Raw genomic sequence first — 144,179 nt, 5'->3', positions numbered from 1 at the left:
TGTCACATAATTTATTTTTTCAGAACAAGCTTCTTATACAAATTGCTCTTGGAACTTTTATTTAGAATTTAAGGTCATGTGGAGGTTAGTGTCATGTAAACAAAATTCTCCAAAATGCTAAAGTCCTTTTTTGGGGTGTTGCGTTCCCATAAACCATAATCAAGCCAGGTTGTGTCAGCTATTGGAAAAACAAATTTTTCTTGGCCTGAGAGCTCAAATGCCTCGGGCTATGCCAGATGAAGTTTTCATTACTGAGTCATAAATTCCTAAAAGCAGTGTATTCTAGAAAAACAGACACACCTTTAACATCAACATTTTGATCTGACAAAGGCCTCAAATCTATCTCTTGCAATAGAAGTTACAAAAAGATGATCTTGATTCAAAGAAGAAACTTGTGGAGGGTCTGTGCTCTCTCAGTGCCCTTGGCGTATTGAGGAAACAGCTGGACTTGAGTGGGAAGATTCTCGAGCCCCTTTCCACCTGTACCAGGTTCCAGAACTTGGGCATTCTTCTTTTTTTTTTTTTCCTGTTAATAACTTCTTTATTTAATTGAAATATGATTATCATACAGTGCTATGTTAGTCAGGTATACAACATAATTCAACAATTCTACATATTATTCGGTACTCACTATAAGTGTAGTCATCATCTGTCATGAAACAGTGTTTACCATGTTATTGGGGGAGAGGGAGAGAGGCAAACCATGAAAGACTCTTGAATGCTGAGAACAAACTGAGGACTGATGGGGTGGGGGGAGGGGAAGGAGGTGATGGGCATGGAGGAGGGCAGGTGTGGGGATGAGCACTGGGTGTTATATGGAAACCAACTTGACAATAAACTATTTGTAAAAAAAAAAAAAAAAAAATGCACCAAAAAAAAACACTTAAATCAGGAAAAAATTTTTAAAAAATTGAACAGATGGATTTCTAGCAATGGATTTGAATCAGTAATCCAAAAACTCCCAACAAATAAAAGGTCTCAAAGAAAATAAAAACACTAATTTGAAAAAATATAGGTTGCCCTATGTTTATCGCAGAATCATTTACCATAACCAAGAACTTGGGCATTATTTTCCAAACTTCAATTCTCTTCTAGTTAACAGAAAATCACACTATTTACCTGTTAGGGCCAATGTGTGGATTAAATATGTTGCCTGGTGAGGTGCCTAGAATGATGTTGACTCAGAAGGAGGAATCAATACATGGATTCCTTCAATACTGGGTGCTGGGCAAGTAAGGGCAAAGGCAGAAAATACTGGAACTTCAGAAAGCCACACATAATTCCCTATGGCAGCATGCCGGGAGTGTGTGAGGGGAGGCGTGACGGTAGGGTCAGATAGGGGTCAGGTCCAGAGGGGCCCAGCATGCCATACCCACTACTGTGATTCTTTATTCCATCTCCTATGATCATCTGTGCACATCTGCAACCCTGCAATGCAGTTACATGTAAATATCCCACCTTTCCTTCGCTAACCTAGGAGCAATTTAGATATAGGAACAGCATCTTATTCCTTCAGCCCACCAGGTCTCACTAAAAAATACCCTAACAAGAATTTCCTTAACAGGAAAACAAACAGGATGATACATCTTTCAAAGAAAATGTGCAAATTATTTCTTATTTCTTATTTTCTTATTTCTTCTTACTTAACTGTTCTTATTCAGGGAAGAGAAGCTGGTATTAGTAGACTTTGTGTTCCAGTTCCTCCAGGAAGCTGAATGCAAGCTATTCTAAAGAAGAATTAATATTTCAGTTAAATAACTAACCAGTAGAAATATGTCTCTGTTGTAAATATTTGAAAGTATTATTCGTTTTTGTTTTGTTGCTTTTGTAACATATGCACACTTAATCACCCTGACCTGTGTGTGTAGTAGCCTTCAGCTCTCAAGAGCAATCATTCAGTTTTACTGGAAGCGCACTGGAGATGGGCGGTCAGAGATGACTGAATCTTTCCTATGGCAGGCGGCCACTGAGATGGCCCCCCAGGGACCCTGCGTCCTGGTACTCATGACTTTGTATAGAATCGATTCGAGTGGGCTGAACCTAGTGACCTACTTCTAATAAACAGAATATGCAAGAGTGAGGGCAGGTTACTTCCAAGCTGAGGCTGCAGGAAGACTCCGGGTTCCATGTTGCTTGGGCTCTCCCATCTTTTGCTCCTATGGAGACCAGACATCATACTGTGAGCCACTCTCTGGAGATGCCGATAGTTTGAGAAACTGAGAGGGGCCACTGGCAAATAGCCAAAAGCCAAAGACACTGAGGTCCTCAATCCAATAGCTCCAGTGGAAGCAACCAACAATCTCAGTGAGCATGAAAGCAGACCCTCAGCCAAGCCTTCAGATGAGACCACATCCCTGCCTGACAACACTATTGTGGATTTGTGGAAACACTGAGGGCAGAAGCACCCAACTATATCACCCCTGGATTCCTAAAGCACAGAAATGTTTGTTGTTTCAATCAACTAAGCTTTGGAGTAATTTACTATATAGCGTTAGATAACAAATATATTCCTCCACCCTGAATTCTCACTTTTAAAAAGTATCCACCAAATTATGTAGGGATTAAGTGACCCAATATCTTCAACTTACTCTTAAATGGTTCAGAAACAATAATAAGCACATATATGAAGGTATATAAAGATATTTGCAATAATAAGCAAATGGGGAAAATGTAAACAACTGATGTAAAAGGGGAAATGGTAGATAAGAGTTCCTTATACTATGGTTAGTATAAAAATCACAATAGGGGCTGGGTGGCTTAGTCGGTTAAGCGTCCGACTTTCGCTTAGGTCATGATCTCGCGGTTCATGGGTTCGAGCCCCGCGTCGGGCTCTGTGCTGACTGCCAGCTCAGAGCCTGGAGCCTGTTTCAGTCTGTGACTCCCTCTCTCTCTGACCCTCCCCTGCTCACACTGTCTCTCTCTCTCTCTCCTAGAAATAAATAAAAATATTTAAAAAATCACAATAAAAAATTACCAATAAGGTCGATAAAAAAAAAGACCAGTTTAAGTGGTGCCTGGGTGGCTCACTCGGTTAAGCATCCAACTTCAGCTCAGGTCATGATCTCATGGTTCATGAGTTCGAGCACTGTATCGTGCTTTGTGCTGACAGCTCAGAGCCTGGAGCCTACTTCAGATTCTGTGTGTGTGTCTCTCTCTCTTTCCCTCCCCCACCCACACTCTGTCTCTCTCTCTCTCAAAAAGAAATAATAAAAAAATTTAAAAATGTTTTAAAAAAGAGACAAGTTTAAGAAGAGAATGGTTAAAAATTATAAAAGTGAAGATTAACAAAGTTGTATGAATAAACAAAAAATACAAAAAGAATACAAGTGATGAGAAAACAAAATTTTTGTAACTATGTGAGGTAATAAATAACTAGATGTACTGTGAAGATCATTTTTCTATATTTACAAATATCAAATCATTAAATTGTCCACCTAAAACTAATATAATGTTATGTCAGCTGTATCTCAATAATAATTTTTAATTAAAATAAATTTAAAGAAGAGTATCTGGGTGGCTCAATCAGTTAAAAGTCCAACTCTTGATTTCAGCTCAGGCTTTGATCTCAGGGTCGTGAGTTCAAGCCCCATGCTGGGCTCTACACTGGGCATAAAGGCTACTTAAAAAAAAAATTAAAGAAATTACATTAAAAAAACAAGTGAACTTTTTTTTAAAAAAAATTTTAATGTTTTATTTGTTTCTAGGAGAGAGAGAGAGACAGCGTGAGCAGGGGAGGGTCAGAGAGAGAGGGAGACACAGAATCTGAAACAGGCTCCAGGCTCTGAGCTGGCTGTCAGCACAGAGCCCGACGTGGGGCTTGAACCCACGAATCGTGAGATCATGACCTAAGCGAAAGTTGGACGCTTAACCAACTAAGCCACCCAAATGCCCCACAAGTGAACTTTTATTTTTGATTAGAAAAGAATATGTTACAGCATATGGAATCCTGTGGCCAACATAGCAAATATAACAAGATTTTGAAAACATTGCACTATTATCTAGTCCACAGTAACAATAGCTATTAAGAAAAAAAATCTCACTTGCATGAATAAAGAAAAATTGTACAAGACAAAAGCATTAGTGTTCTTTTATAAATAAATTAGTTTTCTTTTGGAAAATCTAAAAAACTTCTGAAAAACACATGGATATTAGCTATTTCCACTACTTTATCAGTGTCATCTTTATGAACAAAATACACCCACCTTTATATCCATCCTCCCACAGCATTCCTCTGTGATTTTTTTGAAAACATATCTTACTGGAAATACATATGTCTACTGATGTTAAATATATTTGTATAACTTTGTTAAATGGTTTATTAACATATATCAGAAGTTTTAAAATATAAACTTTGCCTTAGTATTTCAGCAGTTTCTCTGGCCAGGTGTGGTGCTACAAGAAAATCATCAACCCAAAGCTGTATGTGAGTGATGTGCAGAACAGCAAAAGCCTGGAAATAATCTGTATGTATAACTATGAGATGTGATTTCAAAGTGGGAAAAAATGGGGACCTACTAAAAATCTAAACAGCAATGTATAAAATAGTAATGTACAATGTAATTCAATCACTTTTTATTTCATATAAAGCCTTGTAAGAAATGCTATTTTTTTCTCAATACTATTGCATATTTCCAAATCTATCTGTGGAAGTAATATAGTCATGTGTGTATATGCTATACACTATAGAACAGGTATATGCTATAGAATATACAATAATAATACTGCATTATCTTGGAGGCCAAATGAGAATGGCTTCTCTGATATTTTCTTTAATAATTAAGACAAGTAAGGAGACATGTCATTTGTGTTAAAAAGTTTTTTGGTAAACATTAGACTTAATCTGTCAAAGCGTGCACCAGGGAAAAATTTAAAAAAGAGTGTTTGTTTTCATTTTTAAAAAATCTTTTTAATGTCTTTTATTTATTTCTGAGAGAGAGAGAGACAGCATGAGCAGGGGAGGGTCAGAGAGAGAGGGAAACACAGAGTCCGAAGCAGCTCCAGGCTCTGAGCTGTCAGCACAGAGCCCGATGTAGGGCTTGAACCCACGAACTGTGAGATCATGACCTGAGCCGAAGTTGGACGCTTAACCGACTGAGCCCCCCAGGTGCCCCTGTTTTCATCTTTAAAGAATATTTGTGTCTGCCAAAATTCAAGAGTGGTTACATACAGAATTTATTTTTCTAAGAATATTTATAAGTAGTCTAGAGAGAGAAATTTTATTTTTATATTCTTAGCATACAGTACACATGTCAAATATAATTGAAATAATACTAAACTAGTTGTAAAAAAAATACTACACTAGTTGTTCTACAAGCAAATTGTATCACCCTGTTGGCTTCAAACCATTTGCTGATAAGATTTTTTAGATAAAAGCAAAGTTTACATTCCTCCACAATATCAGAATTTTCTTTCCGAGTCATTTGTATCCCAAAAGTCTAACCAATGGACAGTCTTCAAAATGAGAATTGGTGCTGGCTTTCTTTGGACTCTCCTGCATGAGGCCTACAAGGCCTCCTCTCCCCACCACCCCACCACCCCCCGCTGCGCAACATTGCTGGCGTGAGAATGAAAGCTACGGTTGCCATCATCTTGGGCAATGTCCCGAAGAGCGATTCCAGTGACTCCGCTGCTACCACAAGGGCCCCTGGCTCCTGGTGTGATTGAGTCAGTGACTCCCAGCCAGGCTGCGCTGCCAACGTCTGCAGACACACTTGTCACAATGGGGCCTCCAGCAGGCAGAGGGCAGAGATGCTGCTCAGTACCCTGCAGTGCACAGCTCATACCACAGGGAATTATTCAGTTCAAAATGTCAGCAGGGCTGCGGTTGAGAAACCCTGAATTAAATGAAACCTCAAATGAGGCTTCTCTCTCTCTGTCTCTCTCTCTCTCCAGTTGTATGTCCTCTCGATTATCAGATGAAAGACTGTAGGCATATGCATCACTAAAGGGCCACCAACTTTTTTCACTAACGTAGGTAAATAGGTGATTTAAAAGTACCTTTGCTTCAGCAGCATCAGCAACAACAACAACAAAAATAATCTGGTTAAAAATGAGCACAGGACTTGAATAGACATTTCTCCAAAGAAGATACACAATGGCCAATAACTACAGGAGAGTGTGCTCACCATTACGAATCATTAGAGAAATGCAAATAAAAACCACAACGAAAGATCATTTCATACTTGTTAGGATAACTACAATAAGAAAAGTAGAAAAGAGCAAGTTTTGGCAAGGATGTGGAGAAATCAGAACCGTTTACACTGTCAGTGGGATTGTAAATTAGTGCAGCCACTGTGAAAAAGAGAATGGTGTTTCCTCAGATCATTAAAAATAGAAACACCATATGATCCAGCATCCCACTTCTGGGTTTATACCCAAAAGAATTCAAAGCAGGATCCCCAAGACATGTCTGCATTCCCATGTTTTCACTGCAACCTTATTCACAACAGCTAAGAGGCGGAAGCAAGCTCAAGGTCCATTGACAGATGAATAGATAAAGAACATGTAGGCTGAATATACAATGGATTATTGTTCAGTTTAAAAAAAAAAAAGAAGGAAGTTTTGACACATGCTGCAAGATAGATAAACTTCAAGGATCTTATGCTAGATAAAATAAGCCCATCACAAAAGGACAAAGGCTGGTGATTCCATCCAGATGAGGTGTGTCAGATAGTCAAACACCACAGAAACCCAAAGTGGAAAGCCCAGGGCTGGGGAGGAGAGGTGTGCTTAGTGTTTGATGGACACCGAGTTTCAGTTTTGTAAGACTGAGAAGCTCCAGAGATGTGTTGCAGAACAATGGAGGTATACTTAACACTCCTCACCAGCGCACTTAGAAATGTTTTAGGTGGTAAATTTCATGTCATGTGATTAAGTCACAATTAGAAATAAAATTTAAAGTTTTTAATTTTTTTAATGTTGTATTTAATTTTGAGAGACAGAGAGAGCAGTGGAGGGTCAGAGAGAGAGGGAGACACAGAATCTGAAGCAGGCTCCAGGCTCTGAGCCGTCAGCACAGAGCCCGACGCGGGGCTTGAGCCGCGAGACCATGACCTGAGCCAAAGTCAGACGCCCAACCCACTGAGCCACTCAGGCGCCCCTAAAATTTAAAGTTTTTAAAAAGCACATGTGCTTAACCGACCATGGGACACAATCACCCAGAAGCCTCACGATGACAGGTGGAAAGCCAGCAGTGGGATGGAGGGTCCTCTGACATCTGCCCCACGACCTGCGTTTGTAGATTTGCTGTCGCTGCCTACGTGGCCAGATGACAGCCAGCTTTCCTCTCCTCTATTTGCACCTGCTTCTGTTCTCCTCCCCTCAAAGCCCTCCAGAAGCCCCTTTTAGGGCACCTTCCTTCACCCAAAGCTCAGAGTGACTATAAATGGAGCGCCGAGGGCTAGCTCTGCTGCTCAGAGTTATAAACAGTCCTCACAGGGGCACTATTTCCCTTCAGAAAACATCTGACCCCTAAAATGCTCTAGCTTTGGGGGAGGTAATGAAAGAGAGGGTTATTTTAGAAAGTACTTTTAACCTTCCACTTTTACACAGCCTTGGCCCCTCTGCGGCCCATATAGACAGTTTCCCATAACTAATAACATACCATGAGCCTGAGGAGAAGGTTGATTTAAAAGAATCGCCAAGACTTAAAATGTATTTTCACTTACTAGCTCATAACCTGTGTTTAACGAGTAACAGAATCAGTAGGAATTAGCTCTTCCCTGGGACCCTGTGGATCATTTGATTGGCTCTGGGCACACAGCAGGAGCAGGAGACGGGGGAGCATAGACGGTGGCTCTCTCCGTGGGCGCAGAGACCGGGATTGGGCAGGAGAGCTCCTAAAAGATCAGGAGCCTGGCGCTCGTGCCTCACAATGGATTCACAACTACCGGTTTTCAGAGACAGAAGCCCGTGCAGTGTAGACACGGACACATAGATGCCTGCGTAGATCTTTATGGGACATCTCTGCCGTAATACCCTGCCCATTACATGCACCTTTAATCAGCTAGAGGGAACATCTAGTGCGAAAAAGAAACAAATTCAAAACTCCTTTTTATTTGGCCAACATTCTCTCTACCTCGAATCGTTTTTGTTTGTATTTCCACGCGCCCTTCCAGTCCTCGTTCGTATGTATAAGTCATGTTTACCTGATCTGAATCATTACCTAGAGAAAATACTCTGCTAGGGCATCCCTTTCACTCTATACTCCATCATCAGTATTGTTCTGTGTTGCTACATTGTTAGCACTTTGTTTGGATTAATGCTCAATGTTCTCAAGAGTGACTGTACAATTGCCTTACACTCTCTGCTATCACTGGGCATGTAGGTCATATTATGATAAGTCATGTTGGAATGAGTACCTTTATTATCATTTCACTCTCCCTCTAGATTATTTTCTTGGGATACATGTCCCTATATTTAGCTAAGGTATAATCAGAGATGGTTATTAGTTTTTAGACCGAATGCATATTTAGAGCTTGATGATTTGAACCATCCTCATACCTGGGTGAGAGAAACAGGGGACTTCTCTTCTCTCAAAGTAGCTCTTCTCCAGCCCCACAGCCAGGCCTTGCGGCTCGCCCACACTTGCTCTGTTCTCACTCTCTGGTCCTAAAAGGCCCTCTATATTTCTCTGAGCAGAAGCTGGCCCCTGCAGGGGAGCTCAGCAAATAACAAATAACCAAAATCAGCTCCTAACTGAGTCAGTAACACAACTACTCTGCACACCTCAGTGCTCCACCTTAATCACCGAGGTGCTTCCTTCTGGCTCAGCGCTCCGGTTGCAGCAACCCCAGCCATGCTTCCCTGCCTGGCCCCTCACCGTGGACCTCCCCCTCGCTGCCCACGGAGACTCAGTCTCAGACTGTCAGTGGCAGCTGCACCCCAGAGCGAGCAGCCACCGTCCTCTCTCTCAGCCCCTACATCTCACTCAGACACAGTGCTGATTCTTTCTTGAGAGAACCAAAGTCAGAAAGCCAGGACAGCCCTGGCCTCCCGAGCTCCACACCCACCCGTGTGTCAGCATTTGGACTCAGATGCCCCTCTTGCGTCCTGGGGCAGCAGCCTGGCTGGTCCAGACGAGCCACCCCCTCCAGGACCTGCCTGGCGGCATCAGCCCCTGCAGAGCCCCCCCTCCCCCCCTCCGTGCGCACGGACTTCCCTTTGTCCCCTTCAGAGCTGGCTCTTCCCTGCTTCTCTCTCATGTCTCCCTCCATGAGATCCCCTGTCCTCCCCTCAACTCACCCCTGGAACAGCAATTGGCAAGACTGTCGACGGCTTCCATGCCAGTGACCTCCCCTCCGTCTTTGCCTTATTTGACATCGCCGTGCATCTGGTCACACCGTGGGTGCCTCTCGTTTTGGCTATTTTTCTTTCCTAGCTTTCATTTCACGAAGTCTTCCTGGCTTTTCCCTACTCGGCTGACCACTCACACTGCAGTCCTGTGCTCAGTCCGGCACAGAGCCCTCCCCAGGACCTGCCTCTCTCTCTTCTTCTGTACTTTACCTCGGGTCAGTGCAAGTGTCTTCACTGGCCTTTAGATTTGCAGACTCAGCTCTTCCCTCGAGATCCCTTGTTAATGGGCACCTGGAACTTGCCAGAGAAGGCTGCTGTCCCGCACTTAAGCACACGCACCCTCTCCTCACACTGCTTTGGTCCTTACCCCTCCCTCACTCTTGCCTTCAGGGTTCCATCCGTTAGGAAGCTGGGGGTTTCCACTGTGGCCTCTTCCGGTCACCCTTCTATGACTGCCCCTCCCCAGCCCTGCATCGCTCTCCTGCCAAGAATCCTGTAAAGTCCTAAAACTCTGGATCGTGGCCCATATGACACTAAACCCAGGCCGTATTTACAACCTTTTGTCCCGAAGAGGACATGTGTGTGCTGTGCCTGCTTCCAGGCTTTACACTTTAGAACTCGGGTTCGGGGGCCACAGAGGCCTGTGCACTAACACCACAGGGCGAAGCATTGGATGATGTTCACCCTGTTCCCTCTACCGGAGACAGGGGTGCACTTCAGCAGGGCTGGTCTCCTTTCAGGGGCTGTAGTCGGCGCCCTTCGAGGACTGGACTTCACAAAAACTATTTCTACCTCTTGTCTTTAAAATGAAATTCATGCTTCTGGCCACCAAGATGTAAGGCTCTCCTTTAGTCCGTTAAGACTCACCTGTTCTTACAGATCAGACTTCCAAGGCTCACTGTCTTTTTCTACATGCTCAGCCATAAATTGTAAAATGATATGCTTTGTTTTTTTTCTGGCATCTTTGTGTGTTCTGTGCTGGGGAGGGTCCCTGGCCCACATATGTGCCATATTACAGAACGTGAGCCCTCTCTCTATCATTTACTGTTCATTGTGGTTAGAGACTTTGTGTAATTCTCAACAAATTTAATCAAATAAAATGCAACATGATACAAATCTACAAAACAAAAATAAAACAAGTCCCACCATAGGTAAGGAGAGGCTCTATTTGAGAAGCTTAATTCACAAAGAAGAGGGGACTTTAGAGCAATAGGGACGGTTCTCTGGCCCCAAGACCTTTAAACATCTCATGGTCAGGCACAGGAGGGCTCTTTCTGAGGAGGAATAAACAGGAGGGAAGAACAGGGTGGGCCATGGACAAGCCTGACGGGCAGTAGGTTAGACAATATTGCATCGCAATGTCAGCCATTCCCTGGGAGGCGGTAACGGGGTTGTTCTTCTTTCTGGTGCTCAAAGGAGGGCCAAAGGTCAGGGGCTGGGGGAAGGGAGAATCTTTGCCAAAGTTTGGCTCAAGAAGCATTTTGTTCTATAGGTCAGCGGAGACAAATCATTCAGTGAAATCATTTAGGGGACAAAGAATGGGGACCTGGGGGATGTGCTTCTGGACTTGTGGCTGGTGAACAAGGGTGCTGTGAGTCTCATGTAAGAATGTAGGGAAGGAGCGGGCAGCTCTTTCTTGGAACACCAGGCCTTACCTTTCCTCTTCTTCAGGAGCTTGGGCTCGGGCAAAGGCAACATGGTCAGCAGCTAGAGAAATAACTTTTGTCCAGGTTAGATTTCTTTCTGTGCCCAAAGTCTAACTTTGGTGGACTTCTCTGAGATACGACTGCTGGTTCTTATTTCAGATCCCTTATCACCAATCACAGCAGAATTGGCCCATGGCCCATCTGTAAGCTTGCTGGCAGGTTCTTGGCCTCTGCACCATCAGTGGCGCTCACCGAGGAGGTGGGTGGAGAGGGCCTCTTCTTCGGTGGCTGCTTCTCAGGGTCTAAACTGAAAATGGACTTCATTTAGCAGAACATGGGAGTCTTAGTGAAACCATTATAATCTGGGAAGCACAAGTTAGGGATTTTAATCACTTTGTTTATAGAATTATGTGGTTTGTGCCTGTAGGCATATATCATGAACTCAATCTTTTTCAACTCAACTTTTTCAAATCCTATATTTAAGAAACCCTTCAAATATTGTTGAACATTAAGAACTTGGCCAGAGTGGGCACCACCTAACTGCTGCAGGTCTGGGCAGTGGGCACTGCTAGTTTCAGCAGAGGGTCCAGGCAAGGGTTCCTTTTTCAGTCCATCACACAAAACCCAGGAGTGGCAAGCGACTCCCGTGACGTTTGCTGTTACTTCTAATGGGTGAAAGGCAATTGCTTTTAGTGATTTAAAGTAAAAGGTTATTGTTAACATGTGCTCCAGGAAAGTTATTCTCCAGGTGTGTGGACTGATGTGGATGGTTTCTAAGTTAACTTTGTTTTAGGACTTACACAACATTAACCGTCCACATTGTAACACACTGACCTTGTTTCTAAGGAGTCACCAGTGTCATTTCATGGGAAGATCTCTTTTTCAGGATTTACATTATAATTATAATCTCCTTGGAGGCTCTAGGAGAGAAACTCCAGCTAGTTTGGCAAAGGTTAGCCAGAACAAAGCAGCAACAAGTGATATCATGGTTATGTTTATATTTACTCTTTGGAAAAAAATTAATTTGTACATGAATTCTTATGTTAGTTGTTACCATTACTAAGAAAATAAGATGTGATATAAAATGTTAGACCAAAAAGTCTCATTGCACAACCTCAGCACCCTAACATACAAAATATTTCTACCTCCATTTTCTTTCCAGTTTCTGAACATACATAGAGTTACTCAGCTTTGGCCATAGTACCCGTGGGGTGTGTGTCCTCGACTTTCTCTGACCAGTGTATCATAGGCATCCTTCTGTGATGTCATTTTGCTGCCATAATCAAAATTGTAATGGGTGAGGTATACCTCAGTTTCTCAATACTGAAAAATGAATGTCACTATGGCTGTGAGCAAAATAATACTACAAGAATGGAAGAAACACAACCCTAAGCTTTAGGCTTTAAAAAGTTAAATGTTATTACATGCACAGCCAACATAGCTGGTGTTTTTTGGTACTCAAAGACTTTATTTTATTTTATTTTTAAAAATATTTTATTTATTTCTCAGAGAGAGAGAGAGAAGGGGCGGGCCAGAGAGAGAGGAAGACAAAGAATCTGAAGCAGGCTCCAGGCTCTGAGCTGTCAGCACAGAGCCCGACGTGGGGCTCAATCCCACAAACCGTGAGATCGTGACCTGAGCTGAAGTCTGTTGCCTAACCATCTGAGCCACCCAGGCACCCCAATACTCATAGACCTTAAAATTCATTAATGGGGCACCTGGGTGCCTTAGTCAGTTAAGTGGCAGACTTTGGCTCAGGTCATGATCTCTCAGTCTGTGAGTTCAAGCCCTGTGTGGTGACAGCTCATAGCCTGGAGTCTGCTTTGGATTCTGTGTTTCCCTCTCTCTCTGTCCCTTCCCCACTAGTGCTCTGCCTGTCTCTCTCTCAAAAATAACTAAATGTAAGAAAAATTTTTTTTAAATTTTAAAAATTAAATTTATTAATTATATTGGAATCAAATCAGTTTATCTCATTGCTCCATCTTTAATTTCGTGTCTGCAGCATAAATTCCCTGTTGCCTGGGTCCTACTGGGTTAGTATGTTAAAACAAAGATATTAAATTCACTCCCCTCCACCATTCTCAAGGTCCCCTGCATTCTCACAGTTTAAAGTTTGTTTTAAACTTTAGCCTTTCTCACATTCTTTGTTTTTTGTTTTTTAGGTTACATGCATGTAATTAGGAAAATAAATTCAGATGGAGTCTATCTTTGCATGGATGGGTACATTGCAGAGCAGCTAAGGTCTGTAGAAGAAGGTATTCTTTCTCTGTATGTACTTATTCTGGGAGTAAAGCAATATTGTTTTAGAATGGTTAGGGAAATAACAATCTAAAACACTAAGTAAAAATTAGTGCTGTCAGCCTATTGGTTTTCTTTGAGGAGCTTAAAGATGCTCCATATGTATTGATGTCTTTTCCAGCCCAAAGTTGGTTGTCGACTCTTTTGCAAGGATGTGAGCAAGCTACCCAATCTGCTCAGCTCAGTTGAGCATGATGCTGACTTGACTTGCTCATTGAGGAGAGAATGGAGAATGTGTTTAGCCCAGACCCAGGAGCCCAGTCTTGGGAGAGAGACGGACTTCAGAGAGGCTGCTGTGGGAAACGCCTGGCTTCCAGGCGTCCAGGGCAGGAAGGGGATGGCCTTTCATGGAAGCTGAGACGGAAGTGAATGAAAAAAGTTGAATTTCACTTTTATTTCATGGTATGGCATCACCAAGAGTTAGTTCCACCAAATATTGTTTCTAACACATTCTTGTACTATTTTTCTAGGCCCTGGTAAATTACAGGAATGCAAGCAACTTCTGTTTTGCACCAAACACATAGCTTCCAGTCATTTCCTCACTAATCTTCACACCACACAATGGCAGGAATGCTTGTCTCTTTTATTCTCTGCCTTGAATGTTGTCTGGAATATAGTAGATATTCAATAAACACATGTCGGTTGAATGATGGATGATCGACTCTTCATTTCACATAACAGAGTCTAGTGTTAAATTCTTGTAGGAAGTGATCTTAATATATAATGTAGGGATAAAATCTTAACACGGAAACTACAAAACTTACCCAACACCCAGTTATTGACTGGCATTCACTACTGCTCATCAACCAGTATGTTGAGCTTGGAGGGCACCTTGACATAGCTTCTGTCCCCGCAGGGAGCTACTGCTGTCTGGTGAGAGACACGAGATGGAAGCCAGGACAGAAAATAAAATATGCGTTAGAGGTGAGCTAAGTTAGAGTGAGGACCTCCAAGGACTGAGCTCATGGCCTGTCCTCAATAAACGTGTGACAGGAGCTGCAGTTAGAATCCTGGGTGCAGGGTTTCCTGAATTAACAACTCTGCGTGATGCTCCATGGGCTTCCCCTCCTATGTTCTGGGGCACAAGAAGCCATCGATGACCATGCTGGAAGGCAGAAAAGCTGAATAAAGCACTACGTCTCCACTGATGACTGGAGTCTGAACAACCTGTTGTGTTTAAGCCTGTTGGTCAGTGGTGGTCACCAGTGCAAGCTGGAAACTTTATGTGACAAGAGTTGTAATAATAATACTTCAGTAATGTTTTTTTGAGCATTTCCTGTGTGCCCAGCACTCAGTGAGATTATTTATATTCAGTATCTTGTCTCATACCTACTTTGCAGATGAGAAATCAGAGATTCAAAGATGGCAAGCCATCTAGAAGATTCTTGGAGTTGGTAGGTGAGAGGGCCCAGCACTTGCACTCCAGATCTGGGATTTGTCTACTGATGGTATATCATGTTGACTTAAAATGTATGTGAATAGACTCAAGTCACTTCAAACGCAGGCGCTGGAAGGGATCTGGTAAACCAGCCCCTGAAGGTGTACGGCTGATAACCTCTGCTAAGAAGAGCAGGTCCCTGGGTATCCCCACTGATCAGAGCCCCCGTGTGGCTCTGGGACAGCACAGCAGTCTGTCCTGCAGCTCTGGCTCTGCACCTGCTGGTGGTGTGAGGCTGGGCCATGTGTGAACACCGTTTCCTCACTGCCAGTACTTGCACACAGTACTGCACTTGTTCAACTGAAAGTGCTAAAGAAGGGAATGGTTTTAAAAGTGACTGGTAAGCCGTGAAGCCCAAAACACACATAACACCTTTGTTTGATTTACATGAAAGTGTAGACATTTTACATGTTAAAATAAAATACTGCATTTTTTAACTAATATAATAGCATGCGTTTTAAAGTTTTGTTTTATTGTTGTTTTACTTGGATTATTTAATCCACTTTCTTCTTAGTATGACACAAGTCCATTGACTTACTCTGTGACCAGTAGGAATTTTTGAGGCATCTGCCGAAGAGGTCAGTCTATTAGCACCTACACTGGCCCCGCAGAACTTATGTGAGAGTGGGCCTTAACCAATGAGGAATGTCAGCTTCTCATATGTGATTTTCTCATATGTGACACCAGATGAAGCCTGGAGATTTGGATGGGCAAGACCCTCTGAGCATGGAGCAGTGTGTTCACAGCGTGGCTTGGACCAGGCCAAGAAAAGAAAGAAATCACTCAAGACCAACTTCTTTTTCTTTCAAACTTATGTCAAAGTCTAGGTAAATTTCCCAGAAATATTGTTTAATATTTGATGAGCCAACAGCCTAAGGGCTGCATACAAACTTCAGGGGGCGCTTGCGAAACCCCGAGAGAAGGGCCCCTTGCCTCAGGCAAAGTCTGTGTTGTTTCCACCTTCCATCCTTTGCTTGACGTGGCCCGCAAGAACGTATGTCTGAAGAGAGACAGCTTTGTTTTCACTGTTATGATAATAAAAACACAATTATGAAATAATGTAAATGTGCATATAAGGTATACAGAAAAGCCAAACACAACAGTGACCCAGCCAAGTACAACAGTTTAGCTGTGACCCGTAAGAATGACAGAGAGACTCGGGTCTGAAAGGCATATTCAAGCAGCACTTAAAACATGCAAACCTTTTAAATATGCAAAAAATTCTAATGCAATTTTGTATTTTTTACTTTGAAATAATTTTAGACTTCCAGGAAATTTACAAAAATAATACATAAATTTCCCATATATCCATATTCCTTTCATGTTAATATCTTATGTGACCATAAACTCTTAACTGAATTACAGACTGTATTTGGGTTTCATGTTGTCATCACCGTTCCAGGATCCAGGTGCGGGTCCCGCACAGCCTCCGGCTGCCACACCCTCCTGGTCTCTCCCTGTGTTAACGGTCCCTCATTCTCTCTGCATCTTCCGTGAGAAGAGGGTCCTTGTAGACACTGTCCCTCAATATCTTATTATTGATGGAGTTAGCCCTGATCACTTGGCTGAAGTGCTGTGTGCTGAGTTTCTCTACACTAAGGTTATGATTTTCCCCTTGTAATCAAGTGTGTTGGCTGACCTAGGGCACAAACATTCTTGCATTTAACTATCTATCTGCATATTAAAAAGCCATGAATTCATATCGATGCCTCTGATTAGAATCCAAGACTTGGGTTTACTCTTGTCTTAGCCTGGCCTGCTCTTGTAACTTCTTTTTCTAAGGATGAGAAACATGGCTCTCACACCTGCGGCGCATTTTCCTGTTTGTTCAACCCTAGTACATACATGAAATCGTTTCTTAATAGCTATCCAACACCACTAAACAGCAAATTTATGAGCCAGAATATAGTACTTGTGCTATATTCTATTTTTAAAATTCTTTGTTACATTTACGCTGTCCAGAAAGCTCCTTCTCTTCCCAACCCTTTGGCTCACGTATACCACTCACTTGTAAGACAGTGGATGCACTGTGTGGTTTTCTGCTCATTTTATGTCACTTTTATGTTCTTTGATACTGTTTAAAGTGATCTTTCATTTGCATGGCAGCTTTCCAAAGACCTCTCGTGAATTTGGTGGAAAACCACTCTGTGGAGGTGACTGTTGGCATCATGGCACCTCTGGTGTTCCTCTGGGGTCTTGTGTGATGCAGAGGAATTTCTGAAAATACTCTGAGCAGAGACTTGACCCGGGCACAAAGTGTAACTCCAGACTGTTCCAAGTTGGACACACACCCCTCTCCCTGATTGCACCCCAGAAATACCTAAGGTGCCCACAGACACTTTAATCTATGCGGTCTGTCTCTTTGGTCTGTCTCTTTGGTCACACCCTAGCTTCCAGCTCCTGCAGAGACTAGATGGGCAGGGCTTGCACAAGAGGAGAAAGTGTGTTTTGTGAAGATGGATACAAGCAGACTTTCGGATCTGCAGGAATGAGTGGGGCTTATCAAGTCTCTGTGTCAGTCCAAAGATCTCCCTCTGGAGGGTGGGACTTGTCTGTTGTTCCCACCATTGTCCTGGCCTCAGACAGCTGGGGCGCAACCTTCTCAGATTGTTTTCAGTGTGGCTCTGGATTCCAGGTTTTTCTGACGGCTCTGGTGGTGCAGGTCTGGGGGTGCGGGAAGAGGGGGAGAAGCTCAGGCTGGGAGGGGCGGTAGGAGAGTCACCACATGCAAATGATGAAACCCTCTGCTTTTACCAAGGTTCAGTGGTTCTCCTTGAATAAATGCTTCTCAGCTTGTCTTATGCTTTGGGCTAATTTTTAGAGTTCAGAAATGGTCGTTTGTGACCATTCTTTCAAGGTTTTTCATGGCTCTTTGGAGAGAAAATTATGCTGAACTTCTTACTCTGCCTTTTTGCTAATCCCCGCCCAACACAGTACTTTTTTCTTCCCTTTGACTAAAACAGATATTTCACTGAAGATTGACTGACCTGAGGGATTGGAAATCCCTAAACCACCATGTTTGCTTTTTCAAACGGACCCTTGTCACTCCAATTTATTCACCCTGGGGATTGGGCTCTAGGGAGGGAGAAATGCTGGCTTATTTTACCCTGGTTGAATTATATCATATCAGGTTTGGCCTTGTATTCTAGTTTGGAAAGACATTTGAAGACTGAAATGTCATTTTAAATATTTGTGATTCTTGCCAAATTTGCTTAATTTAAGATTATGATAATCAAGTTTTTATAGTGAAACCCAACATGCTAATGAAAATTTTGAGTAGAAGTAGGCCTAGGAAGGCCAATTATTATTCTAATTTTCCATAGTACTTATATTACAATGTAACATCGTATTTCTCAGATTCTGTTTATTTTATAAGCCTCAAATTTAATTTAAGTGAAATTAGATCAACAATGTTTTATTGACTGTATGTAGCATTGTTTTTTTTTTTTTTTAAATTTTTAATGTTTTATTTATTTCTAGGAGAGAGAGAGAGAGAGAGTGAGCAGGGGAGGGTAAGAGAGAGAGGGAGTCACAGACTGAAACAGGCTCCAGGCTCTGAGCCGGCAGTCAGCACAGAGCCCAACGCGGGGCTCGAACCCACAAACCACGAGATCATGACCCAAGCGAAAGCCGGACGCTTAACCGACTAAGCCACCCAGGCGCCCCTGTATGTAGCATTGTTTTGTGGCCTAGAGAAGATCAGTCAAACACTGAACCTGACTTTCAGACTGATCTATACAATTGATATGATCCATTTTTTGTGGCATCTCTAAACAGCTCTGAGGCTCTAACAGACTCCTTCTCCTGTAATGCTAGCTTTAAAAATCACATGAATCACAGATATTTGCCTTATATTCTTAAAAGTGGGTGTCTAGATATCCTAAGTACTATTTCTGAAACATCAATTATTTCAGAAGATAATTTAATTTTTTTGTTTTTTTTCATGTTAAACCATTCTCCAAATACCAACTCATGTGTTTGAAAAATCACAATTATTTTACCTCTTCTCATTATTAAATCTCATTAGTTTATAATCAAAATCAAGAAAGTATTTTTAAAAAACTTCTGTTTCCCAAAGTCTTCTAGAGCAATGGATTGTTCTTTTGCTGTATTAATCTATTTTATAAAGTCCAGAAAGAGAGCAGAAAATGCCTATTTTTCACTCACTACTTCTACCTGGTTTGAGAAAAAATTTACGAAGTCCAAATTTGAAATATTTTATGTGACTTTCTATAAAGCTGAGAATGTAGTCCTCTGCTCTTACCATAACTGACAATGTTCACTGTCATTTTAAACATGCAGCCTACTTCCAGAGGCAAGCACAGCTCTGGGAACCCAAAAGTGAGTGGGTTTTCACTATTGTGAAACAGTATCTGTGATGAAAACTACCCGCATCCAGAATTTATCCTTCATATCATGATACAGATCTCAGGCTGTGCATGGAAATGAAGCTTAGAAAATATACTTTTTTACTTGGTTTTATTCCTACTACCCAAAATTTAGTTTCTGAAATTTTGAAATATTTATATTTGTAAGTGCTTATGTCTGTATTTTGTATAGTCTCCCCAACATATATTTTTATAAAAAGACCACCTTTTGCCTTTTCCTAACTAATGCAATTTATGAAACAATGTGTTTGATGAAATATTTGTATATTTGTTCTAATTCAAATGAAAATGCTGTCACCTTAACATTTGAGCATGTCAATCCAGACTTCCATACTGAAGGTAACTGAATAAGTGAGCATTCCCCCTTTCTCCCTGGAAAATCACTGAAAAGCCTCAAGGGCAATGCATTTTTAAAAATTGATGAAAACTCCATTTTCAACAAAACAAGGGGGCAGGTATAATCTGCAGACTCCATATGAATTCTCAGTAATGTCAAACAGAACTGAGATCAGACACAGCTGTCGGGGGAGAAGCCACAGTGAGGAGAGAGAACCTGAGGGCAGGTGTGGAGGAACCACCAGACCCACTTCTCACCAGCTCATTCTACATCACAGAAAAGATGGGTGTGCACAAGGGATCACAGACAGACCACATATGAAGAAAGCACTGCCTTTCTGTGGCAGAAGGAAAGAGTGAGCCTCTGCATCGTACAAACCACATGAGAAACAGCTCCTTCCACCTCACAGGAAACTCTAGATAATACTGGCCTATGAAATCCCACTCATTCAATGATTACGAACATGAAAGAAAATGGAAAATCATAATAAGGAAGGAAGGAAGAAAAAAAGGAAGGAAGGAAGGAAGGAAGGAAGGGAGGGAGGAAGGAACGAAGGGAGGAAGGAAGGAAGGAAGGAAGGAAGGAAGGAAGGAAGGAAGGAAGGAAGAGGGAAAGAGGGAAGGAAGGGAGAGAGGAAGGAAGGAAGGAAGGAAGGAAGGAAGGAAGGAAGGAAGGAAGGAAGGTAGGCAGGCGGGAGGGAGGAACCTGCAAAACTAAGTAATAACCAAAATTGTTTCCAATAGATTGATATTGCAACTAAACATTTTATCAATCACAAAAATCAATGAAATAGTTGCTATAGTAAAAGACGATCATGAAGCAGAAAAGTGAAATCTTAAGGAAGAGATGGTGAGATACCAGAGAAGATGAAGCATGAATGGCTACAGAAATCAGAAAATAAGTAGAGGAAAAAATAAGTTCACCTCCAAAATGGTAACAAACCCAGAGACAGCATCAGGGTGATGAGGCACCTCAGGAAATTCAATAGAAAGTAGAAAACTTAAAGATGAAAACAAATGAAAAATGTTTTAGAAGACTCCATTCCCAACAGTAAGTCAAGCTTCAAAGTCTTAGTGACCTGGTCAATCAGAAAATCGGAGAAACGGGAGTGCTATGGAGGCCACGGTGACGGGCACAAAGAAGGAGTGCAGTGGGCAGAGTGAGGGGTCCTTCTGGGCGGGCCACGCAGGGGCCGCCTGGACCACGTCAGACTCTCTGCGGTGAATGCAAAACACGGGAGAAACAGCCAGGGCCTGACCCCAAATTACTCAAAGCTCCATGCAGTTCTGCATTCCCTGTAACAATAAATGAGAAATGAGCTCTGTACACGGAAGGGAAAAGGCACTTTGGTCACACAGACAGGCATGGGGTGCAAGCTTGTGGTACCTGTGGGATCCAAACTCCTCGATAGGGTCATGTGATAGGAAGTACTTCTGTGCTATGAGAGCGCCCAGGCCATTGGCAGAAACAAATTTTCTCTGGAGGTCTGCAACTTGAAGCCAAGACATAAATACAATTGCCAGGAATTTGATCCATTTCCTATTGACAGAAACACAAAACCAGCACAAAATAAGGCATTACAAGTAAGAAACAGCAAAGAATTGAACAAAGCAAAGAACCAGACTTGCAAGGACTTCCAGCATGGGAGTTACCAGACATCAGATAGATAATAATTACGGTCACACAAATAAAGCAGAAGCTGGAAAATATAAGCAAGGACAAGAGATAATAAGGGAAGCATACTTGGAAATCAAACTAGTAAGCCTTCAATAAATAAAAAGTGTGAGAATTAAAATTTAAAACTTGATGGTGCATCAAGCAGCAGATTGGCCACAACTGAAGAGGAATAGGAAACAGAAGGTTATGACTGGATAAATTATTCGAACTATGATGAGATAGAAAGATGGAGTGTAAGAAGTATGGTCACAGTGAGGAGGCTGGCATTTACTGTGAGCCCAAGGGGAAGAGAGAGGGAATGCAAACAGAGGGAGTTTGCTCAGAAGTTCTTCAGCACTGTTGGAAAGGCAGTCCTTGGGTCCAGGGGGTCCACTGTGTTACTATTGTAACATAAGGAAAAGAATCAACACAGAAAACAAGCAAGCAAACAAACAAAAAACACAAAAATTTTGCTCCATTCATTAACAAACGTTTGCAAGTGGATCGTCGACCTAAGTGTAAAATCCAACACTATAAAATGCTGCAAGGAAACATCAGAGAAACTCTTTGAGGCTGAGGGTTAGGCAAAGACTTCTCAGATTCACGAAAGAAAAATCGATGGAGCGGACATACCATAAAAATTACGTCTGATATCTGAATACACTGTAAAGAGAATGAAAATGTAAGCCACAGACTGAGAGAAAATATTTGCAAATCTCATACCTGATTTTATCCAAAACATATAAAGTAGTTGCAGAACTCAATAATAATAAGCAAACCAAAATAAAAATGGGGGGAAATTGAATTGGAAAATTCAGTGAGGCAAATAAATGAACGGCAGGGAGCACATGCAAGATGGTCAACATGACTGGTCACCAGGGAAACAATGGGAACCAAAGCAATGAAGTTAAAAGTAAGTGACTGCGGCCTGCAAGCCTGCGACCCGGGCCTCAGCAGCTGCTGGCGGCATGGGCCGGTGCGGATGCCTCCGTTCCCGCCTGCGACTCGGGAGAAATAAGGGACGTGCCCGTGCAAAGCACTTATACAAAAATGTTTACACCACCGTTTGTTTTGTTCTGTTACAGCCGACACCCAGGAAAGAATGTTTCTGGCAAAAGGGTAAGGGCAGCGGGGCACCCACACATCGGGGCACCCACACATCGGGGCACCCGCGCAGCGGGACACCCACGCAGCGGGACACCCACACATCGGGGCACCCACACATCGGGGCACCCGCGCAGCGGGGCACCCACGCAGCGGGGCACCGCTCAGCGCTCACCGGGGAACCACAGGAACTACTCGTGGGTGCAGCTGAAGGGAAGTGAGGCGGACTATAGCACCCAGCCCCAAAGGAACTCATCCTAGTGAGTCTCTTTATTAAAATTATAGAAAATCCGAAAGTTATCCAGGGCGACAGAGAGCAGATGAGTGGTTTCCGGGGAAGTGGGGTCAGAAGCAGAGATGACAAAACTTGGGAGAGCCTTGCATTGTGTGACTTGCGGGTCCAGGGGCCAAACACCGTCCTCGGGGTGCGCATCGCCTGGGCTTCACTCCCGCGCCTCCCCCGCGCGGGCCGGGCTCTCAAGACGCTCTTCCGCTTGCTCACTCCGGATTCTCCACGGCCTTGTCAGCAGTTGACGCACTGTAGCTGCAGTTGTGTATTTGTCATGTGTATGTTTCATACTTACATTTGCTTTTATTTATTTATATTATAAATAGTTTCCATTTTAAACATATGGTTGAATATTTTTATGTTTATTTATTATTTTTCCTGGGAAGAGTAAGCTCCACGAAGACACTCTCATCCACTCTGTGCCCCCGGGGCCTGAAACCGTGCTCGCCGCGTAGACGCGGCCCGCAAGCCGGAGGAGGGGTGCGGTTCGCGCGTGAACTCTGGGCGTGCAGCGAGGGAGAGGGCCCAGGGCTTCGGGTGCCACGGCGGCTCGCCCCGCCCGAGAGAAAGAATCCGACATGTTTAATCCAGTATTCCGTGTCTCTCCTGCTATTTGTAGTCACTTGCAGTGGCAAAGTTGTTTTTATTTATTTTTAATTTTTTTCATGTTTCTTTTTGAGAGAGCGCGCGCGTGCGAGCCGGGGAGGGGCAGAGAGGGAGAGAGTCTGAAGCCGCTGCAGGCTCCGAGCTGCCAGCGCAGAGCCCGACGCGGGGCCCGAACCCACGAACTGCGGGAAACTGAGCCAAGGCCGGACACTTAACCAGCGGCGCTCCCAGGCGCCCCCGCAAAGTTAGTTGGGCAGCACCGTCACCATTTCAGAAGGTGCTTCTCCGCAGGAGTGTGCGGGGCGTGGACCGGCCGCCGCCCGAGCCGCAGGCGCGGAGGAACGTGCGGGGGAAGGGCTGGGGCGGAGGGAACGCGGAGGGTCCGCAGGAGGTGGGTTCGGGGGCAAGGGGCGCCTTTCCCAGCCAGACCCAGATGGCGGTACCCTCACGACCGGAGCCCACCGGGGAGACCGAGCCCCGCGTGCGGGGGCAAGGGCTTGGTTACGGGCTGGAGCTCGGCCCCCAGACCTCGCCAGCGGTGGGTGCGGGCTGAGAGCCCCGCGCAAGGGCAGGGTGGGCTCTTACGGGGCTGAGACGGGGGACTTACGGAGCTGTGGCAGGGACCAGTGATGCAGTCCTACTTTATACAACATCATTGACAGCGGGTTCAACCACACACATTGTCTAGAGTATTCCTTACTTTTGGCGGGACCCGATTACAACGTTTAGAGCACCTTTAAATCCAACCAATCACAGAGCGAGCCTAGGGTCTTGTTCGGCGCCCAACGGGTTAACGTTAACAGGAGGTAAGAGTTGCACGTGTAGTTGCTGCCTTTCTTGCGGGCGTGGCCAGGGTGGTGCGTGGGGTGAGGTGGCGGCGGTTTCTCCGGCCTTGGGCGGCGTGTAGCCCGGTGGTCCCGGGGAAGCTGAAACTCGGGCTGCTAGTTTAGAGGGGAAACTTAAGGCCTGTCGTGGAGTCAGTGTGGTTTAGACTTGTGTCCTTACATCCCGAACCCTGGCGTGGGCCGCGGACGTGGCGGGCCCGTCTGCTCTGTCGCTCCCTAAACCCTCCGCCTCCAGCTCACGGGCGTCTACACCTCGGCCGCTGGGGCGGAACGGCCGTGCGGATCCCCTCACGTGGTCCGCGTGTTCTGAATGGAGCCACCGCTTCCAAGACGCTGGGCCCTCGGTCCTGAGACCCGGGTGGGCCCCCGCGCCCCACTGCGCACCCTGCACGTGCCTCGCTCCCGGGCCGGGGTGCCACGCGGCGACCACAGGCCATAGGCGCGCCAGAGCCTGGGAGGCAGCTCTGCTAGCACGGGGCCCAGCAGCAGGGCTGCAGCCGGACAGGTGCGGTGCGGGGGGGGGGGGGGGGGGGGGGGGGGGGGGGGGGGGGGGGGGGGGGGGGGGGGGGGGGGGGCTGGACGGGAAAGGACCTTAGGAAGAGCCAGGCCCTGGGGCGCCTGAGGGGCGCAGTCAGTTGAGCATCTAACCGGCTCAGGTCATGATCTCGCGGTCCGTGGGTTCGAGCCCCACGTGGGGCTCTGTGCTGACAGCTCAGAGCCTGAAGCCTGCTTCTGATTCTGTGTCTCCCTCTCTCTCTGCCCTCCCCTGCTCATGCTCTGTCTCTCAAAAATAAATAAACATTTAAAAATTAAAAAAACAAAACAAAAAAACGAAATGAAGAGCCAGGCCCTGTTCCTCCCTCCTCACACCTCAGATTTAAAGAGGATGGGGGATCCTGGCTCTGCTCCTGGCCCTTACCAGGCCTTCCCATCTGCAAGTGTCAGGCAGCAGCCAAGCTGGGGGGGACAGCCCACCTCCTCCCTCCCTCCAGCCCACGGAAACCAGCTCTCTGCTCCTACCTCCCCAGCCTCCCAGCCACACATCTACTCTCTTGCACTTTTTTCCCCATGTAATAACCAAAATACTCTATCTAAACATTACACTGGATCGTTGTACACCTTGCTTCAAAGCCTCCCAGGCTTTCCTCTGTAATGAGAAGGCAGGAGGGTGACACCAGCCCACACCCTGTGGTCAGCAGTCTTTCCTAACACCCTCCAGCCCTGCTCTGCCCTGTGTGAGCGCCTCCACAGTTACGCAGGGGGGTCTGCTCCCCAGCCTCCCCCTTGTCTGGGATTCGATGCCTACTTGTGCTTCAGCTCAATGGATCTCTCCAGTACCAATCTCTCCTCCTCTATTTCTCACATGAGTATCTTCACCTCACAGAGACCTCTGGACCCCCTGAATAGCACTCTTACCCCATCCCAGAACTCAGTTTTATTTTCTTTGTAGCATTGATTACCATCTAAAGTTGTAGTTGTCCAATTTTTTATCTCTTAGGAACTATGCTTCTGTCCATTAGGATAACACCATTCACTCCAGTACCCCAGGACTCCAGATGATACCAAGCAAAAGAGGTGTTCAGAAAAGTTTTTCCACTAACAAAGTGAGTCCTCCTTGGAATTTGTTTCCATTTGACTCGTTGATGAGGGAAACTGCCGAGGAGCAAAGAAAAACCAACCACTCTGTTAGCTGTGAGAGCCTCCCTCCCCCCAGCCCCCACTTGCAGCCGAGATCAACCAGAGCCTCCTGGCAGGTGCAGCTGTGAACACAGGTGGGGAGAGGAGCCCCTTCCGGGAGAGGAGCCTGGCCACTGAGAGGCCATTGGGCTGAAAGCCTCCTTCCTACAGGGATGCGCCATCAGGTAGAGGGAGGGGCCTGCGGGAGAGAAACCTGGGAAGGACTCGGGCTTGCAGAATTGTATTCTGAGGAGGGTTTTTGAGCAGAGAGGAAACAGCCCCGTCTGCACCTGTCTGCGCCTGAGCCATCTCCTGCGTACATATGACCACACACTTTGGAGCAGAATAAAGTTGCTTCTTCCATGTTTGATATACCTTATCTAAATGATGAGTACATATGAATAGTTGAAAAAGGCGGTTAAGCCAGTGCACTGGGAATTCTTCTAGTGTCAAAGAAATGGACTAAGAATTGCTAATATTCTTTGAACTAATATTCATGAGCTCTTCACTTGCTGCACACTATACGAAGTGTTTTGTGTGATCATCAATGATGAGGAAACTGAGTAAAATTTGGAAGTCACACAGTCATGGAGCCTGGATCCAGAGCTTGCAAATTTTGGGGGGGGGAGGGGGAGCGTGAGCACAGGGGAGAAAGGCAGAGGGAGAGAGACAGACCGAAAGGGAGAAAATCTTAAGCAAGCTCTACACTGAGCGTGGAGTCCAACATGGGCTTGATCCTACAACCCACTGAGCCACCCAGGTGTCCCTAAAGCTTACAGTCTTAACTGTCATGCCCTCTCCTTTGTTATAGAAGAATCTTCCACAGGACAGACATCCACTGTATCATTTAAAGAGAAGACTGGCCACTGCCTATCTTCACAGAAATGACCAAAATCGCCACTCTGTTTGCTGAGTGCATTTCTCCCCAACCCCAGTGTAGTAATCAGTTAGCTAATACATGATTCCAATGGTAACTTCCAGTTGAAAGTTTCTTTATGTGTGTAATTAAAAAACAGACACTCATCACCTTTTCCATCTTCTCTGTGCTCGTGGGAAATAGTCTTTCGAAGTGTTTCAATCACTTTCCCCCTACCTTGGATCCAATATTACATTGGTTATAAAGCTGGAAAGGATTGGACCTTAGAAGTGGGGAGTTGGGAAAAGCTATGTCCATGGGTTTGGATGGACAGAAGGCCCAGGAGGAAGGAGCAGTACTTCCAACTCTTTCCACTCCTGCTCTTATCGGAGGCACCCAGAGTGTTCATGTTCGTCAGCTCATCCAACCCTCCCCAAACCTCGCTAAGTGGATATGATAAAAATTCACTGAGTCTCAGAAGTTCCATGATTGATCCAACCTCACATGAAATTGAAAATTCTTCCACAATCTATGCTTTTGTTTGTGTGCCCTCATGAAAAAGATGAGCGAGAGCATGGTTCTCTCCCAGAAGTGGTCATAGGCGCCTCCGTGAGGCACCCGGAGAATATTATCAGTCTGTAACTTGTACTCTTCCTGAAAAGTTTAAATTACGTGACACATATATGGTGATGCTTGATCTTGAACACATGGGCTAATACTGCCCTATAAAAATGGAAATTATGTTTTTCTTCAACTATTAAAATTTATTTATAAGTAGTTTAAATAATGATATCAAATGGTTTGATTTCATTTATTTTTTTAACTAACATTTTATTTTTAAGCAGTTTTAGGCTTACAGAAAAATTTAAGCTAATAGTTTCCAAATCCCCCTTCATTTTTCCCACCAACTTTCACTACTTTTTAAAAAAAATTTTAATGTTTATTTTTGAGAGAGAGAGAGAGAGAGACAGAGCACAAGCAGGGGAGAGGCAGAGAGAGAGGGAGACAGAATCTAAAGTAGGCTCTACACTGACAGCACAGAGTTTGACACGGGGTTCAATCCCATGAACTGTGAGATCATGACCTGAGCCCAAATCTGATGCTTAACCAACTGAGCCACCCACATTCTCCCCAACTTTCCCTACTTTTAACATCTTGCATCAGTGTGATACATTTGTTACAATCTCATTTAATTTTAAGGAATGGGCTGGATTTTCTTTGTAGTTCTGTAAACTTTGTTTATTTTTATTTTTTCGGGGCAGAAAATGAGTTGTCATAGCCAAGTAGGAGATACTGCAGAGTGCATGCATTCCGTTTTTATCACTATATTAGGGCAAATCTGATTGCAGGGAAGGTTCTGGAAGGTACGAGTTTCTTTTATTAAGGTACAACCTTCTGTTAATAAGTGCAAGACTTTTTTTTTTTTTTAGGTTTATTTATTTATTTTGATAGACAGAACCAATGGGGTAGGGTCAGAGCAAGAGGGGAGAGAGAGAATCCCAAGCAGGCTCTGCATTGTCAGGACAGAGCCCAATGTGGGGATCAAACTCATGAACTGTGAGATCATGACTTGAGCTGAAATCAAGAGTCAGGTGCTGAACCAGCTGAGCCACCCAAGTGCCACAAGTGCAAGGCTTTTCATTTTACACCACAAGGATTATTTAGCTTTAAAAAAAATCTGTGTATTGCCTTTGCATGGAAAACAGTGTGCATCCATTATACATTGAATGAAATGTCTTGTGTTCCAGGGAAGACTAGGAAATTAATACTTTTGAATACACACAAAGTACCAGTCACTTGGCCTCTTTGCTCATGAGCAACGCCCTACAATCCTGCAAAACAAGTATTTTCAGGAGAGGGAGAGTGAATTTCCGTACTGTCATAGTAAGTAATTTGCCAAACACAATGTGCGGTGGGCTAACACCCCAAAGTCCACTGTCAGCCCACAAAACCATGACAGAGGAAGTAAGGGATCTGACCAAAGGCCAATATTCACATTTCAAACTCTTGGGAAGGGTAGCCATCTAATATATTCCATAACAGTCAGATTTAAAATGTGCCCCAGTTTTAGGCAGAGTGATCTGACTTTTGGGAGGAAAATGCATCACTGCCTGGCGTTCTTGTACAGAGCAGAAGGGTAACATGGCTGGCTGCTCATTTGAACCTGACTGCTGCCTCTCTCCCACCCGACTGCTTGTATGAATTTGTCACTTTGTGGGATATGTTTTCAGGAAATCCTGTGGCCTCATTTTAACTTTCCTAGAATCACTAAGGCAAAGCACATTTAAACAAAATTAAGACGGCCCTACAGAAAGAATTGGCCTGATGATACTGGAAACATTTAGGAGGCAGTTGCCAAGATTTAATACAATCTTTGTAAATGTCTGCAGCTCTGACAGACAGCATGCAGTGCTGACTCTCAAATATCCTAACAAGCTGAGTGGAACTTGGATTATTTCGATGATCAAGCAGGCAGGAATTTAGGAATGCTGAAATTTAAGAGAGAGCATATGGGAAATTTATGTTTTGTACCACACATGGCAAAGGAAAATTTGCAAGGTGCTTAGTGCCTCTAGGTTGCTGTGGGTTGTCTTTTAACTAGGCGCCACACCCCATGTGGGGCTCAAACTTAAAACCCTGAGATCAAGACCTAAGCTGAGACCAAGAGTCAGATGCTTAACCGACGGATCTACCCAGGCACCCCAAGAATTTGTAATACTAATTGAAGCCCTTGGTAAAGTTTCCAAATTGTAGGTGAAATTGAAAAATGCACATGAGCATTTTGGATGAGAAAAGCATCTATCGTTTTATAAAAGTTGACTGTTAGTGAAGTCTAAAATGTAAAACATGTTCAGGGTAGGGGGATTTGGTTTAATTCTATTGAATGTAGACTGTAGACTCAGAGGAATGTGCTTTAGATTCTAGGTCTTTGTAAGAGCATGGGAGCCTGGGCACACTCTAACTCTCCCATGCGTTCTCTCTGTTTTCTACTCAGTTGAGAAACGGAGGCTCACTTAGTAACAGAGCGCTGTGCTGGGCACTGAGGACAGCTAGACCACACTTAGTCCCCCAGCAGGCTCTTCGCAGTGAGTGGTGCAGCGATGTAATTAAAGTAGGTACGTGACAAATTTAAATATCCACGTAATGATAAAGGCCAAGATGTAAAATTGACAAGAGATTTGCAAGTTATGTATGAGAGCCCTTTAAAACAACCTTGAAACAACCAGAATAGCTGTAACAAATGGAGAGGCATCCTTTACCCTTGCTTTGGGCAACTGAGCATCAGAAGGGTACCAATTTTCCTCGTGTTGATACATGAATTTAACATGATGCCACTAAAAAATGTTAAGTATTTTTTTCTAGAGATAGTCGAGTTGACTGTAAAGTTCACGTGTGGAAATAAACAAAAGGAGAAGCTGGGAAAATCTGCAAAGAAAGCAGCAAGAAGCATTGCTAGTCCGGTCACACTGAACACAGCAGCTCCCGTCCTCCAGTTGGGCTGCCGTGGGTGCTGAGCATACAGATAGGTCTCTCCTGTGTGTTAGACGAATAGATGTTTCTGACTCTCACACCAGATTCTCATTTTGCTGTTTCAAAATTACTATTAAATCCACTTGTTGTCATCTTGGTTTATTTTTCAATTCCAAGTTTTCCATTTAGTTTTCTCCTACAGTGTAAAACTGCTGATACTCTGTACCTTATTTTTTTGTAGTTTCAAGTTTTTATTTAAACTCTAGTTAGTTAACAGATAGTGTAATTCTGGGGCACCTTGGGTGCTCAGTCACTTAAGCATCTGACTTCGGCTCAGGTCATGATCTCACGGTTCATGGGTTCGAGCCCCGCATAGGGCTCTGAGCTGACAGCCTGGATCCTGCTTCAGATTCTGTGTCTCCCTGTCTCTCTTTCTGTCCCTCCTCTGTGTGTGTTCTCTCTCTCTTTCAAAAGTAAGTAAATGAACATTTTTTAAAAAGTATATTGTAATATCAGTTTCGGGAGAAGTTAGTGATTCATCACTTACATACAACACCCAATGCCCATCACAACAAGTTCTCTCCTTAATCCCCATCACCCATTTAACACACCTCCTGCCCGCTACCCTCTGTCCACCCCGTTTGTTCTCTCTAGTGAAAAGTCTGCTTTATGGTTTGCCTCTCTCTTTTCCTCCTATGTTCATCTGTTTTGTTTCTTAAATTCCACATATGAAATCATATGGTTTTGTTTCTCTCTCACTGACTTATTTCACTTAGCATGATACTCTCTAGCTACATCCACATAATTGCAAATGGCAATATGTCATTTTTTTTATGGATGAGTAATATTTCTCTGTGTGTGTGTCACATAAATTCTTCATCCATGCACCTTATCTTTTAAGTCCTTGAAAGCATACACTATAGTTTGTGATAATTCAATGGCAAATGAATACTTTATCATCTTTATAAGTCTAAAAGTGTACATTTTTTTAAGCTTACATAGTGCCTGGGGACATATACATATACAACAAAAATACAAAGTAATGTGTGGAATGGGTAATGCCCAAGTTCAGGATGGCGCTGACCTTCGAGGAAGAAGAGGAGGGAGATTAGGAAGGTGGAGGAGGACACACTTTTACTTCTTGCTGGGTGACCGTGATGTGGGTCTGTAGTCTCTTTTTTTTCATGTCTTCAGAATTGCATTATAAAAAAGGTTAACATGTGTGTGTTATGTAAGGCTGTGAAGAGAGCAAAGTGAGATAAAAAGCTGGAGCATGAGGGTACTACTCTTCAGAGGATCATTTTGGCTGCAGTGTTGAACCAAGCAATCCAAACTGGAGGCCATTACAAAAGTCTAGGGCTGAGCTGACAGCAGCCTAATTTAGGTGACACAGGTGAGTTTGGGATAGGGTGTGAGCTAAAAAGAAGAGTCAAGGGTGTCTCCTAAGTAACCCTGTGGCTTAAAGAAATGGCTGAATGAAACTCCCATTGACTAAGAAGGAAAGTTGAGGGAGGATAAGACTTTAGTAATGGGAAAGCAAGAGTTTAGTTTTGGACAAGTTGGTTTGAGATGCCATTACCTGTCCAAACAGAGCTGCCAAGTGCATAGTTGGAGATGGGTCTGGAATTCAAGGAGGAAGTTAGAGGGACCAAGATGGCAGCATAGAAGGGCCCTGAACTTCCCTGCTTCCACAGGTGCATAGAACATATAGCTACTCACAGAGGAATCCCTCCGAGAGAAATCCAGACAGTAGCTGAGTGGATCTTCCACATTGGGTAAGAAATATCCACATCAAACCAGGGAGGAAACACCGTGACACACTCTCACCATAAATCCCACCCCCTAGCACAACACCATGCAATGGAGGAGGAGCCCCCTACTCCCAGCTTCTCCCTGAAGAGCAAAGGTTTTGGACCAAGCATCTAGTGCCCAAAATTTAAGGCTGTCATCCAAGGCATGAGCTCCCAAACCACTGAGCTCTGAAAGCCAATGTGGGTTCTGTTCACAAGTCCCACATAGCTGTAGCAAACCAAGAATTAGTTCTTAATGGGAGCAGTGCATCTACCCCCCAGGGCTCAGCTCAGAGAGAGCCAGCAAAACACCCATCTTCCCCCATCCTGGAAGAGGCCGGATTGCATACCCTATAAGCTGCTGCCTGAGGGTCCAGCATCTAATTAGCACACACACTAGGTGCTGGCTGTGATCTTCCGTGAAGTCCATGAAGCCTGGAGGAGACTATGGGCACCTACCCTGCTTTCTTCCTCTGGTTCATTCCTATAATGAAACTAAGCATCTCTCTGGAATGAGACTGTTCAGACACCCCAGCTTTTAAAGCTGCCATTCAAGGGATCGACCCCCAAACCACCGAGCTCTGATAGCCAGCAGGGCTTGCATTCACAAGTCCCACAGGAAAATTTCTAAATGGGCATAGGAGCGTCCTCCATCCCTCACTGTACTCCCAGGCTCAGTGCAGAGTGAGCAGGTAAAAATGTTCATCTGGGGGCACCTGGGTGGCTTAGTCGGTTAAGCGTCCGACTTTCGCTTGGGTCACGATCTCGCGGTTCGTGGGCCTGAGCCCCGCGTCGGGCTCTGTGCTGACTGCCAGCTCAGAGCCTGGAGCCTATTTCAGAGTCTGTGTCTCCCTCTCTCTCTGATCCTCCCCTGCTCATGCTCTCTCTCTCTATCCTAGAAATAAAAATTAAAAAAAAAAATGTTCATCTGCCACTTTCTACATAGAAAGGACTTAACTATATGCTTTCTCAATGCAGCCTGAGGGTCCGGTTTCCAATCAGCCTGCATCTAGGTGCTGACTGGGACCTTCCCTCTTTGGGACACTGGTGGTTCCCGGCACACTCTCAACTACGGAAAGCCACAAGAGCCAAGTGGGCAGCTTGGACAACCACAGAGATTTGACAGACAACCTGGCACTCAGGTAACAAGGTTCAACTCCTACACAAGACCATGAAGACTGGGAGAGAGGGCTGTTTGATCAAATGTGCAGGAACCAACACAGAGACAGAGGAAATGAAGGATCAGGGGAATATATTCCAAAGAAAAGAACAAGGTAAGTCTCCAGAAACTAAACTTAATAAAATAGAGATCTGTGAATTACCCAATAGAAAGTTCAAAATATCAATTATAAAGATACTCACTGAGGTTTGAAGAGCAATGGTGAACAAAGTAGGAATTTAAAGAAATAGAAAATATAAACAAGTGCAAGGCAGATATCACAGAGCTGAAGAATGATATGATGCGGAGTTCAGGAGAGAGTAGTTAAGAAAGAATTCTTGAGACATTTTTGGTGCAAAATGGTGTTTTTATTACAGTACAGGGACAGGACCCGGGGGTAGAAGAGCTGCACTGGGATTGTGAGCAGTGACTGATTACAGACTTTTGAGGTGGTGGGGTAGAGACAGAGGAAGTTTTCAAAGGGCTTTCATGTTAAAAAAGACTTAACAGGATCCTAGAGTTCTAGATATTGTTGTACTAAGGTTGCTTCTTGCTTCTAATAAGGCATTAACATTAAGACAGTTATGAGTTCTTTGAGAAATGTTATACTCTGCCTGTCTCAGGTATTTCTCAATGGGCTGCAAGTTGTAAGGAAATTTAATTTTACCTACATTTCTTTTGCCTTTGTTCTCCTCATCAAAGAATACAATAATCAAACAGAAATTCAATAGAGGGGTTTCATATCAGACTAGATAAAGCAGAAGAAAGAATCAGCAAACTTGAGAGCAGGGCAATGGAATTCATCCAGTCAGAAGAGGAGAAAGAAAAAAGAATGAAGAGTGAAGAAAGATTAAGGATTTATGGCCCATCATCAAGTGGGTCAATGAATGCATTAGAGGGGTCCAGGAGGAGACAGAGGAAAAGGGACAGAATGCTTATTCAAATAATAGTGGCTGAAAACTTTCCTCACCTGAGGAAAGAAACACATCCACAGAGTTCCAAAGAAGATGCATCTAAAGAGTCCCACACTTTATGATTAAATCACCAGAAATTAAAGACAAGGACAAAATCTTAAAAGCAGTAAGAGAAAAGCAACCTGTTATGTAGAAGGGAAACACCCGACTATCAGTGAATTTTGTACCAGAAATGTTGTAGGCCAGAAGGACATTCTCAGGGTGATATATTCAAGGTGCTGGCAGGAAAAACAAACACACAAACAAACAAACAAAAAACACCTGCCAATGGGGCGCCTGGGTGGCTTAGTCCGTTAAGCGTCTGACTTTCGCTTAGGTCATGATCTCGCGGTTCATGGGTTCGAGCCCCGCGTTGGGCTCTGTGCTGACTGCCAGCTCAGAGCCTGGAGCCTGTTTCAGTCTGTGACCCCCTCTCTCTCTGACCCTCCCCTGCTCACGCTGTCTCTCTCTCTCTCTCTCTTAGAAATAAATAAAACATTAAAAAAATTTAAAAAAAAAATAAAAAAATTAAAAAAAAAAAAAAACACCTGCCAACCAAGAATACTCTATCTGGCAAAGTTGTCCTTCAGAACTGAAGGAGAGAGAAAGAGCTTTCCAGGAAAACAAAAGCTGAGGGAATTAATCACCACTAAAACAGCCTAACAGGAAATATTAAAGGGAGTTCTTCAAGGTGAAATGAGAGGGCACTAATTAGTAACAGGAAAACATATGAAAGAATACAGCTCACTGGTAAAGGCAAATATATAGGTAAATTCAGAATATTCTAATATTGTAATGGTGGTGGGAAAATCTCATGACTCTAGTATAAGCATTAAAAGACAAAAGTATTGGGGCGCCTGGGTGGCTCAGTTGGTTAAGCATCCAACTTTGGCTCAGGTCATGATCTCACCACTTGAGGGTTCGAGTAACACGTCGGGCTCTGTGCTGACAGCTCAGAGCTTGGAGCCTGCTTCGGACTCTGTGTCTCCCTCTCTCTCTGCTCCTCCCCCACTAACACTCTCTCTCTCTCTCAAAAATGAATAAATGTTAAACAAATTTTTTAAATAAAAAATAAAAAAAGACAAAAGTATTAATAACTACTAAAACAATAATTTGTCATGGATATGCAATGTAAAAAGATGTAAATTGTGACATCAAAAACAAAATGAGGGGTGTAAAAAAGCTTCGATGTGCATTCAGAGTAAAGTTGTTATCAGCTTACAATGGATGGTTGTGACTCTAAGATGTTTTATGGAGATCTTGAGGTAACCGCGAACAAAACCTATAGTAAACACACAAAAACAGAGATAAAGGACCCAAACATACTACCCATTATGGAAAACCATCAACTTACAAAGAGGAGAGCAAAAGAAGAGAAAGAAACAAAAGAACTGCAAAAGGGCCAGAAAACAAAGAACAAAATGGTAATAGTACATCTATAGCATTAAAACATTATTTAAAATGTAAATAGACTAAATCAATCAAAAGACATAAGGTGACTGAATGGACTTTAAAAAACCAGTGTGCTGTGGCTCCTGGGTGACTCAGTCAGTTAAGTGGCTGACTTAGGCTCAGGTCATGATCTTGCGGCTTGTGAGTTCTAGCCCCGCCTTGGGCTCTGTGCTGATAGCATGGAGCCTGGAGCCTGCTTCGGATTCTGTGTCTCCTTTTCTCTCTGCCCCTCCCCTGCTCACACTTTGTCTCTCTCTCTCTCTCTCTCTCTCTCTCTCAAAATAAATAAAAATTTAAAAAAAAGATTTCTATAAAGCAGACATGGACAGACATAAAGGGAGAAATAGACGGCAATACAGTCATAGTCCATGTGGGAGGTGGAGGTGGAGACTCCAATCCCCCACTTTCAACAATGGGTGGATCGCCTAGATATAAAAATCAGTGAGGAAATCCTGGACTTGGGCTACACATCAGACCAGGTGGACCCACAGACACATGCAGAACCTTCCATCCTACGGCAGCAGGATACACATTGTGCTCACGTGTGCATGCAACATTCTCTGGGACAGATCACATGTCAGCCACGAAGCAAGTCTTAATAAATTTCAAGAGACTGAAATTTTATCAAGCATCTTTTCTGAACACAATGGTACAAAACTAGAAATTAATCACAAGAAAAAACTTGGAAAATTAAAAAATATGTGGCGATTAAACAACATGCACACATATACTCAACAGTGAAGATCCAAATGCTTTCCCCTCGGATCTGGAACAAAGGAGGATCCTCACTCTTGCTACTCCTACTCAGCATACTACAGGAAGGCCTGTAAGTGTAATTAGGCAAGAACAAGAAATAAAACGACATGAAGGGGAGTGAGAAATAAAGGCTTCCAGTTATGAATACAAGGCAGCCATATTGGAGAGGGACAAACACAATTATTTCTGTTTGCAGATGACACGTTATTAAATATAGAAAAGCTTAAGTGTCTATTAGTGGCTGAATGGATAAATAAAATGTGAGACATATATATAGAAGGAAATCCTGGAATTTGAAAAATATGGATGGGCCTTGAGGGCATTATACTAAGTGAAATAAATCAGTCAGAAAAAGACAAATACTGTATAATCTCATTTCTATGGGAATCTAAAAAAGCCAAACTCATAGAAACAGAGAGTACAGAGGTGATTACCAGGAGCTGGGAGGTGAGGAAATTAAGAGATATTGGTCAAAGGGTACAAACTTCTAGCTATTGGAGGAGTAAGTTCCAGGGATTTAATGTACAGCATGTCGACCATGTTTGATTGATATATATATATCATTTGATTGATATATATATATATTGGGATTTATAATAATTGGGATTGTACTAAGAGAGTACAACTTCAGTGTTCTCACCAAAAACAAACAAACAAAAAAAGATGTGAAATGATGAGTGTGTTAATTAACTCATTGGGAACTCTTCCATGGTGTATATGTATATATATGTATCATCACATTGTAGGCTTTAAATATTTTATCATTGTGTTTGTTAAGTATACATTAGTAAAGCCAAAAAGAAAACAAGTTAGGCAGTTAATCACACTGGTGGGTTTTAACCTTCAGGCCAACCTCAGGGACTCTAACTTTACACAGAGAAAGTAAAGAAAGCGAAATCAAGTCATTACCTTATCGTTTAAAAACCATTTATTTTGGAATTACTGGGCTGTGTCAACCTTAAGTTGGTTCTTCTTCTAGAAATGCACAGAACCTCATACAGAAGAAAAGTTAACGTCATCTTTGTGGAATGCAGACTAGCTGAACTTCTTTGCAGTAGCGGGTTTCTGCTATCAATACACATATACACAATTTTTGAAGAAATAAAGATTATTTTAAAGGATTCATATATCTAGTTCATACCTACAACTAGAAGGATTACTTAATACCCTCGTTAATCTGATTTCTTCTTCTCTGGTCACTTTGGAAACAGAAATACATGAACTGGTATTCATGCCCCTACCCTTGAGATTCTCAAATTACAATAGGCACTTACCATATACTTAGCTGCCCATATGTTTAGTGATGTTTGATAATTATAACTAAAGGGCTGTGATCAGATGAATTGGATGATATTAACTATTAAATAGTATATGTGATAAAAATTAGTACAAAGTATTTAAAGATATGTAAGTCAACCACTTATTGATATAGAGAAAATAATCTTTTATATGCTGAATAAAAGTTTATGGAATAAAGAGAAGTATTTTTAAACTTATATTAAACATTGCTTAACTGGATAGTAAATCCTATCAGTGTAGAAATAAATGTTTTGTAATTCTCAAAGAAGAAAACAATATAAACTTTAATTCATGGTAACATAGTTGGCTGGAAAAATGCCAGTTTGACCTCGAAGCTCTCCTTCCCACCAATCAAAATGAGAATCGGTTTTTGATATAACTGTGATTCTGTCTCCAGCTTGAAAATTCAAATCCCCGGGCTGTTGTCCTTCAAAAGGATATAGTGCTGTCACTTCTATGGGTTGATCCAAATTGCCTAAAACAAACAAACAAGCAAAGGTATTTAAATTATTCACATTTTGGGGGCGCCTGGGTGGCTTAGTCGGTTGGCGACTAAGGTCGTGATCTCGCTGTTCGTGGGTTCGAGCCCCGCGTCGGGCTCTGTGCTGACTGCCAGCTCAGAGCCTGGAGCCTACTTCAGAGTCTGTATCTCCCTCTCTCTCTCTGACCCTCCCCCTGCTCACGCTGTCTCTCTCTCTCTCTCTCTCTCTCTCTCCTAGAAATAAATAAAAATATTTAAAAAAATTATTCACATTTTTAATGGGAAAATCTGAGAAGAGTGTGTATCTAAGATATAAATTAAGGTTTTAGGGCTTGATATTCTGATGCTTTAGAGCCTGGCAGAATCCACAGCACGTGGTCTGTGTGATTTTCACATTACTAACGTTTTTTTTCTTTGAAAAGAGCAAATATTTGGTAATAACATTTCCTACATCCACACAAGCCAAACTGTATGTTATTGTATACTTAACTATGTATTTAGCAGATATTTGCGGTTGTAAGTGTTTGAATTTTGAATAATCTGTAAGATAACACCACGAGCTGGCCACAGAACAACACGGGTTTGAACTGCACAGGTGCGCTGACGTGGACTTTTTGATAAACAAAAATGTAAATGTATTTTCCTTGCTTTCTTAATAACATTTTCTTTTATGTAGCTTAGTAAATTTATTATAAGAATACACAATATACTTATAACATACAAAATATATGTTAATCTACTATGTATGCTTTTGGTAAGGCTTCTGGTCAATGATAGGCTATCAATAGTTAAGTTTTGGGGAAGTCAAAAGTTTTATGTGGATTTTCAACTATACGGGCCTTGGTCCCCCTAACTCCCCACCCTACATCATTCAAAGGTCAACTGAATTTACATTTTCTCCCTTTTATTTTACTTTTTTTTTTTGTTTTAGAGAGGGGGAGATAGGGACAGAAGGAGAAGAAGAGGAAGAGGGGGAGAGAGGGAGAGAGAGAGAGAATCCCAAGCAGGGTTCGATCCCACAACCCTGGAATCATGACCTGAGCCAGAGTCAAGAGTCAGTTGCTTAACCAAATGAGCCACCCAGATGCTCACATTTCCGCCTTTTAATAGAGCAGCCATTATGACTTCCGTGAATTATAGCTTTTAGAGAAAAACACATTTATGTTCATGATTGTATCATAAAAGATTTAATTGAAAAACCGTGCTCTAGGATAGAGCTAAAGAATACTAAGCTAAATAAGTCAGAGAAAGACAAATACATATGATGTCACTCATATGTGGAATTTAAGAATCAAAGCAAACAGGCAAAGGAAGAAAGGAGAGAGACAGAAACAGAGAGAGAGGGAGAACCAAGAAACAGACTCTTAACTAGAGAGAAAAGCTTATGGTAACCAGAGCAGATGTGGGTAGAGGGATAGCGGCAACAGGAGACAGAGAGTAAAGAGTACACTTATCATGATGAAAAATAAAATAAAATATAATTTTAAAAAGAAAACTCATGCTCTGTAGCCTTTGGCTTTGAGGGTTCCAGCTGAGATGCATTTTGCTAATTCATCACATTTTTCCCATCGGCTTCATAGCTGTCTTCATTTCTGTGCTTCCTTTATCCTTTCTCTCAAAACAGATAAACTCAATAGCATAGCAAAAAGTATGTCTGCATATGCACAAGAGTTTCAACACAAGGTGTAGAGTTTTTTGTGCGTTAGGAAAAAAACCTTGAGGATTGAGGAGTTAATATGAGTAAAATATATTAAGTATTATAAACTGTATAGCATCATAAAAAATAAAAAGAAACATACTTTCTGGGTACTCAGCTACTTGGAATTTCATATTTTTTAAAAAAATTTTTAATGTTTTATTTATTTCTGAGAGACAGAGAGGAGAGACAGTATGAGCAGGGGAGGGTCGGAGAGAGAGGGAGATACAGAATCTGAAACAGGCTCCAGGCTTTGAGCTGTCAGCACAGAGCCCAATGCAGGGCTTGAACCCATGAACTGCGAGATCATGACCTGAGCCGAAGTCGGAGGCTTAACCAACTGAGCCACCCAGGCGCCCCTGGAATTTCATATCTCTATTTCAATATTTTGTGCACATGTTAGGCAATTAGATGCTTGCCAAATGCATCTTAGTACAGATACACTGAAAACATAACCAAATACTAAAAACCAGTTACTTATTTCAACCTATAATATTATAATAAAAAACCGAATTTGGCCTGTCAGTAAGAAATAAAAATAATCAGCACTTTAATTAAACCACATTGACTGAAACACTGAATTTGTAGTTCACACAAGATGGTGCTACAGTTCTTCCCATAAAGCACGTTCCATGTGGTTCTTTGAGTTTTCCCAGAGAAATAATCCTAATAACAACTAATATAATCACATTAGAGGTATTACTGGTATAATGGGTTTTTTCTATAATACAGACATGCTCTGCATATTTTTATATTTTATACTTCGTCTGTGCACTTTAAGGAAGAAGGGTAAAAGTATGTCACAGAGGAGTAAAATGGTCATATAGCCTGAATATCCTCAAAGCCACATGGGTGAGCGAGCCGTTGTTGCCGTGTATGTGACAAGTGACTGAAAGGCTTCATGGATGTGGGACACACAGCAAGTCCTTGTGTCAGGCCTCTTCGTCATTAGATCAGAGGAATATTGGTTAATGTTGGGGAAAAAAAATCATTCTGAAAATCAGTTTCTTATCAATAATTATGTTTATCATCTCCACACATAAAGCTCAACCTCTATTAACCAAACTTAATTAATGAAACCCTCAAGTAACTCCTTTCTCCTGCCTCCCAGACACATTGGATAACACACAGAAGCAAGCAAAAAGAGTGCTAGTAAATATCAGGGAATGTTCTGGAAGTCATAGCCATCTAAGCAGCCATACATGTGTGTGTTTGTAGCACTAGGTACAAAAGTAGAAATGCATCAAAAGGTGATCATAGCGGTAACAGGTGTCAGCTTTGAGTAAATCTTAAGAGCGGCTCCTGTTCACTGAGTCAGGGACCGTAACGGCATAGGACATGTGCTCCACTAGGCCCTCATCTCCAGCGAGGCAGCCACTGGCATCCCCACTTTACAGAACATTAGACTGAGGTGCAAGGTGTTAGGCAATTTGTCCCCAGGTACTCATAATCACCATTGACATCATACCCCAGGGTACTCAGCCACAAAATATTAAATTGTTTTCAACAGACTGAACTTGGATTTATCAGAGTATTTTACTTATGTTAGGCAAATTTTCAAGAATAATTAGCATATTTTTCTGCATCACTGAGTTATCAGGACTCTACAAATAATAATAATGTTGGATGATGATCCTGGGTAATCACTGATAACAGAACTGGTTTTTACCAGTCTTAGGAAAATATTTCACGATGAATAATTAGAGAAGAGAGATATCATAAATTAAATGAAAAAGAGCATCGCAGACTTAGTTCAATCCCTGCCCCCTCATTCAGGTGTTGTCCAGTCTCCTCGGAATTGCAGTTTCCAAAAGAACTGAGGACAAAGTGGTGGTGGGAACAGGTGTACGAGAGAATGTATGGGAATGCTCTTACGTGGGGGTAAAGGGCAAAGCAGTGTTCTGAGATGCAGCAGAGAATAAGGAAGTGCCAGGGGGGTTGAGGAGGTTGATATTCAACAGTGGGGGGACCATTGCTGGTAAATCTAGAGGAGAATGTGGCCTAGATAGGCAGACATGGTATGTCATAGAAGGGTCAGCAGTTTAAGCAGTTGCTGGGAAAATTCCTCCACATGCAAACATAGGGTGTTCAAGATGGCTGGGAGGCGGGGAGGGGTGGGGAGGCAGGTGCTCCCTGAGGTGACAGTCCACAGGCCATTCAATGCCATAACCTACTGTTCATTTTTTCTTCAATCAAAATGACTTAAAGTTTGTCTTTAGTGTATATGTTAGGGATAATTTCCATAAGGAAAATTTTAATGCCCACAAAATAATTTATTTTAAAAACAGGTGAACCTTTTCTCTGAAAGGACGTATGTCCTTCCAGAAAGGGAGAGCCTCCTGAGGACCATGCAAACAGACCCCACTGGGCACCTGGGTGGCTTAGTCGGTTAAGAGTCTGGCTTCGGCTCAGGTCCTGATCTCATGGTTCATGAGTTCAAACCCCCATATGGGGCTCACTGCTGTCAGCGCAGAGCCCACTTCAGATCCTATGTACCCCTCTCTCTGCCCCTTCCTAGCTTACACTCCCTTAAATATATTTTAGAAGAAAAAGGAAAAAAGGAAACAGACCCCACTGGTTGCTAAAATATCTGGAATTCACAGATGCATTCCCTTCTGAGTTATATGCCTTCAAGTTTTATATTCCTGTGTTTAAAAAATATGGATGCTCTTTGAAGCAATTAGTCATTTTCATCATAATATTCAAGTTTAATTCTAATACAGGTTATTTTTCTCTCCCAAATCAGAACTGCACTTACCAGGAAACAGATCACAATCGGCTTTAGTGATTGGCAGTTGCCCTGAGGCTCCTAATTAGCAAGAGCAGGTTTACAGGACTTTACTCCATGGAGTCTTCATAATGTAACCCATATGTAGCCAAGACATCTGGCCCCAGCCATGACTCAGGAGAGCAATCTCAGCCTTCCGAAGGCCCATTTCAAGGCAAACAGAAGTAAGAGAACACATCTTTGGTTTTGTTACACATGTAACGTAGTGATGAATTGCATGGCTGATTTAACTTTCGCACCCACATCACCCCAGGCCAGGTGTGGGGTCTGTCACTTTGGGGACCCTGGTCTCTGGAGGAGAGTCAGGGTCAATTCGCAGGGTCAATGTGAGCGAGGCAGGTAAGGCCACTAGTGAGGTCACCAGGCACTCGGTTCTCAAAAGGTAAAGTCTGGGGCTTTTGTGGTTGTCACAACCAGGGAGAGGGTGCTACTGGCAATGAGGGACTTAGTGCAGGGGTGCTCCTGACACCCACGCAGCATGGGATGGCCCCCGCAATGGATGTGCGCAGACTGTCACTGAAAATTACAGGTGGGTGAGAGGCAGGCAATGAATACGGACATCGAAGGGCACAGAGTGTTTTGGAAACGCTCAGTAAACCAGACTGTGGACCGTCGAGGCCGGCTCTGTGAGAGGCCCAAGTACCATGTAGGTGGGCTTCCAAAAGGTGCAAAACAAAAGTACATGCAGCTTGGAAATTATTGCTGTGCCCAACGGCCCATGCAAACCTGTAGCTTGTCAGTGGGCATGGGACAGGCTAAGCACGTCCCCGGGGCCTGGGTGTCCTGGGTTTTAACTTGAGCTCAGGCCCGTGCATTATGACTTTTCTCTGCAGGAATGTTCTGCCGGGATGTGAGAGAGTCCTTGAGAAGAGTTTAACTGGTTTTACAGCTGCTTTTTAAAACCACAATAATGTAAAGGAAGTTTTATTTTAAAAATAGACTTTAAATCTTCCCTTTCATTTTTTTCTTCAAAATCCCTTATATTTGGAGTAAGGACTAAAATAAATTAATATTAACCTAGTTCCTGCTGTTTGTACAACCTAACTCATCCTACCCTCAAATATAAAAACAAAATCCCACCAACCACCCACCCAGCCAATCATGGGCAGGTAACACGAGCCTTGGATCCCACAGCTAGTGATGAAAGTATTGATTTTGAGTCTGAGTCTCCTTCAGAGCCCACTCAGGATTTTGTTTCTTATAGCTTAATACTTCCTGCAGTGCCTTGTAGCGGGCATTTCTAGCTTTTGCTAGGAACCTAGGCTGTGGGCGCCTGCTCTAGCAATCCCTGAGAAAAGGGGCTACAGTCCGCACTGTCACCTCACTAAACGTTCCTGGGAGTCTACAGCCTCAGGGCCCCTTGGCTCTCAGCGTCCCTGCTGGGCTCTCCGCCCTAAGCAACTCGGCTCATCTGTTGGCCTCAACTGTAAGAACCCCTTTAATTGCAAGGTACGTAAGTATGAGTCTAATTCTAACAGAGTCTTTAAAAGTAAAAGAGCACAATATAAAATTTTAGGCGTTTATGATACTTGGGTATAAACATCATATGTTGACCACTTTTGCTTCTGAAGGACCGTATCCAAAGGTCAAATTTTGACAATCTCAGTCATCTCTACCATGGCTATAAATCACATTTACAAGAACAAAATAAATTTTTTAAAACCTGTCAGAGCTTTTTCACTATGCCTGAGACCACAGCAGAGCATTCTCCCATAGGTAAGCCCACGTCATCAGACTGGCTCTGAACACAGGACTCTACCTGTAGACCCAGGCTCCCTGAAGGGAGTCACGTGAGGAAGGATGGCCAGAAGTGGGCCCCAAACAACCAAAACCAGGCTGAAAGAAAGGGGAAAGTCAGAAACCCTAATCTAGCAGCAAAAGGTTGACTTCTGTTCAAGGAACTCTGCTTAAGAGACATTTTTGAAATATCTTTGTAATTATTTTTTAAATGGGTACTTAGTTACCTTGACATTCTGTTTACACTACGCAGGTAATGCCCAGGTGGCTTAGTTATCCAGGAGTGTATGGGTCTGTGATGGCAGTGACACAAGATGATGTGAACAATAAATAGGCTATTTTACAACGGGTTAACCTTTGCCTTCACTTTGTGTCCTGTTCACATTTCTAAATAATTGCTTGCTTCTTTCAAAGAACATTTTCTAAAGAAGATTAAAGTAAGACAGATTGAGGGACTATTTTTATCACAGCAAATCCTAATAAGTTTTATGAAGCAGTTCTGTTGGGAGCCATTCTGAACTCACTAGTTGAGAAAACTCTTTGTGAGGTTAAGGCAGGTTTGCAAGGCCTCCTGCTGTCAAATGATGACCGATATCCATCCCCACTTAATTGTTTCTGCTAGAGTACCAACCCCTAAGCACCTTGTTGATTGGTATTTGGAGTAACTTATTCTGGCCCTGATATGCTGATTGCACCTTGTGAAGGAACGTTTTGTAGGAATTTCTTCTTTTGTGATTATGGGAGCAGACATTGTGCTTCCTGAGAATCCTTTTTTTTTCCCCTTAAGCAAACAGGCTATTGACCCCTGCTCACAATGAACTAACTTTGCCCTTGCTATCCTAAAAACATTGTCTTGTATTTGAATGCTAAAGATATCTTCCTTCCCCATATGATAAGCATCTAAATCACCTACATCAATCACTATTGATACAGGTTATGCATGAGTCTTCTACAAATCTATGTTCTAGGAAATTTTTACATATCAAAGAAATTTGTCATCAAAAATTATTGTCTAAGGCAAGTGCCACTTCTGTGCTGTTCCCCATACACTTAAACATAAATAAAGCTAAGTCTCAGTCAGTGCAGAGATGCTGCCTGGTGACCAGAAAGCATCTCGGGGCCTCTCTCATCCCTCTCTTCGCCAACACCGTCCATCCTTCGGGGACCCCTGGACTGGCTGGAGCTGGACTCTGGCACAATTCCCAATAATGGCAAAATAGCTGAACATGAAAAATTTTTTAAATCCTTAAAAATATAAATATATTCATGGAGCTAAAACCCAGAGAAAATGTGATGATGATGAAGCTGTAATTCATAATGAGCGAATATTGTCATTCTGCCCCAACAAGGTGTTACAAGGTCCTATGGTTCAGTCTCCGACAAGCCCATGGGCCCCAGAGTCAGACTACTTCGTCCTGAGCCCAGGCACTTCTTACCAGGTGACTGTCCCTCCTAGGGTTCCCCCATCGCTCTGCTTATCTCAGATTACAAGCAAATAAGGAGCAAAAGCATAGCATTTTTTAAATGAGGTACTTTTCAAAATAATGTGCATATCCTATAAATCAAAGAAGAAGTGATGAACACCTTCTCAGAGATTTTTATAACCCACCAGATTAATTAGAAAGTGAATCCTTATTAACATATAGATATTTCATTTACCAACTCTCTCCTGATAGTTGGGAAGTTCAGGGTACAGCTTATATTTATTTCCGTTACCTGCACACACACAAAAAAAAAAAATTTAAAAAAGGAACATTTAGAAACCTTATTAGCATACACAAAATATACATATATATATAACATAAAATATTAGTATATGTAAAATAGCCAAGAATGCCAAGTCTTGCCCTTGTGAAGCAAATACTTTAAATCGCTCAGATTGATAGAACTATCATTATTTTATCACACTTTAAATCAAGAAGAATGTCTGAATAAACCCAGAGAATACACCAAACATAGGCAGAGGGTAAATATGTGATATGCACAAGTAAGAAGCACTACAACTCACGACCTTGGAAGTATACGTTCACAGAAAATGCACATACATCTTTTTTCCAGAGCAATCATAAAATACCCAAATTCAAAAAAGTTTGTAATTCCCAAACCAGTGATTTTCAAACATTCTTGTTTGCTTGACTCCTCAAATAATTTTTAAACAACATGTATTCACTTGCATATTTTTTTAATTAACACCTAAAATTGTTCGGTATAAGACAAAAAGTTGTAATGGGCATACCTTGTAGTATATTTCAATATCACTTATTTAAATTAAATAATTATATCTCTCCTTTAGGGATAACAGAATCTAAATCATAGTATAAATAGGAATCATTAATATTATATCTATGCTCACCATCATGAGTTTAAAATAATCTTTTTAAAAATTTTATTTATTTTGAGAGAGAGAGAGAAAGAGAGAGAGAGAGCGTACAAGCACAAGTGGGGGAGGAGCAGAGAGAGAGGGAGACACAGAATCCTAAGCAGCTTCACACTGTCACACAGAGCCCAATGTGAGCTTGATCTCACAAAGCATGAGATCAAGACCTGAGCCAATATTAAGAGCTCAGTGATTGACTGAGCCACCCAGGTGCACCAAGATTTTGCAGATAGTCAGAAATTATGTAATGTTCATTTTAACCTTCGGGTCCTGTTTCCATTCCCTTTGTCCCACAGATTTTATACTAATATATTAGTATTATATTTTTATGTAACAGTTTCTACAACAAAAATTTGCACAGAAATTTATTTTTTTAATTTTATTTGAAGTAAGCACAAGGTTCTATTAAATAATTTCTTATAGATCAAGTTATTATTGTAATAATTACTGGTACACAATTGACCAAACTCTTAAATATACTATAAATTTACCTTACTAAACATGAAAGTAAATTTTTATTTGAAATACATCTCAGTAGATGGATAAGACTTTTAGCTCAAATAAACAGGATGACCATTTCTTATTTCCAGAATGACAGAGGTTCAACATCAACTTATATTTTAATATTCCTTTTTAAATATACAGGTGTTATATAAAGGCTGGTTCTTACAACAACAAGAAAGGCTAGGAGTGTATATTTTACAGCAATGTAAATATGTAAAATTATTTCATATTTCTTTTGAGAGAGAGGTCAAAAAATCACATGGTTATCTATAAATAAAAATAAAATATTTATAAAACAAAAATACTACTTTTATAACTTTGTTTGGGTGATAGATAGCTATGTGATTCTTAAAATAAGCAATATATAATGGTAATATTAATTACTATTGTTACATAAGCTAATATGACAATCCCTTCGTCCCACTTCAGTTTGTGGAAAGCAGAGAAACGGAAATCACCGGGTCTGCAAAACCATGGCCCTTGCTACTTATTAGAGTCATTAACCACCTCAGTATCTAGAATTCAAATTAGATCACCATTCTTACATATTGGAGACAATGTAGCATAGTATGATTTGGATGACTTTTCTTACTCCAGTAGGGAAAAAAGGAACATCAGGAAGGCTAGAAACGGCGGATAGCCTGCATGTCCTGTTGTGAGCGGAAATGGCTTTCAGAAAGAATGAGTCTGGGAGCTGGAGATTGTGTCTCCTACACTGTGCTCACACACCCTAGGCAGCACCAGGTACCCTCTAAGGATACAAGCACACCAGTATGAAGGCTCTGGCCTAAGAAGTTTATGACATAAGAATATAGAAATAAACATTGGCAGCATGGGGAAAAGGGTATAAATATTCCAAAAGAATCTAATTTTAAAAACTGACTAGAAATAAGAGAGTTTGGGTAGTGATCAGATATAGGACAAAATACATGCAAATTAAGACTTTCTCAACATAAAAATAAGCACTCCAAAACAGAAATGGGAAAGTACATTCCATTCACCACAGCAAACCAAAATTATAAAGTACTTAGGAATGAATTTAACAGGAAAGGCACAGACACTATGAAATCCTAGAAATGGCAGAAAAATGCCTCAGCAAATGGAAAGTATAAAAAGGAAAGATTAACATAAAACTGCAAAATCAATGAGTATACATGTTATTGTAATTACTCTCCCCAGTCATGGAATTACTGTAAGTACAGAGTATTATTTGGAATTGTATATTGCATACTGTAGACACCCTTATCCACAGTTTTGCTGTTTCACAATTATCTGTAGTTAGCCGCAACCCAAAAGTGGCTGATCCTCCTTCTGATTTATCATCAGGTCAGTAGAAGCCTAATGCTACATCACAACAACTGTGTCACTCACCTGACTTAATCTCATGTGGGCATTTCATCATCTCACGTCATCACAAGACAGGGGAGTACAGTACAAGATATTTTAAGAGACAGAAAAACCACATTCATATGACTTTATTATAGTATGTCATTGTAATTTTTCTTTTATTATTTTTTTATTATTGCTAATCTCTCACTGTGCCTAATTTATAAATTAAACTTTATCATAGGTATGTATGTATAGGAAAAAAACATAGTTTATATAAGGTTCAGTACTATCCATGGTTTCAGGCATCTACTGCCATCATAGAACACATCCCTCATTGATAAGGGGAAGGAGGCTAACTCTGTATGAAAAACAAGACCAACAGACAAATGATACATGTAGAAAAAAACTATAGCCCAAATGATAAAGTCCTCAATATACAAAGTGCTTCTACAAATGGAAAAGGGAACAAATACTCCAATAGAAAAAATGGACCAATGAAATGAAGAGACTTTTCAGAAAAGGTTCAATCCAAAACACCAGCAATTATATGAAGAAATCTTAAAATCACTAACTGACAGGGGCAATACAATCCAATTAATAAAGAGGTATAACCAACCCTCAGACATGCAAATACTCTAACACTAACAGTGGTGAGGAATATATATGATGGAGAAAGCTACAGTGGGAGAGTGCTTATGGTGGGCAGTATATGTCCTGACAACTGTATACAGTGGGGAATATATACGGTAGGGAATGTGCATGATGGGAAATGTGCATGATGGGAACATATATGTCCGTGGTGGGAAATGTGTATGTGGGGAGTGTGTGTGCTGGGAAGTGTATATGGTGGGGAGTGTGTGTGCTGGGAAGTGTATATGGTGGGGAGTGTGCATGGTGGGAAGTGTATATGGTGGGAAGTGTGCATGGTGGGAAGTGTATATGTGTAGAGTGTGCATGCTGGGAAGTGTATATGGTGGGGAGTGTGCATGGTGGGAACTGTATATGTGGGAAGTGTGCATGGTGGGAAGTGTATATACGGGGAGTGTGCATGCTGGGAAGTGTACATGTGGGGAGTGTGCATGGTGGGAAGTATATATGGTGGGGAGTGTGCATGGTGGGAATTGTATATGTGGGGAGCGTGCATGGTGGGAACTCTATATGTGGGAAGTGTGCATGGTGGGAAGTGTAGATGTGGCGAGTGTGCATAGTAGAGTGTATACATGAGAAGCATTACAGTGGGAAATGGCTGATAAGGTTGTGAAGTAGCAGTTTTTCAAGTGAAAAACAATCTAGCTAATATGTTAAAATTTAATAATATGTCTTTTGACCTACTATATCCATTCCTGGTAAGTATCCCCGTAAATAAAAAAAAAAAAAAAAAATTGAATGAATGAACGAACAAACAAACAAATAAAGTGCCAATATGTAGACACAAAAATTTACAAAGATGTAAATGGTAGAGCTGGTTGGCCTGGAAAAAATTCTGAAGTAATGCTAATACCTATCAGTAGGACAGCAGCTGAATAATATGTTTTTTGTCCCATGGAATATTAAAAGCCATTAAAAAGAATTAATTAGAACCTTAGCAGTTGACTCAGGGATTTCCATGAGGTGTTTTTCAGCAAAATAAATAAAACCCACAAGCAAGATAAAGTAAAACATGTATAATATGTCAGCATTTGTACAAGACAACAAAATATTCTTTCCATGTGTATACATGTTCTTATACATGTGCCTGTGAATAGGACTATGATAGAAAAATATACATGGAGAAGAATACAGGTGTCTACACTGCATGTTGTCAACATAGATTTCCTGGAGTGAGTACAGGAGAGGGTGCCGTACAAATTAAGAGGGGAAATGGGGAAAAGGAAGCAACTCATAAAAGAAGAGGGAAATACTGCATTAAAAACCACATATATGCATTTATAGAAAACTATATATGTGAAGATACATAATTAAAAATTAAGATTCTATTCTTAAAAAAATTTAGGGATAGGTCAGATTTAATTTTTTAATTTTTTAAAATTTTTATTTCTTTATGAGTGACAGCATGAGAAGAGGAGTGGCAGAGAGAAGGAGAGAGAGAATCCCAAGTAGGCTCCATGCTATCAGTGCGTAGCCTGATGCAGGGCTTGAACTCAACAACTGTGAGATCATGACCTGAGCCAAAACCAAGAGTCAGATGCTTAACCAAGCGAGCCACCCAGGTGCTCCAAGGTTTAATTTTTTAAATGTTTAATTATTTATTTTTGAGAGAGAGAGAGAGAGAGCAAGGGAGCGCAGGGAAGGGGTAGAGACAGAGGAGACAGAGGAGACAGAAAGAAGCCCAAGCAGGCTCTGCCCTGTCAGTACAGAGTTTAACACAGGGCTTGAACCCACAAACAGTGAGATCATGACCTGAGCCGAAATCAAGAGTCAGATGCTTAACTGACTGAACCACCCAGGGGCCCCCATAAGATTTTTATACATGCATCATACAGATATGTATTTTCCTAGTAAGGAAACTTCAGAAACATTATGTATTCTAAAACATGCACACAGGTCAAATTTTATGTAATCACTCAGATTTAAAATAAAAATAGATTTCAGTGCCCACATCTTGTTAGTCACTGGAAATATGAGTGTATTCAAATTAATCACCTGAACATGAATCAGAAATAGACCGTCCCTATTGAAAGAAGAATACAGCACCCCAGGAGACAAAGGCACAGCTAAGTTACGGTAAGAGTGGGTAATAAAGGACAGGTCCAGTTCCTGGGAGGGTACATTTAGGCAAGCTAACGGCGTGGCCAGGAGCCGATGTGAGGGCTGTGATTGCTAGTGGGTGCCCAAGCGAAGGGGGCGGCAGACCCAGAGCATGAAGGAGGGGACCATTCTCCTGCCCTCTAGAGCACTTTGATACTTCTACTCCTCCCAGAGCTTGTCACACGCTTCCTTCCAGTGATGGCAGTTATTTATCCATGTGTGATATCTCCTGTCCTAGACTGAAATTCTTCAAGGACAGGATATAAGTTAGACTTGTCTTTGTAATCGTAAAAGCCACAGCAAAATGCTCTTGAATAACAGTGGATCATTCTATGAAGCCTCACCTACTTTAGTATATTGCCCTGTACTGATATCCTCTGTGCCTAAATAGCAGGATTCCAAGAGTGACTGTCATACAAATAAGTAGTGGAAAGAGGGGGAGAGTCCAAGACCGGGTGCTTTATAAACTTAGTCTATTTTAAAACCAGCCTTCTGAAATCCTGAGCTCCCAAGAATATACGGTGAACTTAATATTCAGAAAATAAATCTATGAGTATACAGGAGAAATAGGCTCATTTAGTTCCCATTTCAAATCAGCAGGATAGCAGTCTTTGAAAGAAATGACAAATAAAATAAATGAGAAAAACTTTAAAGATAAATCTTTGTAAATTTGAGAAAGCATCTTCTGAATGAGTTTTCACAAATCACAGCAATGAGAATTTCTTTGTAGTTAGAAGAGTCTGAGCATTTATTTTCTCCTCAACACCCATTAGTTCTTCCATTTGATACTAAAGTTTAACAATGTTGATTTCTTAACAGTAATATTTAATAATTACTAATTATAATTATATTTGAATTACGACAAAAATATTTACTTTGGGAGCCAGAGTTCGGCAGGACTTGCACAGACGTCGGCTGTGGCCTTGACAATGGTTTTGGAGGTAATTCTTTAGCCTGGGAGGAACAAAAAAATGCACATAATTTTAAAATACTTTATTATCATGGAGCACATAAGGCTTTTTTCTTCTAGAACGCATATGTGGCATATTTTATCCTATGCACTCATTAACGAAGTGGCCTACATGTGCACATGTAGTGCTCCAGGCCACATTCAGTTGAAATGGATGCCACATTCAGAGGTTGACAGTGGGTGCCCTTCTGTACCCGCAGCTTGCCTCATCCAGGCACACCTGACAACCTACGCAGCCGCTTGGTGACCAGCTCAGCAGTCACTGGGAGGGCAGGGACAACTTGGGCTCCCCCACCCCCATGTCAGCTTTCAAGCCCTGTGATGGGGGTCAAGCAGATCCGGAAGGGAGTCATGGAACTTGGTGTGCACACTGCTTGATGCTCCAAGCCCTCAGCGTCAGCAGCACCGTCAGCACTACGGCGAGGTCGCGCAAAGTCCCACACTTGGAGAGAGGCAATTGGGGGGAAAAACTATGTTTCTCCTTGAAATGTGTATAGATGATACATCAAAGTTGTATAACATTTTCACAAGCACTTTACATAAATGAAATTATAAGGGAAGTGTAGTTGGTTCTTAGGAACCTAATATCAAGGGCAGAATACTCTAAATAAAGAAATTTCCTGTAACTAAGAGAAACATAAAAACCATGCATTACAGCAGACTTTCTCAGTTCCTTTGCTGCTTTTCTTGCATTGATTCGTTGTCCTTCATTTTCATACTTTTCAGTAAAGGAATCAAGAATTTCATAAAGATCTTCTGCTTGAGGAGGCCGTGGTAGATCTCCAAATAAAATGTCATAAGCTCGGATGTCTTGACAATAAAATCTAATAAGAAATATCAAATTAAGAACATTTATAGACAAGGATCTTTCCTAGAGTTAAAAGTAGGACACATACCTGTGTGTGGGGATATACTCTTCTAGTACTTCATATATACTATTTTCCCAACACTAAGCACAAGCTAGAACCCATGTTATGCCCCTAAGTTCATTCCCCCAAGATCATTTCTAGAGCCAATCACTATAAATAGTCTGACACGCATATCCTTTCTCCAATAATATAAATCAAATCACAGATGCAAACACATATACATACAAACATATCTATATAAACATACATATGCAAATATACCTACACTTACAAGCACCTACAGTTTTACAGGTTTTATTTTTTAAGTTACAAAACTGGGGCCAACAAATAAAGCTTTGTAAGTTCTTTAAAAATGTTTATTTGTATCAAAACTATATAAAGATTTGCCTTAAATGTTTAGAAGCCCTGCAATTAATTAAGAAGTATATTTCTTTTAGTTTATCCAGAACTTACACGAACTTTAGTGAGGAAGTCTTCCAAAGGCCTCAAATCAGAAGTTTCTAAAAGAATGCTTCACTAAATTTCTCAAACTAATAAAATGAGAAATAAAAACATCTTTCTTGGCTTTATAAGACACAGAGCTCTGCAAATATTTTTCTCCACTCCTCCCATTTTCTAGTTTCTGTGGCTTGCACTGAATACTGTCATATTTGCTAATGAACTCTAAAGTTAAAAAAATTTTTTTTAATTTATATTTTTGAGAGAGAAAGAGAGAGGTAAAGAGAGAGAGTGTGAGCAGGGGAGGGGCAAAGAGAGAGGGAGATACAGAATCTGAAACAGGCCCCAGACTCTGAGCTGTCAGCACAGAGCCTGATGAGGGGCTTGAACTCACCAACTGTGAGATCATGACCTGAGCCAAAGTTGGACGCTTAACTGGCTGAGCCACCCAGGCACTTCTTAAACAATTTTTTTAATGTTTATTTATTTTTTGAGAGAGAGACAGAATGCAAGTGGGGGAGGGGCAGAGAGAGAGGGGGAGACAGACTTCAAAGCAGACTCCAGGCTCTGAGCTGTGAGCACAGAGCCCAACATGAGGCTCGAACCCACAGACTGCGAGATCATGACCTGAACTGAAGTCAGTCCCTCACCTGACTGAGCTCCCCAGGTGCCCCAGTGTGCTAACGGACTCTCACATGAACTGGCACAGTAAATTTTGTATAGATTTTCCCTGGAAAGCAGGCAGGTGAGGTTGGGGGGGGGGGGGCTCTGCCGTAACCACTCTACTGCTGGCTCCTGCCAGGCCCGCAACTGGTGGGATCTCTGCCTGCCACGTTCTGAAAGAAGTTTCTCTGTCAGTCAACATTTATCCTTCTCTGAGCAGCCAGACATATTTTAGTGGAAATGTAGAGAAGCGTTTGGGGAAAACTTAGCCAGATGCCAGTTTAAAGTACAAGTTCTTCTTCACCTGTTAAAATACTTCTAAATCCATTTTTAAAATATCAAAATTGATCTTTATTTTATGGAAGAAAGAACGAAGGCAGAGTGTAAGAATAGCCTCTCATAATGAGGAGTATTTTGATTAACCTACAGGTTGTAACCGTTAGGTCCCTTGACAGATGATTGAAAAGTATACTTAATATGATATAGCCAATGAATACAATATTACATAGTCATTAACTTACACTTATGATTCTTGCAGTGCTAGGTGGAAAAAAAGCATTTACAATTGGATCTATTCTGATTACAATCATATGTGGCAAAACAAGGGAAACTATGCTTAAGAAAACGTTGTAGGGCAATAAAACAAACCGTGAATAATGTTAATCTCAAAGGGGTAGAATGTTTTTTTTTCCTTCCTTGTAATTTTTGTTGTGCTTTCTAGATTTTCTCTAAGTACATATTGCTTTATATTGAATCTTTAAATAAAGAAATACACAGTCAAATGTTGTATATTCTTAAACTATGCTCTGAACAAAGAATACACACAACCACTCTGTAAACCCTACAGAGCTGTGAGTCTCCGATGTGTTGTTTTTCTCATCACACTTTCCTCAAATCAAAATTATTTGGCTTGCACTTACTTTCGATTAGTTTCTTTCCTTTCAATCAAACAACTGCCTTCTAACGACACTCCGGCAAAGAGTCCTCTGGACTTGCAGTACGTAAAGACAGCAGCTGAGCTCCGCAGGGCAACATTTCCTTCTAAATTCCTGTGAAATAGAGGGTTTGCAGCAGAGACCAGAGCGTGAGACGGCTATCGGAGCAGCACTACCTTTCTCACTGCAGAGTGATATTGTCGTACTTACGTCACTTGTTTTTATGTCTTACTCCCTGTCAGCCTGAGCTAGATGTGTTTAAAGTGGTCTAGGGCAAGGACAGGGCATGGGGAAGGACATGTCATAAAGTGATGGGTGAATACGGAGGACTGCATTGTACAGATTTCATAGAAAGCTGGTATTTACCAACTTTGTCCTTCTTTCTTAAAACAGGAACGTACATTTCAAGAGTACTAAAGACTGTGGATTCTTTTTACACTGACTATTTTCATAGACTTTAGAAATGTTTTTAGATGATTGTGCTGTGTTAACTTCTGTAAACAGTCTGAGATTTCAGTATTTCTAACTTGCTCAATTGACCCAAGAATAGTTGTTCATTAACAGAGAGGGAAAATGCAGCATACGTACTGTAAACATCACACCAGTGAATCATTTTCAAGTTTTCACTATTTAGTTTGAAGAAAAGTTTTTTTTTTTTCTTTCTTGGTCATTGCTGCCCTTTATCACTTAATTAAATTTGATCTGGCTCATTCAAAGCTTAAAGGTAAATTTTGTGTTCGATTCCAGTAGATACGATAGTCTGCATTTCTGAAATACTTCGTTTCCTTTTGTGGGTTCTAGTTTTAAATTCTCTCAGTTTGTCACACTGACTGTGTTTTGTATTTCTTGTTTCTAAAGACCCTCAAACCCTTTGGGACATATACAAATCATAGATCAGCTTCATTTCAATTCAAGGTTCCTCTTAATACAAAACTGTGTATAGTTTTTATTTTTATTTATTTATTTTTAATTTTTTAATGTTTTATATATTTCTAGGAGAGAGACAGAGACAGCGTGAGCAGGGGAGGGACAGAGAGAGAGGGAGTCACAGACTGAAACAGGCTCCAGGCTCTGAGCTGGCAGTCAGCACAGAGCCCGACGCGGGGCTCGAACCCACGAACCGCGAGATCATGACCTAAGCGAAAGTCGGACGCTCAACCGACTAAGCCACCCAGGCGCCCTGTAAACTGGGTATAGTTTTTAAACCATGACTGTCCAACGGCTGTTCAGAAAGTATGTTGAGGACTCACCTTCCCAGGGGCCCAACTGCCACAGTGAAATTCCCTCCAAGTGTCAGGTTACCACCTTTTGCAAAAGCTTCTACTGCTCTGTCATAATTCAAAATTATTACCAAATCTGATACCTGAAAATGAAAAAAAAACATTTAAAAATAATTGTCTAAATATCATTTAAAATATATGTTGATCAGAACTCCAATATACACCATATAATGCAGTAAGAATTTCAATGCAGACAATGAAAGAATTTGAAAGAAGAGTCATTTTTGTTTTGAGCTAAGGATTTACGCAATGGATGTTTCCACAGCTAAGTGCAGCAGACACCTCTGAGTGCTGTGGGGCTCTGCACATACCTCCTCGTCCACTCGACAAGCTTGTAATGCGGGTGATGACAAAGGTCTAGTGAGGTTAAGTGGAATGTCACAGTGATAGCCAGAACACATCAAACATAGGTAGGTCAGAAAGATAAAAAGTACTCCCTTGAACTAAACACCAAGCCAAAGATCACACAACTAACAGTCAGGGCAGAAGGTCAAGAGTTCTCAATGACACTTGCACCCTGAAATCCCTGCAAGGCCATGTACCACCGGTAAACTGCACGTCCACTTTCTTTCAGGCTCCAGAAGTTCAAAATGCCAGAAGGAAACTAGTTAATCATTAGTTAATGCCTCCTACTGAGGTAATTCTCTAAGTAAAAGCAAAACTTAGAATGTGAGAATGCTCAAGACATGCCCATGGGAAAATGCATTTGTTTTTCAAGTTTGGCAGTGTCATATACAAGTCCCGTGAAAGCCCAGAAATACAGAGAGCCCTCAAGAGCACAGCTTTCAGAGGACACAGCCCTCTGGGGACACAGCTCTGTAGGACATAGTTCTCTGGGGATGAAGCCCTGGGGGGACACTGCTTTGGGGGGACATATCCCTCAGGGGATATAGCTCTCGGAGGAGGACATAGCTCTCCGGAAGACACAGCTCTCTGGGGACACAGCCGTGGGGGACACAGCCCTCCTCACGAGCTGTTGACAAAGGGCATTCTGACTACCTTTGGATCTCTCATCTTTTCATGTGTGAAATCTTCAAAATAGGACCCACCTTACTCAACTATTTGAAGATCATATGTGTGCTGGGCATACCTAGAAAACAAAGGTGGTAAGAATCTGGGCTAAAAATCAAAACTGTTTGAGTATGAATTCCACTTCTGCCTCTTACATGTTGTATGATCTTGGGCAAATGATTGAGCAGCTTGAATTTAGCTTCTTTTTTTGTAAGCTGTGTATAATATTAGAAACCACACTTGTAAGTATACTATGCATACGTGTATATATGTATATAGACGCAAATATAAGGTTGTTTGAAGGATTAATTGAAATAATTTGTAAAGCCTGACATGTTTGCCACATCTCAATAAAATATGCAAAGGCCAAGAAAAACTGACATTTAAAGATTACTTCATTTATGTAGTTCTTTAATTTTTTGTAAGATTTTCAAATCAATGTTTTCATCTGACCCGCAGAAGAATATGATTATGACCAAAAGAGATTGCACTTGAAAAGACCTAATAGAGGTCTTGATACAAGTAGATTTTTAAAAAATGTTTAGTTTTTTCATAAAATGATTCAAATTACACTCAAGTTACATAGGACAAACTAAATATACTAGTTTACTGATTTGTGAAATACTTCACATTGACTTATATCAACTATATTTCCATTGTATATATGGACAATTTTCTGAGGATTGTGATATTGAGTCACCCAGAATTAGTTAGCATTTTTATGTAAAAGTAAGTAATTTTGCCAGTGATTGTATGAACTATATCATATATACATTTTTAGATAATATACATGAAGTTGATTTGCACAATGCTTGGTATATACCCATGCAATAACCATAAATCTCTAGCCATGCCCACATAGATACCTTGTTGATATTGTCTCCCTCTGCTTGGTACATCTTTGCAGTTAAGTAAGGCAAAACTCTAAGAGTCAGTTAAAGAAACAAAAGTAACCCTTTAATTTTCTGTCTGATCTCAATTCAGTTCTCTCTGAAATAAGAGTAAGACAATCCTGTGTTCCCTGGTGATGTCACTAACAGGTCGAAGCTTCGCAACTGGAAGAGCAGAGAGAGGCCAGCAGCTCCACGTTAGTTTCCAAGTAACTAAGTGCTTAAAGGAAAAGCAAAACAGATCCCCTGAAAGAAAACTGTGAGAGACATGTGAGAATTTGATAAAGGCTCCTTAAGAAGTTCTTGTTAAGATGTAACCATAAGTAAGATGCCCGTTCTGCATACTCAATTCTTAAACAACAGCATGAAGAAACTGCCCTGCAGGAAAGCCGGGGGAGAAACGTTCTGAGGATCGGCTGGCCTTCTCTTGTACATGGGTCTCCCCAGCCGTGTCCGCTGGCACAGTGCCATGCCTCCCTCTCCTCTGTGTCCAGCCCCACTTCAAACCCAGGCTTCTGAGTCCTTCATCTGACATCCTGTAATGAAGGGCATGACTGCTGTTGATGTGTGACAGCGGACCGCGGCCACGCCCCACATCCGGATCTGTAAGCAAGTCCAGCTCCAGATCTTGGTCTGGTGGGAACCCTCACCGGCCCACCCCTGCCTCTCATACAATCTGAGACAGGCTTCTTTCTCCAGCCTCTCAGGTCTCTGGTGGACATGCTGGCATGTCTATCTCACTCTACCAAGAAGCCTCTTGGTGATCATGTGGGTGATAACCATTCATACCCCTCACCATGTAGTGTCATTAGCCTCAGCGTTCAAACCAAATGTCAGGGTTCTGGTGCCAGACACCTTTCATTCCTCACACCACCAGGTCCTTTTCTGCACACTGACCTTAGTGGGCTCAGAAGTGTAGCCCAGCCTCTAACAGTAACTTCTCAACTTACACCTGGACACCTTCCTCATCATTAAAGTAAAAGAGCTCATCTAAACTCTCTCTGGAAAAGCTAAATCATTTCTTTCAAATCACCATATTGGGTGAAAGCCAGACTGATCAGAGTTGGCCCATCGTGAACTCTGACTTTTCTATAACAAGTAGTTGAGTGATCCAAAGACAAGCCATATATCAGGGTTTTCAGAGCTTTGGGCTTTGTTATGATTGTCCTGAAAAGAAAATACCAACAGTCTTTAAACTAAGTCTTAGCATTATCTTTCCTTAGACCATTGACTTTCAAATCTTTTGTTTTTGTTTTTGATGTATGTGTGTGTTATAAAACATTGGGAATTCTCAGTAGTTCACATAATTGAATCAGTACTATAATCTTAGTGGTAACTAAATGTCTGAGCTAAGGAAGGCCACCAGATCCTGTCAAAACATGACCTAGTCCCTAACTTCATTTACCTTCAGAAACTTAACCTGGTTTAGATTCCCACAACAGAGCATAAATCTAAAGTTTCTGAAGATCACATTCATATTTCACATGGACTAATGGTGTTATCACTTACAGGAGGCAGCATGATGAATTGAGAGACTCAGTGTCCCGCATGCAAGAGACCTGCTCTGATCCCCCACTGTGGTGGCACTATTGGCTGCCTCGGCCCTGTACCAGAAGCCGGTGGACTGGAAGAGTAGTGGTGCCTGGACACCACTCCTCTTGCCTCTAGGCTCAACAAGGCTGTTGTATGATTTGCCTTCTCCCATTGTTGGACCAAGTTGAGTTTACCTAGGGCCATCCCTTGCTCAATCTCTTCCCCTTCTCTGTCCTGCTTCCTTAGTCCCTTATGACTTCAGCCCTGAGAACATTTGTTCAAGAAATTACATGCACCCAAAGCCCTGTCTCAGGCTCTATATCTAGTGAACCCAACCAAAGACAACCACACACTAGCTGTGTGATCTTAGGCAAGATGCTTAATGTCTTTATGTATTGAATATAATCACATGTGCCCTCCCTACCTCATCTAGTGGCCTAAAGTCCATGGCAAATTATGCAGACAGAAGCTACATTTTGAATGGACAGGGTACTACAAGGGATGAGACCCAGGGCTGACTTCCCACCTGAGTATCCATGGAGCCAAGAACAGTTAAGTTCTTCTCAATTATGGAAGGAGGTTTGAATAAGAGGACTGCTAAGGGAAATGGCACCCAATATTGCAAACAACCTGCTGAGTGGTTTCAGGGCCAGAAGCCTCCTTTTGAATGACCCATCTGTCACTCCCTGGTTATCTCCTATTGGAGAACTCACATCACCCAGTTATTTTACCTGTGAAATGAGAGCAGTGATAACCAGTCTCTATGGGATGGAACTGATTCTATAAGCATATATGTAAAAGTTTCACAAAACTCTTAACTGTTATTGTTAATTATTCCATTATAAAATAGAATGGCAGATAATTACATTATTCAGCAAATATTAATAGTATAAATTGATTAGGTGAGTGCTTTCTATGTGCTTGAAAGCTTAATATCCCATCTTAAAGAAACTGAGACTCACTTTGGCTGTCTACTTTGTGTTTGATATTTGGCCATTCTGAGGACTAGACATGAAGAGAGAATGTCTCTGCCTTCCAGGTACTCACAATCTACATTAAGTTCAGATTAGAAAATTACCAAGCTAATACCTATGTCAAACACTGTAGAGTTGGGAGCCCACTGCTGGAAGGAAGAATGCCAGAAGAGGAACCCGCATCAGCCCTGGGTTGTTGAGGACTAATTTCTCTCCATAAATGAGGGTGTCTATCCAGCTCACCATTGGCCCCAGGTCTGCTGCCTTTTTACTGGAAGCCAAAGGCACTGCCAAAAAGAACAGCCCTGCTTCACAAGAACCACTGTATCAAGTGAACCTCTGCTTACTCACTCATTCCAAGGCAGGAGAGCTGTGTGAGAGCTGCAGCTCACAAAGAGAAGTAAACTCATGCTCAGGATAAGGTCTGAGAATGCTCTGTGGAGAAGTACACAACTTTTTGTCAACATTGAGAAGGAACTGACTGCTTGGGCATTATGACTACACTCTGGGATGTATCTGTGGGCCTCAGAGAGACAAAGTTGGTTGTATTTAAGAAGTATAAAGCCAGTGCTTCTAACCCCTAGGAAATTCTTCTAATCTCTACTTGAAATAGGCATATTAAAAAGTTGATCATTCTCCTCCATGTATGCTAGTTAAATGAAAGTCCATAGTTAATTTCTATATGCCATACGGGTAAGCTTTGCAGTCAAAAGTTTCTATAAATTGCAAGCACAAATAAGCATTGCAAAGGTAAAGATGTTAACAATAAAAATTATAATGGTTTGTGCCACTCTAAGTGCACCCACTTAATAAGCCAAAAGGGAAGGCTATTGTCACCCCTATTTTACAGGTGAATATTGCAGACCCCGGAGAAGAGGGCTGCTCTGTACACACAGCTGCAGATGCTCCTGACTCTGGCAACAGCTCTGCTCTCACAGCCCAACCACTATCTCACATTGCCTTTGGAAGACAATCAAGTATTTTTTTATAAAATGTCAATTTTAAATCTTTCTATTTCGTGTGCTGTATTGATAGGATTACATGTTACTATTCTTGTTTTCCAGGCTATTAACATGTTCTAAGGCCCATACCCTGTAATTTCCAAGGAGTCATCACAGAGAGTCCTGTTTCCAGTTTTTAATATGTTAAACTTCCTGCAGTCACTATTACTTCATCTCTCATCAGTTTGGAAACAAATGCTGTTTGGGATGTATGCCCAGAGCACGTCCCCGGCTTCAAGCGGAGCGAGATGGGTGAAAGGGCGAGCTGCACTCAGAGCACCATCCGTGCAGAGAATGCCGCCCGTCTGCAGGGAGGTGCATGGATGAAAATGTACTTTCTACATAGGATGATGCTTTTGATGGCTTTGATTTGGTTGAATATCCAACAAAAAGGCAGTTATGATAAGGAAAGCTAAAATAGATAGTATTTTTATAATACAGATTTATGAAACAGGGAGTCAATAAGGTCAAATAAAGGTGAAGTAAGATTGGTGAAAAGACCTGCCTCTAATAAGGCCAAGGGAATTTAAAACGATGGCAATAGAGAAAACTCATAAAAAGATGGCTTAGGAAAAAACTGACCAGAATTTGAGAAGAAAATGATTTGAGAGTATTAGGAGATTTGATTTGCCCATCACTTAGCAATACTACAATGGATGAAAGATTAGCATCATGCAGAAGATAATCCCTGAGAAGATAATCCTTTTTGCAGCCTTCTGCAAACAGGTATGCTCTGGTGTAGTATAGAGCCCACCTGAGAGGCCATGATCATTAGGAAACAATTTAAAAATGAAACAATGCAAAGGCAGTCTTTACTTCAAGCATTTGAAGTAATCCAAAGACATAACACAACTGGGCTTTGCCCTACATGAAGATACACTGTATTAAGCCAGGTAAGCCCAGGATCTGAGCTCTGGCTTGTTTGACGGCCCGCTGCAGAGGTAAGCAGCTTTGCAATGAGCAAGCCATAGGTGACCAGGTACAGTCCATCTGCTTTAAGGCATACTCGCTCTCCAGATGAGCTCAAGACAGAAACAAAGCAAACGATGAACCAGCAAAATTCCACTCTCAATGAAAGAACACTGGTAAACATTAGATAGTTATAGGTGGGGATTCACCCAGAAAGTGAAATATGTGGAATAGAATATCTTCCATCGATGGTGAAATTCGAACAGTAGGCACTCTCTCAAGTTTCATGTAGTAAGTTGCAGCTGCTTTTAGAGAAAATGACATTTGTGTTGTTATACACTTACCTCAATTCCTATTTCAAATCCTCCACCAAGCCCAGCTATGCCAATGGCTGAAGGTGCAGACCATTCTAATAAACACAAAGAAACAAACATTACTCTAACATTAAAACCCCTTGGCACACAAATATGGGAAGGAAAAATGCTACAATGTGAACGAATAGCATTTCTTTTAAAATAATGAGACTTGGTATTTCCCCCTATGCTTTAACATGTTCTTTAATAGCATATATATAATTTTTAAGCTAAAAATATTTGAAAGGTATTGGATATTGAGTCTTACAGACTCACAAATCCGTGCTCCCTAATCTTTCTCTACAAATGTGCATAATACCAAACTACTGAATCCTCACCTACTAAACATATCTAATTTTAACTATCAACATTTGTATGATGTATTAGAAAATAACTGAGCTGTAATTCTAGTTTTTAGTTAGAATTTTATCATAGATATAACAGAGCAACAGGATTCAAAAAAGTTCATTATCATCACCTCTAAGGGTAACACAATAATAAACCGTTTCTACTGTAAGTCTCTGAGAGCAAAATCTGTTTGTTGGGGTTTTTTTGTTTGTTTGTTTGTTTTGGGTTTTTTTTGCCTAGTAGAAGCACAATAAATAGGCTATATGTTCAAGATTATTAAGATTTTAACAAGATAAATTTCCTTACATTTGAAAACTTAGTACATAATTCCATTTGAATTAGGGAAAAATTAATTTGTTGGGGGAGGGTGGGATTGTCTAGATAAAGTACTTTCTGAAAATGCTTATTAGCTTCCTAAACCTAATGTTGTGTTCTAGATAACAGGATGTTACTTGAATAGATTGAGAACTAATCTATCCAGGCTTAAGGGAGTTTGTATTACAGAAATTATGTCATATAACCCCAGAGTTGTTTTCCATTTCCTATGTTAGGAGCTATCGCTGTTTGAAGACTGCCCATCTGGCCAGGATCTGGGGAATTTGCTGCTTTTTTTTTTTTTTAATGTTATTTATTTTGAGAGAGAGAGACAGAGAGAGACAGAGCATGAGAAGGGGAGGGGCAGAGAGAGAAAGGGAGACACAGAAGCTGAAGCAGGCTCCAGGCTCTGAGCTGTCAGCAAAGAGCCTGATATGGGGCTTGACCTCATGGACTGGGAGATTATGACCTGAGCCGAAGTCAGACGCTTAACTGACTCAGCCACCCAGGAGCCCCAGGGAATCTGCTATTTCATTTGGGCAGCTTTTAAATTACCTTCTGCGGACTGACCAACTGAACTCAGGAAAGTGGAAAAGAGAAATTTAGGTATTTGGCCCAGTAGAAAGGTCCTCCTGAGATTCTGAGAGAGCACTCAGAGGCTGACAGATCTTCCACCTTTGCAGATAGCCACCCTGTCAACCACCACCGGGACCAGCTCACAGACTTTGAGCCCATAGAAGTGAAGTGCCTTTGAATGCGCTTCTACTTGGTCTGGTTGTACTGTGGGGAAGTCGGCCTGTGAAAATGTGGGTAGTGCTTGAGAAGAAAACCTTGTTGTTTGTGATTCATTGCCAAGGACTGAACAAAGAAAGACCAAGATACCTACCATGCTCCTGTGAATTGTGTTCAAAGTGGAAATAATCAACTTACTTCCATCAGGAAGACGCGCCAGCACGACCCCACTGCCTCCTCTAGCAGTTACTAGAAATCCAGCTTTTATCACAGACAAAATCGCAAGGCCCTTGGCTTTAGCAATTACATGGGCTGCAAAATTAAAGACAAGGGGCAGAAGAGCATTTTTTAATAGACTGGCCTGAAGGTTGAGCAGATTCAACACACACAGAGGTCTCCGTGGCAGGGGAGCCTTAATGGGACATATGAGCTGAATACAACTTGGTTACGCAGCACGTGCGCCCGGGCCTCCCTGCTCCCACCTGCTTCATAGCATTTTGTTTCCAATGCTACACATATTGTCACATGTGCTCAAACATCCTGCAACCGCCATGATAAATGAGATACTCGGATGAGATGTTTTTATTGACATCTACTAGCAGGAAAAATAATTTGGAGATTTCAATTAACTGAGAATATAACTCATAATATAAAAAACAAGTCACTATTTAAGATCCATGCTGTACTAGGTACTAAGGAGAAACTTGAAAGAAGACTGACATGCTGCACACTGCAGAGCTTTGGTCTGAAAGCCGTATAGTTAGTTCACGTTTTACTTATACCAAAGTCTGGATTGAAACATAGGAAAACCAAGTGATTTTGCCACTTTAAAAGACTTTTAACTTTATGAAATGATCGATTTGAGTACTTTAGTAACACATAACTACTAGTGTACTGAGAATATCATTCAATTTAGAAACCATTGGTTTATTCACATTTCAGGGAAGTTTGTCACATAAAATTATTGAGTTATCAATAGAGTTATTGATATATGCACCCACTAAACAGTGTGCCTCCCTTTACTGTGGACTTATTCACAAAACAACATATCTTTCAAATAACAAGGGAAGGCTGAGCACTTTAAATTACCCTTGGATCCCAATGTTGCTTTTATTTTTTTTTTAACAGGGCAATAGTGGTTTCAGGAGGAGAATTCAGTGATTGATCACTTATGTACAATCCTCGGTGCCCATTCCAACAAGTGCCCTCCTTAGTATCCATCACCCATCTAGCCCATCCCCCACCCACCTCCCTGGATCAACTTTTGTTTGTTCTCTATTGTTAAATTCCACTGTGGCTTGTTTCCCTCTCTGCTTCATGCCCTTCCCATATGTTCATCTGTTTCGTTTCTTAAATTCCACATATGAGTGAAACCACATGGTATTTGTCTTTCTCTAACTGACTTATTTTGCTTACCATAATACATTCTAGCTCCATCCACATTGTTGTAAATGGCAACATGTCATTCCTTTTGATGACTGAGTAATATTCTATTGCATGCATGCATGTATGTGTGTGTGTGTGTTTTACACTGGCATCACTTTTAAGATGAATTGATTTATTTGATTTATTGTCAAATATTCCATTAAGAAAGTCAAACCAGGGGTGCCTGGGTGGCTTAGTCGGTTGAGCGTCCGACTTTCGCTTAGGTCATGATCTCGCGGTTCGTGGGTTCGAGCCCCGCCTCGGGCTTTGTGCTGACTGCCAGCTCAGAGCCTGGAGCCTATTTCAGAGTCTGTATCTCCCTCTCTCTCTGACCCTCCCCTGCTTACACTGCCTCTCTCTCTCTCTCTCTCCTAGAAATAAAAATATTTAAAAAAAAAAAAAGAAAGTCAAATCAGACACTGTTCTCAAAACATAGAAAAGGCTTTTTAGGAGTCCCTAGAAAAACACTACATTTCTAATATAATTATGCATGCCCTTTCAAAATTTAAATCCATGGCAGCCTCTCAGAGATAATTCCTACAAGAGTATGAAGTTAGCATGCAGACATGTGTGGACTTACTCGTAGTTAAGCAACGCAGAGAAGACAAGTTTGGACTCTTAGATTGCAGTTCACTAAGCGTGCCTCCCTTTTGTATTTGAAAAGTTATGAGTATACCGTAATGAGGTTGAATGCTATATTGTATATCACATTGGTTTATTCTTACAACCCCATTTTGGCAGAACATCTTTTCCCACACCTCATACTCCACTCTCCCTGTGTGTTGCCTCTATTCAGATAGAACAAAAGCAGATGAACATATTTTAAACTTCAGGTTTGTTTTTATAGATTTTCTACCCAAATTCAGGAACACTGAAATAACAATAATGCCCAACTAATTTGCCAATTAGCTTTTCATGGGTAACATAGATGCACTGATTACAGATTCATTCTCTAAATGTCATTGTACAGATCTTAGGCCTTTCACACCCGAGTGTGACCTCATACCTCTACAGTCTAGCCATTTTGTTTTAAATTGTTTTTTGTAAATTTTATCTTCCAATGTATAATAGATCACCCTAGTGTTGATATAAATACAATGCCCTCCCCTTCCTCATCCCAAGGAAAGCTTTAGGAAAGGAGAGGTTGGTTCTCTGGCAGCTCCTGGGGCCGTCTCCTCCCCACCGCACACAGCCTGCACATCTGGGAGCAAGCTCCTCCCCTGGCTGCCTTGTAAAGTTGTTTTATTTTCCCAGCTACACTCACAGAAGGGGAGTCAGGTGGCCTTTGCAGGCAGAAGAAAGTCATGATGGGATTTTACTGCACAAAATCCACGGGAAGTAATCTATATTCAGACATTACTATGTTAGGAAATACAGTTTATCCTTAAACTGGGCTAGTGGGCCATGTATGCAGATGCTAATATATATCAAGAAATGTCTTCTATCTCCTGCTTCAGAATATTGCTACTGAAAATTCAGTTTTTTCAGCTCTTGAATTTTCTTCAAGTCCTAAGGCAGTCCTTTCTCAAACTTGTGTGTACATACAGATCACTGGAGATCTTGTGAAGAATGCAGATTCTGATGCATTAGGTCTAAGTGGGGACTTGAGGTCCTGACATTCTAATGAGCTCCTGGGTGACACCCAGCTGCCAGGTAGCAAGGCTCCAAGAAGTGCTGTTTTCTTATAATTGGAGTAGTGGCCAGACCAAAATAATGATAATTATAATCATAATAGTTATTATTATTATAACAAATTTAACATTTAAAGTCCTACTAGGTAACTTTAAAAATCTGGCTTAAGAAGTTAAAGTAGTTAAAAAAATAAACTAGTTTTTGTAATGATCAGAGTCATGGTGACTAAGAGGGAATTACTCTGCAGCATTGCCCAAGCTAGTGGGCCTCCAGGCAAAGATGCATACTGCATGAAACACCTGTAGAAGCAAGCAGTAGTGGCAATGGACAGGTAGTGGGTCCCAAAAGGTCATCCCTAGACTCAGGTCTTATGTGGTCAGCCTCACATTAGAATCACAGTGGGAAACTTTGTTAAAAATGCGCATTCCTGCCATGCTGCTCCCAGGGTCTGATTCAGCAGGTTTGCAGGGAGTTTCAGCACTGTGTTTTAATGACCCAAGGAATGCGATAGGTAGCTGTGTTGGGAATTATTGATTAACGTCTTGTTAAACCACTATAAAATGTAAATATCTTATCTAGAAAGAGAAAACCCAAAATTAAAATTTATTTCTGAGATTAGCTAGTGATTTTGCAAGATAAACTTAGAAGGGCCTCAGAAACTGAAGACAAAAACAGGTGAGTTTGGGAAAAACCAAAGTGGGCACTGCAGAGGGGAGGCAGGACAGGGAGCTTCCACAGAGGCAGAAGGCAAAGGGAGGTGTGGGGCCCCCAGGAGACCAGCTGGCAGATGGTCCAGGAGGGAATCGGGCGCTGCTCTTAGGGGTCCACTGCCTGAGGTCAGGAAGTGCACCAAGTCACTTAAACAACGAAACGACCTTAGAAATGAGTGGTATATATTTTATTTACCAGGAATGATCTTATCAGGTCCATTTCTGGAAGTTATTTCTGTGAATTCTCTTAGAATTTTAGCCGCCTTTTTTGCTTCTGATTTCAAATTGGAAGGTATGGGATTATTCACTGAAAGATTAAAAAAAAGAGATTTTGATGAAAAAATTTAGTAAATAGAAGTTAGAAAATTATTATAATTTCATTTTTTCTCATGTACAATTGTGTATTAACAAATTGTATCTTTCCAGACAAAGAAAATGAGTTGGAAATCATAAAATTATTGTCTCATCTCTATTTTCCTGATAAATTAAATTCATTCTGAGATTGGGAAACCCTAAACTCCCAAAATCCCAGAAGTTATGAAATCATGAGATTCTAAAGGAACTTGAACAAAATATGGTCCGGTCTCTCAATTATGCACCTTCTCTGTGTAATTGTTTATCTCAATACTAATTTAAAAATATTAAAATTTAAAGAATTAACAAAAGATGTAATTTACAACTGTCCATAACAAAAAATATATAATTTGCTGCAACTGTCCAAAATAAAAAATATGAAGGTTACTGTACCTGGATACTTTTGTCAAAATGTTGAACTATCTGTATATATTGTCCTTCTTGTAAAATCCTAAGAGACTCAGGAGCCGAGTGACAACTACAATGTGTTTGTACAGCATTCTGTCAGCCTGGCTTGGGTGTTCATAAACTCAGGCAAGCAAGCGTGTATTTGTCCCAACAAATGTTCAGATAACCCTCCCAGACCTGAAATTTGTGGGGACAGACATCTCCTTGTCACAGGAAAAGGAATCAGAAGATCCGAGGAAGTCAAGAAGCTTCAATGTAAAGTCTGCTATTCAGGCCATCGAATGAAATTTTCATTTCAGGGATTGTTTTCAGCTCTGAAAGTTCATTTGGTTGCTTTTATTCTTTCCATTTCTGTTCTCATTATGTTTACGTTGTTCTTTAAATACTTAAGCATATTTTAAAAGGAGCTTTTTTTATCCTTATCTGATAATTGCATCATCTCTGGCCTTTCCAGGTCTGTTTTTGACAGATTTTTCTCTAGCTATGGGTTAGTTTCCTATTTCTATCCATTTCTAGTAAAATTTAATGGTTGCTAGATATTGTGAATATTGCCACATTGAATGGCTAGATTTTGTTGTCTTCTTTAAACAGAGTTGATGCCCTTGGCAGCAGGCAATGCAGGGAGTGACTTGCATATCAGTCTTTCCAAGACACAAGTCTTGTGTCCTGCTTGGGTGCATGTACAGACGTGATGGGAGTCCTACAAGTGTGGTGTGACTCTTTGGGCTCTCTCACCAGCATGCTCAGGGCTTAATGAGTTCCCCCCTTTAGATGGTGGGACCTGCTATCCCACAACCATCACTGAACTGAAAACCGATCACCTCACAGCTTCCTGGTAGCTTTCTCTGTGCCATCTTGAAAGTTACACCTGTAAACATAGGGTTTGGTATTCGGCCAAGGATTCACAGGGACCTCTAGCAGATTTCTTGAGATTCCTCTCCTCTGGGAGCATGTCTGCAGATTGTAGTTGCATTGGCTTCCCCAAACTCTGTTGTCTTCCATTCAGCAAGAGCACAGGTAAGTGCAGGAAAAGGGGCAATCAGGGGTGCCCCTCTTCTCTGGGATCTTGGGCATACACTCATCAACCAGCATGTGAGACAGATATTCGGTATATTTTGCCCAGTTTCTAGGGGTTTGCAGTCAGTGGCAACGCCAGTACCACTTTCTCTGTTGAAGCTCACAGTGTACTTTAATTTGTTCTTTTATGATGAGTGATGTTAAGTATCTTTCCGTTTCTGGCAAGTCTTTTCCATAGTGTACTATTGGGGCGTATTTCTCTGTTTCTTATTCACTTATAAAGGAATTAACCTTTTTCTAGAACATGATTTACAAATATTGATTTGCTGTTTGGTACTTGTCTTTTGAATTTTCTTATGTTTTTCTACATTTTGTCTTAATGAAATCAAATTCATCTCTTTTAAGTTTTACAAGTATCTTTAATTAAATGAAATGATTCACAAATTCATATGGAAAAATAAAGAAGCAAGAAAGTAAAGGGAAAAGTATTTAAAAGAAGAATAATGAAGGTATAAGCTCTGCTGAAGCCACAACAGATTGTAAAGCCTCAATAATTTACCTGAAGGTAGATGCAAATATAGGCAGAAAAATCAATTTTACAAAATAGAAAATTCAGAAATTGACCCAAATATATAAAGTAATTTGATGTATAATAAAGATAACATCTTAAATCAATGTAGAAAAGCTGTATAACACTGTAAATAGTGATCTTTTATGGGGGAAAAAGCAATAAAAATTCATTCATAGCTTCATACTACATAGGGATAAACTCCAAATTTATCAACAGTTTGAAATGCCAACAACCAAACCATAACAGAACCATAAATAATAGGAGAATTACTTTTCAAATTCATAGTACAAAAGACCCAACCAAGTATGACAAAAAAATTCTATACTGTAAATGATTAGAAATTATGGCATAAGCACATTGTAAACATAAAAGAAAAAGTATATATATATATATATACATGTATACACACACACACACACACACACACACATTGGGGGAAAAAACCCATTCCTACTATTAATATCGACCAATACTACTGTCTGCATTTTAGTGTATGCATCCATCAATTCCTATTGCTAAATACGTAGATTATTTCCATTTTTAGATTTTATAGATACCACTGTTGGATGACAATTATCTTAGGATGACAATTATCTTAGGACAGAATCTTAAGGGTTGGGAATCGATGAATAAAAAAAATTGTTAGATTGTCATTACATTATAAATTGTCTCCTAAAAATACTACCCAGGTTTAGAATCACTAGGTGTTACAATAAAAAAATTTCCACTGTCATGGGGACACTGGTAAAGGCAAAGTCCATACATCAGAAAAACACAATGACAAATTTTATTTGAATTTATCTGAATGCTAGTGAATTTTTCTCTTGTTTGTTTACATGTCTTGTTTTGCATATTTTCTGTTCATATTCTTTGCCTGTTTTTCTGGTGCCAGACTTCTTTTGTCTATAATCACACTCACGTTGCAAATCTGTGTCTCTGCTTGCCTTTAAAAAAAAATTATTATTTTTCAGCATTTATTTTTATTTATATGGCAACATCTCTCTGGGCTTTCTACTGTTATTATCTTTCTAATTATTACGTGGCTAAAGGCTTTAATTTAAAAAAACTATACAGGCATCATTCTATAATCTCTTCCACAGCTTATATTTTATATTAAATATTTGACCCATCTCAAACTTATATTGGTATAGAATATGAAGAATGTAATATTTTTTATTTGTTGAATTTCTTTATTTTGAGACAGAGAAAGAGAGAGAGAGAGAGAGAGAGAGAGGCAGAGAAAGAGGGAGAGAGAATCCCAAGCAGGCTTCATGCTGTCAGCACAGAGACCATTGCGGGCCTTGATCTCACAAACTGCAAGATCATGACCTAAGCCAAAGTCAGATGCTTTACTGACTGAGCCACTCAGGTGCCCTAACATTTGGCCCTTTAAAGTACATGTTACAGAGGTAGTTTTATAAGCCATGACTTCAGGTGACACACTAATGACAAACAATTGTTTTTTCATATTCCACAGTGATCAAGAAAATACATATATGGTAAGGGGCATTTCCAACTTTCCAAATGTCCAGTACAGTATTGATGCAATTGATAGTTTTTAAAAGCCACGATTGGTGAGCATATACTGAGACAGCAGTGGCTTCATTTCCATTTTGGTTGCTAACGAGTAGATATGTGAGTCAGCAAACAGGAGTATAACTAGGAAACTGGCTAACACAGATTAGTCTGTTCATAAGGTACATGCATTGACTGTAATTTGCATTATAACTAGATGAGGATTTGAGTTCTTAAGTTCTGCTGGTATCTAAGATGAGGCATCACAACCTTACTTTTCATTAGATGAATGAATCGCATGCCGAGGGGGTGGCTTTATTGGTCTTGTGTCTGGGACAGCTAGCTGCCCACACATCTGTGTGCTTCCTGTGTTACCAGGCAGCACTGTCCCCAAGAGGCAGCTGCCCACAGAAGGTGATGTGTGATGTATGCCAAGACAGTTGGGAAGTGATGTTTTATCCACCCCTCTTTTCTGTCACTGGCGGGCTGAAGAGGACTCTGATGACATAGCCACAGGAGGGAAGGACGGAAGGCCCCGGACCAGCACCTGGAATGCCCGCACTGAACTATGACATGAGGGAGAGATTTGGAAGCTTTTTATTGCAGCTAATATTACCCCAATTATTATATTTTAAAAATTAATTCTGATTTTTGAAGAAGAAAGATTGGGAGAAGTATTTGTCATTTTTATTTTCTAACTTAGGATGAGATTTGACTTGTTTTATATACATACATTCTAATCACTTAGGTAGTTTGGAGAGGTGGAATCATGGGTAAAAATGCTTATCAAATATGATCATACTATATGCTAACATCCTTATTTCTTTGATTAAATAGTATTCATAATACACTAGTGGCAAGTCCCTCTTAAAAAAGCAAAGCAGTATTTTTCCTTTTTCATTAAATTTTAAGACCTTCAAAAAGATGTCTCTTCTCAGGGCGCCTGAGCGGCTCGGTCGGTTAAGCATCCAACTCTTGATTTCAGCTCAGGTCATGCACTTATGATCCTGAGATCGACCCCCAAGCTGGGTGTAGAGGCTGCTTAGGATCTCTCTCTCAACATCCTGCCTCCACTTGAGAGCATGTGTGCTCTCTCTCTCTCAATTTAGAAAAAAAAAAAAAAAAAAAAGATCTATCTTCTCTATACCAATGACACCTACTAGTGTACATCTTGAAACAATTCAATGTTCTAGGGTCCTATCTTCTAGGCTCCTATCCTGTGCTTCCGTCTCTTGCCTAGCCCTGCTGTCTTCTGCAGCTATAACTCCCTCCAGCTCATCTAGAGCAGATGTACAGCCTGGGTCCAAACAGGAGGCGGAATACACACAGTGGGTTGAGAGGGAAGTCTGCTGTGAGAATTACCTGTTCTGGATGGCACCCTAGGCTGAGAGAACCCTCAGTAAGGACAAATTTGGAAGAGGTGCACACTTCTTTGGAGGAATGTGTGCCTGTGGGTGGCCAAGGGGAACAGGGTGTTCCCCCAGGCTGGGCTTGCTCAGGGGCTGTTGGGCCACCCTCTGGGCTACAGGTGGTCGGCAGCTGGTGCCATGGCCCCACTGTGGGAGTCTGGCTGCCAGCCAAAGCTGAGGAGCTCTGGTTTCTGAGTGGAGGCGCTAAGGGAGAGTATCTGGCCAGGCCCAGGCTTCCTGGTCATGAGGGGTCCTCTCCTGGGCCTGTGGGTGAGTGGGATCCACCCATGTCCTCTTGGCACATGGCTGACTCCTGCCTGTCCCTCTTGTGACATTACTTTACTGAGGAAGCTCATCATTGTGCCCGCTTCACAGGAGTAATACTTTAAGGAACTGTGGGCTGATCCCAGAGCCCACACTGAAGGGCACCCTGGGATGTAAGGGGCAGTAAATTGATAAGGGACCCCACAGGGTTGGCCAACTGTGGCCCAGGGCCAAACCCAGCCACCACCTGTTCACCTATGGCCTGGGAGTTAAGAACAGTGTTTACATTAAAAAAATTTTTTTAATGTTTTATTTATTTTTGAGAGAGAGACAGTGTGAGCAAGGGAGGGTCAGCAAGAGAGGGAGATACAGAATCCAAAGACAGGCTCCACACTCTGAGCTAACTGTCAGCACGAAGCCTGACACGGGGCTCAAATTTACGAACCGTGAGATCATGACCTGAGTTGAAGTCAGATGCTTAACCGACTGAGCCACCCAGGCATCCCCAGTGTTTACATTTTTAACATTTGTGTGTCTGTGTGAAAGAGAGAGAGATCATGTGTGTGAGAGAACAAGTGGGGAAGGACAGAGAGAGAAGAAGAGAGAGAGAACCTTGAACAGGCTCAAGGCCCAGCATGGAGCCAGACACAGGGCTCCATCTCACGACTCTGAGATCATGACCTGAGCTGAAATCAAGAGTTGGGCATTTAACCAACCGAGCCACCCAGGCACTGCAAGTGTTTACGTTTTTAATGGCTGAAAAAATAAAAACACAATAATAATAATATTATGTGTGAAACACATTTTCAAAGATGTAACAGGTAAAATTACATCATAGTCAGCATTACAGTTGAACATTTGTGATTTATTTTCATGATAATAACACTAACTTTGAATCTCAAGTAGCAAAATGTTCTCCCATAAAGAGAACCACATTTGTCTCATCATACGACTTGCATTACAAAGAAAAAGTTCTCAATTATTATATTTCAGTTTTCATCACTAATTTAAAAAAATGTGATAGTTTGTTTTCTGTCTTGTATATGTGTCTACATATATCCTCAATTTTGTTTCTTGGTCCACAAAGCCTAATACATGTGCTATCTGGCCCCTTAAGGAAAACTATTGCCAACCTTGGACCTCTTGAAATACAACTCATTCTTCAAGACCAAGTTTAAGGCTGCTTCTAAGTGAAACCATTCTCATGTCCCTTCAGGCAACTGACCTGTTGCCAGGGCTGACCTTATGGGCCATTTGAGCAGGACTACAGTGGTTGCTCTGGATCGGCAACGTAGCCTCCTGTCTTCTGCTGCCTCAGGGACTGTCTCCTCCTGGGGAGGAGCCTCCACTGTGGCTCACACAAACCAGTCCACGACCTGAGGAGCACAGGAACCTGCCCTCATGTTCAGTGGTCTCACAAGGACCCGGCAGCCACCAAGGCTGTTAGTGCTGCCTTGATCCGCCTGCAGGAAGAGTGAAGAGGCAGATGCCAGCTCCCTGCAGCCTCCACCATGACCCTCTTGTGCCCCTGACCCCACCCTTTTCCATTTACACTCAGATCTCAGGTCCCGTAAACACCACTTATCTCTGACAACCCTCCAAGTTTTATCTACTCTTTAACCTTCGCCTACATTCCAGACTCACAATATCATTGACTTTCTCCATCTTGGCATGAAGTGTCAGGTAAGCATTTCAAATCATACAAAGTTACTTGTGATGCCCTGCCTCCTCCTCACCTTCTCCCCAAGGCTTCTCTCCAGGTAGGCTTTATCCATCTGGGAGCTCACACTCAAAACCTGGCCCAACTGTGATTTCTCTATTATTCTCATGGCCACTCCAATCCATCAGCCTATCAGAATATAAACCTTCAACATATACTCAAGATCTGATTACATCTCACTTCCTCCCTACCATCAGCCTGGCCCAAAATTCAAAGTCTCCTGCTTGGTTTCTCTGTTCCTAGTCTCGAGCCCCTATGGTAACTCCTTCAAAGAAATGTTCTAAGTAACAGCTAAGATAACAGTACCCCATTGCTTACATCCCTCAAAGTTTTCCCATTATATATGTAGTCTTCACTATGGCCTATATCACTACTTTGTCTCTTAACCATATATATCTTTCTGCATCTATATCTATTCTACTTATCTGTAAATCAATTATATCTATCTGTCTGTATCTACCATATCTATATATCCACCATGTATGCCTATCTATCTATCTATCTATCTATCTATCTATCTATCTATCTATCTATCTGATCTTTCTTGTACATCTCCTTCACTTCAATGTGGGCACCATGGGGGTAAGTACTTGACTATTTTATTTTATTAACTAAAATATCTCCAGCATATGCCATAATGACATATAGCTAAGTGCCCAATAAATGTGTGTTAAATGAATAAAGTATTTGTGTGGCTTTTGGGAATTGAAGGTCAAATCCCTGTGAGGACTACACAAAGTTCATTTGCATACAAAATATAATGGATTTAGAGGAAAATGTGCTAAGTAATAGCAAAATTTCCCTGGTTCTCAAGCTCTGTAGCATTTCCCAGAGCTTATGAGAGAAGAGGCCAGAGGGAAGCAAGGGACAGGTTGGTGGTATAGCCCCTAAAGTGGTCCTTTCCAGGTCCTGTAAATAAGGGGGGGGGGGTGAGAAAAGATAAGGAAACCCAAGGAGGCCTGATCACCATGAGACCAGTAAGCAGAGTGCTCCAGCCCCGCGCCTGCCCTAAGCCACTACAGCTCACTCCACAAAAGTCCTGTCAGCCCAGAAGGCACGGGAGAGCCAGGCGTTCCGCTCCCAGGAGGAAGCTGCGCACTGCTCCAGCAGACTGGACCCACAGAGCCTTTCTGCTGCAGCAAGGGTCAGGATAGCAGCGTCTTCAGGATTAGTAGTAACTGAAGACAAAAAGCTCATTTGAGTGGGCAGTGATAGCCCAGACCCGGCATCACTCTAACACATGACTGCTACCAGAGAGAACAAAGAGAGCCACGTTTGACAGAAAATGAAATCTCATGATACATTTTCATATTTCAGCACTCGACTTTGTGATTTCAGTCTTACACTCCCCTGTTTTTCTTCCTACTTCATGTTCTTACCTTTTCATTTTTTCACCACTAAACTATAATCCTTACAGGCAGAAGCAGCATTTTTTTTTTTTTTACTGACCTCTATGTCCTACAGTGCTTTGTTCATATGTCTAGATTCTCCATACAGCTACTGACAAATTGGTAAACTGTGGCAGAAATGTGTTCCTTGTGCTGCCGAATGTCTGTCTCTCTTGTTTCAGGACTGGCATAGTTTGTCTCTTTTACCGACACTGCACTAAGCAGGTGGCCCAGGTTTGAAAATCAGAACAAATCTCCTGCCACATCACAGCTTCAAACCAGAGCTGATCTACTATCAGCATCTCACCAAGTGCTTCTTGCAGCTGCCAGAACTCCTCTCTCGCAGGCACTTCTGTGTGGACTTGCTGCAAGATTTTGTCACCACGACTGGAGAGCCTGAGAGCAAAGCCACTCAGAAGGGCGTGTGACCAGAGCTGCAGAGAGGATGTGGGCTCTGCTGGCCCTGCTGGAGCCTAGGGCTGTGCAGCAGCTGAAGCCACAGCAGCTCTGGACTGCTCAGTCACTGGGACCAGTATGTTTTCCTTTTCTGCTAAAGCCAATTTGGATCTGATTTTCTGACACATGCAACTAAAACATAGTAAATAGTACATAAATCTCACCTCCAGAAGACTTTCTGCTGTGAACCCTATCAAGCAAGCAGAATTAAACCAGTCAAATAAGCAAATTCCACAGTTGAGAGCTGCTATTGCAAACATCCTGCTGTGGGGAAAGGTCGCAGCCTTTTTTGTAAACACGGGAAGGGGGCTATTGAACTTGGGAATTCAGATGCAGCCTAGGCTGCCTGCACACCACAAAGTGTGGTCTTTAAGCCTTATAGCCGTGAACCGGGGGCTGACAAGCCTGGTCATGGTCAGGGTGCCTTTGTGTTCAGCTGAAGAAGACAATGGCTAATTTGTTTTAATAGCACAGATTTTATTAAATCGCTGATAAAATCATATTGCCTAGTCATAGTTATATATAGTGAATTTCTCTGTCAGAGCCAACAAATAATAATAACAACTTAGAAATAAACCTTAGTTCCTGTCCTCAACATCAAATCATGGCTCACCCACTTTTCCTCTGCCATGCCATAAGGTGTATAGATAGCATGGTCTGGTCAGAATGTTGGCATTATTACATCACTGAAGGTATAAAAATACAGGTCTTTCATTGTTAAAGAAGCCTTTTTTTCTGGACATTCACAAAAGTCTTGAGTCTCTTGAATCCCAAGGCAAAGTAAACTTTCTGAATATTTGAGTTTCCTCCTAAGATTGAATGGCTGCCAAACCTCAAGCTAAGAAATTTAGATTAAAACTTTCTTTAAAAAGCGATTCAAGGGTGCCTGGGTGGCTTGTTGGTTGAGCGTCTGACTCTGGATTTCAGCTCAGGTCATGATCTCACAGTTCATGGGTTCAAGCCCCAAGTCAGGCTTATCCCTGACAGCACAGAGTCTGTTTGGGATCTTCTCTCTCCCTCTCTCTGTCTCTGTCTCTGCCCCTCCTGTGCACGTGTTCTTTCTAAATAAATAAGCTTTAAAAAAAGTGATTAAAATATTTTAAAATGTCTATACTAAAATATTTTTTTTTAATTAAGAGTTTCTAAAACACTAGGAAGAAAATTTTTACTTTGGAAACTTCACAAGCTTGAAACAAGCTTAAGCTGTGGAAATAATTTCCATATTTATCATGGGCAATAAAATAGGGGCTGGGTCCCTGCAAAACAGAATGCTGAGACCCCTGTTTGGAGTAACTTGCCACCAGGGAGAGAAACTGACCCTTTCAAGCATTTCCACCCCCCTGCCTTATACTCAGGGCCAGGATTTCCCAACTTTCCTTCATATCAACAAGCATCCACTATAATATTTTCCTCAGTGGACTCTGGACTATGAGAAAGGTACCTGTAGGAAAAGTTTACAAGCTTAGAAATGGTTTTCCAAATGTCCATTAATTAGATATTAACCAAATTATTAAGCCTTATAACTAACATGAAATAAAGGTTAATTCACTGAATTGATAAAAACCCAGCCAAAATCAAAGTAAGTAGAAAGCTGCAAAGGAAATATATAGGATTGATTAAGTCTTTGCCAAAATAAAAGAAACTTCATGCATCTATGTAATTTTTAAAAAGGCTTTGATACAGTGACCTTAGGTGGAAGCTTTATTAGAACATGCCAGACAGCTATGGCTGGCCATTGTTTCTTAAACTGATTCTTATCTTTCTGTGGCCTTGGTTTAACTACTTCCTTTGACTTAAGGGGACAAAACTTATCAGTTCCAGAAATCAAAACCAGTCTCTCTGGTCACATTAGCAGCCTTGTAGCCCACACTTTATTTTATTTTTTTTTTAATTTTTTTTTTAATGTTTTATTTATTTCTAGAAGAGAGAGAGAGACAGCATGAGCAGGGGAGGGTCAGAGAGAGAGGGAATCACAGACTCTGAAACAGGCTCCAGGCTCTGAGCTGGCAGTCAGCACAGAGCCCGACGCGGGGCTCGAGCCCATGAACCGCGAGATCATGACCTAAGTGAAAGTCGGACGCTTAACCGACTAAGCCACTCAGGCGCCCCTTGTAGCCCACACTTTAAACCCAAACATTAGTGTACCCTATGCTTCCTTTCTCCTCACCAACCACAGGCTGCAGATGGGGGACAGAGTAGGGAGTGACAAGCACTTAACTTTCAGCTTTAGGAAACCCTTGATTTACACCCACTTTTATCTTTCCTCGAACTAAAAAGTGACCCTTGTTCAGAGCAGGACTACACATGCCCCTCTGGTCTGATCATTTGGTGAAAAAAAAAAAAAAAGGATTCTTCCCAAAATAGAAAATTCAGTGTGCTTAGGTTTTAAGTTGCACACAATTATGTCTTGTCACGATACATTTGCAAACAAGGTAACATGTACAAGGACTTCTGTGACCCGCAGTCAGTCCAGCAGCACAACCAGCTATCCTTCCCTTTGACCCACACCAGTTTTCCTTGTGAAGCACTGAATCCTATTTTCAAATAGTGAGAGCTCTCCTGAGGGTAAATGCTTCCTAAGTGGAATACAAGCATCAAATCACTCTTGATGAGGAAAGATTTATTATTATTTCTTAATCTTACAAAAGATGAGGGTTAGTATTTTCTCATTTTACAGAAACTTTATTTAAATAGAACATCAGTAAGGGTGCCTGGGTGTCTCAGTTGGTTAAGCCTGCAGCTCTTGGCTTCTGCTCAGGTCATGATCTCATGGTTTGTGATTTCCAGCCCAGCATCAGGCAGTTCAGGGCCTGCTTGGGAGTCTCTGTCTCCCTCTCTCTCTGCTCCTCCCCCACTGGTGCGCACACACATACACTCTCTCTCTCCTCTCTCTCTCAAAATAAATAAATTTTAAAAATAAATAGAATGTTAGTGAACCAAACAACTAATTCTCCTTAATTTAAACAAGATAAACAGGATGGAAGCCATAACTTATTTGATTATTCTAGCCTTCAACACAGTAATTTGCAGACACCTCAGAATCAGGCACCGCACGGGTCATCCGCGCTCAGGCCCACACAAGGAAGGAAAGGACACCTGGGAGACGTGTGATTTCTCTGGAGTGCAGAGAATACAGATCTTCCAACTTATCATTAACTAGGCATCTCCCACATGTCAATAAAAACATTCCCGAGAACAAGAATGCAGGACATGCATGCTCTGTAAGCAGAACAAAACCTGAAAACCTTCTCTCCCACCAGTAAAACTTTCCAGGCCCATCAGATTCCCACTCCCTAGGGGCAAGGGGCCCCTGTCTGTGTCATTCTTTCCAACTCAGCCCTGGTGGCAGCACTGATAACACTGAAACATTGTTGAAATGAAGTGAAAAGGATACATTTCAGGCCAGCAGGTACATCTCATTCCTTGTGGTCATCCACCGGTTCAGATCACTGTCACACTTGTTTAACTAGGAAGACCCACTGCATCAAGGAGACCGCAGATGTCCCGTGCTCCCAGAGCCGCACGCCACCCCACCCGCCTCTCCTGCTCTCACAGACCTCCTTACCACAAGAGGTTCCCCAAATCCATCCTGGTGGGCAGGGCAGGTGAGCGTGTGGAGGGCACAGCACATTCACCCCCGGTCCCCCCTCGCGCCCGACTTCCTGCCCCCGCGAGTCAAGCGCACATCACACCCGCACCACCACAAGAGCTCTAGAGTGTCATTTATTGAAACAAATTGGAACGAAAAAGGGTAATAAGTGCTTTTCAAACATTAGATTATTACAAATAACAAAATGAATTACGATTGCTAAAATTAAAACTTAGCAAGAGCTTTTCTGTGAACCGAAACAACTGTGGGCGAGTCTACAGAATTCATTTTGACACTGCGGAATAACCTGTTGATAATGCGCAACACCGAAAAACCCACACACCCTCGTTTCTCTCGCCCTCTTTCACCAAAGATTTACCCTCTCCAGCCAAACTTTTTTAAAGGGGAGGGGTGGAGGTGGTCCCGATTCTAGGTGAGGCTCAGCGGTGTCACCCACACCTGTACTCACTTGTGACCCCCGAGCCTGGTCCTCTCCGGCGCCCCCTCGAGCTGCCGACACCTCCCCAGGAAGAGGAAGAGCGCTCTCTGCTTGGCCCCGCCTTCCTGGGCAGGGACTGCCTAGCCAGGTGCACACCTGAGACAGGTAAGGGGGCAGGTAAACACTCCACTTTTGTCAGTACCAAGCACCCACTACATATATTCCCTGGACAAAAACGACGCAACCCTCGGAGTAACTAGGGAATGTCTGTGCACCACTGCGTCAGTCCCGGGGTGGCTTCTAAAGCACCCCATCTTTTACAATTGGAACAACCCAGGCCGATGGGCCTGTCGCTGAGCGGACGTTGTGCGCGATCAGGGCACTGGGTGTCGGGGCGAGGCAGGTGTCTCGGGGGCCCGGGAAGTGCCCCCTGGTCCCGTGCGGACTCCGCTCACCGCCTGATCGCAGGCCTCGCGCGGCCCTGGTCTGTGTAGGGGCTGGGGGGTGGGGTTCACCTGAAGCCAAGGAGGGAGAGGCCTGACCCGTCCTGCAGGGCTCCTCACACTCCGAGGACCCTGGGGAACACGCTCAGGACCCCTCTGGTATCGGCCAGTCATCCCACGCACCCTCAGCACCCTCTCTGGGCGCCCTCCCCCACCCTGAGGTGACCAGTGTGCAGAGCCCGGGACCTGAATCAGCCCCCACTGGCACAGTCCCCCTTCCAGGTGACTCACGGCCCCGCCCCCACTCCGCCCCCTCCTCGAAGCCCGTCCTCCTCCCTGAGGCCCCTCCTCCGCTTCCACCCACACACACACACACACCCACACACACACCCACACACACCCACACACACCCACACACACACACCCACACCCACACCCACACCCACACCCACACCCACACACACACACACACACACACACACACCGGGTCCCGCCCCCACACCGCCCCCTCCCCGAGGAGCCTTTTCGGTCTTCAGGTGATGCGCCGCTCCCCCCCCCCCGCCTCCGTACTGCGCAGGCGCAAGGCCTGAACCTTCGCCCAGGGAGGCGGAACTGCGCAGGCGCGAAGGTCGGGACGCTCGAGGTGCGCATGCGTTGAGCCGGAGAGGTTCCGTCGCGCTGAGTGGGCGCCTCGTTGTGCGCGCGGGAAGATGGCTGAGCCGGGGTGCAAGTCTGTGCTCTTCGTGTGTCTGGGTGAGACGGCGGTGATCTAGCCCCATTCTGGCTTTCCCGAAGGGTCGGGGTGGGTCTCGTGCATGTTGGGCTGCGTCGCTGGCCAGGAACGGTGATCGGGAGGAGGCCGGGGAGGATGGGATGGGGACTCTCCGGAGCTGTTTCTCCGCGCCGCGCACCTGCTGGGCCGGCTCTCCTAGCTGAGTCCCCTCATGTGCCCAACCCACTCTCCAGGCGAGGTCCTTTCTCTGCCAGGTCCCCTCTCACCGGCCCACTCTGCAAGCCTGGGCCCTCTCTTGCTTGGTCCGTCCTATCGAAACCGGGTCTCCTCTTGTATGTCTAGCTCGCTCTGCAAACCTAACACCTCGGCTGCCCGGCCCTCTCGGCAAGCCGAGTGCCGTCTCGCCTGCCCAGCCCTCTTTGCAAGCCTGGGTCCCCTCTTACCTGCCCAGCCCTGTCTAAGCCGAATCGCCTGTCACCTGCTCAGTCTTCTCAGCAAGCCGTGTGTCCTCACCATCAACACCAACCCTGCAAGCCAGGGTCCTTGGGTCCTTTGTATTGCACCCGCCTAGAATCCTGTTTCTCCTTCATCCAGTAGACCCAAGGCTGCTGGACTGATAGATAGACTCTCTTAGGGGCGTCCTGATGCCCCCAGACCCGTGACAACACTGGTTCGCTGGCACATTTTCTTGGTCCTTGCTTACAAATGGGTGTAAGCTAAAGGCAGACAGAATGCAAAGATAATGAATTTCTTGGCTATAAAAGCCAGACCAGGAACACCTGACTGTCCAGGTCTCTATGTAACCAGCCTCATTTGCCAATGTTCCAATTTATAATTCACTTTCCCTTTAGTTGTCAGGATTCTTCCTTTGGTGTAGCAGCACCAGGTTATATTTTTCTCAGCGTTTGCACCCTGTCTGCTTAACCTCCAAGAGAGGATGAGAAGTCCTGATTCATCAATAGTCCAGTTACTTAAAATCTTCTGATGAATCTGAATTTTCTATGAAATAAGCATTCCCCTCCTTTGTATGCTGCCCCCTGCAAGATGATGGAAGTCTGCCCATCCATTTTCACTTTATCTCCGTTACGTTTTTTTGCCCATACACCCTGGAAACTGCTGTGTCCCAGCATTTCAGTGCACAAAGTACCTTTGATAGTTTGGGTATTTCTGGGCACCCATTTTGCATTTTCCCTGGAAAGGCTTTCTGTAAAGTTAGACCCAAATATTCCCTTCTTTGCTTTTCCCAGAACCTCCAGGTGGAAGTAGTTTATCCATAGCCTTATAGACATCTTTCATTATATGCATTTAGCCCTCTTGAGGGCAATAACTGCGGCGTATTTTTCTGTATTTCCAGCTTCAAGACAATATATGACGATCACTAGGTAAATGCAGAATTGAATTTCCATGAGAGGAAAAGGAAAAGGGCCTCCTTGTTTCACTTTAAAGGCCAATTTCTGGAGTCAGTACATTTATTGAAGTGTAGTTCAGTTCATGTTGGGTTTCTGACAGCATTCTATTGCCCGTTTATTTTACTTGCCATTGTCGATTTTGCTGACATAATGCACCATGATGGCTGTTCACAGGTGATATATACCTGTGTATATTCATCTTTCATACAATTTTTTGTTGTTCTGTTTTGTTTTAAGCAACTCTCATATTACCAGGCACTCCTGAGTGCTAGCAGTATGTAGGGAACAAAACTGCCTCCTCGGAGCTCACATTCTGTCACCAACAGCTAAATACTTGGGCACTCAGTATGTTGGGATTGTGTTAAGAACAGTTGAGCAGGAAAGGAGGATGAGAGTGGAATGCACTTTTAAGTAGAGTGGTCAGGGATGGCCTCATCTATAAGATGACATTTGTGCAGAGACTTGAAAGAGGTGAGAACACAAGCCTTGGATCTTTGGAAAAGTGTCCTGGGCCCAGGAGAAAGTGGGTGGGCAGTTTTGAAGTGAGAGTGCTGGTCCTGTTCATACTGGGGAGGGAAGCCGCCGTGGCCTGACCTAGGGACCCAGGATACCTATTTCAGCCAGACCCTCACCTGTACGGAAGGCTCTAAGAGGAAGTTTGAATGCCACCATGAATACATAATTAGAACCATTCTGGACACAGGAAAGCGAATTCCTTACATAAAATGGGTGCTCTGGGATAGGAGTCTGTGAACCCCTTATTTAAAGAGCCAGAAAGTAAGTATTTGGTATTTTGCACAAGCAGACCTAGACAATACATAAACAGTAACATTTGGCTGTGTTCCTGTCCATAACTTTATGGACACTGCAATTTTGATTCCATGTAATTTTCTCATGTCATAAGATATTATTCTACTTTTGAATTTTTTCAACTGTTTACAAAGGTAAAAATTATTCTTGTGTCAGGGAGCTATACACAAAGGTGGTGACCAATGACTCCTAGTTTTCAGGTGCTGTTTTAGGGCCTTCAGAGGACAGATCTGGTGAGACCATGTGAGGGTGTAGGCTTACTCTGAAACAGATAGGCCACTGGATAATTAAGCCATTGAACAGAGGGACACTCAGAGAGAAGTGTTCAGCTGCTGTAGTGAGATTAGATGGGAGAGGGGCGAGGCCCTCGGGGTGAGACCAGGGGTGCAGAGTGGCATGTGCTGGACCAGAGAGGGCATCATTGGTGCGGGTGATGAGAGGTCAAGTTCTGGGCAGACCTGAGGGGTCAATGAAGGCCTTTTCCCATGATGATCTGTACTTAGAGCAGTAAGAATGGTATGTTTTTGAAATGTAGGGACACCTGGGTGGCTTAGTCGGTTAAGCATCAGACTTCGGCTCCGGTCATGATCTCACAGTTTGTGGGTTCGAGCCCTGCGTCAGGCTCTGTGCTGACAGCCAGCTCAGAACCTGGAGCTGCTTCAGATTCTGTGTCTCCCTCTCTCTCTGACTCTTCCCTGCTCACACTGTCTCTCTCTCTCTCTCAGAAATAAATAAAACCTTAAAAAAAATTGAAATGTAAAAAATGTATTCCTTCAAAGCATTTAGTTGTAAGGCTCTTTTCAGACTGAAGTGTAGAGCAAACTGTCAGATATTTCCCATTAGTAAAGCTAATGGCAAGAAAGAAGCACACTTCTTAGTTTGGAAAGATTATTGAAAGTTTCATGTTTCATGTTTTGTGCGACAGGTGTGTACTTACTGTCGAAGGCATTGGTACTTGTGCCAGAGCCGGCGTGGTTGGAGATGATAACATTAGTGGTGTCAACTTACCTCTTTCGAACAATTAACTAATATTTATTGATACTTCTTATGTGCTGCACCCTGGGGGGTACAGTCCAAGGTAAGAGACACAGCCTCCCCCTCTTGAATTTCATTTTTTCTTTTGTCTCAGTCCTTGAAATATAGGTGTTCAGTAAGAGTATGAATTATCGGCCTAATTTGGAAAAAACAAACTTGAGACTTCACAGATTGATCTTTTTTCTAAGGAAATCTGTAGATGACATGTTAAGTTTTTAGAACTTTTCCATAGATGAAGCCTGCATTACTCTGTTTTACTCATGAGCTCCATTTTTAAATAATTGGTGACACCAACTTTTAAAATCAAGAGAGCAAGGTATAAGAAAGCAGGATTCTGCTGATTTGATAAGTAGTATGACTTCTGTGTTTCATAGTAGTAATTTTTTTTTCCATCTATACTTATTCATATCTTGCTGTAAATAGAACTCTCTGGGGAAAAAGTAATTTTGGGTGAATATGCCTTAACTTTAAGGCAGTAAGTAACCTTAGTTTTTGTCTTGTGGGGAAACTAAGCTGTTATTTCCCAGTTAATAATTATTTGTAAAAGGGGAGACTAGTCTTTATGTCTTTAGATGTGAGATTGTAAACATGTCTCCCTGAGTTTTAAAATAACAAGGGCTGTCTTGAATAGAGTAGGTGCTGTTTAGAAGTATTCCCAGGGGACACAGGCACAAGTAAAAACAATTCCACATCTGTTGGGGCCTTTCAGTAATTGACATAGTGGTCAACAAAGTAACATAGGTACTTGTTTTAAAAACTAAACAAAAATTCAGAATCTGGAAAGGAAAAACTTGATAATACAAACTAGCTCATAGAGGATATTGGGGATCAATTCCTGTCTTCCCCTTCATGGTTGAGTGGTTGATAGATTTTTTTTCACTGCTGTGGAAACCACAATCTTTATGGGGAAAAATATTTTAAGTACATTATTAGGTTGAAGACTAGTGTGGAAACTGAAGAATATTGTAGTAAAGTCAGTGTTGGTTTCATGTAACAGGGAATTAGTTGGGTCTCACAGCACTTCAGAAGATCCAGTTCTACATGCTGAACTCCAAGTCCAAGATTGTAACATGAGTAAAGAGTGACGTGTGTTTTCTCCGTCCCTGTGCGGCCCTAGTGTTTTCCTGCTGGCCTCCGAGGGCAGGCGCCCACCTGCCACTCCAGGCTCTGCCTGCAGGTGTTTGCCTGACTGTGAGAAGAGCCTTCCTCCTCGGGCCCTGGCATGGTGCTGGGCTCCTGCGTGGAGACATGCGGAATATGTTCGTTGGACATTCCCTTCCCGCTGGACACACTAGGCCTGCCCCACGGGCCTGCCGCAGGCCCGCCAGCACACATCCACTGCTCTCTTATTCATACAACCCTTAACTTAAGTGCCCAGTGGGGCGCCTGGGTGGCTTAGTCGGCTGGGCGTCCGACTTTCGCTTGGGTCATGATCTCGTGATTCGTGGGATCGAGCCCCGCGTCGGGCTCTGTGCTGACTGCCAGCTCAGAGCCTGGAGCCTGTTTCAGTCTGTGACTCCCTCTCTCTCTGACCCTCCCCTGCTCACGCTGTCTCTCTCTCTCTCCTAGAAATAAAGAAAACATTTTAAAAAAAAAAAGAAAAATTAAGTGCCCAGTAACGTCCTTTTCCTCCCTTAAGGATCAACTCCAATCTTCTTTTTTTTTTTCCTGATAAGAAATTTTCTTGTTTATGGCTTTAGAATCTTTAGTTTCCTGTGCTCCTGTGGCATACTGCTTGTCTATCAACATTTGTTTTTCTTTTTTTTATTATAGATAACTCTGAATCTTCTGTAAATACCTTGCTTGGCACATGGTAGAAATATTTTGAGAGTAGATTTTATGTCTTTTGTCTTTTCCCCCAGTGTAGTGAGGAATTTGACCCTACTGATGAAAAGTCTGGCCTGGGTTCTGGGAGGTAACTTCCAGTCTCTTGGAATTCCATAGGATAATAGGAGTGTTTTGATATTCCAGGAGGTCCCTGCATAGTTTATGCTGAGAGGGAGAGTCAGGGTCGGGGCTCTGGGCCACTTGTGGGGAGCGGGCTAGAGAATGAGGTCAGCTTCAGGCCTGTAGTTTCATCAGTCATGACTACTTAGTGAAATTCAAGCCTTGGTACCAGGGCTCTGGTGAGCATCTTGGATTGGCAGCACCCTGGGTATTATCCCACGTGGATGACAAGAAGGTGACACATGCCCAAGGATCAGAAAGCTTCAGGTTTGAGACTCTTCCAGAATCTGCCCTGTGCTCTCTAACTTTGGCTGATTCTGCCTTGAATATTTTTGTTAGAAAACAATAATCCCAAGTCTAACATTTTCCTGAGTTTCTCGTGTTCTTCTAGAGAATTATTGTACCTGTGGGGACTCCTGAATTTGCAGCTGCTCTGAAGTGAGGGTAGCCCTCACTCAGGCATCCCTTGGCTTGCAGCCAGTGTCGAAAGTTCTGAGCAGACCTGCTGGCCTGGGGCGCCGCGCCCTTGCTCCCGCCAGCCGGCTCCACGGTGCGGTGGCCGGACCTGCAGCAGACCCTGCGGTGAAAGCTGAACCACTGTTACGACTGAATACCTTTGTTTGTGTATCTCATGAAACAGGATTCCCCCTGTGTGCGGTGTACTTGAATATCTGGGTCTTTAGCGCTACTCTATTTCATTTTAAAGTAGGCTCCTTGCAACCCACTTCATTGATTTCGTAACTCACTTCTGGGCTACTGATAGCAACCTGGAAAACAATGATTTGGGCTGTAATTGTTTTTCTGACTTCGTGGTTATTTGTACTGTGAGTACCTGGACAGATGGGGTGTGACCAGCGGCCCTGCCATTCACTGGTGTCTCCTTAGGGAGGTGCTATTGCTGGGTGTCAGGGTGAAGTGCTTGCTGGGATTCAGCATCTGCCCTTGCATCAGACCTGACGCCCACTTTCTGCGCTCCCCTCTTTTCAAGGTAACATCTGTCGGTCACCCATTGCAGAAGCAGTTTTCAGAAAACTTGTAACTGAGCAAAAGCTTTCAGATTATGTAAGTACCATTCTCTGTCTTAAAGAGGCCAACCCTAATGCCTTGGGGCAGAAAATTGCGAAAAAGATTCTTTTTTTCTCCTGCAGTGGAGGATAGACAGTGCAGCGACATCCACTTATGAAATAGGAAACCCTCCTGATTACCGGGGGCAGAACTGCATGAAGAAGCACGGTGTTGCCATGAAGCACGTTGCCCGGCAGGTACTGTATGGGGACTTGAGAGTGCACGTGTGTGTTCTGTGTTGCAGTGGCTCGCTGACAGCGGCACTGTTTCTGACTGGAACGTGGGCCGGTCACCAGATCCAAGAGCTGTGAGCTGCCTCAGGAATCATGGCATTAACACAGCCCATAAAGCAAGACAGGTAGAAGAGCTCTCATTTAATTTCTATTACTGGAGTCCCATAACTTGAGAAGTCGTGAGAGGTTTAATCACACTGACGTGTTAATGAGCTTTTATTTGGGGTCCGTTTAAGTAGCCACAGTGTGTCCTTGGTGTTTCACTGCTGGTTGCACAGTCTGAAAGATGTGCATGATCTTGGAATTTACTTATCAAACTACGTGTATAATCACATAATTGGTACTGGAGAGAGCCCTGCCTTAGACCCGGGATTACAGTCTCCTTTTTATTTTCTGTCTGATCTTCTTGGAGACTAGTCTGCTTACATTCCAAGTTTGTTGCTATAATAAAGTACTAGAATACATACAACAATGTATTTTCTACTGTGAAGTGTCTTAGAAACATGGGGTAGGGCTGATACTGCTGTGGATGTAGGTCCCGCATCCCAGCACTTGGACTCCTGGTTCAGAGCCTGGAGTGCCGTGCAGTAAATCGTCCTGTGACGGGGGGGGGGTGCGCTGCGTCTGCCCTGACGGTGTGGAAGCCGGTAAAAGCTATTGTACATTTGAAATACGGCCAGCGTGACAGAGGGAATGCAGTCCACACGTTAGCTCACTTTAAGTAGCCTCCCGGAACTGGTAGGCGGCCGGCTGGGCTGCACGGTTCCAGACTCCCGCGTGGCCACGGGGGCGAGCGAGGGCTTCACTGCCGCAGCCTTCGCGGGAGCCGGGGCTCAGGGGCAGGCTCGTGGTGCTCTGTGCCAGCAGGGACTGGTTCCTCAGGAAATCCCCACGTACTGCTACTTTATCACCATGATTATTTCATGGAGAATTAATTGGGTTTTAAAAACATTTGGCTAAATCTTCTCATTTCTTTTTGTATCCAGCCTTACAAAATGTACAGGCCGTGTAGGCCAAGCAAGGCTGTGGACTGGCATCTGAAACAAGAGGCCATGTCCAGTGATGAGATTTTGAAGCCTTTAAAACGAGAAGCCGCTGAATGTTTTGAAGATCAGTTGTCAAATAAGTCATGTATTTAGAAGAATGACTGGCGGTGTGAAAGCCATAATTCAGTCTCAGCGTTTGAAGGAGAACCTTGTATGAGACAGGACAAAGACTCTTAAATCATTGCTATACTAAAGCCTGTCTTCACCTAAAGCTTTTCAAATTGCTTTGCCATACAGCATTGTATTTTTAATTTTGATTATCTCAGTTTTTGTCCTCTCCATTACCTTGTCAGGAAAGGGAATCGTTGGTAAACCCATTTTGCAGATGAAGAAACGGAGTTCAGGAGATAAAATACATAACTTATCAAAGGTCACCCAGCTTCAAAGTGGTAGAACTGGGATTTGATCAGAGGCTTATTTGTTTGTTTTAATAAAAACATACAGAGGTGAGAGTCAGAAAATTCACAGAAGTGCTGTAGAAACACTTCTGGTGCATTAGTGATGTTTCAGAAGCTAGTAGTACGCACATTATTTTGGCTTAGATGAGTTTACTCTGGGATCTGTGAACTTCTCAATTCTGGCTTTCAGCTGACTGTTTAACAGTTCACTATCTAAGTTATTAACTTTCCTAAGGACCTTACCTTTTCTTAAATGTCCAATTTTCATTGGACAGAAAAACATTTTTCATATCCCATCCTATGTCCTTCTAATCTCCAGGGTTTACAAAACTTGCCAAGTTCGAAGTCCTTCATAATTATGGGCTGTCACACTATCATGTTTTCTGTTTTAAAGATTGGATTATTTTTTGTATACAAGTATATGATTTGGGTACAAATGAAGTATTTTAAATACACATGTCTTAAAAAACAAAGCTAGAAACTTTAAATTTTGAAAGGAGACCTGTGGGGCGCGTGGGTGGCTCAGTTGGTTAAACTCCAACTTCAGCTCAGGTGATGATCTCACAGTTTGTGAGTTCGAGCCCCGCGTCAGGCTCTGTGCTGACAGCTCAGAGCCTGGAGCTGCTTCAGATTCTGTGTCTCCCTCTCTCTCTGCCCCTCCCCCACTCACACTCTGTCTCTCTCAAAAATAAAAACGTTAAAAAATTAAAAAAAAAGAGGGGACTTGTAATTGCTGGTTTTAGGATGGTTTTAGGAGTAATATTCCCAGATCGTCTGTTTTTTGTTTTGTTTTGGGTTTTTTCTTTGTTTTGCCTTTTTATTTTTCGCTGGTGCTTTTAAGAAAATTTTCTCAATGATTTTTTTTATGGGTGGTAAACACTGGGAAGATTTGCTTTGCAAAGTAGTATACTATCAATCTTTTGTTACCTTTTAGCATCTCTTGATTGTTTACAGGCTTTCTTTTAGCGATTGTCACAATTTGTATGAGAACTATTTATTAAAATTTTAATTTTCCCAATATTTTTAACCTGGGTTTAATGAATATGTTTAGGGTGCTTATTTGTTTTTTTTTTTGTTTTTGTTTTTTCAGTGTGTGAACGCACATCTGGTTAGTTCTACACAGATGTTTAATTTGTTAGACATTCTTTTCAGCAAAGCTCTGACCCACACATGGCTGTCCATGGTGCTCGGGCCTGTGCCGCTCCCCCCCACCCCCCACTCCCCGCCCCCGCTCCAAAGGCCACTGCTCAGATTCTTCCCACCTTTTATCTCTGCAGCGTGGAACCTGCAGTGTGTGCTCTTTCTGCGGGCTTTCCTCTCGGGGAGGTTCTCAGGTCGTCTCTGTGACCCTCCGGATGGGCGCCCGGGTCTTTGGAGCTCGGCTGATGCCATAGTGAGCACCTGTCAGCTGTGCTGGGGAACGCCTGTGTTGGATGCACACCATGTAGTATGTACACTTATGTAGCCACATAAGACAGGTCGGGTAATGTTCCTTCTTTCTCTGCTCTCTTAAGAAGTTGGCCAAATATTGGGGCGCCTGGGTGGCTCAGTCAGTTAAGTGTTTGACTTCGGCTCACGTCATGATCTCGCGGTCCGTGGGTTCGAGCCCTACATCGGGCTCTGTGCTGACAGCTCAGAGCCTGGAGCCTGTTTCAGATTCTGTGTCTCCCTCCGTCTCTGCCCCTCCCCAGCTCATGCTCTGTCTCTCTGTCTCAAAAGTAAAATAAAAAAACATTAATTTAAAAAAAAGAAGAAAGAAGTTGGCCAAATATTGATAGTATTTCTGCTTTAATTGTTTGGCTGGATTCATCGAATCAGTTGTCTCTGGTTTTTCAAATTGCTCCATTTTCCTCTGCTGTCTTTAGGCTTTCCTTTTAGCTTCCGTGTTTCGAGCACTTTTACTATGGTAAGCCAAAGTATGTTTCCTGAATTTGCATCATGGTGGTTTCTTTAGTTTTGGAACATTCTGTGTTATTTTCTTTTTATATTTTCCTTCAGGGCATTCTCTCTTCAGAGGTTCAGCTTAAATGTATTTTGAACAAAATTTCTTACATCATCGTCTTCTCCATTTACCAGCCTTCTCAGTGGCTGGTCCTGGCTCTGTGAGGCCTGGGCTGTGTTGGACTGGCCTCCCCGTGAGGCCTGGGCTGTGCTGGACTGCCCCCTCCTCGGTGGAGCCTTCCGGAGTGCACCTGAGAAGCCAGTGTGTGCAGCCACCAGGGCTCCTCTTTGGCAGCTGCTCCCTCCCCGAGTAGCTGCAGCCTCCTCGGGGCTTCTTAGCTTTTTGCCTTCAGTAGTTTAAGAACTTGGCAGATGGTTTGAGAAGAAAGCTTCTGAATGTCAGGCTCACTGCTTTCTGGGGTCTTTGTCCCATCAGCCCTTCTGTATTCTCTGCAGCCCATCAGGCAGCCGACTGGTCCGTGGAGTCTCTCTTTTCCCGCAGTGGCCCTTTGCCCAGGCTTCTCACGGCTAGAGTACGCTCTCCACCTCGCAGGCGGTACTGACAGCTGTGGTCTGGGATGCTGTCTGCTGCGGGGCCATCCTGCACACTGCACGGTGCTCAGCAGTGTCCCTGGTCTCTGCCCACTCGACCCCAGAGCATCCCTTCCTCTCTCCATCATAGCAGTCGGCGATGTCTCCAGACATCGCCAACTGCCCCCACTTTGAGGATCCCTGCCCTCAAATTCTCCAGGTGTCCATGAAGTCAAAATTGTACACACGCAGGGGCGCCTGGGTGGCTGGGTCGCTTAGGTGTCTGCCTCTTGATAGCAGTTCAGGTCACGATCTCACGCTTTGTGAGTTGAAGCCCCACATCGGGCTCCACACTGACACTGTGGAGCCTGCTTCAGATTCTCTGGCTCCCTTTCTCTCTTTCCCTCCCCTACTCGTGCTGTCTCTCTCTCTTAGAATAAATAAATTTTAAAAAAATTGTACATGCTAAAGAATCCATTCAGAACATCAGACTGACCAGTAGACTTGAACATTCGAGCAATAAAAGTTTATTGATATGTTTTCATATTCTGTATTTCGAGTAACCTTTAAGAAAGTACCACTTACTAAGTTTTAGTATCACTGAGTAAGCACAGTTATCTGTAATGGCTGTGAGAACACTCCCTTTAAACTGCATATTTGTGTGAGGCCGGGCACACTGTACACTTCCACTCAGCGTGCTGCGCAGCAGGTAACACAGGCCCCAGGAGCACCTGTCTGTCCTCCAGGAAGCAGACACTGCAGACTTTTGCCGAAATACAGGATAGGGCCCCTCCTCACCATTTCCATTTAGGAAGTATAGCCGGTTTTCATCTTTAAAGATGTTACAATAGCAGATAATGAAGACTTAAAAATTTTCAGTTTTAATAGTGGTATTAAATATTTAGTATTCAGTGGTAAATACTGCCATGCATAACCCATGGGGTGGGCAAGCTTCTTTTGGGATTCTGGCCTCGCACAGCCTCCTCTCAGGAGCACACAATGGCTTTTTGTAAGAATTAATTATAGCTATTCTTTTTCAATTATTTTAATATCTGAACATCATGTATGGATTTTATAGGTAGATGTCAGCTCTAAGACTGTCTTAAGATCTATAGTTGCAATAATTCTAAAATTAAAAACAATGCTAATATTTAATCCTAGATTAAATTTCTCAAAAAACTGTTTTGTGGAAATAGCGTATAGTATTTGTTTTTTTTTCACTTTTTTTTTTTTTTTTAAATGTTTATTCACCTTTGTGAGAGAAAGACAGAGCATGAGCTGGGGAGGGGCAGAGAGAGGGAGACACAGAGTCTGAAGCAGCTCTAGGCTCTGAGCTGTCAGCACAGAGCCCGATGTGGGGCTTGAACCCACGGACCATAAGACTATGACCTGAGACAAAGTCAGACACTCAACCAACTTAGCGCTCCCATAGTATTTGTTCTAATAAAATTTGAAATAACCTAGTATCTTGGGAATGTTAACGAAATGCAGTCCTCAGCACTTGATTATCGTGCTCTATTAGAAACTAATGTAAGTGCATACTAAGAGCCAGAAGTTATATTTTTAACATAATCAGGAGTATGTTTATTAGTCGTTTGCTATACTGGTTGTTGCTCTATTAGAAACTAATGTAAGTGCATACTAAGAGCCAGAAGTTATATTTTTAACATAATCAGGAGTATGTTTATTAGTCGTTTGCTATACTGGTTGTTAAAATAGTATCAGTACTTGGTTTAACCAGAGTTTTGATACCTTATTTTTGTGTTTCCTGGTACTCCTATATTTTAGAGAATTTTTTAGAGAGGAAGATTATTATCGAAAAATTACATTCTTAGGAATTATTTTCACTGTCATTTTGTGGTCTGTTTTTGTTCCTTCTTATTGTGTCCTTATTTATAATAGTCAGAAATCATAAAATAATTTTCCCACTTACATCATAGTGGGCTTACGTTGGTAGAGTATGATGTCAGAAAACTTGTAAGTTTCCATGTTAGTATCAGTAAAAATCCTGAGTGGCATTCTTTTCTGTGTCTTGTTCAAATTGTGGACACTCAGGGGAGAGCAGAGTCCTGCATCCAGTTACTCACAGATTTCCTTCTTAGGGACTCTGCTTTGAACACCCTACTTAACGTATATCTTCCCCTTTCCCCCCAGAACGCTTTGCCTGGCCCTGCCTGGTTTACATCTGGCGTGTTGCCTGCCCTGCACAGAGGCCCCCCAGGGACAGCCATCCATCTCTGTAGTTTGGTATTTGTCACTGGGGCCTAGGATGTTACGTTCCTGCACAATGAAAAATAGAGTAAAACACTGAGGGGTTGAACACAGGACATTTTAATATGTGAAGTGAATTCTACTTTGTTACTAAGAAATTGCAGATGAAGTATAAACTTTGTGTTTACATACTATGTTATGATTATTCCACAGAACTTAATATAAAATTTCTTTGCAATACAGTATTACAAAATAGGTTAACTCTACCTTTAAAGTACCCGAAATTATTAACTTAATTGAGTAACGAATTCAAATAAAGCAAATTTTTTTGTACTGCTTTGGATTCTCGAGGCTTGATTGTTATAAACTGTTTTTTGACTTCTTATTTAATTTCAGGTTACCAAGGAAGACTTTGCCACATTTGATTATATACTTTGTATGGATGAAAGCAATCTGAGGTAATTTCATGCTTTAAAGGGTATTTTTTGTTCAACTGTCAGTTTAGTAATAGGCCAAATGATTTGTTGCCTAAAGTGACTTTTTAATTAAAGTTTTCATAAACAGGGATGGTCCCTATGTATAGAATTATCTGTTTAGAAGAGTAGGAAACCACAAGGTAACAGAACTGTCGCGTGGGCACGTTTGCAGAGGCCCGCAGGCCGGAGCCGGGCAGCTTCCCGGGTGCCCTCGCCACAGCCGGTGCCGCCACTGCCGCGCGACTCACCCCGTGTCCGCTGGCCCCGCGCCCCAGAAGGGAACCCTGGCAGAAAAGGAAACCCTTTATGTAAATTGTGGATTGCCCTCGCTGCTTTCAAAAGGAAAGCAGGCAGGCCGGGGTGGTGGCTGGTGCCGCGCGTGTTACGTGCGGTTCCGCGTCGTGGGAGGGGCCCGAGAGGGAGGGTCCTTGCCTGGGTTCGTTCGCAGACGCGCGGGCGGGGGGCTGGCCCCCCACCCCGAACCTGCGTTTGTGCCGCAGGGAGCGGCGTCCCGGGAGCGGCAGCGCCTGCGCAGCACCAGGCGCCCGGCCTCAGGTACACTAACACGCACCTGCCGCGCAGCGTGGTCGTGCCCGAAATAAGTGAATACAGTGTATTCTGCAAACGTTGAGGCCGTTGCAGGTTAACTGACCCAAGAGAAGTGTGAGGAAGCTCCGGTGTGAGGCCGGACACCGCGCTCGGTCACGGCCACGTCGCTGGGTTCCCGTACACGCGGGCGGGCGTGCCCTCGGCGTGCCCTGAACGGACACGCCCCTGCCGAGCTTTGCTTCTGTCCTTGTGAATCAGGAGCGTCACTGAAATACATGCATTTTCTATTTTCGGTTTTCAGTTGATTTGTTCTCACTTTCTCACATGACACTGGCATTAGCAGCCTCTCACCGGGAAGCGTGTGGGATGTTTCCCGCACAGTCTCGGGGCTCACGTGGCGCCCAGCGCAGGGCGTGTGTGTGCGTGTGCGTGTGCGTGTGGAGCAAGCGGGGTCCCGGCCGCCCCCCCGCCAGCACGGGGCCTGACGCACCCCAGGTGCTCAGTCTCCACTGATGGAGGAACGAGCAGACACAGCCGGAAAGCCTGGGGCGGGGGCGGCAGAGCCGGGGAGACGCCAGCACACGCGGGGCGGGGGCGGGGGCCCTTCGGGACTCGGTTCTGCAGTCCTTGTTTAGTCTCTGAAACAAGAGCTTTTCTTCATTGTCTCGCCGTGTATTTCACGGGAGCAAACACAGTGACCGGGACTTAGGAGCGTGTGTTTCCTGTAGACGCGTCGGTGAGAACGCCCGCGTCAGAGCCGGGGCGCCGAGGGTTCAGTTTCCTGTCCAAACCAGGTCGCCTTCGCGGGGTTCTGATAATGGATATTTCATAAAACCCTAACAGATGTCCCTGTTTAACTTGAAACCATAGATCAGAAAACTAAGTTCATGTTTCCATTTTACAGAGACTTGACTAGAAAGAGCAATCAGATTAAGAACTGCAAAGCTAAGATTGAACTCCTTGGGAGCTACGATCCACAGAAACAGATGATTATCCAAGACCCCTACTATGTGAGTACCCCCCGCCTGCGTCCTGCTGCTGGGGTGCAGGGCCACGCCGACCGGCCTGTGTCCCCCCCCCCCCCCCCCACGGCATTCTCAGCTGCGGCTTGTGATTTCCTCTTCCTCCTGTGCTTTCAGGGGGATGAGTCCGACTTCGAGACCGTCTACCAGCAGTGTTTGCGGTGCTGCAGGGCCTTCTTGGAGGAGGCCCGCTGACCCGTGCCGGCCCCCCGGCCCCCGCAGGTGCCGCACGGACGCCGCAGCTGCTGCTTCAGTTGACCCTGTTTCTCACCTGAGATACTTGTAGATGGAAATCACTTATTGTATTTGGCAAATAAACAGAAATGTTTCATCCAGTTTATGGGGTACACGAAGTGTTCTTAGACCACCTGAACCTCCCGCTTTGCCCCAGTGACAAAAATAATGGAACAGACAAAACAGCAGAGCACGAGATGTCCATCACCCAGCAGGCCGCGGGGCACCCGAGCTCTCCTCTTCTTCCCTGAGTTCGGGGACCGCCGGTGGGGACAGCGCCCGCTGCTGTCTGCACGACCCGCTCTCGCCAGGGCCCCTCGTCCAGCCGGCGGCCTTCGCTGGAGCTCACCCCAGCTCACAGTGCTCGCCGTTGTCGTAGAAAGTGGGAGAGAGAAAGAGTCAGGGTGTTAATCTTTAGAACCTTTAATACTTGCTAGTTTTTACCTGTCTAGTTTATTTCATAAGGAAGTCTGCTTCCTTCCATTTGAACCATTTTGCCACTGGAAATTTAATTCCATTCAGTAAGAAAGACACTGTATGCTGGTTTGGCTGTTAAATGCTATATGACTCAAATGTCAAATATAGATTAGCTTAGGTGCGAAAAAAATAATTAAAAAGTTGGGAAAAGTTCTTTTATGTTGGAATGCTTAAATATTGATACATTATTCTTTCTTCAGTGTTTAATTTGTAGACAAATATAGGCAACTTCTCTGTGCTTTGAAATAACTATTCTAAAATTCATATGGATATATGGCAGAAAAGATTGTTTTCAAAATAAACTGGGGAGATTATAAAAATACAACTAAGACAGAAGTCTGGTGTCTACCTGCTTTTTTATTGGTAAGTGAAGGAGAATGAGAAACCAGTGCCTTTATTGTCTCTTTCAGATGATCTGTGATGCTGTGTATGCATATTTATCCTCAGTGTTAGGAAGTAAAATGACAAAAATCAGTATCTTGCTTCCATTTATGATAAAGTATTTGTGAAAGAAATATGAGGCCTCTGCAGCCATAATGTCCTTGCCTGACCCCGCCATCTGCAGAGTGTGACGGTCTGCTCCTTGGAGCCTCCTGGGTGGTGGGTAGGTGGGTGACAGCTTGCTGTGCTCCTAGTCTTTACCCTGACTCGTAGCCGCTGGTCTGGACCCCTGGGAGAGCCCCACTCACCCATCGGTCTTCATCCAAAGCCTGAGTGGATCACTGCTCAGAAGTAGAATGAGTTTAGAGGAACAGCTGCCCCATCAGGTTGCCCACGTCTGGGTTTCCTGGGGTTTCCACAAAGTCCTCGGAGCCCGAGGGGCCCAGGTGAGAGGGGTGGGGGGCATTTAGTCCCGGAGCCTCCTCCCGCCTAGAGGATGAGCGGGCCGGCTTTCCCACCACCCTGACAGGATGTGTGTCCAGCTCCCTGTGGAATTACCCGAGTCTGACCTGAAAACTCTTCTGCGGACAAGTAGGAACCTCAGAGTTAAATGTATTGACAAATTGGTGATAATACCCTAAAAAGTAAAGAACTGAGAAGAAAAGATCAAGTAATTAACCACAATTAGAAAATACTATTAAGAGCAGTTCAGGGGCGCCTGGGTGGCTTAGTCGGTTAAGCGTCCGACTTTCGCTCAGGTCATGATCTCACGGTTCGTGGGTTCGAGCCCTGCATCGGGCTCTGTGCTGACAGCTCAGAGCCTGGAGCCTGTTTCAGAGTCTGTGTCTCCCTCTCTCTCTGACCCTCCCCTGCTCACGCTGTCTCTCTCTCTCCTAGAAATAAAAAAAAAAAGCACTTCAGAGTTACACTCTGCTCTCATCAGTCAGTAGTTGCTGAACAGTCTCTAATTTCACACCCTGTTCCTTCGTGATCATGAATGAATCCCTATAGTTTGTTTTCTATACTGTTTGTGTACGTGTCTTAAATCTGGACCTCAGACATCCCATGACACATGTCTACTTGGTCCTTATGGCTATCTCCAGAGGAGGGGCCATGTGAACAGGGAAACTCACTGCTGACCTTAGTTGTCTTAATGTTTTATTTATTTCTGAGAGAGAGAGACAGCGTGAGCATGGGAGGGTCAGAGAGAGAGGGAGACACAGAATCTGAAGCAGCTCTAGGCTCTGAGCTGTCAGCACAGAGCCTGACGCAGGGCTTGAACCCACGAACCGTGAGATCATGACCTGAGCCGAAGTCAGACGCTTAACCAACTGAGCCACCCAGGTGCCCCAAGACCTCAGTTGTCTTAAGTTGGATGCAATCTTTTGTTCAAAATAGATCACCTGTAAAAATCTAGGTAAGAGGAAGTCTTATCTCTTAGTGTTTTCATGACGACGATGTCACGCTAGAAGTAACTGGTGCCTCTCATTTAAATATTCATCACCCTATCAGGCTGTAACTTGAGACATACCACAGCCCTATGGTAGCATCTCTTTTAAAAAAAAAAGTCAATTTAGTTGTCCCTTCCAAGAATCTTTAGCCTTCCCATTTCATTTATTCCTACCTTTTGTATTCCATGTCATTCCTGCCAGTGTTAGGATCTCTTCATAGGTCTGTAAATCATGAATTCCCACCCAGTGAACTTGTTAGAAGTGAAGAGTCACTTTTGGGGCGCCTGGGGGGCTCAGTCAGTTAAGCGTCCGACTTCAGCTCAGGTCATGATCTCGTGGTTCGTGGGTTTGAGCCCCGTGTCGGGCTCTGTGCTGACAGCTCAGAGCCTGGAGCCTGTTTCAGATTCTGTGTCTCCCTCTCTGTCTGACCCTCCCCTGCTCGCGCTGTCTCTCTCTCTCTCTCTCTCTCTCTCTCTCTCTCAGAAATGAATAAAAACCTTAAAAAAATTTTTTTAAAAAGTCACTTTTAAGACTTCATTATAATAAACACTTTGTTTATTACTTGTTTCAACATTTACAGTATTTACATATTGCACAATATCTGGATACTATGTTACATTTATTGTACAAAGGACAAGTGAAATTAGCCTGGGTATGTTCACAGCTTTACACTCCACTGTCTCCAAAACATGACAAGGTTTTTTGTGGGTTTTTCTGGAATTCCAAATAATACTCTGGGAATTTAACTGTAAAAGTAATAAAAATATTAAATCATACCATATGCTATATGAAAATATAGTTTCAGATTCTGTTTATGTTTCTAAAGAAATATTCTTTGAGATTTCACCTAATTAAGTAAATGAAATCACTTTCTCTGTCATTTTGTAGCACTACCCATCAAATGTGGAGCATTCTTTTTTCCAAGATCATGAGTGGCAAGTATTTTTACCATCAGGTACGCTGATTTACTGAATATTTATCTGCCAACAGTGTCAACAACATACAAAACTCAAGTTAAAGGAAGTATGGAAGAGTCTGTCTGCAAAAATAAATCTCTTGTTCACAAGGGGACGTGTTCATGAAGGTAGTAGGTTCTGTTCCCTGCTGGTCTCCAAGGCACTTCTCATGGTTCATGGGCTGTGGGTCCTCTGCTGCTCTGCCCACAGCTGAAAAACATTTGGTTTCATATAACCATTCACACTTACCACTTCTAGAAGACCTAGATAGATGTTGAATTATGTAACATAATGTGTTTGTAAACACAAGGGATCACAGTCTGCATGTACATTTCTCTCTGTTCCAAAAAGCATAGTCCATTTTATTGAAAGTAACCAGGTCCCACAGTTGTTACACGCTCACTATGCTAAAGGAGTGAGAATCTTCCTAAATACAACCAAATGCTTATTAAAGTCAAGACAGCCAGCCCTTACCCCTGATGTGTGTGTTGTCAAGTCCTCAGTAATTCAGGCCACATTGATTTACAGTTTGTGGCAATCCTGAGAAATAGCCGATTGGCCTTTACACTTCCGTCTTCAGGAGCATTTGCAAAACCTATAACCAAGAACAAACTCCTTTTCCTAGCACTCCATGCCATTAATTTAATTTAAAAAATAATGGTAAGCTTCAGAGTTACTAAAACCAGACTGCATTTTGTAGACTGCACTAGGTACTTGTTACTCAAAATGACATTTCTTTGGAAATATTCCAGAGCTCAGGCTTCTAATTTCCCTGGGCTGCAGCCTTACGTAATGAGGTGTGTGCGTAAGACGTCTGAGTGGATCTCTTGACTACAAGGGAGAGTAGCCGGGAATCTATAATTACTTGTTGGCTGGAGGGGATCAGTTAATGAGCTTCCGAAAGAAGGGTTTGTGCTCAGCTCAGCTCACAAACGTGAAGAGTCCCTGTGCTCACACCCTGTATACATTGGCTGCTTTGAGGCTCAGCTTGGAGAAGACAAGGCTACGGTCTGGAGCCAGAAGAGGAATCCCGTTCTGCAGCTGTGTCCCGTCCTGTGCGGCTGTAAGGGCAGCAGAAGACCGGTGTCTGGACACCGCTTCCTCCACACCAGGGTGGCTGTGCTAGCCAGGAGAAGATGTGTTCGTGTGCGAGTGCTGCGTGTGCGAGTGCTGCGTGTGCTCTGCCCTGCAGACGCCTCACTGATGTCCTCACCCAACCCGCAGGGCCCTCATGTCTACGTGTTGTGACCAACCAGTGGGGAGTCTGCTATTGATGTTTAAAACTTCTGGAATTAGAAGAAATTAGTCTTTAAAAACGTTAGGAAATCATTATAGTTGATTTGAGAAACACAGCAGAAATGTCTGTGTTTTTTAAACTTCACCCACTTCTTGACCAAAATGAACAGTTACAGCTGTGACAAGTGTGACAGCTGGGCACGGTGGCTTTGGGCATAACACTGGTGGGCACACCCCATTCTTGTCTCCCCTTGCTCCGCCATCCAGGCAGACTCTGACTTGCTGGGTCAGGGTGGGGAAGTGCATTAACCATCAGCACCTTTCCCAAGGCCACGTCTGCTCCACCTGCCAGGACTTCCTTTCTTTTTTGCATTGCCATGAGTATCCAAAACCCTGATGTGCCCATCCGGGACCGATGCAGAAGTAGAACCACACCCAGTACTAATTCCGTACCAACATACGTCCCTAGGTAATGATGGTCATTCTTGCTCTGGAAAGCCCACCTTGCTGCCCCTCTGGAAGCAACCAACTGTGGGGGAGCAGGTGGTCAGTTAAGGGGCGTGGAGACAGGGAGCAAGTAGCCTGACTAGATGGCCATAGGGCATTTGGTCTCCCTGCCTCTAAGTAAATGGAAGTTGTTTTCCAAGGATGTGCCTGGCTCATCTCTGGAAACGTTGATGAAGAAAGGGAACTATGAAGAGAGATTACACGTAACCTCTTCTAGAGAGTACCACCTGGAGAGACAGGAGAGTCCATTCATTGCTTTAAAAAGAAGCCTTTTCTGTGTGCCTTGTAGGCAGTGTAAGAAACCAGAGAGGACTCAAACGGCAAGTGAAGGTGGAGGTCAAGTTAGGGCATGACATTTCTCAGCTTTGGCATTAAAAACCATGCTTTTCCTTCTCCCCAAATAAAAGGTGCCACACAAGTTTCAATGAACCCACACAAAATGTGGTCTCGTAATCCCCCACTTGACCACATGCTTCACCGAACCCCCATGTGGCTCCTCTCGTTACCAGTGGGACTTACGACGGAGAGAACACGGTGCCAAGGCTGGCACTGGCCATGCCTGCGTGGCCAGTCCCGGCTGCGAGGTTTGGCTCAGCCCCTCTGCACTGTCTGGCCGTTAATTTATCACCACCGGCTTTTGCCCAGGGAGCATGTCCGTGTGTGAAAGAGCAGGACCCCCTCATCCACTCACATGAGACAAATGAGGGGAACCCCTGGACAAACACAATATCCTATCCCTTTTTTTAATAATGTTTCTGGACAGCAGATAAACTAGGAACAGCCACGTGAGGACCAGAAGCGGGTCCCTCCTGTGCGGGTAGGCTTGGCATCCGGCCGTTCCCAGCACATACAAGTCACATGGTAAATATGAGATTCTGAAATTACCATTTTGTGACCGAAATCCATGGCATTTGTGTCAGGAAAATAAAACCTCTCAGCCATCTGTCTGGCTGATAGCCGGTGTTGCATGTTGCACATCAGCCCTCAAGAGGCCAAGGTAAAAAATTTAGTTCATAAATTCTCGATGTGCGTTTACATTTTTACCACTGGAGGCTATGAAAGAAACATATAAAGACGATAGCTATTCTTGGCTATTCCTTACAAGCTAACTGGCATGATGATAGGCTCCAACTCACACATTTGCCAGATATGTCTATAAAAGCTGCATGGATATGGTTAGTCATATACTCATTTATGAGTGTAAGTGAATGAGTGAAAGCCTAAAAGTGAGCAGGCATGATTTTAGATATGTATCCTATTTTATGCACCAAATCACGTGCTGAAATTAGTCTACTAATGGGTTTTGTTTCAAATTAACACACACTCTGCCAACTGAGCCCTCACAGGGATATTTTGCAACAGCTGCCTGCGGTACTGTGTGCAGGTGGCGGGGTACCTTACAGTGATGGCCATTATTTGGAGATACTTTGAGTGTTACGTCAGCTTTATTCAAAGTAAGGCTACTTTGGTCAAAGAGTGAGTGTTTCTAAACTCCCATGAATTTTTCACGTCACGAACGAGACTCGGGTCTTTGGTGTGTGTGCCAGTGAATCTATGGTCAGCTTACCTTATCCCTCCATGCACATTGGACTGACGGCCAGCCGGGTAAGAAGCCTGGCACATCTTTTATAGTCTGTAATGAAAATAAACCACAGACCTTTGTCAGTTACGTCAACAACTCTTAGAGCATTTTGTTTAACAAGTATATCAACTGCTAAAGCCATTTTTTAAAATATTTTGAATTCCCTAGAAGTGATATAGAGACTGTCATCTGAAATCATGGGCTCTAAGTTGTTGAGTTAATACTTTATGGTAGTTCAGAGGCTTTTGTGTCACAGGTCAGGGGACAAATAATGTAACTGGAAGCTGTGTGGGAGGAGCAGACACAGAATCTTCTGCCCATTTTCTCTCCTCAGTGGCTCCTGTGCTCATCAGAACGGCTTTGGTTTTGCTGCCTAGCAGACAGTCCCGTGCCCCGTACAACGGACTTTCCAGGCATATGCAGGCGGGGTCCCCATGTGGGCTGATCATACACTAAACCCTCTTACTTAAAGACAATGAGTCAACAATCAAGTAACAGAGCAGAAAGGCCTGGGTTGGATAACGAAAGGAAGCAGTAAGCTAATTTCTGAGTATAGACTGATTCTCCATGATATCTCACTTAATTTCCTGCTAAAGTATTCCATGGGTGCTACCTCAGAGAACCCAAGTGAGGTTTAGTGATCGTGGCCATCATGGGATTTCCTCAGCTGGAAGTTCTGGGGAAAAGCTCCAGCAGTTTATAAATTACTAAACTTTACTTCTCAAGAGTCTCAAAATCCTACTTAAAAATGGAGGAGTTCATACTCTTAACTAAAATTCTGATATACCAGTAAATAGACAACAGTGAATTTGCACAATGTGTTAGATGAACAGCTAACCCCTACCCCTAAAAATGTGGCTCTTAAATATATAGAGGACCTAATAGTTGGTTCTCAAAGAAATAAAAAAAGGTCTAACAGCTGGAGGCTGGGTCCTCTGGATTCCTGGCATTTTCTTCCTCTTCCCTATCACACCAAATCATTTAGGATGCAGTTCTCCTAAATAGAGCACACGTGAATTCAGCGTTGTGTGAGCTCAAGGTAAGCCCTTCCTTTTGCAGCACATCTAGAGGCCGTGAAGTTGACCACCACCCTTCCCCCGCCCCGCCCCACCCCACCGACCCAACATGTCCTCCAACCCTAAAATAATCTGGGGGTCCTGTGAAAGCGCAGTCTGGAGAGACTTCATGCTCTGCCTTGCCAAAGAACCCCACCTTGGGACCACACTTTGAGTAAGAAGGCTCTGGCTCCTTTCAGCCCTGACCTCCCAGGATTCGGTTCTCCAGCGCTATGAGGGCAGAGAGAGGTGGAAGCCACGCCCACTCTCCCAGTGCACACGTCTGAGGACTTCAGGCCTCCTGGGCCTGAGAGGAGGTGTGATGCAACCGAGTTACTCTGAGCAAAAAGAGACACGGTGTCCTCGAGTCAAGCGGGTGATGTCTGCGTGTCAGTGCACAAGCAATTGAAGCATGTTGTCTGCTTCCTCATCCATAAATGAAAAGATTAGGAGTGATGACCCCAAAGATCATCTTCAAATTTAGAAACTGTGATCCTATTAAGATGGTGTTTAGTATAAAAATATATACACATGTACACAATAAAAATAAGAAGGTTTTCTGGTCCCCAAAATAATTAATAACTCTCAAACAGAAGGTGATTCCATTTCAGAGGAAGGAAACAGGAAAGGAACATGTGCCAGCTGCCTATGGCATGGAAGAGAGAGGGTGGACGGAGGCAGGGATTGAAAAATAAAAATCAGAGCTCCGTGGAACATGCGTGCTGCTGGCCTCGGCTGAGCCCCGTGAGGGCCACTGTGCGGCCACTTTAACAGGGAGCTTCCCGCGGCTGGGAAGACCAGGTGGGGCTCCTGGTCTTCCTGGTGTCAATCGCGCCTAGATGGGACCTCCCCACATGTTGTCGGGCACAACTTTGCTGCCTAAGCGGAAAAACCTTCCACTGAATGTAAAGTGGCTTATTTTTTCACGTTTTGTTTCTTGAAGGCAGGGCAGGAAAGTGTGGTCTGGATAGTCTAGATACTCTCTGGATAGTTTCTGAAAGCAGCTAGTAAGAGAGCTGGTGTGTCTGCACCACTTTCCTCCTGTGAGCCTTACATGAAATGAAAGGTTCAGTCCCTACAAAAAAAAAAAAAAAAAAAAGATGTCACGGTAGCTAATAAGTCACCTGTCATCATTATCTGTTTTGTGAAGAGCACTAGTAACCACTTTTGGAGAAATAAAATGTGTTTTGTCACGGATGAACAATCAGAAAACTATATAGCTGGGCACTGCATTGAGACAGGAGCTCGCCAGTTTTGGATTAGGGATGAGGCCGGCCAAGAGCGCGGGAGTCTGAAACAGCAATAAAGTCCTCAGGTAATGAGGTTGTAATTACTAATGGAAACGAGGAAGTCTTTAGTCAGGGTGGTCCAGGTCCACGGATTCCTTACACCCCAGAGCACAGAACTCCAGCCTAGTCATCTTAGCGCTTGTTTGTCATATTGAGTAGATAACTCAATAGGTACAGACATCACTCCAGAATTCATGAACAAAACAAGAATGTGAATGGAAGAGTCCAGCCCATTCCAAGAGGTGATTAAATCCAGTGAATGTAAATAATCTTCCCTCTGGCACTAGCTGCTACAGAACACAGTGACCTTCTCCTGTGGTCTGGCCACCCTAACCCCTAACTCCATAGTTAATAGGGAAAATATATTAGCAAGCAGGAGACTTAGAAGGAGGGGTCTGTATAAGTAGAAGGACATGAGAATCACATCTGCGTATGCTGGTTTTCCCCACCCAGTCCGGACGCTGTCACTTACATGCAGGGATGGTGCAGTCTCTGGTGTTGTGGTACAGTCTGTGGAAGTGTTTGCTGCACTTTGGGCTGAAATAAAGAGGACCTGGAACATGGAAGAAGCGTACTGTGAGGGCCCGCAGGATGCCTGGGACTGGGCACAGGTGAAGGAATGAGGAGACTCACCTGTCAGATGTTTTAGAAACTTGTCTTTCATCCTTAGATCTCGAGGAACAATTTCTGTTTGAAGGGAAAGAAGTTAATTATGGCATTGCTTGAGAGAAGCATTTTTTTTTTCATGTGATCTAAGAGACAGCTGAAGAAAGTTGTTGGAAACTGCATTAGCCGGGTTACATCACACTAAATAAAGCGGACTGGAGCCCCCTTGACTGACTGTTCACATGACGCAATGTGAAGACCTGTAATCAGGGACATATTTTTCTTCAGATAAAGTATTAAGTATTCACAAAGCTTCAATATTATTTGTCTGGTCTCTGCCCCTATGGAAAGCAGTGACCAGAAAGTTATAGGTTGAAGGAGGAGTGTGTGTGTGTTGGCAGTTAGCTTCCAATATGGAAATCGCTGTAGACATTTTCATTTTGGAGAGCTTGGGAATCAAATCCCACAAGCCCTCAAAGTTCTAAAACGAAAACCCAATCCTTCAAACAGCAACAACAAAAAAGTGTCATAAAACTTCTCTTTTTCTAGGTATATATTTAGAGAAAGGACTAAATGCTTTCAAAACCACCTGTTACAAAGGCTGGAAACAGACATTTACTTGGTTTGTAAGATAAAAAGTGAAGTTCCCAGGGAAGGACAGCTCTCAGGCTTCACTCTGGAGCTAGTGATGCTCCCAGTGACACTTTCTGCGTCCAGGCTTCGGGTCTGATTTTTCAGTCACCTGTTAACCATGTCTCACTCATTTGCTCCGGGTAGTGACTTTGCTACGACTGCGTGTGGCTGCACTTTGTTTTATCACAAATACTCATCTGAGGAGGGAACGTTTCCTACGAACCTTACTCACTTGCAAGGCTTACGCGTCTCCTGAATGTCAGCCTGTATAAAACTGACCTTATCACATTTGACCTAATTGTGTCATGGAAGCATTAAAAGCTTGCATGCTTTCTCTGGAAATTTCCCTTGGGGCAGCCACTCTGGGAAGGCTCTGCCCGGGGCAGAGGGGGCGCGAGGGGAGGGGGCCGCTCTGAAGCATTTCTGTCTCGGTTGAAAGTGCTTTGCTGAAAATATTTCCATTTCCAGAATAACAGATGACAGTTCGGTGCCAGAGCTCCCGGCCTTGGAAGCGGAGTTCGGAGGGTGAGTTACACGCCGGGCGTCCTTTACCGAACTCCTACTTTCTTCTTATAAAAACATATTGCCTGGTTTCCCCCCAAACAATAGAAATGGTTTTATCTTGTTCAGATGTATATGTTTCCTCAGAGACAGTTCTATTTCCGAGAGAACACGGATCCGGTGTCCCCCGAGACGGACGCGCGGGGGTGCGGGCCGGGGGCGGGGGCACTCACCCACTCTCTGCTCCGCGGGGTCCAGCGCCGAGTCCGCGTCCCTGCGGCCCAGGCTGTCGCCGCGCGGGCCCGCGAGCTGCAGCCTCTTGGACTCGCCCTGCTGGGACTTCCTGAGCTCCTGCAGGAGCTCCACCACCAGCCGCAGCAGCGTCGGCCCGTCGGCCGCCTCCCGGGGCTCCGCGACCCCGGGCCCCGCCGCGCCCAGCACCAGCAGCAGCCCCAGGAGCAGGGGGCGCCCGGGCCCGCGCATCCTGCGCTCGCTCGGCGGGAGGGAGCTCGGCTCGCTGCAGGGGCGCGGGGAGACGGGGAGGAAGGTCGGCGGGCGGCGGCGGATGGGGGGGCCGGGGGGGGGGGACGGGCAGGCAGCGCCGGCTGAGGCCGCGGCCCCCGGGACCCCGCGCGGAAGGGAGCCTGCGGCGGTGGCTGGGACGCGGCGTCCCCGGGACCCGCGGAGGCCCCGCCGCGGAGGTGCCGCGAGCCGAGCCTCGGGGCACCGCCCCCCGCCCGCGTCCCGCCCCCGCACCGGCCCTCCCAACTTTGGGGAGAAACGGCACATCCGCTTGCACTTCTCGGCGCGAGACGTCGGCACAACTTTCTTAACCTCTGAAACCACGCGGCGCCGGAGGGGAGGCAGGGGGGCCCCGGGATGGCTCGGCCCGCGGGAGGGGGTCCTCCGGACCCGGCAGCGCCTCGCCCTCCAGCGAGTGGGGGCCGCGCCCGAGTTTTCAGCAGCGCCTTTGTGTGGCGGTCGCCCCCTCCTCCCGGCCGGGCGTCCCCGAACCCAGACGATGAGTCTCGGTGCCGGGACCCCCGCTCCAGCCGCCCGGAGCGTCGGGTTCTAGAAACCCCCAGCCCTCGGGGAGGGAGCCCGGCCCACACCTTCCCGGCGCCGCCAGCGAGTCCACCTGCGCGTCGGGGCCCGGCCGGGTTACCTGTCCCCGCGCCCCGGAGCCACGCGCGTCCTCCGGCGTCTGTCCCGGCGTCCGTCCGGCGTCCGTCCGGCGTCCGTCCGGCGTCCGTCCCGGCTCTGACCCCGCGCCCGCTACTCCATGCCCCGCGGCGACCCGGCGAGCGGACGCGCAGACCCGCTCGGCCGCACCGGGCGCTGGACGCGTGGCCGCCTCTTATCCCCGCGCGCGCCGACGTCAGGCGGGTCCCCGAGGGCTCCGCGCGGGGCTTTAATTAGAAGCCGCTCGAGTGTTCGTACCCCCGTGCGGATCTTCGTCAGACACCCCCCCTCCGCCTCCTCCCGTCTCTCCCTGCGCCCCCCGGCCCGCCCCCCGCCCCCCGGCTCTCCCCTCGCCCCCTGGCCCGCCCCCGTCCTCGCCACCCGCCCCCCTCGGCCTGCCCCTCCCCCTTCTCTCGCTCAGTCTGTTTCCCTCCGTTCCTGTCACTTGTGACAGGATGAGAAGAAACGCCTTTACCAGGAACTCAGCTCTGTTTTTGTCTAAATGTAGATCTTCGGCTATTAAAACAGGAGCTGCCTGATTGCCTCGACATTTAATAAGTCAATTAGACTCTACCCTTTTCGGAGGAGTCCGCCGCCGTGGCCGGGAGCCGCTCTCGGGTCCGCCAACGGCCTGCGCCTTCCCCCCGCCGGTCCGGAGGCCGGGCCCGAGGCGGGGCAGCCCAGGGACGTCGGGGTGCACTGCCGGGGGGCACGGCCGGGGTGCACTGCCGGGGTGCACTGTCGGGGTGCACGGCCGGGGTGCACGGCCGGGGTGCACGGTCGGGGTGCACTGTCGGGGGGCACGGCCGGGGGGGCACTGCCGGGGTGCACTGTCGGGGTGCACGGCCGGGGTGCACTGCTGGGGTTCACTGTCGGGCTGCACGGCCGGGGTGCACGGCCGGGGTACACGGCCGGGGTGCACCGCCGAGGTGCACGGTTGGGGTGCACTGTCGGGGGGCATGGCCAGGGTGCACCGCCGGGGTGCACTGCCGGGGTGCACTGTCAGGGTGCACGGCCAGGGTGCACGACCGGAGTGCACGGCCGGGGTGCACTGTCGGGGTGCACGGGCGGGGGGCACGGCGGGGGTGCACCCGGTGCCTGGCGGGGAGCACGGCAGCCCCTCCCGGAACCCCCCTCGGGGGACCTCGCCTCCCCTGGAAGCGCCCGCAGGAGCCCTCCTGGGCCCTCCCTCCAGGCCTGGTCTTTCCGAAAGTTCGGGTACTTTGGATACAGGCAGGCGCATTTGTGAGGCCTCAACAGTTTATCTCCTTTATTTTTTTTCTTGTAAAATGTATTATCAATCAATTGCGCGCTTTCCCATTTTATTGGCGCTTTCTGGGCAGGAGCTGGACCTGCTCCAAGCGGGCGCTCGGCCTGGGAAAGGTGCTCTGGGCGCGGCAGCGGGAGGGAGGGCGCGCGGGGAGCGAAGGCCTCGCCCTCAGCGGGGCCCGCGCCCAGGCCGCGGCGCACCCCCCGGGCGCGGCGGGGGTCTCTGCGTCTCTGCGTCCCTCCCCTCCTAGTTCTGTTTCCTCGGGGACACAAAGTGCTTGTCACAGTGAGGGTGCGATAAATAGAACAGAGACAGAAGACCCTACAGTGTGATCATCTAACCCTAACCTCCCCGCATCTTTTGGGGGGATGTGTTTATATTCTCAATTTTAAAAGGAAATGTGTTGTTTTTTCCTTTTTGGCAAGCACTATGACTAAAATGTGAACGTTTTTGTTAAGATATACTAAAAAAAAAAAAGGAAAACTTGTATCAAACAGTTCTGAGGCAGAAAAAATGGGATTTTGTTTTCTTTTTCCCTTTCCCTTGGAGTGGGGGTGAGCCTGTCGTGCAGGAGCGCCGCCTAGTGACAAAAATTCCCCCTGCGGGCACTAGGCAAAGGCCGGGGTGCAGGAGCCCAGACCCGCCTAAGAGAAGGGGCAAGTGAAGCCTCCGTTGTAAAATATTTTGGTGTAAAGCTGCTTTTGGGGAAAAAAAATGCTATGGTAAAAAAAAGAAAACAAAAAATTAGCTCAGTCACAGATTATTTTAAATTCACATACAGTCTTTCCTTTTAATACAAAATTAGGTGAAATCAATGAAGAGAATTAAGAGGTACAAGTTCCAGTTATAACATAAATTAGTCATGGGATGAAAAGGTCGACACAGGAAACACAGTCAATCATATTGTAATAATTTTGTATTGTGATAGATGGTAATTCCGCTTATCATGGTGAACATTTTTTTAATGTATGTCATTGTTAAATCACTGTGTTGTACACTTGAAACTAATATTGTCAACTATACTTGTAAAAATTTTTAAAAATTTTTAATTAATTTTTAAATTTTAGATTTTTCTAACACCTGTTAGAATTATTCCTCCTCCCCAAGTTGGCCAACGAAGGAGGCCTTGCTAGCAATTCATAATATCCTTTTATCTTTGTGGTTTTCAAAGAGACAAATGGATTTCTTGAATGACGCGTTCCTATGGCCCAGTTGTGCGCGCCAGCACCTCAGCCCGTCTCAGCGGGTCCTCACATGCAGCAACAGCAGCAAGAGAACTGGTGCTTGGTTGGTGTTTGGTTCCACGAGATCTGGCAACTAAGGATCAGACAGTCGTGTTTTAATTCATTCATTTTTGCAAAGGTCTGTGCTGAAATGACTCCAGGAACCACTAGTTTTGTAGAAACCATTGTTAGAGACTTTCTTAACAAAAAGTGCACTGATTTGTAACGTCTACTGAGCTGTTCAATTTATGGCATTATCAGTAAGAACTCCTTGGAGTTCAATCACCAGAATTATGAGTATTGTATCCATTGTTAATGCATTCTGTTTGGCTAAATTAATTGTCTGTGCTGGTTAAGGCAATAGTGGGGAGGAGGGAGGGAGGCAAACCATGAGAGACTCTTGAATGCTGAGAACAAACTGAGGACTGATGGGGGGGGGAAGGAGGTGATGGGCATGGAGGAGGGCACTTGTGGGGATGAGCACTGGGTGTTATATGGAAACCAACTTGACAAGAAACTATTTGTAAAAACGAAACAAAATAAAACAAAAAACTCCAAAAATAAAAAGGCAAAATACATGTAAACTGATTTACATGAAAATACAAAGTTGTGAGGTTCCTGGGTGGCTCAGTTGGTTGAGCATCTGACTTCTGCTCCGGTCATGATCTCATGATCTCATGGTTCTTGAGTTCCAGCGGTGGCATCGGCCTCTCTGAGGTTAGCACAGAGCCTGCTTCAGATCCTTTGTCCACCCTTCTCTCTCTGCCCCTCCCTCACTTGTGCCCGTTAACTCTCTCTCTCTCTCTCTCAAAAATAAAATAAAAACATTAAAATTAAAAAAAGAAGAAAATATAAAATTGAATTTGAAAAATGATTTAGTCTCTCTCTCCACTTCTTTCCTCTAAAACGAGGAGGTTGGATTGGATGATCCCTGAAGTCTCAATCTGTAAAATTCTATGACTGTTACTGAAAAAAGTCTGAAAACAAAAAATTCAGTGTTCCTACAAAGAACTTCATGAAAATAATTCACTGAAATATTCACTGAATTTTATCATTTGTTTCTATGCAAGAATAGGTGATATATTTATATGAAATAATTTAATTCCCTACTTCAGCAGGTGAACAACTTTCTGTTATGAAGGATCAAAACAGAGAAGGCAGCAACACTATATTCTAAGCATCATTGGCAAAAGTGACTCTTGCTAGATTTGATTTAGTTTTGTTTCCTTTTTGAAAACAGTGTGTTGGATCATAGAAAGAAAACTAACAAGAGAGGGAAGAGTTGTATTTAACCTACTTTTATTGTAGATCTATATTGTGAAATGGGCAAGTTATGTTTTCAGTTTATAAACAGTATAAAGCTCCAATGTTTCAATTACAATGACTTTTGTCTCTTCCTGAAAGGTATAAAATTTATTTGAGATGACTCTTAACTGCCTTCAAATACTTCTAAAATAGATATATATTAACTGCATGTTTTTAAATGAATTATTATATGAACCATTATATTGAACCATTATATTGATCATTTAACAATCTAAATAAAATCTTATTTGAGAGAAAAACAATTATCTTTCATAAAGACTAACTTTATGTGCTATAAAAATGTTAACTTAATGTTTAACTTTCATGTATTCTATTATTGTTGCTACCAATACATTATTAGCACAGTGGGAATGTACTGGAAAGTATGTAAAGCATTTCCGAAGACAAGACCTCTAACAGGACCAATCTTCCTGGTGCAAGTGTGATCAGTGTCATCTCTCATAAGTAATCATGTGTGCATGCTCTCAACCTCTTTTTTTCTGGATGAATGAAATACAACTTTCTACTAAATTCTTTCTCTCGTCCATAGAGGAAGCGCATTATTGTAAGGATATTCACCCAATTTTCATTTTTTTTGATACATTCTTTTGCATCTGCAAAACTACACTGCAGTGCAAGTCCAGAGGAGAGGAGCCAAAGGTTTTGTCTGAAGGCTTGGGATGCTCCACAACTTGACTGGTGCACTCTCGCTCAGTTTTCTTGTCCCACAGCCAAGAGGGAGATGGCTGTTAATGGGGAGGGTTTAAGGGAGCACTGACTTGGCCGTTCCCTGGAACTAGTTTAGTTATGAAATCCCGCTGGTGAAGAGGTGTTACAGCTTCGTGACACGTACCTATCATTTGAGGCTCTGATATCACACCTTCGAATGGCAGCAACAAGAACACGTTTAAATGCACACACCCTGCACCAACATGGGAAAAAAGACCCAATTCTTTGGTAAAAATCCATCTCAAACTCATGAACAAATGGACCTATGGGAATATATGAACAAAATATAGTCATATATGCTGAGGAACAACACCAATATATCTACATTCTGTATATTTTTTCTCTGAGGAGATGTAATATCCTGATCAAAAGTGACATATGTAATGTAGGCATTCTCAACGTGCCATAAAAGTGCTGTGTTCCAAAGATATTCTCAAACCAAGTAGTAGTTTTTTGGGGATAAGAAAACCACTCTATCAACCAATTCATACATTTTAGTGGCTTAATGAAATAAAACTTAATTTCCCTTAAGAGTGGTCTCTTTGTTCTGTCACTCAGAGAGCCTGGAGGTCCCCACTGGGTCCCCTGCATCTGGCCTGAGGGGAAGGTTGTAAGAGTTGTGCTCCACTGGTCAGCATTCAGCCAAGTTTCCCTTAACAAGCACATTCTATCACAATAGGTAGGTTGAAATCAGTATGAGGAAGAGAAATATGCTTTACCATATACCTGGCAATCAGAATAGTAAGTGAGATCCCAGAGCCCTGAATGAAGACTCACACCAGTGAGTGAGGGCTCACACCAGTGAGGGAGAGCTCATGCTAGTGAGTGTGGATTCTCACCAGTGTAAGAGCTCAGAAGAGTTTGCGAGGGTTCACACCAGTGAGTGAGGGTTCACGTCAGTGTGAGGGCTCAGAGCAGCATGTGGTGGTTCTTACCAGTGAGGGAGGGTTACTGCTAGAATGTGAGGTAGCAGACAGCCTGCTTCTGGGTGAAGATGATATACATGGATGGTTGGTTAGGGATATGAATTCATAAGAACAATCTGTGTTTTGCTCACCTCACCCTTCTGACAATCATGGGAAGATTTGACTATGGCAATAATACTTCTTCTGTTATTTTTGCCACTACTATAGTGCAATCCAGTAGACAAAGTGGATTGGGATACTCAGCACCCATCAAATACAGGCTAACCCCTGGTTCTGATAGAACTTAGAGTTTCAATGGGCATCACAGAAACAGTTGTATTCTCCCCTAAGGAGGGTGCCGGGAACCCTTGATTCGCTCCCACATTCAGCTGCCGCTGTTTTGCGTTCCTGGATGTACAAGCTGTAGAGGGAGAATCCGTGCCTTCTAAGTCTCCATGTCGTTGGGGTGACAAACGTGTCCGTGTTGCTGCCTCTTGGTGAGCCCTGTACGGAGGGGAGTGCAGATGGGAAGGGTATCGACATGCAAACGTGGCACACTCACAACGTCTGGGTGTCAGAGAGGAATGAAAAGAGAAGATCTGCCATCAGGTAGATCTGAAATCTGTGTAACTGGTGTGCTGCGGCTCCACTTAGCTCATACGCAGGTATTCAGAAAAGATCCTTGCTCCCCCTCTTTGTAAACAAATGACCACACTCAGGTGGTAGTTACACTGTCTGTAATGGACCCTTTTAAAGGCTTTAAAGACCTAAAGGGTCTAAAGCCAACAAGTGTTCACCCCGAGCCTACTGTGCACACCTGGTTCATGAGTTGGGCATGATGTGCCTTCACTGGTGGTCCTGACTTTTCCTTTCTTGTCAAGCTTTACTGAGAAGCTGAATGCTGTGATGATAACGACTCTTGCTATTTTGCAGGCAATACAATGTATTATACTCTTGTTATTTCACACATAACTGTTAGTACCTATTTACAAAAGCACCTCATTAACAGAGTAGGGATAAAAGGGCCTATTCTAACAGTGTTTTGGCAAAAATTTAAACAATATCTTGTACAACAGGATTTTGGCAGATGGTAATGGGTGATTCTTTTCTCCCCAGAGTGGGAACATTTGAGTTTGAGGGGAAATCCCACCTTTAAAAAGGGCACTTTATTTTTGTGTCTTTAAATTGTTATGACTTTACTAGGATCAAAATATGTTTCAACTGCTGTGCACATTTTAATAATTGATATTCTATTTCATTTATGTTATAAAATAAAAGCTGAATATATATATGGCAGAAAGTAAATATAATTTTCATTATTCCGAATCTTTGATATCTGGCTTTCTTCAGATAGGACCCTTACTAAATGTTATGAAGTGTTATCAATAACCATAATGTTAATGAGGATATAATGAATCTAATGAAGGTCTAGATTGAAACAGCCACTCCAGGACTTGACTGGTGTCATTTTAAAGGCATTTCTAGTTGAAGTGTCATAAATACACAGTTTCAAGGGATGTTTTCTGCTAAAATTAACAGATAGATTCGAAAGTGGTTTCCAGGTCCTCTTAGTTCTTGTGACTGTGTCATTACTTGAGTCTTGATGAGTACTTCTGACAAGGGGTTTCATGCAAACACCGAAACGTGAAGAAATTCCGTTTTTATTGTCAGCACGCTGAAATCACAGTGATGGAGTACAGTGGATACAAGCTTAAATCAATCCCAAAGCCTTGCCTGGGCCCAGCTGTATTCTAATATGATTTGCATGTACATGAAGTAAAACAGCTCTTTACATTTTTGACTTTTATTTGAACCTTTATGTCTAGCAGGTTTGTGAAAGAATAGTCCCATATGTAGGGGGTTGGTAATTATAATTTCCTCCATCTTTTAAAATGCATTTAATTTTGAGACAGTGATATATACTATAGCAGTATCCACTCTACAAATGGCAAAAACATTTAAATGGAAAATGAAAAATGGAATCAATCATTCAGATGCTTCCAAATGTTTGGCGTCTGTAGAAACTCCATCTGAATGACTGGCTGACACTGAGAATATGCTTGTAATTACTAATGTATATTCCTGAGAATATGGGTGAAATTTAAGTTGACTTGAATCTTAAATATGCTGAGGATGTTTGGTATTTAAAGAATCTGTGGTTAATTTTTAAAGCAAATAAGCACTTCATAAGGAAAATCACTATTCATTTTTTTGGGTAAATTTAAATTTATGTCACTGTAGAAATGGATTTCTAAAGCACTTGTGGACACTAGAATTATTTTGATAATTTCTTTACACTTCAAAGATAGTTATTTAAAGGCTAATATTTAAGTTATAATAAGCTGTATGAGAACGTTGTGATATTTGCAGGTAAACAAAGACGTTGTGTTCCCTGCATTTCCGAGTGGAATGTGGAATTCTTCATTTTTGAGCCTCCTCCACCAAGCAGACTCTAGATACACTTTACTTGGGCTTTGGACAGTGAGGGTAAAGGGTTTTGGAAAAATATGTAAAAGTCTACTGTACCTCCTTTCTGTCACTCAAGAAAGATGCATCCTTACCATCATCATCATCTTCATAATTTTCTATAAAATCTTCTCTGGAGGAGAGGCCACTTCTACATTATGTTCACATTCTCTATGCATACACTGTCTCTTTTCCAATAACTATTGACTTGTATCAGTCAGAGCAAATAAAGGAGTCTCAAAGAGATCTAACCCCACACGCACACACCCTGATTCTGTTTATGTTCTGCATGTGACTGAGGGGCTGTTCAGTTCTCTCTCTTATTTTTTTTCTTAAATAGTTGTCAGGTTGGTTTCCATATAACACCCAGTGTTCATCCCAACAAGTGCCCTCCTCCGTGCCTATCACCACCTTCCCCTCCCCCACATCCATCAGCCCTCAGTTTGTTCTCAGCTTTCAAGAGTCTCTCATGGTTTGCCTCCTTCCCTCTCCCCCACTATTTTTCCCCTTCTTCTCCCCCATGGTCCTCTGTTAAGTTCCTCTTAATCCACCTATACAGCAAACATATGGTATCTGTCTTTCTCTGCCTGACTTATTTTGCTCAGCATAACACCCTCAAGTTCCATCCATGTTGCTACACATGGCCAGATTTCATTCTTTCTCATTGCCATGTAGTATTCCATCATATAGATAAACCACATCTTCTTGATCCATTCGTCCGTTGATGGACACTTAGGCTCTTTCCATGTTTTGGCTATTGTTGAGAGTGCTTCTATGAACATTGGGGTATGAACATTGTGCCCTATGCATCAAGGGCTGTTCAATTCTTGACCTCACTCCTGCAGCTTACTGCTGGCCACCAGCTGCTGCTGATGCCATCTGAGACCTCGCTCCCTCAAAGTCATGGACCAGCTTGGCATCCTCTGGGAAATGTTAGGGATGCAAAGAACAACCCTCCTAACCTCACTCACCTAGAGAATCTAAGTCTGCATTCCAGTAAGTTCTCATTCACATGAAAGGCTAGAAGCACTAATTCACCCTATTTTCAATACATTAGATCATGTTAAATAATGATTTAACTGTTGATTTCTAGGTAAAGATCCTCTCCAACTCTCCTTCCCTCTGCCCTGAAAATGTAGTATTGCTTTGTCTTTTCTTCTCTATTGGTTGCATTGGAAATTCCATAACACATACACCTTAATCTCACATTCAGTATAGATAATACCACCTGATCTTTCACCCTTTTCCTCGTCTTCCCACTTCCCCAGGCTTCTACTTTTTATTTTCAAAGTTGACAACTATACTGATCAAACCACAAATGAGTCTATCATGTCTGGCATAGGGGACCTAAAAGTTGAGAATAAATGATTTAGCAAAGATTTTTGTAATAAGTTACAGAAAACTCAAAAGTCTTGTCTTTTTATGTCCTCCATCAAGAACTGAGGCACCTCCATTTTACAGACACCGGGATTTTTGTGCTTGACATGTCTTTGTGTGAAAACCTCCATTTATTCCTCGTGGTTTTGAGTTCATTGACCGATCATAGGATATTGTATGGAGCTGGTGCCCATGTTTCGAGTGCTGCAAGGAGCTGTGTGATTTCCAGGGAAGTCCGCGTCTTCTGACATTATGTCCCTAACCCTTGCCTAATTTAGAACAACTCTGCTTTAATTTTCAAATTGGGCTTCTGCTTAATTTTACACTTAGCAAAAAAATTTAGAAGTTTCACTGTTAAATAAAAGTTGAAAATTACTGATCTATTCTCATGCTCTCCCCTTTGTAGAGTTTATTTAGACAGGTTAAGTTTCTTAAGCTCACACAGCTTATTTAGTAGCAGAATCAAGTCAAGATTCAAGGCTTCTGATGTGTACTCCAGTACCTCTTCTACTAGGCTGCATGGTTTCTTACGCTAATTTTTTTAAAAAAAATTTTAGAAATAGAAATTTCATATTTTTTTTAATTTTATTTTATTTCTGAGATAGAGAGAGCGTGAGCAAGGAAGGGTCAGAGAGAGAGGAAGGCACAGAATCCAAAGCAGCTCCAGGCTCTGAGCAAATGTTCAGCACAGAGCCTGATGTGGGGCTTGAACCACAAACTGTGAGATCATGACATGAGCCGAAGTTGGACACTTAACCGACTGAGCCACCCAGGCGCCTCCTTACACTAATTTTTAAAGGTAACCACATCAAGAGGCTTATTTTATTAAAAAAAAAAAAAAAAAAAAAAAACAGAACAAAGCAAACAACCCTCCCCCCACAAGAGCTGGGTATCTGAGTGGTTAACAGCATTCCTGGGTAACCAATGGGGTAAAAGACAGAAGAGGGGCCGTGCCACCCACAGAACCACCACAAGGAAAGGTAAAAGCTGAGGCCACTCGGGATGAGCCACTGTGGGGTCTGAGCAGGGGCTTCAGAGAACCAGGCTTTAGGAAGCAAAGGAGGCTGATCAAGAGCAAAGTCACCCAAGGCCCCAATGCTTAATTGTCACTGACATTCAGTGAAGTGAATGAATTTTCAAGCTGAGGTTGCCTGGGAAATCTCAGTGCCTATTGGTGGCCAACAAAATTAATGTGTCTTACATGTATTCACTATTTTATTTTAGTTTATTTCTTGATGTAATTTATGAAAAATGCATGGTCCTGTGTGCCTCAGTCTTACCCAGACAGAGTAATAAGTGATCAGGTGACAGTCAGTCCAGCGAATTGTCAAGATAAATTTATTTGACAAGTATATCAACCACGAGTTACCTGTTTTTATGTGGGGTACTCTGATCCCTTAGATTCTCTTCGTTGCTATGGTAACCACTCTGTTAATTTATCCTCCCTTTAAATGGAGCTTTAATTAGCATTCAATTCAGTCTTTCTGCTGGCCACGAGGCTTCAATCTGGGGTTTTATCACCAGCCATTCCTCTGCTTAGCATTTTTTCCTCTCCTGACTCTCTTTTTTTTTAAGATAAACATTTATTGTACCGTATGATTGGCTAACATTCACTAATATCCATCTAAAAGTACAGTATGATATAGTATCTCTTTTTGCTTTTCGCTGTGAAAAAAGCCACAGTTTGTGTTTATATAGAATAAATCAGGATGCTCCTCCCTGCTCCATTTGGCCTCCTAGATAGTTTGGAGAGTCCCGGATTGTTTTGACACACTTTGTATAAACTGAGAGGCAGACACAGCTCTTTTGCTCTCTGTCTCTGGCTCTCCCTGTTGCTCTTTCTAGTATAAATTCCTGAATCTTTTATACATTTTTAAATAAAACAGCTCCTTTATTTTGCTTAAGGGTTTCTCCTGAAAATTTCTTGCTTATCCAGAGATCAGTATTTTTCCTTGGCAGGCGGTCACTCAGAGTCTGATTGAAAATCCATGTTGAATGAGATTGGCCATTTAATTGAAGAATATGTCTTCAAAGTACAAGATTCCCCTCTACTAGAGGCTAAAACATCTCTTTAAATAACTCCATAACAATTTCAAAATAATAAAATGAAAAGTGCATTAATTACTTTATACTAATGGTTGATTTGATATAATTCTATGGGTTTGACAAAGTGAATTGAGTCCCTTGAAAACATGATGATGTTCAATGGCCTAGTAGGCATCGCTTTACGTCTCAATTTATTTCAGATAGTCAGTGGTTACAGAAAGTAGTTTGTTCTCAACAGAAATATTAGCCTCTTTCCCTCAAATAATGAGAGAATAGAATGTTTTCCTTCACGCGGATTAGAAACTGCCGGTGTTCGTTGTAAGAATTGATCTGCTAGGTGCACATCAGCAGTATCGAGATCAGTTCAATGACGGAAATCTTGAGCCTGTGATGTAAAACCTCTAGCTGGAGAATGAGCTGTGTGACTGTATTTAAGTACCACATATTTAAACTGTGATCTCTGCCTTCCTGAGAAGTGATTGCCTTCCTGAGTTCACACCCTGTGGGGCCACACTGCTGGTGTAGCCTCTGTGCTATGGTTTGGGGACTTTTATGTGTATGTGTGTATTCTTTTTTTTTTTTTTTTAATTCAAGTTAGCTAACATATAGTTGGGTATTGGTTTCGGGAGTAGAATTTAGTGATTCTTCATTTACATATAACATCCAGTGCTCATCCCAACAGGTGCCCTCCTTAATGCCCATCACCCATCTAGCCCATCCCCCACCCACCTCCCCTCCAGCAACCTTTAGTTTGTCCTCTGTATTTAAGAGTCTCTTATGGTTTCCCTCTCTGTTTTTATCATATATTATTTTTTTTTGAGAGAAAGAGAAATCAGGAAAGGGGCAGAGAGAGAGGGAGAAAGAATCGTAAGCAGGTTTCACACTCAGCATGGAGCCTGATGCGGGGGGGCTCAATCTCATGACCCTGACTGAGATCATGACCTGAGTTGAAATCAAAAGTCAGAGGAATAACCAACTGAGCCACTCAGGCACTCTCTCTAAAAAGATATTTTTTAAAAGTCTTTACATTTTTACCAGCATTCTAACCACCCCAAAGTGTTCAGCTTTAATTTTTTTAAATGTTTATTTATTTTTGAGAGAGAGACAGAGACAGAGTGTGAGTGGGGGAGGGGCACAGAGAGAGGGAGACACAGAATCTGAAGCAGGTCCAGGCTCTGAGCTGTCCGCACAGAGCCCGACACAGGGCTCGAACCCACAGACTATGAGATCATGACCTGAGCCGAAGTCAGACGTGATTGAGCCCCCCAGGCTTTATTTCCTTCAGTCCTGCTGAGGGGATGGCCAGTCTTGCGGGGGAAACAGATACCTTTTGCCACATCTTAGCAACAAATAATTACTGTGATTTACTGGAGTGATTTTTTTTTCCCCTCCATTTCCCTAGTACATTTTATGGCCAGTGGCTGGCTGTTTGATGATGCCTTTCTGGCTGTGAAGATGGATGAAATCTCCTGGAGAACTACGTCCCTTGTAAGAAAGCAGCGATGGCGATAACCATTTTGAATGGGTTTCAATAGTATTGAAGTGCCTCATGATCTCTGCAAAGTGAGAAAAATGTCACTGGGGGTAGTTTTAGATTCCTGTGGCAGACATTCACTGCTTGTGGTTGTGAGGCATCTGGGAAGACCCCCCTCTCTCTCATGTGTCTCAGAGAAACCCCAGATGATCTATGTGGAGAGACACCCAGGCCCAGACTCCCCGATACCGAGTGGAGGCAGGGAGCCTTTGAGCCTCAAGACCACTTGTTGCACGGTTTAGTCTGACTCTGGCTGTCTTGGAGATATTTCTACCATCTTATACCTTTCAAAGAGTTACTTTTCTGCTTCACTAATTGTATTCTATTCTCTTGTTTGTAAATAGGAATGAAAAATGGTATTTTTAAATGTGAAATAGTCAACATGTATTTATTGAATATGTTCTACACAAAACATTGGAATTTATTTTGCAAAATATGCTCACTGCAAACCGTTAGTGTCAGATGAATTGGCAGAGCTTTCAAATGCAGATTTTTAGGCCTTCTCAGAACCACTGGGTCAGGGTCTGGCTACCGCCCAGAGCTCTTTATTTTTCAAATAAGTGTGCCAGTTGATTCCCATGTAAACTGAAAATGATATGAAAAGGGATAAGACAGCATTCTTATCAACAGTGAATTCAGTTATATACACTCTTCCCTGCTGGATAGACAGAATGATCTGCGTACCTACATCTCTATCTCTATCTGTCTCAAGAGAATGAAAGAATATGAGAAGAGAGAACTATTAAAAATTTTTTTAATGTTTTATTTATTTCTGAGAGAGAGAGAGAGAGAGAGAGAGACAGCGTGAGCAGGGGAGGGTCAGAGACAGAGGGAGACACGGAATCTGAAACAGGCTCCAGGCTCTGAGCTGTCAGCACAGACCCGACATGGGGCTCGAACCCACAAACCGTGAGATCATGACCTAACCGAAGTCGGACGTTTAACCGACTGAGCCACCCAGGCTCCCCGAGAGAATTGGTTTTATACTGATAATACAGTGTAGAGAAACAAACGGTGGTGTGGCTTTGGTTTAAGATGGCCAGATGAACACATGTATTTATCTTCTTTTCTTGTTGGTTTCCCTTGAAATGATGGTTGAGGAATACACTTAGAATAAACCTCCAATCGCAGAGAGTGGGATGTTTGGTCAGATGCTGGGGAGACATGGGGGTGGTGCAGCAGCAAGATTATGCCTGTGGGGGGCTGGCCACGTGGGTGCCTTGGGGCCCCAGCCAGACACCAGCTGGTCCAGAGCAGTACCAGGAGGCAGAGGACACAGAAGCGGGAAGCAGGGCAGGGACAGACTGAAGGTCTGAGCAGACAGATGTCCCTTTGCCTTCTCTGTCTTTACCCACAGTAACTTACAACAGTTCGAGAGTCCCTGTACAGGAAGGCCCAGCTGATCTCTGTCAAGCAAAGGGATGGAGCAGCAAATGTGAGTTTCAGCTCCAGCCTGAAGTTCACCTCATTTCGGCATTTAAGTCACTGCCTTCCTCTGACGACCCTGGACAGAAGAGAGCCTCAGACAAGCCACCTTGGCCAGGGACCTGGGCTTCCATTAAGCCAGCCTGGCTTTGTGACTGATGCAGGAGGTATATACCTGGGCCAGAGAATGAATACACAGGTGTTGTGCTCCAGCCAGCCAATGATTACGTAAGTCTGCAGGCACCTGGAGGGAGGGGGGGTCCTGGCTCCTGGCCCCGTTCCACGGCCACGAACACTCACAGGCGTGAGCTACATGCCAACCGCTTCACTAAGCTAGAGACAGACTCTCCTTCGTTCGGCAGACATTTATGGAGCGGCCTGTTCTGGGGACTGGAAACACCAACGAGTCCGTGGGACTGACATGCTAGTGAGAGGGAAGGACGAAAACGGGTAAATGTGATAACATGTCAGATGATGAAATGCTGTGAGCACAGAAGCAGAAGCGTGTGTGCGTTTGACACGGTGTCACAGGGTCTCCCTCAAGCCTCCAGTTGGGAAGTGTGATGATTATCTGCGCTTAGAGACATGAAAATCTGGTCCTGGAGCCTCAATAACGTCTTCATGATGCCTTAAGAAGCAAGTGGCAGAACTGAAACTTAATCCTGTGAGTCTTAACAAAAAATTTATCACCTGAGAATATTGACTGAAACCCTATGTGGTGAGTTTTGTCCAGGAAGATGTCACAAGGAATGGATGTGACACAGTCTACACTCCAGCTACATCACCCCTGGATCTGAGAGTGAGCCTGGCACGTGCTCCTGGGTGTTTGGGGGGGGGGGGGGCGGTCAGCTCACGAGAACCTCGGGGCTCCAGCAGCCTCACCACCAGCTCTGCCCCTTTTGTGACAAGGGGACAACACAGATCCGTTGTGCTTGCAGAACATCTAGACTTCAGTTCAAACGGAGAAGACACACATTGAGGCCGTGTTCCGGTTGACAATATCAGGGCGCCTCTTTGTGCGTATTTCTGGCTCCTCAGGCCTCAGCCCCAGGTGTGTGCGTGTTACAAAGGACATCATGCTCACTTCTGCAGAGCACACACACAGGGTCAGATAAGTGCCCCAGCTTGGGGCTGCCTGGTGAAAATGTCTGACGAGGTATGTGGTCAGGAAAGGCTTCCAGCTTCTCTTTCCAGACTGGGAGCATGTTAAGAAGAAGAATATATCTGTTTTGTTTTCTATCGACTACTCCATGTGGGGCTGAATATTGGAACATAAGAGACACTCCATAAATATTTCTGAATGAAATACTTTACTCAGTTTAAGCACCAATAGTAGAAATTTTTAGACTTTTAATTCTTTTCAAATAAAAACCACTTACATAGGTGATATCGAAAGTGCTACCTCCATATAAGAAGCTATGTAAACAGAGTAATAATGGTTATCACAGAAAGGTTATCCAACTGGCCTAATTAATCAAACTAGCTGTTTGCATTCGAAGAGGATGGTTCTCTTTGATGGGGATCACCGGAAAGCGCCTACCCAAAAGACACTATGCCCTGAGTTTTGACTTTGTCAATGTTCCCTGCACGACACGGAATGAATACTGAGGGTCTCAATGATGGCTTATGCTTTCCATATTATGTAAGAGAGTTCAGCTGGATTTCTGACTCCTCGCTGAATAGATATTTACAGGATGGGAATTGGTCAGGGCTCAAGGAATAGGTTCCTTTATGACCCACCCTCATCTGAGCACCGTGGGAAACCCAGATCTAGGCCGGCAGCGGAGACCCTGTGGGTTCCTACACCACCTGCCGCGGGTCTGAAGCAGCGAAAAGTGCAGGCGACAACGAGAGTGTTCAGCGGCGCACATGGCTCCAGCGGGACGGGGCCTGGGCGTGAAGCGAGGGTCGGGCCCGTGTCTTCCGAGCTGGCCCGTCTCAGGTGTGGGTCACGGCCCCCGCAGAGGTCGCGGCGCTCAAGCCTGGGGCGGGTCCCAGGGCCACTCATTCTTTCTGACCCTGCTGAGCGCCTTCCCGTCTTGGGCCTCTGAGGCCTCGACTGTGAAATAAGAAAGCAAAATTAGAACGTCTCTTAGGAGCCATTCATCTCCATGCAAATTCAGCTGTGTCGTGAGGTGACTCATTGCTCACTCAAGTAAACGATTCTTCACTTTTTAACTAAATGACCTTCTGTTGTAGTCAGACCTGTCAACCCACACACGAGGGGAGAGTTCGGGGCTTTGATGTCACCAACATGCACACATGCATAATGGTACTGACAACACCAGAGACATTGCGGCCAGCCCTGCTGGTGTGTGGGGAGCTCCGTGGCCAGGAGGCAGCGAGGGCGCTCTGGGTGTGAGATCTGGACTCTCGCCTGTCCCATGGGGGCACCGAGGCCTGTGTGTGCAGGCGAGAAGGCGGGAGTGGCCTGGGCAGGGGGCGGCTGGGGCTGCAGCCACAGGAGAGAGCTCTCCTCCTGGGTGCAGGCAGCCTCTAGAAGCACCTCTGCATGGCCTCCATCACATGTTTCAGGTTAGGAGCTGCGGTGAAATGTCTAGGGGTCAGAGACCACAGCAAATCACACCAGACTGGTGCCTGACCCCATGTCAGGGCAGGGGAACTTGTCTCGGTCATTTGGACAAAACATTTTCTCATCTCTGTAAAAAAATAAAAATAAAAAAATTCTATTGGCTTTTTATCCTCTGAGATCCAAGTTTCCTACTGCCTTGCAACTTATCAGCTTGTTTTGGAAGAGATAAGCCCTCACGTTGGAACCTAAGTCATGGCTGCAATAGTGATTATCTGAGGAGAAAAAGACCAAGGGACCTAATTTTTATATTGTTTTCAGAAAAGGACGACAAATGGATGCCTGTAGAATCTGCCGTCCGCAGAGAAGAGGGAGCAGGTCTAGGGAAGTGTGAGCCCTCAAGTGCCTCTCTGCGGCGGAATCTGCCCGGTGGCCAGGGGCGTTGGGCACAGACCGCGTGTAAACCAGAGCAGAGGCATGCGGCCGATAGGAGGGGTCTGGGGGCCCTGTGTCTGGCACCCTTGTACGTCCATGTTTAGTGAAGGCTGGTTAGATGAGCCGTGTGTCACGCCAGAGCCCTGTGGGAGGTGCTCGTGGGTGTGACCCGGGGACGCTGCACGGCCAGAGAGGTTTCTTCCTCAGCAACAGAATGTGAGGAGAAAGCTCCTGGCCACCAGATTCGACATTCAAAAAGAAATCTGAGGGGCGCCTGGGTGGCTCCGTCGGCTAGGCATCCGACTTCAGCTCAGGTCATGATCTCACGGTTCGTGGGTTCGAGCCCCGCGTCGGGGTCTGTGCTGACAGCTAGCTCAGAGCCTGGAGCCTGTTTCAGATTCTGCGTCTCTCTCTGTCTCTGACCCTCCCCTGCTCATGCTGTCTCTCTCTCTCTCTCTCTCAGGAATAAATCAAACATCAAAAAAAAAAGAAAAAGAAATCTGAGCTTTTCATCGAGAAAGATATTGTTAGCCTCCATTCATCTTGCTTGCAGGTTTGCTTTCCTCCTCTGGCACCAAATAAAGGCAAAATTGTACCGTAAGTTCTGGCGGCAGAGCCACTGGCCACTTTCCTGGCATCTGGCCGAATTACTTATGCATACTGCTGCTAGAATTTTTCATCTTCCCCACGGTGGCTTAGGAAGTGACAGAAAAAGCACTAGGATATAAACAGCCCGCACTGTGTTTGCAGGGAGGTTGGAGAAAGGCCAGCCTCACCCTGGGCTCTGACACAGCATCTCTTGATTTGACCCAGCATAATTTAGGCTCTTCATACATACTCTACTTTTGGACACATACAATCAATACAGAACGTGCTAGTTATGAGAGCGTGATTGAAGTCTAGGATTTTGTTTGCAGCCGGACTTGGGCTGTTCTCCAGGGGCACTGAGCATCTAACCAAAGGCAGGCGAGGTCACTCACTCCTTTTTGCACAGAAATTCTCCACCTCTCAATGAAGGAGAGACCTCAGAGTAAGAAAATGTCCAGATTTTTAATAAGTAGAATCCAGGTGGGTGATCCTGATCCCCACCGTTCAGGCCTGGACACCATACTGAGGGTGCTGCTGCCACTGGATTCAAGGGTCCCCACACAGACTAGCTGGGAAGATATGTGACAGTGCACTGGGGTTGCTTTGGGGCCGTGGGGCTGGACACCCACAGACAGGTGCTGGGGAGTTCTTACCACACCATGTGGTATCATGTGAATTCCATGTTTTTAAAGTTTGATTCATTTTTCTTTCTAATAAAAGAAATAAAAAGGAATTCATAGACTCTTGAGAATAGGATTCCCAAATTTTTATATAAACTTGAGTGACTCTTTTTTCCCATTTGCAGAATATATAAAAGAAAGAAACAGAGCAGGAAATGATTGTCTCAATTTCCTGTTTCTCTGCTCAGAAGTCATTTGTCCTGTGGGTCTGGGGTAATGGGGTAATGCATATTCGTTTCCAGGACAAACAAGCATCTTTGGACTTCAGTTGGTGCCCTGAACAACCATGCCTCCCGTCTCCCTTTGTTCATCCCAGGGTTTTTTCCTAGGTGAGGTTTCACACTGGGATTCGTGCCTTGGCCATCGAGAGCCATACCTAGGCTACCTGTGGGCCTGAAGTGGATTCCCTCTGCCTGTTTATAGATTCCAACTAATGGATGCTGATCATTTGGACTTCAATGGAAGCACCTTTTCCCAAAGTAGATCTGGTGTGAAATTGCCATGTTTAAAATGTCAGACTCTGCCAGCTTTTCTTTCCTTTCCATGTGGCTCCAGCTGCACTTGGCCAATGAATATAGTTAGACCCAGAGGATGTAGCTGAGACCCAGCCACCGGAGACAGTTAAACACGTGGCTCTTTCATGGCCACATCCTTCTGTAGAAGTGCCAGTGAGGACCCCACATGTTGCTGAGAGAGGCCAGAGCAAGGGGCTCTGGAAGAGCAAACCCCCGGACCTCTTCCACATGTTGGTCATCTTTCCACATCTCTCTGACAGTGAACTTCAGATGATGTTTCTTCCCTCTGTGGAGATAACACAGGGAGAAGCCTGAGGGCACACAGGTGCTCTGAGCCACTGTAAGGCGCCACCCAACCTCACCGAACTTGGGCTTGGCTGGTGTTGGGCCTGGGGCCCCCAGAGAAGCTGACAAATTCAGCCCACGGGCGGAGCTGCTGGAGCCCACAGGCCTTGTGCACACCTGTAACTACCCATCGCTGAGGCCTTAGGTGAAGAATATCATAAACTGTATAATGCATACTTTCCGTAGAACATTTTCTTATATTTCTGTACAAATTTAACCGATAAAGTAAAAGATGTTTTATAGAAACTTCATTTAAGTAATACATGCAAATACTTGTACCATTTCCGCAGGAAATTGTGTTCTCCTTCACGGGCAGCATGTCAAACTTCTTCTGAGTGGGTGTAGTCTGACTTGGCCTGTCCACGGTTACAGAGATACATGTTGGAACTCCTAGCTTTGCTGCTAATGGACAACACAGGCAGGTCTCTCGCCCTCTATATGTGCCTCTTACCCCAGGTAAGTCGTGACAAAAGGTCAGCTGCAATGTGTGAAGCCAGTCTCTCAATACTATTTCTGAGGGGTTTGTGTTCCCAGATCAAAGAAGGCCATGAGCATAATGGCATGAACTGCGTGTTCACTGGGGATGGAGCAGGGAGCCAGGGCTGGGAGGGTGAAGTGGGCTTTCGGGTCAGCATCCCAGGGTATCCTGGGCCATAGCCTGGCTGTGTGACCGTGAACAAGTTTTAAGTTCCCAGTTTCCTCCTCTATAAAGTAGGAGTGATTCCCCCTATCAGATAGGGTTATTGTGAGCATCTGGTAGCTCATAAATGGAAAATGATTAACATGGCCTGTGATATAAGGAGGGCGATGAGTGGGAATTTATCTTTTTTATCAACATAACTCATAGGGTGGTGTTTCTCAGTAAGGCTAAAAACAGTTTCAGAAAAGAAATTTAAAAATATATTAAGAATCTAAAATAGTATTAGTTTTTACATATTAAAATAAATTTACCTTAGGAGCACCTGGCTCAGTCAGTTAAGGGTCCAACATCAGCTCAGGTCGTGATCTCTCGGTTTGTGAGTTTGAGCCCTACATCGGGTTCTGTGCTGGCAGCTTAGAGCCTGGAGCTGCTTTGGATTCTGTGTCTCCCTCTTTCTCTGCCCCTCCCCTGCTCATGCTCTATCTCTCTCTGTCTCTCAATAATAAACGTTAATACAATAAAATAAAGTAAAATAAAATAGATTTACTTTGGATCTAAAATAGTAAGATTAGTATAAAATCTGCCCCTTTCAAAGGGGAAGGGCTTTTGTCACACCTCTGCTTCCCAGCGGTGGGGTGATGCACCTGGCAGCTTTGCAGGGGGAACATAGCCTGTTTGGGAACTGGCTGTTGCCAGCACCATCTTAGAAGGCTGAACAGGTCCAGACAGTGTTGTGGTTGGATGCTCTGGATCCTGATCCTCAGCATGGCAAAGAAGAGGAGCTTAGCATCAGATGTTTGGTTTTCAGATCCCAAGAAGCAAAGAAGAAAGAGTAACACGTTGCTACTTGGGGATATTGGGGGAAACAATGAGAATCTTCATGTGGAGGGAGTCACTGTAAGGAGCCTCTTCTGAAAGGGATTATCAGCCCCAGGAAGATGTGTCTGTAGCTGTGGGACCATGAAGAGTGAGCATGATGTGTTGCAGAAGACAACATTTGGCTTATCTCCTGGGGCCAAGCCTGGGGAGTGCAGGTACCCATTGCTCATACCTGCCTGTCACCAGGCACTTCCACTGGACCCCAGGGAATGTGTTCAGAGGTCTTCGAATTGAACACTTGTGGGTCTCCCTATGCTTCATCACTGGCCACTGTGGACCTTTGTTTTTTCAAATCACAGCACCAGGGGCCTCATAGGTTGATTCCATGAGTTTCAGCCAGAATTCTCAGGTTCTTATCAACAAACGGTCAGTGCTTCATAGGAAGAACCTTTGAGGCAGCATCTCGACGGAGCGTTCCAGCAACAATGAAGGTATCTCATAGTTCTTTCAGTTGCGAAGCTGCACTGAAATGTTTGTAGTGAGAGAGCGACCAGACCTCTGTCTTATCACGGGGTGCCACACCCTGGCTCCTTCCAGGCTCTTCCTGTGCCCCAGGGCAGGGCATAATCTATAGCACTTGAGAAGAGAGACTTTAGAGCTATAAGGGAACCATAAAACCTCCAGTCGAGGCATTTTGAACTGGAGGGTTTTGGAGTTCCAGGGATATTCAGAGCTTTTGGCGGGAGTGGGAGCTCACTGCGGTTCCGCCGCTGACAGCCTGCTACTTCCTGTATTGAAGCAGGGCCGGTAATGCCAGTACCCAGAAGCCACCTAACTTGAGAAATCTCTGGTAATTTGTGTGAAGGATGAGGTACTTTGCTTGTATTCTCTGCATTTCCTGGAGTCCACGTTTGTCTAATATGTCAACTGTCATTCCCTAAATCCTGAAAAGAAATGGAGGAAGAGAAAGGTGTTCAGAGAAGGGTGACCACGTGAGCGAGGGAGTGGAAAACTGCATTAAGGAATCGTGGCAGCCCTGCTTAGACGAGAGCATGTGCCACTGGGAATCTCTTTTGCTTTAAACTAAGCTTTTGTTTTCTTTGTGGTATTTGCTGTTGACTGACCGTGAGTTCTCACGCCCTCTAAGAGCTTTGCAGCTCGGCCTTTTGTCCCTAGAACTAGACTCTAAAAGTGGTGTACACTGACTCTACTTATCTAAGGGAAACTGTGACCACCTTCAGTCCTTGTGTGCATGTCTCCAGACTTTGCAGGGATACATAAATAATTAGAAACTTCAGAATAAAATCTATGAAGTAAATGTGAAAAGCAATCTCTGGTTGCTAACACTGGCTGAGGTCCTAGAGTTCGGTGGTTGTGCCCAACAGCTATCATGAGTAGGAGATGGATGGAGTGTGAGCTCTTCCCAGAGCCAAGCTGGCTGGCAAACGTTGCTCCTAGGCCTCTGTCCACTCCTCCACCTCTGTCTTGCAACACACAACTCAACGTTTCCAGATGTTCTGAGTTTCACGGTTTGTAGATTCAGGACCTAGAAGCCAGGAATCTTATTTCCCACACCCTTGGGATGCCTCCTGCTGAAACTGGCACTCAGAGTCTCTAATGTTGTCAGGTCCAAGACAACAATTCTATGGCTCAGGTGAGGGGTGATTATGGCTTGCGTTGTCCATCTTGGCCATGTCTACCTTGACGTTCTTTGAGAAGGTCCTATGAACACAGTGTTGAACTGGTAACTGTTGAACTCTCATGACTCCAAAGACAAACCATATCTGTTTATTTTTGTTCAGTTTTGCAAGTTTTATATAGAGTTCCCATAAATAAAACATTGTGCTTTGAGAATGTGAGGGCATGAAAACAGATACAGTTTAACCAAAAACAGTACCTAATATTCTAGTCTCCTGGGTTGTTTCTTAGGAACTCTGGATTTTACATGAGAAAATAATTTAGGGAGAAAATAATTTAGGGCTCCAAAACATTACTAAATTGAATTTTTATTTCTTTTTTATTTACACATGAAGTACTAACAATATTTATGTGCAAAATCTCCCTGCTCCATACAGTAATAAAAGTAAGGGCATGGGAACCCCTACAGGTATTGACAAGATGACCAGAATTTGGTGCCCCCTGGGCAGGCGGTGGCATAGCGGGGATTCACATTGTGACCTGGCAGCATGATGGAAGTGAGCTTCAGGGTTATCTTGCCATCAGTGATACATATTGATGATGGTGTGCCCCCAAGATACATAGAAAAATGTATTACATTTAAGAGATTTGTGGATTAATGACCAACCATATTTTTGATGGGTCCCACTCTTTTCCTGGCATAGTTTTATTCTCGGCAAAAGCAACCTCAGGACAACCATCTGTAAGTACACGGGTATTTCTATATATTTTGATTTTTGGCACTATTAATTTTTCACAGGAACATTATAACTTCTATCTATATACTGATTCAATAATAGCATTCAAAAATAAGCATAGGTGATATTTTTGGCTGCTTAGAGAAGGTACTGTAACTGATGGATTATTAGAGATCTTTATTTTTGCAGAAAGGGGGAAAGTCAACAATGGGTAAAAACAGTCTCCTAATGATTAAAATGAAGGTTTCGGTGGGTGATTTGGAATTATGTGAGAAAACATGTCATTTCTTGAAGGTGAGCAGAGATCTTAGAAGTTGAACATACTCAAATGAAATCATTTAGTGAATAAAATTTAGCCGTAGTTTTCTGTTTGTTTTGTTTTCTTTTGTTTTGTCAGAACTGGTCTTAACAGATTTTCTATGGCTATATAACACGAGAGAAGCACCATTCAGAGAGACAATTGGACTAACTTGGAGATGGGACAATGAAACGAAGGTATAGTTAGAGCAGCCAATTAAGTAAACAGTGGTCAGTGAGATAATATTATAAGTTAGTTTGGGCTGTGTAATAAAAAGCCTCAAAACTTAGTAGTTAAAAAAAATAGCTATTTTATTTAGCTCATAGTTCTATGGGTTAGCTGGGTGGTTCTTCTGATCAGAGGTAGTTCAGCTGATCTCTGAAGGGCTGTCATTCAGCTATGGATGGATGACAGGTCTGCTGGTGGCCAAGAGATAGCTGATGATAAGCTGAAGTTCCTTAGCTTTTCTTTATCCAGTTTTCATTTATCAGGATAGCTTAGCCTCATTAGCATGACATACTTAGGGTTCTAAGATGTGAATCTAACCATATCAGTATTTATGTTAAGTATAAATGAGCCAAATATTCAAATTAAAATGCAGACATTATCCAAGTAGACCAAACGGAAAATAAGACTTACTATTGGCTGCTTGAGAGAGATTTTAAATATAAAAAAATAGGTGGAAAGTAAAATTATGGAAATAGATATGCCATGCAATGAGTACAGGAAAGCTAATGTGGCCAGTTTAGTACCAGACAATGTATACTTAAAGACAATGATTGTTACCAGAGATAAAGAGGAACATTTTACAATAATAAAATGGTCAGTTTTTCAGGAAGACATAAGAATCACTATGTGAATGTATCTAAATACAGAGCCTCAAAATGTATGAAAAGAAAACCGATGGAATGAAGGAAGAAATAGACAAACATAAAACCACCACTGGTGACTTTTAACACTTCTTTCGCAGTAATTGACAGAACAGCTAGAAAGAGTCCAGTGGGGATACGGAAAACTGAACGATGCTGTTGTTCACGGCTCAATATACTTTTGTAGAACATTCCACACAACTAGGAAGGAGACATGCTTCTCACGAGCAACTGAAATATTCCCAATATAGACCACATGCTAGGTCATAAAATAAGTCTCAGTACCTTTTAAAAACCTGAAACCTTATAGTTTCTGTTCTCTGATCAAAACGGAATTGAATGAAAAATCAACTACAAGAAAACTTAGAAAAGCTTGCAAATACTTAAAAATTAAACAACTCACTTAAAAAGTTTTTTAATGTTTTACTTATTTCTGAGAAAGACAGAGTGAGCAGGGGAGGGTCAGAGAGAGAGGGAGACACAGAATCAGAAGCAGGTTCCAGGCTCTGAGCTGTCAGCACAGAGCCCGACGCGGGGCTTGAACCCATGAACCATGAGATCATGACCTGAGTCGAAGTTGGACGCTTAACCGACGGAGCCACCCAGGCGCCCCTAAACAACTCACTTTAAGTAAGTCATTGGTAAGAGTTGAAAACACTAAGAAAATTAGAAAATATTTTAATTTTATGAAAATAACTACAATGCTAGCAGCATATACAGGGGACTTTAATGATGCTTTCAATGATGATGTTAGAAAAGGACAGTAGTTTAAACTTTCCCTGTGTTTCCACATAAGAAACTAGAAAAAGAGAAGTAAACTAAACCCAAATAAATACGATGAAAGAAAATAGTAAAGAATTGAAATAAATAGGGAAGGACAAGCAATAAAGACAAAATACTGTAAACTGGTTCTTTGTAAAGAATAGTAAAATCCATAGTGAGACTAATCAAGAACAAATAACAGAAAACATCAAAAATGAAAGAGGGAATATCACTGCCAGTTTTACATAATTTAGACGGTTTATTATAGAGTATTAGAAACAAGGTTATTCCAATAAATTTGATAACTTAGATGAAATGGACAGTCTTTGACAGACACCTTACCAAGTTGACATTATAATAAATAGAAAATTTAAATAGCTATATGTCTAATTTAAAATTTGAACGTTTGTACTGAAGACTATTAAAAAACCTTACCACAAAGATAAACTTGAGCCCAAATGGTGAATTCTAGATTGATGGAAGAAATAATAGAAACTTACTTAAACTCTATAAAAATAAGAGATGAAGAAATACTTTCCCATTGGTTTTATTCATACAGCCCATACAGCCCTAATACCAAAACATGAAAAAGTAAAGGGATAATATAACATTGCCACGTAGGATACATTTCAGAAATCCAAAGGTTGGTTTAACACTTGAAAAACCCATCAATATAAACCAACATATTAACAGAATAAAGAAGAAATATTATATGATCATCTCAATAAATGCAGAAAAATATTTGACAAAATAAAACACTTACTCTTGATAAAAACTTTAGCAAATACAAAAAAATAAATAGATAAATAAAAAGCAACTTCTTCAATCTGATAAAGGGCATCTATGAAAAACCTACAGCTCACTGAATGGAAAATATTGAAAGCTAGTCCCCTAAAATCAGGAACAAGAAAACAAGGATGTTCTTTCTGACCACTTAAGTTTAACATCCCATCAGAGCAACTAGCTAGTGCAATCAAAGAAAAAGAAATAAAAAGGCATACCAATTCGAAAAGAAGAAATAAAACTGGCTTTATTTACACATAGCACAATTGTTTATGCAGAAAATTCTAAGGGATATACAAAATAACTACTAGAGATAATATGTGTATTTAACAAGGCCATAAAATACAAAATAAATATAAAAATTAATTATATTTCTGTATACTAGCATCAAGCAAGCAGAAAATGAAATAAAACTTAATTTATAATAGAATTAAGGAATATAAAATATTCAGAAGCAAATTTTATAAAATTGGGAGAGAATTGTGAAATTAAAAATACTTAAGTACATGCAGAGAAATATGACTATCATTAATTTAGGGACTCATTTTGTTAAGAAATGAAATATCCACAAATTATTATTTAGATTCAACACACCCCAACTGAAATACCAATAGGCTGTTTTTATAAAAATTTACAAGTGAATTCTAAAATTTACATGGAAATGCAAAGGACCTTGAATTGCACAAATATTGTTGGTTAGGATGAATAAAGAAGAGGAACCATCCTACCTAATACCAAGACTTACTTAAAAATCCACAGTAATAAAGACTGTGGTATAGACAATTGCAACAAGGCAACAGGTGGATAGCTCAGAAACAGACAACAAGTAGATGATAAATTGCTTTTGACAAATTTCTAAAGAAACTAAATGGAGAAAGGGTGTTTTTTTTAAGTGATGTTGGAACAACAGAATAAACAAATGGAAATAACCAACCACTTCTATCCCTATCTCTCACTACACATATAAATAAATTATGATTCACATTCCAAATATAAGCCGAAACTATAAAGCTCTTAGAAGAAAACACAGGAGAATATTTTGCAACCTTTCAGTGGGCAAAGGTTTCTTAAGGAGAAAAAAAGAAACACTAACCAATAAAGAACAAATTGGAAGATCAAACTGCGTCAAAACTTGAATATCTTTTTAAAAAATATATTATTAAGAAAATACAAAGGCAAATCATAGACTGGGAGAAGGTATTCATAATACATCTATCCAACAAAAGACTCATAAACAGAATATATAAACTACTCACATGAATGAGTAAAAAATAGATAACCAAAGAAAAATGGTTCAATGACAGGCAGATGTTTTACTAAAGAAGATACACATGTGTATAGAAACATACAAAGATGCTTAACATGTTAGATAACATGGGAATGTTAGATAACCAGGGAATGTAGATTAATATCATGGTGTGGTCCTACAATTTGCTATAGTTAGACATTTAAACACACCAGCTGTGGAGGGGGTTAGAGAGCAACGTGAACCTTCATATATTGCCGAGGGAGTGAGAAATGGTTCTATCACTTTGGAAAACTTTTGGCAGATTCTTATAAGGTAAAAATATACCTATACTATATGACTCAGTGGTACCACTGTGGTATCTACTGAAGACATATGAAGAAAGTCTGTCCACAAAAAGACTTGCTCAAGGATGTTTATAGTAACTTCTCTCATAACTCCAAAGGTTGTAAGCAGTCCAAGTGCCCACCAGTAGGAAAACAGATTGAAAAACTATGATGTAATCACACTATAGATGCTGCTCAGGGATAAAGAGGCTTGAACCACTGATTCGCACAGCAGCATATGAGTCCTAGAAACTGCTGGCTGAAGGACACTTGCCCAGGACAGCTGAGTAAGAATGGACAATTGTGTTGACAGAAACCAGAACCACGGTTGCCTGGGCGGGTTGGTGTCCATCTCTGGTAGGAATTACACAGCTTTCAGGGTGATGGAAATGTTTCTATATCTTGACCGGTATGGAAGGCTGAATGGCGGCCTCCAAAGACATCCCAGTTCCGATCCCCGGGCTGGTGGGTTCCTCGGGCTGGCAGGTGGTATTTTGTATGGAAGGGGGGCTTTGCAGATGAGATCCTTCTGGATTGGTGCGCCCTACAAGAGGTGGGCAGAAGGAGGTGTGAAGACAGAAGAGAAGTGGATGAGGTCCTGGGAGAAGGGGAGAAAGGCAGTGGGAGGCAGGGCTGTGAGCTGCGGGTGTGGACAGTCTCCAGAAGCTGGAAAAGGCAGGGAAACAGACTCTGCCCCAGGGCTTTTGGAGGGAGCCAGGCCCTGTCAACACCTTGACTTGTGGTCCAGTGAAGCCATTTTGGACTTCTGGCTGCCAGTCTGTGAGAGAATAAATATGCGCCGGTTCAGCCGCCAAGTCTGTGTAATCTGTGACAGCAGAAGCAGGAAGTGAATACACTGGCACGGCGGCTTGGGGCTGTGTGCATTTAGTAGAATATCAAAACCACCCTTAGCAAAACTGAGGAAACAGAACAACGGTCGGTGGCTGCCAGGGGCTGGAGAGGCAGCGAGAGAGATGAGCAGGCGGAGCCCGGAGCATCCTTGGGGCAGTGAAATACCCTACATGATGCCACGGGGTCAGGCCACATCACTACCCACTCGTCCACGCCCACAGAATGAACACCACCAGGTCTGAACCAGGAACGGAACTATAGACTCCGAGGGATGTTGATGTGCCTGCGTAGTTTCGTCCGTCCTTGGTAACAAATGTACCGTCTGATTGGGGTGTTGACCGAGAGGGAGGCTGTGCATGGAGGCACAGGGTGATGAGAACCTTCTAGGCCTCCATCCCAGTTTGCTGTAACCCAAAAACTGTTCTAAAACATAAAGTCCTTTAAAAATTCACCCTTATGATCATCTGTGAATTTGACATATGAAAATTTTACCTCAACTTAATAAAACCTCAAAAACAACAATAAAAACAACAAAAAGAAAAATAAATCTATTCCATGCTTAGATACAAAAATATACAGACACACAAAATGGGAGTTCCTATTTGATATGCTCTTCTGGAAGAGATTAAAATATATTTTGTGTGATTCTTATTCTATGAAGAAGAAATCCTCACTAGCACCTGTCAAATCTCACTTCCTCTAAATCAGTGCAAGAGTCATTTTCCAGATTTCTCCACTCTCCCAGCTCTGACCCCACTCTCCATTACCTGGTGAACCCCTGCCTCCAGTAAACTGGGAGGACACCTCTGTTTTAAAAAAATTTTTTTTTAATGTTTTATTTATTTCTGAGACAGCGTGAGCAGGGGAGGATCAGAGAGGGAGGGAGACACAGAATCCGAGGGAGGCTCCAGGCTCTGAGCTGTCCGCACAGAGCCCGACGCGGGGCTCGAGCCCACGAACCGTGAGATCATGACCTGAGCTGAAGTCGGACGCTTAACCGACTGAGCCCCCAGGCGCCCCAGGACACCTCTGTTCTGCCCCATCCGCCACCTGCCCCCACTGCCCCTCCACCATTCCCTTGTGGTCCAAGTCCAGGGCCTCTTCTTCAGCTGACTGAGAAGAGGCAGAGGAAGATGAAAGCAAGCTCAAGGAGGAAAGACTGCACCCCTGGGGAAGAGTCATTTTCCTTTAGAGAAAGGGACACCAGGCGAGGACTGGGCTACAAGCCCAGGACTGAGAAATGCAAAGGGAAGGGAGACGCATGGGGACCAAATGCTCGCACAGAATGTCCAGAAGAAGATGTCTCTTCCTGTTGTTAAATAGAGAGTGAACAGTGTACCAGTGGTGAGGAGGCTTCAGGGAGCTGACTGGGGCAGCCTGAGTACAGCCAGGGCCCCCAGTGCAGCGGCTCAGAGAGGTGCACAGAGGTGCCCAGGGGAGGGCAGGGGTGCAGACGGGCATGCAGGAGTGTACAGAGGTGCAGGGGTGCACAGAAAGGCACCGTGGTGTGCAGAGAAGGGCAGGGGTGCATAGAGAAGGGCATGGATGCACGGAGGTACTTAGTGGTACTTAGAGGGAGGGCCAAGATGCATGGAGAGAAGGTGCCAGAGGACCAGCTGATGGACAGGCAGTTGGCAAAGCAAGAAAGGAAGGTGAGCACACACCCCCAAGCTCTGTTAGGTACGTCGCACACTGGTACACTCACTGTGAGTGGAAATGAAGCGGCTGGCTGTGCCTGAGTCAATGTAGAGACAGGACACCAAGGCGTCACAGCAAGGCTGAGACACCAGCCCCCAGCAGAGGGTCCTGGTCTGGGTAAATGCATGTGGGTTGGGGTCTGTCCCTGAAACTGCCCCTCAGGTGTCGCCTCCCTCTTCTCAGCCCACAGGCTTCTCTTCTTGTGGGGTGGCCCCTTTCGTTTTCATTCACAATTTGCTGTAAGTATCCTTGTCTACATCTCCAAATTTAATAAAGAAAAAGTTTAAAATAGACTCTGAACAGTGAAAATCAGAAAGGACTATAAAAGGTTAAAAATAACTTTGAACATGTTTAAAAATATAATTGCTTTGGATACACAATCTGTGGCTCTCAGCTGGCTCTGCCAAATGCCAGCACTTCTGTACTTCAGATCTGACACCCCCCACCATGACTCTAACAGAACGAAGGGCAAGCATGTTTATTGCCAATCCTGACTCACTGATCATCGATAACATAAAATTTTGCTGTCTGATCCACACTCAGTGTTCACCTCCTTAGAGTTCACCGTGATTCTTAAATTCCTTGTATTCTTTGCACACGTTGAGTTTTATGTAAAATTAAGCAGTTTCTTATTTCCTCTGAAGCAGGCCAAGTTTCTAAATCTTCCTGTTGGGAGCAGCTCCCTGCAGGTGCTGCCTGGGCTCCGTGGTATGAGTGCCCAGGGCCTGAGAGGGCAGGCAGTGCCCAGATATCCGCTTCCCGGAGGATATTTGATGCCGTTTGCTCCCTCCCTTCTCCCACTATACCCATTCTCTTTACAAGGTTAAACTTGTAATTTTTCCTTCTTTAGCAAGAGAGGCTGAAAGATACATTACATTACATTACATTACATTGGGATAGAAGGATCTGGAGCCATTGATGCAGCTTTACCTGGACAGGTAAACTTGGGGGAAGTAGTTGCAGCTGGATTAATGAAAGACTGACTATCCCTTAGGCATCTTCACCCTTGAGGAGGATGAAAGTGGGAAGGTGCATATTTTCCCCTAGCCCTAGAGATGCCCAGAGAGAAAGACCATCCCTGGAACTCAGAGCCATTATTGGCAACTGGAACAAAAATTTGAGTTTGTCCTCTGAGTTGAGACGAATGTGTTGGGTCCACTGCAGGGATGGCAAGTGACATGGAATGGGGTATTCTATGTTTAATACTTGTCTCTTTAAAAAAATTTTTTTAAATATCTTATTTATTTCCGAGAGAGAGAGAGAGAGAGAAAGAGAGAGGGAGGCAGCATGAGCAGGGGAGGGTCAGAGAGAGAGGGGACACAGAATCCGAAGCAGGCTCCAGGCTCTGAGCTGTCAGCACAGAGCCCAACGCGGGGCTCGAACCCACGAACCGTGAGATCATGACCTGAGCCAAAGTCAGACGCCTACCCGACTGAGCCACCCAGGAGCCCCAATACTTGTCTCTTAACTATGAATATGAAAGAACAACAGTGATTACCAGGTATCTTAGCAGGAAAGACAGAGAACAAATAGACAAATAAGCAAAACAAATAAAGCAAAATGGAATAAATAAGCAAAAATACAAATCTGAAGACTGCAAGCAGAAGAAAGCAGAAAGTAATCAATACCATCTTGAGGGAGATTAGAGATGGTATCAGAGCCACTCAGTGAGAACAAGATGTTACTACACAGAAACATTCAGAGGAGAACAATGAACCTGGATAGATGGATGGATAGATAGATAGATAGATAGATAGATAGATAGATAGATAGATAGATGTTTTACCAAAAGTTAACTCAGTAAAAGAGCTGGAAAGTATTGTTGAGGAAATCTTTGGAAACTAGAGCTGAAAGACAAAGAGATGGAAAAGATGACAGAAATACTACAAAATTCAAATGAGTCCTGGTGGCTCATTGCATCATTACATCAGAATTCCAGAATGAGAAGGAAGAAGAATTAGAGAGAAACAAATAACTGAATTTGTTAAAAAATAAATTTCCAAAACTTAAAGATAGTTTGAAATAAAAAAACTGAGGGCCCAGCACAAGTTGTGATATTGTACCTTGCAACTTTGCGGATTTCTTTATTTGCTGTAATAGTTTATTTCTAATGTGGATTCTACAGGGTTTTCTATATGTAAATCATGTTATCTGTGAACAGAGATAGTTTTACTTCTTTCTTTCCAGTATGAATGGCTTTTATTCTTTTTCTTGACCAATTGCTCTGCTTAGGACTACACGGCATAGCAGTGTGAAAGTGGACTTCCTTGTTTGTTCCTGATTTTGGAGAGAAAGTTTTGGTCTTTCACTAACAATATGATGTTAACTGTGTGTTTTTCAATTGCCCTTTATAGTATTAAAGATGTTCTGTTCTATTCCTAGTTTGCTGAGTATTTTGTAATGAGGGAAAGGTAATAAATTTCATCAAATGATTTTTCTGTGTTTATTGAGATGATTATGTGAGTTTATATTGTTTTCTTCATTATATTAGTATGGTATATGACATTTATTTTCTTATATTGAACTATCCTTGCATTTCTGGGACAAATCCTACTTTGTATAACCCTCATGTGATGTATAATCCTTTTTTTTAAATAGTTTATTGTCAAGTTGGTTTCCATATAACACCCAGTGCTCATCCCCACAAGTGCCCTCCTCCATGCCCATCATGCCTTATCTTGTCTTGTCTTGTCTTATTTAATCAGATATCCAGAGCAAGAAAATCAGTGACAAGTGGTGAAAAGTAGTAGACTCACACAGACAAAGTTCAAATGCAGCTCTACTCTTCATATTTGAGGGACTCTCACCAAGTTACATCCCTGTGAAAGCATCCACTTTGTTGTCATTAAACTGGGAAAATAAAGTCACCTTCACAGGTTGATGTAAGGATTAGAGTTATTCTTTGTCATACCTTGGCTCAGAGTCTAGAATACACTTTTCATTGTAGTTATTGTTTATACTAAGTAATTGTGAAAACATTGAGCATCTTTGTTTATTATTGACTTTAAGAATAAGCACCCTTGCTGACTCATTTTTTAAGAATGAATTTCTTGTATTAGTCTGAATTAAGGTTTTTGATGATGGTTTGTAATTGATTTGTTTTAAACCCAATTTTTGTATAAATAGATTTTTCCCCTGTTAAAAGATGATGGATTTTATTATAAGCAGTTTTATAATTTATAAAAATTATGTTTTACTTTGACTAAGGGATGTGATTACTTTTGATAATGCATATATTAGTATTAAACTATCCTTGCGTTTTTTAATATAAACCCTCCTTGGTCAAAATGTGCCCTTATATTAAGACACCCCAGTATTATATGGAAACCAACTTCACAATAAACTATTTGTAAAAACAAACAAAAACAAAAACAAAAAAGACACCCAGTATTAAATTAGTAAATACATTATATATGGGTTATATCTCTAAAATAGAAAATATTCTTCTTCATAACTGTGTTTTTAATGTTGTGATTTTACATTTTCTTTTATTTCTTGAATATTCTTATAAAATAATTATTTATTACTTATTTTAAAGAATTAACATTTAAAGTGTATAACTTAGGTTATTTCTCTGGTTTCTGGTTCTTTGTCTTTGTTTCTGACTGCTGTCCTTACTTTGTCCCATAATTTATTAATTACATGCTAGCTTTATTTCCACTTCTTAAAGTTAATAATAAAACATTATTGACCAGCATCTTAGATGCTATGTATTGTCTGTGTAATTATACTACTGGTTATTTTTATTAAAATCGGCCTATGTTCCTCTACATGTCACGTTCAACTTGACAACATTCTATTCTTAAAATCTATGTTTAAAATTAAGAATCACTTTGTGGTACATTGTATTAGTCTGCTGGGGCAGCCCTAACAAAATGCCCTAGCCTTGGTGGCTCGCACACAGATGTGTGTTTCTCTAGAATCTGGAGGCTAGACGTCTGAGGTCAAGGTGGGGGCAGGGCTGGCTTTGGGTGACCTCCATGGTCTTGGTGAGCAGACGGCTGCCTGGTTGCTGTGTCCTCATAGATTTGGCCTTGGTGAGTGCTTCCTTGGGCTCTTCTTGTTCCTGTCGAGACAGCAGCCCTCTGGGGGTAGGGTCATACTCTATGATCTCATTTAACCTGAATTAGCTCCTGAAAGGCCCTCTCTAAATCCAATCATGTTGGAAGTTAGGACTTCAACTTATAGATTTGGGGGGTACACAGTTCCGTCTGTCACATACATCACTGTATTTCACATTCTATATCTTGTGATTGAAAAACATTTTTGATATGAGTCTATTTTTGTAAAAAGATTTCTTTAGACACATCTGTGTTTAGATGTGGCATCCAGGGGCGCCTGGGCGGCTCAGTCGGTTGAGCGTCCAACTTCACCTCAGGTCATGATCTCACGGTTCATGGGTTTGAACCCCGCGTCGGGCTCTGTGCTGACAGCTAGCTCAGAGCCTGGAGCCTGTCTTTGGATTCTATGTCTTCCTCTCTTTCTGACCCTCCCCTGCTCATGCTGTCTCTACCTCTCTCTCAAAAATAAGTAAAAACATTTAAAAAACTTTAGATGTGGCATCCATACTTAGTGGTAGTCTTGTGATCTCATAATGTTTCCGTTCTTGAACTCTTAATTTTGATTCATGTCATGCTGGATTGCAATTACTCTCTGGAGAGATTTTTCAGGACGGTTCCATGAGTGAGATTGTTTTGAACTCTTTTATTTCTATTTATTAGATCAAACACAGCTTGATGATTAAAACATCATGTTTTAATATGATGTTTAATATGTTTTCTTTCAGACATCAGTAGGCCTTATTCCATTATATCTTGACATTTAAGGTTTCGAAGTGATGAGGGAGCCTGGGGCAAGCTGAGGGCAAAGTACAGGCTAATGCTCCCCAACCCCCTGGAATATGTGTGATATTCCTCAGACACTCCTGGTTACCCAAGAACAAAGGAAAGGGGTTTAAGTGCTTGCCATGGTGATGCGCAAAACTAAGGGGAATGAAAAATTAAATTCCCTTACTGCCTAGAGCCTAAGGACAAGTCCTTGAGACCGGCCGAGTGACCTCCCTCCAGGAGTTCAGCTGCCTTGAGGATGACACTTTGCTGGGGGCAAA

The 144,179-nt window shown here is 43.3% G+C and overlaps 3 protein-coding genes across 7 annotated transcripts; 1 reads left to right on the top strand and 2 right to left on the bottom strand.

The window, feature by feature from the left end:
• Positions 1-36,925: 36,925 nt before the first annotated feature.
• SH3YL1 (SH3 and SYLF domain containing 1) lies at positions 36,926-81,805 on the bottom strand. 2 transcript variants are annotated; one of them, XM_039256016.1, is made up of 11 exons: positions 81,608-81,805; positions 81,123-81,248; positions 68,159-68,269; positions 64,394-64,507; positions 62,792-62,856; positions 56,100-56,212; positions 54,835-54,963; positions 52,600-52,768; positions 51,850-51,928; positions 45,676-45,732; positions 36,926-37,789 (listed from the first exon to the last, which is right to left on the bottom strand). In XM_039256016.1, coding segments are annotated over exons 2-11 (1,029 nt in total). In that variant the 5' UTR covers positions 81,124-81,248; positions 81,608-81,805; the 3' UTR covers positions 36,926-37,598. The 2 variants fall into 2 exon arrangements, with proteins under 2 accessions (XP_039111947.1, XP_039111948.1); XM_039256017.1 differs by lacking the exon at positions 81,608-81,805 and adding an exon at positions 81,548-81,572.
• A 271-nt stretch (positions 81,806-82,076) lies between these two features.
• Positions 82,077-97,276, top strand: ACP1 (acid phosphatase 1). 4 transcript variants are annotated; one of them, XM_039256012.1, is made up of 7 exons: positions 82,198-82,288; positions 85,413-85,565; positions 88,458-88,531; positions 88,618-88,731; positions 95,291-95,352; positions 96,824-96,929; positions 97,059-97,276. In XM_039256012.1, the coding sequence occupies exons 2-7, from the start codon at positions 85,535-85,537 to the stop codon at positions 97,134-97,136; spliced, it is 465 nt and encodes a 154-aa protein (XP_039111943.1). In that variant the 5' UTR covers positions 82,198-82,288; positions 85,413-85,534; the 3' UTR covers positions 97,137-97,276. The 4 variants fall into 4 exon arrangements, with proteins under 4 accessions (XP_039111944.1, XP_039111942.1, XP_039111940.1 ...); XM_039256011.1 differs by lacking the exons at positions 85,413-85,565; positions 88,618-88,731 and adding an exon at positions 88,779-88,892 and having other exon boundaries at positions 82,140-82,288; XM_039256009.1 differs by lacking the exon at positions 85,413-85,565 and having other exon boundaries at positions 82,166-82,288.
• A 2,799-nt stretch (positions 97,277-100,075) lies between these two features.
• ALKAL2 (ALK and LTK ligand 2) lies at positions 100,076-108,332 on the bottom strand. Its single transcript, XM_039256015.1, has 5 exons — positions 108,083-108,332; positions 106,743-106,796; positions 106,582-106,662; positions 103,751-103,816; positions 100,076-100,650 (listed from the first exon to the last, which is right to left on the bottom strand). The coding sequence occupies exons 1-4, from the start codon at positions 108,330-108,332 to the stop codon at positions 103,752-103,754; spliced, it is 450 nt and encodes a 149-aa protein (XP_039111946.1). The 3' UTR covers positions 100,076-100,650; position 103,751.
• Between the last annotated feature and the right edge of the window lie 35,847 nt (positions 108,333-144,179).

The sequence above is a fragment of the Hyaena hyaena genome, unplaced genomic scaffold (genome assembly GCF_003009895.1).
Source record: "Hyaena hyaena isolate Hyena2069 unplaced genomic scaffold, ASM300989v1 scaffold_552, whole genome shotgun sequence".
NCBI lineage: Eukaryota > Metazoa > Chordata > Mammalia > Carnivora > Hyaenidae > Hyaena > Hyaena hyaena.
Note: the sequence above shows the minus strand (reverse complement) of the source record. Positions and strands in the feature narration are given on the sequence as shown.

Bases quoted from the DNA above. Each gene is read 5' to 3' on its own strand.
- SH3YL1 (XM_039256016.1), bottom strand. The intron at 54,964-56,099 runs GTGAGTCCTCAA...TCTATTTCACAG, and splicing joins GCAGTTGGGCCCCTGGGAAG to GAATTTAGAAGGAAATGTTG. The intron at 37,790-45,675 runs GTAAATGAAATA...TGTTTGTTTTAG, and splicing joins CAACTATCAGGAGAGAGTTG to GCAATTTGGATCAACCCATA.
- ALKAL2 (XM_039256015.1), bottom strand. From the start codon at position 108,332: ATGCGCGGGCCCGGGCGCCCCCTGCTCCTGGGGCTGCTGCTGGTGCTG. The intron at 106,797-108,082 runs GTGAGTGCCCCC...CCCTTCAAACAG, and splicing joins CCCCGCGGAGCAGAGAGTGG to AAATTGTTCCTCGAGATCTA. The intron at 103,817-106,581 runs GTAAGTGACAGC...TTTTCATTACAG, and splicing joins AGACTGCACCATCCCTGCAT to ACTATAAAAGATGTGCCAGG.
- ACP1 (XM_039256011.1), top strand. From the start codon at position 82,246: ATGGCTGAGCCGGGGTGCAAGTCTGTGCTCTTCGTGTGTCTGG. The intron at 88,893-95,290 runs GTAGAAGAGCTC...ATTTAATTTCAG, and splicing joins CAGCCCATAAAGCAAGACAG to GTTACCAAGGAAGACTTTGC. The intron at 96,930-97,058 runs GTGAGTACCCCC...CTGTGCTTTCAG, and splicing joins TTATCCAAGACCCCTACTAT to GGGGATGAGTCCGACTTCGA.